Source organism: Miniopterus natalensis, chromosome 15 (genome assembly GCF_054644295.1).
Source record: "Miniopterus natalensis isolate mMinNat1 chromosome 15, mMinNat1.hap1, whole genome shotgun sequence".
Lineage (NCBI taxonomy): Eukaryota > Metazoa > Chordata > Mammalia > Chiroptera > Miniopteridae > Miniopterus > Miniopterus natalensis.
This window is the reverse complement of record NC_142095.1, coordinates 47,739,911-47,884,089: the sequence shown is the minus strand read 5'-3', so window position 1 is coordinate 47,884,089 and position 144,179 is coordinate 47,739,911. Positions and strand designations below refer to the sequence as shown.

At 43.1% G+C, this 144,179-nt stretch overlaps 1 protein-coding gene and 2 pseudogenes across 1 annotated transcript; 1 reads left to right on the top strand and 2 right to left on the bottom strand.

Moving 5' to 3' along the window:
• Positions 1-5,093: 5,093 nt before the first annotated feature.
• LOC107530426 (U1 small nuclear ribonucleoprotein C pseudogene) lies at positions 5,094-5,560 on the top strand (annotated as a pseudogene).
• An 8,324-nt stretch (positions 5,561-13,884) lies between these two features.
• On the bottom strand, positions 13,885-22,832 carry KBTBD8 (kelch repeat and BTB domain containing 8). The gene is made up of 3 exons (XM_016204204.2): positions 22,593-22,832; positions 17,849-18,963; positions 13,885-14,978 (listed from the first exon to the last, which is right to left on the bottom strand). Exons 1-3 carry the CDS (start codon positions 22,739-22,741, stop codon positions 14,515-14,517), a joined length of 1,728 nt encoding a protein of 575 aa, XP_016059690.1. The 5' UTR covers positions 22,742-22,832; the 3' UTR covers positions 13,885-14,514.
• A 28,883-nt stretch (positions 22,833-51,715) lies between these two features.
• Positions 51,716-135,918, bottom strand: LOC107530422 (ubiquitin-conjugating enzyme E2 C pseudogene; annotated as a pseudogene).
• Positions 135,919-144,179: the final 8,261 nt, after the last annotated feature.

Sequence of the window (144,179 nt, the reverse complement as noted above, 5' to 3'; positions counted from 1 at the left end):
CCCACTCACACCCACTCACACCTTGGACCTGCGCCTTACCTCGCAGCAGTCTGATGATCCCTGGCCCTGGCCCTCTGCTGGAACTGCCACATCTCTCCCGTCCTCGCACTGCCAGGTCAGGAGCCCCTTGGCCGCCTGCGCCTCACTGCTCTCTCTAGGGCTCATCTGAAATTCTCTCCTGTTTCACGGCTCCCTTCTTCCCCGACAACTTCTCAGTTGCCTTTCCCCTGCCCTGCAACTGGGTTTCTCAGATTCTGTTCTTAGCTACTTTTTCTTCTCATTTACAGTATATGTTTGAGCTCCCGTATCCATTCAATCAAACTCAGCCAAGACTCCCACGTTCCACTGCTGACTTTGACTGAGGGCTGCCAGGGAGCACCCGTGGGCTTCCTGCCACCCGAGCTGCTCGCCGGCTCCAGGGAGACGCTCCGTGCTGTGCGGGTTCCTCCTGTGACCTTTCAAACGTGGCTGTGGCCTGATTCACGGCCAGGTCTCAGGCATCCCAACCTGAGGGCTGGAATGAGGTGCTTTGAACTTATCTCCGTATCCTGAAAGGATCTTTGGAATCGCATGTTTCAAGAACTGAGCTGTGTGACCTAAACTCTGTTAGAGCTTTTTCTCTAAATGAGAAGAGAGGACAAGGTAAACTCTAAGGGCAGACCCTTTTCAGTTCTTAAATACAAGCAAAGAAACTCCCCCCAAAACCCTTATATTTATTTTGCACATAGAGGTTACAAACTTTATATAAAAGGCTTTAAGTACTGTCAGTTTCGTTTCAGTCCTCCAGAAATGCACATGCAGAAAGGAAAGTGAGAACTGTGTGACTGTAACACTGTGACAATTGTTTTCATGGGTGGATTATGAGCACAATCTCATTAATACAAGTTCAAATGCTTACCCTCCACTTCAGCATATAACTCAGGTTAGCTGTTAAGGAACTATTGTTAACTAAGGCTATGTTCCCAGTATATCCAAGACAGCAGTGTAGTTAATTAATGGTAATAACAATAAATACTCATAGAGTGTTCATATGTGCCAGGCATGCGAAAAGAGTTTTTCAAGCTTATTGCATCCTCACAAAAATCTGGTAGATTATATTATTAGCCCTATTTTATATATGAGAAAACTGAAACTCTGAGAGTTTAAGCAATCTGCTTATAGTCATCAAAATCACTATAATTCCTGTTCATAAGACCAATATAAAATACTTAGAAAATGTGTTACATGTTTTCTATTTGTTAATATTAATATCTAGGTTTCTTTCACCAGATTTTACAGTTGTGCACATATTTGTAGAAGAGCAAAGAAAGAAAGTTATCTATCAAATCCCACTTGCTTCTAACAGAACAAACAATAGAAAATATTCTATATATACATGATAAGGATAATTTTAAATGGTTACATCATAATGTTCAATTTGGTTTTCATTATAAGATAAAAATATATCTTGAAATGATGGATTTTAATTAAATTAAATCATATGATTTTAATTTGGTCCTAGAAAGCTGGTTATTAGGTACTTAAAAGTCAATAATCACTGCACTATATGTTAAATAATTCCATGACCACATAAAATTATAAACAAAAGATACCTAAATATGATTAAGGTTTGTACATGTTTACAAAGTGAGATTAACTATTTAACTTATTTTTTATTGTGAAATATATCATACCTATAAAAGAGGAGAAAAAATATTTACTTATGAAGTAAAGAATAACTCATTCACTTAGTACACAAATACATATTAGAAGCTTATTAGAGGGATTTTCAGATTCAGCACTGAAATGTAAAGAGCTCAAAAGTTGTCACTGTAAACCTTGTGTCAACGCAAGAAACATTCAAACCTGTAAAGAATTTTTGTGAGTTTATTTGAGCCAAACTGTCGACAATTTCTGGGAAGCAGAATCTCAACAGGTTGAGATAATGCTGCAGAGGATGGCAGTTTTGCATCTTATTTTATACATTACAATCAAAAGAGAAGGCACAAGTGGGTTACATGAAGTCCATCGGTGTTAGATTAGGGAGGCAGGAGAAAGCAAAGTGGGGAAACCTTTGGGATTGGATAAAAAACAAAATGACAGACACATATTTCTTTTACATAGGTGTGGGTGTGGGATAGTTAACAGTCAACAATGAACTCAATAACAATGCGGGGATTTGTGGTCTCCACAGAGCAGTGCCTGTGCTTTGAGGGGTCCAGAGAAAAGAAATTACTTTGACATTCCAAAGGTACATTATCTTAGATACAGAAAGACAGTAGGCAGGCTTAATTAAGGTAAAAACTGACCTTTGTCAGGGAAGATTTCTAGCCTAGAACATGACTACCCACCATAAACTGCTTTTAGTTAAAAAGTTTTAATTTCAGGCCGTCCTTTGTGGTTATTTTAGGGCTCTGAGTTTGCAAGGTCTCCACACAGACCATCTCTGAGCTTGTCGGGTTAGCATGTGGCCCCTTTTTGCCCACACTTGCAGCAAGAAAAAGCTGCTAGACTGAGAATCAGTGACTTGTCTTGTACCCATCAGAGAAATTAGGTTGCCAGACAGTTACCCTGAAATCTGGAGTATCAGTGAGTCCAGGCACTTCCAGTAAAAAAATCTGTTGACTTGGACCATGTTAGACAGACGTGAGCAGAGAGAGCAAAGACGATGGGCCAGGTATAGAAACTCACCAGGGCAGAAAGCCCCAGATGCCTAGCAAGGGGCAAAACTGGGAAAACAAGAACCTTGTCCCCAGGGTAACCTGTCCTCCCCCAGCATATCGCTGGCCATGGGGTTCAGATGCCCTGAGCGTTTCCTCCCTAAAGAGAACCCCTAGGCCTCAGTTGTATTTCAGCTCCAGGCCCAGAAAAGCAGCAAAACCAGACAAGGGATGCAGTGGCTGCCGCAGAGCAGCTACAGTGACTGATGACCCTGTGCCCTGGCACCGACCAACCAGTGGGGGCCACGGCCCTGAAAGAGGGCACCTGGAGAGCTGATGATATTCTATTGAGGCCCTGCCCTGAGACCTCCCCTAAGACTCCCACCTGCAAGAGAGAGAGAAATACCCTCAGGACAAAGAACTGAGTGCACGCTCCTCACCAGGGGAGCAGACCAGTGCCATCCCCATCCCCCTTCTTCCCTCCAAGGGGACCCCAGAGACTCTCAACCAGGGGGGCCAAAGCTGCCCAGCCAGGCTCTCCTGTTGCCTCTTCTGTGACCTTCCTTGCCTCATTGTCCTAAGTATATTTTTGCTGCCATCATGAACCCAATACCCTTTGACTCAGTGCTGTGTAGCCCTTCCCTCTGGATATCCTCCGCCCCCTTTCCTTAAATAAATGCAATTTTTCTTTATCCACTGTCTGAGATGGCTATTTAGCCTGCTCACGCACCACTGATGTTAACCTTTCAGACCAGAAGTCTCAAGAGCCATAAATTGGTAAGGACACTTAAATAGTAATTTTGATGAATTTCTGAAGGCTGAGTTTGGACAAGCATAAGAGAACTCCTGGGAACTACAGTCTTAGAGGAATCACTATGTTTGTGTGGACTTTACCTACAGCAACCCTACTAGATTCTCATAGAGAAGATCTGAGTGTGCCTCTGTCAGGAGGGGAGGGGTAATCCTTGTGAAATATACCCAGAGCCTTTTGAATACAAAGATCTACTGTCCCGGGGAAAATACTATGAATGAAGCTGATAAATGACTAGAGGAAGAGCTAGCCTTCCTGTCTCACCTAAGAGGAAAAAGAAAAAATACAGTCAATAGGGGTCAAGTCTCAAGGAAATGAATTAGGAATGCTGCAGCAGAGAAGGGAAGATGGGACAAGGGAAAAGAAAAAGCTATGTCACTTGAGCTGTGTCTGTGACAGTCACAGTCCCTGACACAGGCCCATCGAAACACTGAGACTTAATCAAAACACTTGACAGTGCTCTCCCCCACCCATACCATACTGAAACTGGACACAATGGATCCGGGCTGCCTGTCAGAGATCTTGGAATCGTCTGAGTGGGAATTAAAATAATTCTGATTAACATGTAAGGGCTCTAATGGAGAGGGCAGACAAACGCAAGAACAGATGGGTAATTAAGAAGAGAGAAAGAAACTCTAAGAAAGAATCAAAAGAAAATACTAGAAGTCAAAAACACAGTAAAATAAGTGAAAAATGTCTTGGATGGACTCATCAGTAGACGGACATGCCTGAGGAAAGAATCCATGAATTTTAATATATGTCAGTAGAAATTTTGAAAACTGACATGAAAAGAGAAAAAATAATGAAAACAATGCAACAAAATATCCAAGAACTGTGGAAAATTATAAAAGGTTTAACATATGTAGAAAGAAGAGAAAGAAGCAGAATAAATATTTGAAGTAATAATGACTGAGAATTTTTCAAAATTAATGACAGACACAAAACTGCAGACCTAGGAAGCTTGGAGAACACCAAGCAGTATAAATAACAAAAAACTTTACATAGGCATATCATATTCAAACTGAAGAAAGCCAAAGAGAAATAAAATTTTGAAAGAAGTTAGTTGAAAAATATGCCTTATTTACAGAGGAGCAAGAATAAGAATTACATCATACTTCTCTTTGGAAGCTATACAAACAACAAGAGAGTGGAATAAAATATTTAAAAGGTTGAAACAAAAGCCCCACCAACCTAGAATTCCAGATGTAGTAAAATTATCCTTAAAAATGAAGGAGAAATAAGGACTTTCTCAGACAGACAAAATCCAAAGGAATTCATCACCTGCAGACCTGCCCTGTAAGCAATGTTAAAAGAAGTTCTTCAGGTACTGACAAGATGATATGGGTCAGAAACTTAGAGCTACATAAAGAAGTAAACGGTGTCAGAGAAGGAACAGATGAAGGTAAAAGGAAATATTTTATTTTTTTATATTAATCTAAAGGAATGACTGTTTAAAGTAAAAATAGTAAAAATATATTGAGTGGTTATAGCATAAGGATAAGTGAAATGAGTAACAACGTCACAAGGGATGAAAAGGAAGAATTGAGAAGTCTCTTATAAGATACCTGCACTACACGTGAAGCAGCACAGTGTTGTTTAAAGGTGAACTTAGTTTTAAAAATGCATATTGCAGGCAGAACAACATGCCCAAGTTTTATTGTGACTACTGCAATACATACCTCACTCATGACTCCCCATCTGTGAGAAAGACATGCTGCAGTGCTAGCAAACACAAAGAGAATGCAAAAGACTGCTATCCGAAATGGATGGAAGAGCAGGTTCAGAGCCTGATTCACAAAACAACTGTAGCATTTCAGCAAGGAAAGATACCTCCTACTCCATTCTCTGCTCTTCCTCCTGCAGGGGCAATGATCCCACCTCCCTCCAGTCTTCTGGGTCCCCTTAAACCTGGAATGATGCCAGCACTCCATATGGGGGCCCCTCTCATGATGCCAATGATGGGTCTTCCTCCTCCTGGGATGATGCCAGTGGGACCTGTTCCGGAATGATGTCGCACATGCCAATTATGCCTGGATCCCCAATGATGATACCTCCCACCTATCCCATGATGGTGCCCACTCAGCCAGGAATGGCTTGACCAGACAGATAAGGAGAGAGAGGAGCCTCTTTCTATCACTCTTATATTACTTATTCTACTTCACCAGGAGATCATGATGCTGTGACTTTGAGTGTTTTCTAACAGCATGACAAGGAAGACTCCCTCTCTTTTCCTATCAAACAGAGAATAATTTTGGAGGGGGCTAGGAGGCCCAAAAAGAGCAATTTTCATTTGTATTGTGAAATGTGAAAATAAAATTGACAACTCTTTTAGTTTAAAACAAATGTATAGTGTAAATCTAGGGCAACAACTAGAAGAAAATTTTAAGATGTGTAATTAATGAGCTAAGAAAGAAAATAGAATCATATAAAATGCTCAATAAAAATCAGAAAAAACAAATAGACAGTAAAACAGAGGGAAAAAAGATACAAAGCATAAGACAAGTAGAAAACAGTAATAAATACACTAGATATCAATCCAACTATACAATAATCACACTAAACACAAATGGTCTAAATATACAGATTAAAAGAGATTTTACAGTAGACATAAAAACAAGTACAAAGTATAAATTGTCTCTAAGACTACTTTAAATATAAAGATTCAGATAGTTAAATAAAAGAGGGGGATGGAGAGAGTTACATCAAGTTAGCATTATTTAAAGAAAACTGGAGTAGCTATATTAATTTCAGACATGAAGACTTCAAAACAAGGAAAATTATCAGGAATAAAGAGGGGCGTTACATAATTACGAAAGGGTCAATTCTCCATGAAGATATGATAAAAATATTTTGCACTTAAAAAAGTGAAAGTACAACATATAACAATTTGTGAGATGTTATAAAAGCAGTGATAAGAGGGAAATTTATAGCACTAAACACATAAGTGAGAAAAAGAAGAAAAATCTAAAATCAGTAACCTAAGTTTCCACCTTAAGTAATTAAAGAAAGAAGAGTATTTAAAGCTTAAAGCAAACAGAAAAAAACAATAATAAAACTAAGAGCAGAAATCAATAAAATTGAAAACACAAAACAATAGAGAAGACTCATTAAACCTAGAACCTGGTTCTTTGAAAAGACCAATAAAATTGATAAGCTTCTAGCTGAGTTAACCGAGAAAACAGGAGAGAAGCCATAAATTACCAACATCAGAAATGAATGAGAAATAATAACTACTTATTTGATGTATGTTAGAAGAATTATAAAGGAATACTACAAACAACTCCATGCCCACAAATTTGAGAATGCAGATGAAATGAACCAACGTCTTCAAAGACACAAACAAAAGTCACTCACAGAGAAATATATAACCTGACTAACCCAATATCTATTAAAGTAATTGAATTAGTAATAAATAACATTCCAAAAATAAAGCATCAGGTCCACATGGTTTTACCTATAAATGCTATCCTACATTTAAGGTAGAAGTTCTGCCAATTTTCCACTATCCCTTCCAGGAAATAGAATCAGAGGAAAATTTTATAAAGTTTATTTTTTAATCTTTGCCCAAGGATTGTTTTTATTGATAATTTTTAAAGAGAAGGAGAGAGAGAGACATCGAGGTGAGAGGAACATTGATTGGTTGCCCACCTTACACACCTGACTAGGGATTGAACCTGCAATCTAGGTATGTGCTCTGACTGGGAATCAAACCCCAACCTTTTGGCATATGGGGTGACGCTCCAACCAACCGAGCCACCCAGCTGGGAAAATTTTTTTATGAAACCAACATTACCCTAATACGAAACCCAGATAAAGACATTGCAAGAAAACGATTGATCAATATTTCTTATTAGCATGGATATAAAAATCCTCAACAAAATATTAGCAAATCAAATCCAACAATATATACAAAGAATTATACACGATGACCAAGTGTGTTTTATTCTAGTTATGTAAGGCTGGCTCAATATTTGAAAATTAATCAATGTAATCACCATATCACAGGCTAAAGAAGAAAAATGGTATCATCATATAAATTATTTTAAATGTATGAAAAAAAACTCACTAAAGTTGGGGGAGGGGGAGGTGCTCATCTGGATAACTTTGGAAATGAGTGGAACCTGTAAAAGTAAAAGCAAAGAACTCTACCTAGTACTGTATTCTCATTGATAAAGTTGTTTTTCACTGGAATATGGGTTAACAATTCTGACACCACTATGTGTGTACGAGAAGTGAGCAATTAAGTAAATGGACCATGGAGCGTGGCAGTTAGGTTTCTGGAGTGGGAGGTTACAAGTGAGCAAGGAGAGGAGGCCAGAATATTACATGCAGCAGTGGATTAGAGTAGGAAAAATCAATATGAACTGAAGTTCAGCCACATATTGACATAGTTACATGTAGAAATTTTTTGGATATGTGTATGTAAAGAAGTTAGAGGACACACACAGACCTCCTTATTCAATCAGCTGAGCGTGCCTAGAAACAGCGGCAACCAGCAGCGAGCACATCTATTGCCCAGCTCTCCGATGAGAACCAGAGATCCTCAGCGAAATGGCTGATCTCTGGACTGGGGAAGGAAATATACAGCGTGCGGCAAAAGTAGATTTACACTTGTTCGTATGAGAAATAATACAATTAATAAATAATAATACAAGAATAAACTCTATGTTTCACGAACTCACAACCAGGAACCTACTTATGCCCTGCTGTGGACAAGTTGGGCCTGGAGCATCTTGTAGGGCCAGAAAATAGGTGTGGCTGAAAAGAAAGTAAAAACACTGCCATTGGTGGGACATGTCAAAGGGGCACAGGAGCCAATTAAAACAGCTCCCAGCGGGCAAAGCTGAGACAATCTGAGCTACAAGATAAAGTATTAGGAGAGGTGGATTGTAACTACACACACACGGGGTGCCCTAAAACATGTACACACACTGTAACAGCTCAGTTTTGAAAATGAAATGTGTTCACTGCCTTTATAATTATTCAAAAGCATGTGTATACATTTTTTGGGACACCTTATATATTATATGTGTGTATAAATATAGGTGTATATATATATATATATAAATAACCCAAAGTATAAATGAGTCTACACTGATATAAATACATGATTTGTATAAATAAAATTAGAGCAGAGACAAATCTTTGCAGTCAAATCCCCAAAATACTTTCTTAATAAAGTATAGAATTTAGTTAATAATAATAAATCAGTATTGGCTCATTAATATGCTAACAGGGGAGACTGGGTGGGCATATATGGAAACTCTCTGAACTATCTTTGCAACTCTTGTATAAATTAAAACTGTTTTGAAATAAAAAGTCAATTTTAAAAAAGTATTCTATGCTAGGCACCTTTTCAGGTAACGGGGACACATTGGATAGCAAAGAGACCTGGGCCCTGCCCTTACGGAACTTACTGTTTAGTGGGGAGACAACCAAACACGGTGCAGGGTAAACAGTTTTCGGTGGTGCGATCAGCATGAGAGCGGCAGTGCTTTAGCTGGGACTGTCAGGGGAGATTTTTTTGAGGCCTGACAGATGAGAATCAAATGGTCACACAAAGAACAGAGGTGAAGGGAAGACGTTTCCAGGTACAGGAAACAGCATGAGCAAAGCCCGTAACATAGGAGCCCCGAGCGCGGGTGGCATCCACAGCGTGGGTTCACTGGACAAAGGCGTGATTGATGGCCCAGGTGGGATGAAGCAGGATGAGGAGGGGTTTCATCACATTACTGAGAATCAAACACAATTTAGAACTTATGGATTGTTTATTCCTGGAACTTTCCATTTAATATGTTCGGACCACAGTTGAGTGTGGGTAACTGAAGCGGCAGAGGGCAAAACTACAAGTACGGGGGCTGCTATAGAGGGAGGTAGTGGCCATGGCGAGCAGTGGGCAGATACTAGAGCTTTTGGGGGTGATGGAAATGGAGAATTCAAGAACGTTAAGCTTGAGATGTACCTGCCAACCAAACAAGAGTTGGACATGAGTCTGGAGCCGGTAATGGAGGTGTGGTTTGAAGACACAAATGTGGAAGTTGGAATTACGCAAAGGACATTTAATGCCATGGGAATGGGTGAGGTCCGAAGAGAAGACAGATACGAAGAGCGAAGAGAAGCAGAGCCCGGGCAGGAAGGAGCCGGTAAAGGAGGGTAAGAAGGAGAGGACAGCAAAAGGGCAGCTTCATTCAGAACGCGGGGGTCCAGGAGCCCGGCACGGGCTTCAGGAAGGAGAGGTGGTCAGCTGTGCCAGACGCTTCTGTGAAGTAACATGAGAACGGAAAAATGAAGAGTGAATTCACAGCGTAAATGCAGTTGGAGACCTTGATAAAAGCAGGTTTGCTTGTGAGAACGTACGGACCAGCGTGTCTAGCCGCCTACACACCTAGGCCATGTGGCTGGTCGGTTGCGCCTGGGCTACAAGCCCGTGCAGCAGGTAACTGTACACAACACCAGGTTCACCAAGCACGAGAGAAAATACTGCCATCCAGAGACAAGGCGAGCGCCGATGCATGAGGCTGCTGCTGGTGTAAGGGCACGCTGCTCCACAGCGCACATTTTTAAGTAAGAGAGTACCTTCTAAAATAACAATAAAAGTCTAGGACAGCAAATTCATCAGCCAGTAACAGAATATTGTACCATTACCAAGTATTACGTACTGTGCATTAGTGTCTGTGCTATACTTTTATGTGCCTGGCGTCACAGGCCTACACCAGCATCACCACAAGCAGCTGAGAAACGTGCTGGGCTGTGATGCTCCAACGGCTGCGTCACCAGTGGACAGGGGTTTTTTAGCTCCGTTACAACGGTATGGGGATGCCGCTGTATAAGCAGTCCGTCGCTGACTGAAACATCATGATGTAATGCGTGGCTAGCCTAAATTAGTATTTCTCAAGCCTTTTCTTCTTGTTTCTCTTCAACTTATTTCAGGGACAGAACTCGTAACAGTGGTATATGACCACGATGGTGGGGTGCAAGTGGTCGACAAAGAGAAAGTACTTTCCTGTGTCATTTATTCCATCATTGAGAATCAATCATAGCCATAAACTATAGTAGATATTTTAAATAATAGTGTAGGGGGAAAGGTGGGACTCAAAAAAGGCAATCGTTAAACCCAAGATACAGAGCATCTACCTTTTCTATCAGTTTTGTTTGGAACTAGGGTAGCATGCAGGAAGCAGGTGAAGGTGAAAGTGGAAATCTTGGTTCTTATCCCAGGCGAGCCCCCTTTGGCGATTCACTTGGTCTTCGTGTTTCCTGATAAAATAGAGATGACATTACCAATCCTACCAGTTTTCAGGTTGCCCTAAGACTTAAGTGAAAATTCATTTTGTGTAAACATGTACTGCCTGCCTAGTATGTCCTAGGCATTGGTCTGAGGTGCAACAATGAATAAAACAAGTTCCTGGCCTTTGTGGGGCTTACATCTCAATGGGAGAAGGTGTGCGGAAAATAAAGCAATAAAACACAGGCGGCATGGGCAGGGGCTGAGTCTGGAGAAAGGTGTTTATTTTACATAAGGTGGTCAATGGAGCCTCCCTGGAATATCAATGGAGACTTGAATAAAGTAAATGAGTTGCCAGGCTCTGATGTTGGAAAGGCTTGGCATGCTTGAGGAACAGCAGTGTTGCTGGAATAGACGAGCTGGCGGAATGGCAATGAAGTCCAGGAGGTGGGGTTGGAGGTGTAGATCATGTAAGAAAGGAGTCTGGCTCTCACACAAAGGCAGGTGGGAAGCCACTGGAGGGGTCTGAGCAGAAGAGGAACATAACCCGATTTAGGTTTCAACAGGAACACTGGATACTGTGTGGAGAACAGAATAGATTACTAGGGGTCAAAGGTGATAAAAGGGAGACCAGGCAAAATATTCAGGCAGACAAGGTAGGCTAGTTTAGACTATGGTAGTAGTGGTGCAAGTGGTAACTGGTAAGAATCTGGATGTATTTTGAAAGAAGAGGCAACAGGATTTTCTGATGGATTAGATGTGAAATGTGAGAGAGAGGAGTGGAATAATGAGTTTAGGCCAGAACAAATGGAACAAAGGTGTTACCAATACAAGTGAGCTTGCTTTAGAATTTAAAGAGCATTATATAAGGTGATATTAACTAGTTTATTTTGTACCAGAGGCCAAATATTTGATAGAATAAATCTCATTCTAATTCACCATGACATAAGGTATTTTATGATTTTCAACAAATATTCATTCTGCAAATTCACTAGTCAAAGGTCAGTTCACAACAATGGAAGTTTTCAATCAGAAAAAGGTTTTATTATAAGAAACAATGCCATGATGTAAAAATGCAAAAAACTGTGCAATTACAGCAAAATGTTTAAAAATATCTACACATTTGCCCCCAAAGGACTACAGTACTTACTACATACCTGAGCACTGAACATTGAATGACACTTAAACTGCTTCACAGAGGGAATCTGATTCCTTGGGGATCACTCCCACTTTTCTCATGCACCAATGAGATGAGCTTGATGCTTATGCATCGACTTTGCAGGATAACAGAAAATAAAAATGGAAACTAAAGAATAAAATTAAAACTCTCCTATAATATAGTTACACCAAGTCCAGTTTTCAATGTCTAAAAAATATATAGGAAAGTGCTACATACATTCTTCAAATGCAAAAACAAAGTTAAAGTGGGACGGGCATATTTTAGACCTTCAATTCCGCAGTCCCATTGTGCCTTTTACTTATATTCTCAACATACTATGCAAATGTACTTTAACTATCTAAACATATATCCACACATATTACTCATCTTAGTTTTCTAGGGCTTCTCAAATCATTTAAAAAGTGGCAAAGTATCCCAGCTATATAATTTAAACAAATAGTTCTTCATACAAAATTCAATACATATTCTACTCCGATAGCAAATTCTAACCCTTGGCTTTGAAACACTATACATACTTAGATCATACCCTCAATATAAACTGTTATAGTGAAAGGATCAACTGTGGTGCAGATCAACAGAAAAAAATCTACTGTGGAAGCACAGCATGCTGTACTCCTATAGGCCATACGACACATGTAATTACTAACTCAATGTCCTATGTCATGTTTTCAAGTAACACATTTTTCCTAAATAAATACAGAAGATTGTCAAAAAGCATCGGAAAATCTTAGATATTCAACAAAGCTTTCAAAAATAAATTACATGAACATCGCTTGCAAAAGTTAGTTATTTTTGTTTTTTCCTTCCCTCTGCAACACTTTAAAGATGCTTCAAAAAACTCACAGAAATAGCCCCCAAACTGCATGAAGATGAAGAGAAGGAAAAACTGGGGAGAAGAAAAGGTTACTGGTTGACAAAGTTTATAAAGAGATTATAGACACTCTTTCAAGGCATGTAAGAAAAAACCCACATATGTAGCTTCACAGACTAGATTTAAAATGTTAATTCTATAAATCCCGTCTCCTTTGAAGTCTTCTTCAGAAAACGTCCTACCACAGAGGTCGGAGACAAGCAGTTTGGAAAGTTTCTGAAGGACGAGGTATGTGATGCAGAGGCAATGTTTTAAATTTGTTTCACAGTATCACATCACAATCTGTATGAGTTTCTAATACAAACCATGCCAGTTTGTTTTAAGAAATTCAAAATGTTCTAGTTGAGGACAGACTCTGGACTATACTTGTACCCTTTATTGATTATTCTAGGCATAGTAAAAATAAGTTACTGATCCAAACATCTACCAAAGGTATTACGAATGAGTTGGTTTGTCCTTTATGTGAATATTCCTAACTGACTGTTAAAAACTTATCAGTTAAATATGAAACATGACTTAGTACCTATAATGCTATGGTTCTAGTCACTCGTTCTTTTCCTTCTCAGTCACCTTCAGCTAGAACAAGGTTTTCAATGTAAAAATATTTATCATTGTTAAGTGCAAAAATTAAAAAGAAAATGAGGTTTTAATGGTCACATGTAACTTAAAAGCCATTAAATTCAACCACTGCAGGAGTTCTATGTTTCTGTAAAACAGAATTTTAAAAGTAGGTGTAAAACTTCACATTATGCTCTGTGCAGAACAGAGTAAGTTACCTCTCGTTGTACCGATCGAGACTAGACAAGTAGAGGATGCAAAGGGAGGTGAGATGACAAATGGCCCGTGTCAGTGCAAACCAGGTTTGCTCTTCTCGCTGTCTTAAGACGGAGTCCAGCTGGACCAATAGCCGGCCATATTCTGCTTTCAACCAAGTAGAGAGTCTTGTGAAATCACAAGAGTTTGACAGGTAAAGTACGAGGGCCACAAAACCAACATACCAACTTGAAAGGTAGGCATAGGCTCAGACGATTTAAGTCCATCTACTATATACATGAATTAACTTAGACTAGCACCAGCCACCTGTGAATCTGAGCCCTTCTCAGGATTTTTCAAATGAGATAGTCTTAGCACTTGAAAAAGTTACCAACAGAAAACAGCTACTTTAAAATTTTAGCTTAATTTAAAGTTATATGGGAAATATTAAACAATACGACTGAAAAAAGTTCTTTCTGAGATGATTTGTTTTTCCTTCAATCTATTCTAACAGAACACATTTAAATCTCAGTACACTTGAAAACAGTACATAAGTATATATATATATATATATATTAAGAATAAAAATCTAAGTTAGTGCTTCTCTGTGTTGGAGAGGTCACAGCTAAAGTTCTAGTGATATTGCCTCAGAGTTTTACCCGTATTTAAAATAAAAAGTCACATCAAACTAGTCTGGATGACTTTAACCAATAATACCCTAATTGCTCTTATAAGACTGCATAGTTATTAATTCATCTGCTATGTCAGAGCCTATCACAAAATTCTAGCATGAAAATGATTGTTTTTGTATCAGAAAAAAATGCTGATAATTGCACTTTGTTATCTTTTGCTTACTGAAATGAAAACATCACAAGGATGAAAAGGCATCACTCCCTACATTGTAATCTTTCAGAGCACACACTTCCGTGTACAAACTCTCTCAGCTTTCTTAAATACTGACAGCACTTCTTGTATCATTAAAAGACTAAGTTTCCTGAAGCACTAGATGTCAATGAACTCACTAAGGCCTGCTACTCAAAGTACTTTCTGAAGACACTGAGGATAGAGTTTAGCAACAACACATTCAAAGTGCCGGCCAAGGTCCCAGAGCCGATCTGGGGTCTCATACACTTTCATCCATTGGTCAGTGATGTCATCATACTGGTAAAGGGAATTTTTTCTGCTGGTTCTGAAGACATGTTCTTCAACGGTCACTTGAGTAGCTCGAACAAATAAATGGAGTTTATTCTGGAAAAGTATCAGTTTAAGGTATGGATTGATGGACTCATCACATGGAAAATCCTTCTTACGAGTCCATTTATTTAGCTCAATGTCATAGGCTTCTACAGTAAACATGCGTTGATGATTTCCACAGGTTCCAGCTATGTAGTAGATAGAGTCTTTGTATACAGCTGCTAAGCCCTGGATTCTAGGCACAGTCATAGGGGTTAAAAAACCCCAGTAGTCTTTTTGAGGCTCATAGAAGAGGAAAAATTCTCCTAAAAAAAAAAGGAAAAACAAGAATATGTACATTTATATGTCTCTTTTTGGTTGTATGTTGAAGACCAAAGAACATAACTTTTCAAATATTTCACTTTCTACAATATTGCTTTTATAATCTCCAGAGATACAGTAATTATAAAATAGCTTAAAACTTCTTTGTTCCATGGCACAATATAACCCATAATATTATATAGTCAACCTGAATTGGGGGTGTTTGTAATGAGAGGTGAGGAGTTACTTTGGCTTGATGGCAGAATAAGAGTCATGACCTTGGGTCAGCCCTGGCTGGGTAGCTCAGTTGGCTAGAGCGTCGTCCATCCCCATATACCAAGGTTGTGGGTTCAGTCTCAGGTCAGGGCACATACAAGCAGCAGCCAATGAATGCATAAATGAGTGGAACAACAAATCGATGTTTCTCTCTCTCTCCCTTCCTCTATCTAAAATCAATAAATAAAAATTTAAAAAGAAAAAAAAATGACCTTGGTTCCATTTATTGTATCCAATTGTGTATTTCAGAAAATTTATTTTAAGCCGGCTCTACAAAAGCATTATTTACTAATGGTTAGCAAGTGAGGTCAAAGTGTGTTTATGGCTTCATCATGAATAAGCCACTATAAATTTATGTGCTCATTATTTAATTAGAAGATAGTACATGGAATTGTTCAGATTTGTGTCAATGGTGCACTTATGTGTTTATTTTAGTGTTGCCGTAACGAAAAGACAAATATTCAAAGGGTGAAAACATATTTCTCTTTAATATAAAACACACACAGTTTATGAAGTTGACTTTGAGTTGGTTTCAATTCTTTTTTAACAATAAAAGGGTGTGTTGAGTCAGACTGCTAATATAAAAATGTCTAAAAGAATTAAATTAGTGAAGACTTTCAAGAGTTTGGCTAATTATAACATTTTTATAAAATCCTTGATATAAAAATCTGAACCCTTTATGAACAGAATAAATGATACACAGAGAGTATACCATAAGCTTCTGACTACTCATGTCAAGTTTATTTATATAAAGAGGCTTTGTTTAGATTAGAAATACCTAAATATCTCCTTCTAAACTGAGCTTCTCCTTGAAAACTGTTTTGAACTAGGCTTACTCTTAACTACAAAATTAACCGCCTACTTAACAGTGACGTTGTAATTTCAATTTTTCTTAAAACAGCTTGTTAAACTCCCAGTTTTCGCTTGCGCATCACCTGCCCTTAAATGATGAACTTGTAACAGGATTCTTAGTGAATAGAGAAATTAAAACTTTCTAACGTGTACTAACTCTCTACAAATTTCTTATGGAAAGGAAAGATGATATATAATAGAAAGTTGATTTTTAACATCTAAAATCCACTTTAATAAATTAAAAGCAATGATGGGTCATCAAGAAAACCCTCAGAGCCTCAGATTCCCCTTATATAAAATACAACCTTGGATTAAACAATGTTCATTCCAGCCCTGAAGTTCTATTAATTCAATGCTACTTTGCTTTAGTATTTATATTAATACACAGCCTCTACCTTCCAACTGAGTGTCTTACAATTAACTCTATTTCTATCAACTAACTGGTTAGCTAGTAAGACCAAAATATATGTAGAGAGCTTCCTCATACTGGATGCTACAACCTACCCAACCATACTCTATGGATTATACGTCCATTCTTATATTCCAATTTTCAGCAAGACCAACAAACAAACCTAAATCATGCCTGTGTTTCTATTCAACTACAATAAGGCACCAGAAGTACTACTCCTTCTGGAAAATTAACTTTTACTGAACTTTAATACATGGGTTCAAGCTCTGCTGAGAAATTTTAAGTCAAATAAAGGGCTACAGCCAAGAGCATAATTTAGAGAGAACAACAGAACAAGAACTAAGAACTCATGTGCGTTGTGTAGCTACACAGACGTTGTCCTTTTTCCTGTTTCATTAAAGTCGGAAGTGAGGAAAACATTTCTACATAAGCAACTAAGAAACACAGAAGAGAAATAAGGGTGGTGGTATTATCAGTGGTATTATCAACATTGCATTCAACATTCAACCACCCATGATGTATGAAACCAAACTCAAGAAAAACAGTAGTTATCTCAAATCAGAACCTTGGGACAAAGGTCTTTTTTATTCTCACCCAGTCACTTTTTCTGCTTCTACTGTATCATTTAAAATCTTTTCAAAAGCTAAGTACATTGAATATTCCCTCTCATTTATAATGTAAGAAAAAGGTGACATCTCAAAGTTTTCCAGTGGGAAAAACCCTGAAAACAATGTATTAGGGAAGGTAACATAACTGCACTGAAATTAAAATCAGAGGGCTATAATTTCAAAATCTTTGTAATTAATTTTTGTAACCTTTGCAATCATAAAGCTTATCCAAAATCCTTGGGTAACTGATTAGTATAACTTTAGTTAATGCTTTGTTTTTCTCTTTGAAACTAATCCTTAAGTTCCATAAGAAAAGTAGCTGCTACATCATCTCTTGATTATTTATTACTGAAGAGCAAAATAAGGTCATGTATCAACCTTGCTTTCTTGTTTAAAGTCTTAAAAACAGCTCTGAAATAGTTCTCCAAAAATACTAAACTATTACTTACTAAAGAATGCTTTCAAAAATACTTATTCCACATGATGTCAAAACACAATAAGAACATAAAAAATTTACAGGATTATTTTAGTAACTTAAAAATATCTGCCTTGTTTTATTTAAAAGTTTATTTTCTTTATAGGGCCTTTAAAGAGCACACTGTTCCACTAAAGTCCATGATAATAAACCCAGAGGTCTTCTTCTTTTAACAGGAAGAAACACCTGTCTTAGCATAAGTGAAACACAATCTGACCTCTACCCTTGCATGAACTAAATCCCTTAGGCACCTACCCTGTAAGACATAGATCTTCTCCTTGTACTCCACAGCATTGTGGAACTCCATGGCCACAGGCATTGCACAAACAGTCGTCCAGCAATTTTCTCTGCTGTCATAGCACTCCACAGACTTTAGCGAGTTTCTCCCGTCACCTTCGTAAACACGCCCTCCGATGGCGTACATCTTACCACAGCAGTACACCAGCCGGCAGCCTATTCTGGCCCGAAGCAAGGACGGTTTGGGTAGCCACCTGTTGGTGGAATGGTCGTACATCCAGAAATCATTTTCTGCCTTATGGTCGATGGACACCTCACTGCTGCTTGGCCTGTATCCTCCTGCGATGTAAATGTCGTTATCTGGTGAGATAAGAATCCCAACTTCTCTTAGATCATTTGGTGGTTTGCACAATTTAAATACTCTTCCTGTGACTATATCTAGACAAGGCACTGTTTGCTTCTTTCCTGAGTGTTTGTGGGCAGCATCAAAACATATGATCATTTCAGATGCAGTCATTCCAAGTCTCTGTGTACAGCCATTAGTGTTGGATGGTCCCTTCTCTACATAGCTTTTGGCTATAGCCTGTGCAAACTGAGGTGGAATTTTCTCTATAAAGGTATCTTCCATCAGAGGAAAACGTATGCATTTGGCAAAAATTTCTGGAAGGTGCACTTCTCTTTCATTCTGTTCATGTTCAAACCACCTTACAATGCTTTCATAAACATGCTCTTCTCGGTCTACGTTTAAATCATCACTGTCTAGTATACTTATCAGCTGATCTTTTGTCAACTGGAGAAACTCTTGTTCTTTGGTGACACACAGAAACTTTTTACGAATGTATTCTTTTGATCGATCTCGGAGTTCCTGATGACCATAATGATCAGCAAAGATGAAGACCCCAATAGAATTTTGTGGGTCCAAATGACTGATCATATACTTAGCACACTGGTCTTGGATGGAAGGAATCTGGAAGATGCTAGCTGCGGTAAACAAAGCTTGAACATTGGCCTCTGTCAGAACAACTCTGGAGGTGTAGGCATACTTCAACACTAAGTCCATCGATTCAGCTTCAACACCTACTATTCGAACTTCTTTTTGAGAACTTTCTGTAAGGCCACTAGTGAACATGGACCTATGAAAGAAAGAGTACTTAATATTATATGCGTGCTATAAATAAAAGTTATGTTGGCAAATATTTAGAAGTATAAATTTACCACAAAGATAACCTTTGAAACTGAAAAATATTTCCTAATGTGTTTCCTGATACTCTGAATGGGGATAGGATTTAGTCTGACTAATCTCAAAAACCTCATCAGGACGAGTCCACTTTGTGCCAACTCTGAGACAAGGTATTCCAGGACACCTGATTTTCACTGGAGCCCCCATCCAGGTTTCTGGTCAATTTGCCTTAGGGACTTAAGATCTTAAATCACCAGGCCAGTCAGAAAGTTTAAGAATACCTAGAGGTGTTAATGTGATGCATTAGCATATAGAGACTGTCTAATAAAACTTTTCAAATCCCAGTGGAAATTTACAAGGCAACTTGTGCCCAAAATATATCTTTAAAATTTTCATCTTGGAAAACCAAAACATTCTTCATAAGTTCTTATTCTCTACCTATTTCTATTTAAAACTATCTCGTGAGTGCTTCCTTAACAATTATAAGGAACATAAAGAACATCACTTATCCTTGGACATTTTGAAAACCTTTACTCAAAAAAATATATTTAATATTCTCCAAGTTACCATATTTTACCTATTCATATCTGTGTATAAATAAAGATTACAGTAGGCTGATAATAATGTCTACTTCTAATGAAAATTTAGGAATTAACTGATTCTTAGAGGTAATGGTTTTTAAATCCCAAACTTTCACATTTGAAACCAAGTTTTTTGTTTGTTTGTTTGTTTGTTTTTAAATATCTGTGCACTTATGGGCCTTTCTTGGACAATACATTAAATAGCCAAAGCCTGGCTCTTAAGTATTAGTTATTTACAAACACTATTTGTATTTCTTTCCCTCATTTAAGGTTTCTTTCAAGGCTGTTCTTAAAATTAAAATATAAAAACTAAATCAAAAGCTCTTTTAAAAGCCTTTCCAGAAAGGGACTGCTTGCTCTAGAATACTTACTAGATGTCTCTTGAAGAAAGTGACCTAACACTGATGATAAAGTTAACTAGACAGACCCAGACACCTCCCATTTTATTTTTAAGTGTGATGCTACAAAAAATATCCTTAAATAGGGAGATTTCAATCACTTTTGAGTCTCCATTAAATTAATTTAAAAATTAAATCTTCTCAAAATACTGGAGGTATACAGGTATCACAAAGACCCAGCTTGATACCTGGGTTAACCATCTTTGAGTCCTATTTTTACTTCTACAATGTAAATTCTAAGTCTAATATTACACAGGCTTTTTCTGATGACTGTAAACTAGATATTCCAATGTATGAGCTGGTTTTCAATTCAGGCGCTGAAAAACTCAGCGATACAGTTACCAATTAAAAAGAAAAATAAAGCCCTTCATTAGTCATAGATTAGCTCCCAACAGAGAACACTGCCACATGTCCCTTTATCATGGGAACTACCACTCACCTGAATAGGCTGGTCTCACACACAGGAACAGTATGACACCTGATGAGCTCTCGGTTCTGATAGGTTCCTTATGTAAACTCTATATAAAGTCGGAGCACTTCATCACACAAAACCCTGAGCAGTAAAATGTTTGTAATAATACAATTTTTAATTCTGAGAAGTCACTGGGGCATGAAACAGCTATGCCAGATTCCAAGCTATTCTAATTCTTCCGCCAGTGATGCAAGACTCAGAAACGATTAAGTATGACTTTCTAGATTTCACACAAGCAACAGCACCGTGCCAAGAAACTTCTGTACAAACATGACAAGCAAGAGACAAAAATCCAATCCTTACACTTTCTAGACAAATATCTTCATTTGAATTCAGATATCTAATTTCTTGGAAATTAAGAAAATCTGTTATAGCATACTTCTTTCAAAGTGGCTTGTTTAGGTCTTCAAAATGAATTTTAATTAAGTATGACACTTAATGATATAAGACAGTGTAACATTTCAGTAAGACACAGACATTTTCACTTTGAAATTCAGTGTTTTGGGGTTTTTAAACTCTTCAAACCTTATATAATAAACACGTCTGCAAGGTGACTTTAAAAGAGAACCAACACTCCTGTTCCTTAAAGGTCATATAGTGACTAAGAAGCCTGGCTCTGGAATCAAACCCAACCTCTGCCACTTATTAGTCAGATGATTTAGACAGGCCACTTGATCTCCACCCCCCACCCCCACACCTCAGTTTTATCACATGTAGAATGTGAATGACAACTGCTCAGAGACAGAATTTTAAAAATTATATAAAGCAATATATACAAAGTAAGCTTAGCCCAGAGCTTGATAAGCATTTAATTATGACATATATCTAAATATTTTTTAATGCATAAATAACCTAAACATATCAAATGGATAGTCTGGGTAAGTAAATCTCACCAGCAGTTTCCATAACCAGGCCAAACTTCCTATTTTTTGTGTACTACATGGGTTTCTTATTTTTCCTTTCCAGCTCACTGCCTCATGACGGTTAACACTTAATAGTCGAATGACCTATTCTAGCAAGTCTAACTGGTTGCATCACAAGCATCAGGCTGAAGTGACTACATTTAACTCAGTGTTTTGATAAATAGGAACCAGAAACTACTGTGTGGAACACTACACTGCTATATATGCCCTATAAAGGTAAGCACCTTCAAGAGGAAGCAGCACACTCAGAGTGTGGTCGAGAAAATTATTTCCTGTTCATTCGTGCACCATTACTGGACACTGAAAAGCTTTAAAAAAATGAGCACCTGAAACAAAAGGAGAACTTAAACTCAAGCCAGAAGCTGCCTTTATTACTGGTCCTTTCTTAAGGGTATGTCTTAGAGTATGAAATTATTTTTTAGACTCCAGTTTTAAAATTTAACTTTTCAAAGTTTTATACAAAACGTAGCTTAAAAAATGCTTCTGCAAATCTTGGAAATAATCACTAAGGTACACAGAAAACTGTATTTCACTTATTTTTATTTCACTGCTTTTATCCCCAAGGCATTAAAACAATCTATTAACAGTAATTTGTTTTCAAAAGAACAGTCTATTATGTTTTAAACTCTAAAAGCGTTACACGCACTAAAGAAATACGCATCATGGGTCAATTTTTGGAGCCAATTCTAGACCGGCACCGGCCAACAACATTTTCAGTGATGGAAATGCTCTGTACCTGGGCTGTGCAATGCGGCAGCCACTACCTACATGTGGCTCCTGAGCACTTTGAATGTGGTTAGTGTGCCTGAGGAACTGAATTTTTTATTTTGTTTAATTTTAAATAAAGTTTCGATGCCACGTGTGGCTAATGGCTGCCATATTGGGCAGCACAATTCTAGATTTCCCGAACATTTGCCTGAAACAAACACAAACATAAAAACACACACACACACACAACCACCTGATTCTAGAAGAACCCAACAAGTCAAAAACAAGGAAAAAACAAGGAAAAAAATAATTATACATATATGTGTATATATATACATATATGTATGTATATACGTACATATATATGTGTGTGTATATGTATATATATGGGGCCTGTGATCTGTTTTCATTTCGTCGCAGCAGGTGAGTGCGTGCAGAACCGGCCGGGGCCGGGGAGGGAGGTGGCGCGGTTCCGACAGAGGGCTCTGCCGTCGTCATACCTGAAGTAGGGGCTGATGGCAGCAAGAACGTTTCTATGACAGGAAAATGATTTCCCGTGGTCCACTTCCACTACAATGTCTGTCAACTGTCCTTCATCGAACATTGTCCTGAGCTGCTTAAGGACACTGCAAGCATGAAAGGGGTCCATGGCACCGCTGGCTGTGTCTGGAGACGCAATCCCATTCGGTGTTGGGGAAGGCTTATTTAAATCTAGGAGAAAAATCGTACAACCACAAGAAGTTCGGCCGGTCGCGGCGCCGCGGGCCGGCTGGCTTGCTCGTTCTGTTTGTTTCTGTTCGCCCGGGTCGCTTTTCCCGCAGGAAGGCGCACGTACGCACCTGTGCCCCGCCGAGCGGGCCGCGGGCAGGGTCGGGGCGAGCGCGGCGCCGGTCCCCGCGCCAGCCTGCTCCTCGGAGCCCGGCGAGCCCGCAGCCCGCGCCCGCGCTCGCGGACGGTCCGCGCGGACGCAACGGGCGCGGAGTCCGCGGCGGCTCCGCCGGCAGCCCGAGCGTCCCGGCCGAGCGCCAGGGCGAGCGGCTCGCGGGGGACGCGCGAGGGATGGCGGCCGCCAGGACCGCTCCAACAGCCTCCCGAAAGGTCGGGACGGCGGCGGGTCCCCGGCCTCCCCATCCCGGTCCGGCCGCGCCGCCCACCGCCCTCCACGCCGTCCAGCCGCCCTCCCCTCATCCCTCTCCACCTCTCCATCTTTCTCCCCGGCCCCTCATCGCCACCTCCAGAGCTCGCAGCCTGGCCCGGCCCCGGCCCGCCTCCCCCGCAACACGCCTCCCTCGCCACGATACGACCCACCTGCCGACGCGGCCATTTCTCCACGGGGCCCCGGCTCCAGCTATTTAAAGAGGAAATGTCATTTCGCTTCTCCCTCTCCCGGGTTCCGGCTCTTCTAAGCTGCCCCTAGCCAATGGGGTGGCCTGTGCGTGCGGCTCCGCCCCTAGCCTCCGGACTCCCGGCGCTGATTGGTCAGGACCTGCGCGAGGCGCCTCGGGAGATGTAGTTCCGTTGGCCCCGCTCCCGCGTGGTCCGGGTCGCGTGGAAGCCAAAGCCGGGGGTTCCCATTGGCTGGTTCGGGCGGAGGAGGCGAGCCCGAGGCCGCCGGCGCGCGTCCTTGGGGCGCGCGGAGCCGGCCCGGGAGGTGGTCTTCCAGCGGGGGAGCTGTCATCCCGGGGGCACGGCCGGGACAGCTCCTGCAGGGCACCTTTCCCGGTGTAGGCCTCTCTCAGGTCCCCGGCTCTTTTTTTTTTTTTTTTTTTAAACCTCGTTCTTCATTCCCCACACCTCCTGCGCATGACTGGCTTCCGGTACGAACGCAGGCTGCGAAACCAGAGAAAACTGGGAATGGACGGAGTGCTGGGGTCGGAGGATGCGAAGGAAATCTGACGCGTCACCTGAAGGAAGGCCCCAGGGGCCCAGCAGCCACCGCCAACGAGCCACCTGCGAGCCCGCTGCGGGCGCGCCGCCCGGCGCAGAGGAGGGGTCGGGGCGCCGCTGCCCGCGCCCGGCGCCCGCCCGGGACGCTCGGGGCACCCGCTCCGCGGAGCAGCGCGTGTGCGGGGGGGGGGGGGGGGGGAGTAAGGTCCTGGATAGCCTGGGGGGGTAAGGTCCTGGATAGCCTGGTCAGGGGGTGGGGGTGGGGGTGGGTAAGGTCCTGGATAGCCTGGGCTGGGGGGGGTAAGGTCCTGGATAGCCTGGGGGGGGGGGTAAGGTCCTGGATAGCCTGGATTGGGGGGGGTAAGGTCCTGGATAGCCTGGGGGGGTAAGGTCCTGGATAGCCTGGATTGGGGGGGGTAAGGTCCTGGATAGCCTGGGCGGGGGGTGGGTAAGGTCCTGGATAGCCTGGGGGGGGGTAAGGTCCTGGATAGCCTGGATTGGGGGGGGTAAGGTCCTGGATAGCCTGGGCGGGGGGGGGTAAGGCCCTGGATAGCCTGGGCTGGGGGGAGGTAAGGTCCTGGATAGCCTGGGCGGGGGGGGGGGGGGGGGGGGGTAAGGCCCTGGATAGCCTGGGCTGGGGGGAGGTAAGGTCCTGGATAGCCTGGGCGGGGGGGGGGGGGTAAGGTCCTGGATAGCCTGGGCGGGGGGGGGGGGTAAGGTCCTGGATAGCCTGGGCGGGGGCGGGGGGGGTAAGCCCTGGATAACTGGGGTTTCCCTTGAAGGAGTGTGGGCCGGGGCCTGGCGCCCCACCGGGACGGGCGCTGCGAAGTTCCCGCGCCCTCGGCTCCTTCACCTGCGGCTGTGACGGGCAGCCCCTGGTCTCGCTGCCTCGCAGGGTGCAGGCCTTTTCAAAGAAAGCATCAGTTTTACTGCTGGCACGTTTTGGTGTGCTCGTCTCATGTTTCTAGTATCCAGAAGGGTGACCGGCACATCATAGATACATAATATTTTAAAAGTAAGTGTCAGGCACAAATGCTCGGACGTCGGAAATGCTGTTTCTAGCCCTTCGAAATGTAAGGAAGTATCATCAGTGAACTGGGAAGAAATTTCCAGCAGAGGTATAGTTAGTCCATGCGCCTAGTTATTCTAACAGAAAAGATTAAACAGTTGAACTTCTTGATGACGCATCTTGGAATTTAAGTTGTCGTGAAGAAAGAGAGAAAATGATGAAAAACAATCCAGTTCTGTCCCTTAGATCTGCTAAAAAACGTAGAGCTATATTTAGAAAAATCTAATTCCATGTGAGTTCACAAGAATCGTGTTTCCTCAGGGGAGATGCGTGGCTGTGATGCGCACCTGTAAACTCCTGCTAATGAATACCCTGTCTGCACAGCCCTGCGTGGGTGACACCCATAAACGGATTTAACTTTTGTTCCTTTTATATGAGTTGCTTTCTAACTAATAGAAATAGTGGGGGTTTCACTCACAATATTGATGGTATTAAGAAAAAAATGGCATCAGTCCTTAGGGTTGCCAGACTTACCAAATAAAAATACAGGACATGCAATATTTGGGACATACTTAAAGTAAAATATCACTCGTTATCTGAAATTCAAATTTAATTGGGTGTTCTATATGCTATCTTGCAACCTATTCAAACCTGTGAAAATAGAGGTTTTCTTCTGTGTTTTGTTTTTTGTTGTAGCTGCCTATCTCAGTCTAAGAAACTTGGCCAATTTTCTTTTTAATTCTCCCCTAATTAATAGAGAGTTGGCAATATTATTTAATTAACTAAAAGAAAGTTTTCTGATTCTTTGATCGACAAAAATTTCTGAAGTTGGGTGTGGACAGAATATAAAGAACAAAGACCAATCTGAATGTAAATCGAAAAGAAGTGAAACTGTGTCATTACAAGGTTGCCATTTATATGGCACAGTAACTGACTCCATCCTACTGTCAGGTGGCATTATATAGTAAAGACTTCTTGATCAGAAATGCATTTTTAAAAAACAGACAAAGTAGAAGAGTGCAAAAATTGAGCCAATAGTTTAGTTCCAGGTTAATACTAAATAGCTAAAGGCTACAGCTTTGTTTTCAAATAGATTTAATTTGAAATTTAATAAAAACCTGTCAATCCAGCAACAAAAGTAAACCTGTTTTCTTCTTAAGGTATTAAGTACTAGATTTTCCTCTGAAGTAACTTTCTCATGTATTTACAGTTTAGAGTAAAATTTAGTAAGGATGAAAATTGAGAAAGCAGACCAGAACATTTGAAGGATTATTCTTAGCTCAAATTAGACATTTAGAGCTTCCTTCCTGTAACATTTCTTATCTAGGAACCCGAAGCAGAGGAGATTGCTGTCCTCGTGGTTGTTTAGGAGTAGAAGAGCCTTTACGTTTAAATCGTAGCACAGACGAAGGGTGATGAAAGCAGCGTAATCCTTGGAGGAAAATGCGAAAATTGCACAGTGGCCTTGCTGGGCTATTTTTTCCACTTCCACTTTAAGGGGAATGGCTTTTAGCAATTACCAGCTGCGCCCAGGCTGCTGTCGCTGTTACCACCCCGCACAAGAATGACAGCAACTCCGATGAAGGTGTGGGAGAAAACAGGACATCACCTCTGCAGATTGGTTTCGCCGTCTTCCAGTCTCCCTGCTCAGCACCAGCGTGGGCTGTGAAAGTACTAGCGCTATATACAGTGAAAGCAAAGAGAATACCCGTGACTCTTACCTTTCAGCAAGTGACATCCTTGTATATTTATTTATCTTTCTCAGGCTACAGCTACAACAAAATACGATATTTTTCCTTGCTGAAGACTTTTGTATTGCCTGAATGTATGCCTAAAATGAAGGAAAAAAGTGATTACTTGAATGTAAATTTAATATAACGTCACATACTTAAAAATTTTTCATTTTGCTATCTAGAACCTTGCATATTGCATATGATTTAGTTTCTTTTAAATACAAAAGTATAAATAGATACTAACATCAGGCTCACTGATTGGACATTACTGACCTTTGTTGTATTTTACTTTTTATTCCCTTTGAGGTGATGTAAAGACTCAACGTGGAGATAACTAGAAGATTGCATTTTGTGAATAACTGAATTTGATCATAATGGATATTAAAAATACATTAATTTGTCTTTTAAGTCTTTGAAATTGAGCATACATGTGAAAAAAGAGACTGTAAAACTTGTGGCAGGGATATTCTATTTCTCAAAAATATTTACTACCCCACTCCCACCCTGTATTCTAAGCAGGTACTGTATAAAGCCATATTTTTGATACCAAGAACAATAGGTATAGATGATAGATAAAAATAGAGATAGAGACTGAATGTGTCCCTTCAAAATTCTTGTTGAAGCCTTACCCCATTGTGTTGGTATTAGGAGGTGGGGCCTTAGGGAAGTGACTCGGTTGAGAATGGAGCGAGCCATCATGAATGGAATTAGTGCCCCTATAAAAGAGACTCCGGAGAGCTTCCACCCAGTGAGGACAAGTGAGAGGACAGCCTGTGAACCAGGACGTGGGCCCTCACTGGACACCAAACCTGCCAATGCCTTGAACTCGGACTTCCCAGTCCCAGAAGTGTAAGAAATTTCTGTTGTTTATAAGCCTCCCAGTATATGGTATTCTGCTATAGCAGAAGAGACTTTGCAGATGTGGTTAAATTAGGGATTGTGAGATGGGGAGAGTAGCCTGGATGGTCTAGGTGGACCCAATGCAATCGCAAGGGTCCTCATACAAGGATCAAAAGAGTCAAAGTCAGAAAAGGGAGATGCGATGGTGGAAATGGATGGTGCCAGCACTTCTGTTTTTAGGATTCCTGACGTCCAGGGCTGTAAGATAATTAGTGTTTGAAACAACTAAGCTTGTGGTAACTCATGAATTAATACATAAGTGAGTTTGCAAGCTTTCCAACAGGTGAACTTTTCTCTCCTCTTTCCTCCTTGTGTCTCCACCAAGTGTTTAATATTAATAAAAACTGAGAGAATCTCAAAATATAAAGGAACTCAATTGAGTAATACTTTAAAGGAAAGACTAGTAAACAAAAAATTGCGAGGTAAACCGTGACCCCAAGTCTATCCATTAAACTTGACCAAGTGGGCCATCTTGTGAGGAAAGTGAGTGAGATTCGATATGAGAGGGACCAGCCCAAGGAGGGATGGGTCCTTGGGGCCATCTTTAGAGATCAGCTACTTTACTGGGTTTAAGTCTTAAAGGCAGCACATTAATATGACAGACGTCAAGCCTCGTAATTGTGGCAGAATGCTTTCTGTAGGTCTGGAGTGAAAATTATAGCACTTAGCACTTCAGATGTAGGACACAGATGTCTTACATGGGGCTCTCTTGCATACCTAGCTCAATCCCTAAGAAAGAAATGTAGTCACTGAAACAGAGTACGTTTGGTCAACTCGGTTTATCATAACCCACAGAGAAGTGCCACGTTTTAACTGATTTTTGTATCATTTCACATGTGACTCTCTCCTAACCATTTCTCAACGGCTCTTCGATAGAGAATGTGTAACCCTAACCTGTGTACGTGTGCACAGGGACCTGGTTTTCTGGGGAAACCAGGCTCTGAACTCAGACTACCCCAGTTGAAATTATTGTTGAATCTCTTTCCAGCTGTGACCTAGAGCAAGTGGGTAACTTCTTCATGCTTTTGTTTTGTGGGGGCTAAAAAAAATATTAATACTTTCTTCCAAACTTCTAAGTTCTCCTAGGCTGGGGGAAGAATCAAATTAACAGAGACTGATTTACAGGAGAAAATCAAGTTGAATACTTGAGCATGGGGAATTCACATAGGCAAGAAAATTCCTAAGACAGTGAGGCAACACTGGGTATAAAAGACACTGTTAAACAAAGGAGAAAGGTGGGGCCTGGGCGTTGGATTTCAGAAGGGAGAATGGGCGGTTTCCAGGTAGTGGAGGAAGCGCCAGCACCCAGGGCAGGAAAATCCTTGCGGACAGCTCAGAGGCAGTGGGGCTGGGACACGGGGTAGCTGGCTACCAGGCACCAGCCTGAAACCCACTGTTTACCACACTTAATTCAAATTAGGCAAGTCTACATCCTAAGATCTCTTTCCTGAACCAGGTTTCACTATTTGAATCTTTTGGGCAGGAAGTGGGAGGGTCAAAGACTCCCTCAAAGTCTTGTTTTTTACCAAACAGCTTAAAAATCAATATCCCAAAAAGGCAGCTTTAGGGTGGCAAAACTTTGATCCTTCAGTTTCCTCAACTCTAAAATTGGACTCATAAGAGCATTTATCTCAGATAACTTTTATAGGGCATGAAGGAAATAATTTATGTATTTTTGTGTTAAGTACTTAGTCCAGTGACTGGCACAGAGAACATACTCAGTAAATATCATTAATAGTACTCTGTTATGAAAGTGAAACTCAGTTCAACTTTTCAGATAATTACTATAATTAATATTTTTTTCCATGGCATATTAGCCAATTTACATTAAAGTTAGGCCTGGGCAGAAGCCTGAGGTGTAGCTACCTACCTTGCAGCCCAGTTCCATGGCAGAAGCTCCTCAGGAATCTCTAGCTTTGCCAACCTTAAGAGGAACCCAACCCCCTTCATAGATACCTGATCTGAATGTCTGTGACACTGAAACCAGCATGCATGTGTCATGTAAAAAACCAGCATGTAAAAAATGCTGTGATAACAAAAAAATTCATAATTCCAGTGCTTAAATCACCCAAATTTTCTTTTTACTCATGATATGTCTCACCTGGGCCAGCAGGGGCCTCTGCTCATTGCCATCGCTCAGGAGCCCAGAGGATGGAACTCTCCAGTGTCCTTGGTTACCACATCAGGTGAGCAAGTGTGCGGGAAATCCTGTGCTGGTTCTTAAAGGTTCCACCTGGAGAGACAGGAATGACTTCGATTTGAATCTTATTGGCCAGAAAAAGTCCTGTAGCTGCTCCGAACTGCAAATAGCACGGGGAGTTCAATTCTACTGCTCTCAGGAGGAAGCCAAAAATATTTGGGATTCGGCAAAAGTGACAACCGTGCCACATAAGGACCATGATAGACACTCTTAGTGATGCTGTTGTAATTAAGTAGTTATTAATAATCAGAAAGGAGCTAAGGGAAGGCCAGGCATTATAGGCATGTTCCCTCTGAAACACTGGGGAGGGATCCAACAAAGGGAAGGTAAACACATTTCCGGGAAAGCTGGGGTGACAGAGAAGGTACTTGTGTGTCAGTCACACCTGGAGACAGATGACTGGCCAGAATGGGTGTGGCCACTGCAAGGGCACGAAGATTTGGAATACATAACCCCCCGAGCAAAGGAGCTCGCCCTCTTGTGCGCCTGTGCTTTCAGGGCTCTTGGACTCTTGTTGCTCGGGGCGCGTTCTCTTGGTTCTCTTGCACCAGCCTGCAGGCCCCACGGCCATGTGGACCCCACACACACGCAATGGATTAATGGGCTGTAATTAGCCTGATGCTGAACTGGACCCGGCTCCAACATGGGAAGGAAACTGGACACGGGCTCTGATTTTAGCTCCACTGAAACCCCAGCTACACGTCTTTTATGACTGGACTAAGGGCGATGGGACTTCGGAAACCCAAGGGTGTAATTCCATGGAAATAAAGCTTTCTACTGGTCTCAGGAAGGGGACCTGGCCCGGTAGTGTGTGGGGTTTTGAATTCGTGCAGGAAAAATTTCACAACACAGGTGTGACTATGAGGGAACGTTTATTAAACCTGGGGACGGAGAACAAGAAAGGGCTCAGCATAGAAGTAGCAACGGGAGAGCCTGGCAGGCTGCCCTGGCTCTCCGGGAAGTCAGAGAAAAGGGGGCCTTGGAGACAGGTTCAGGGGGTTAGCCTGGACTGAGCTGCTGCTGCCCATTGCTCCCCTGGTTGCAGGTCTCCCGGGGTCCTGCAGAGTTCAGGAGATGCGGGCCTGTGCAGGAAGAAAAGGGGGAAGGGAATGGCATGGAGGGGGCTGTTCCCCAGAGGGAGAGCACATTCTGGGTCCTTTGTCTTGAGGCTTTTATTTCTTTCTTGCAGGTGGGAATCTTAGGGGAGGTCTCGGGAGGGTTTCAGCAGAATATTCATCAGCTCTCCGGGTGCCCTCTTTCAGCTTTGTGGTCTCTACAACTGATTGGTTGGTGCCAGGGCACAGGGTCATTAGTCATTGCAGCTGGTCCTGGTGCCACCCACCTGGTTTGGCTGCTTTTCTGGGCCTGGAGCTGAAATACAACTGAGCCCTAGATGTTATCTCTAGGGAGGTGACCTTCTGTGTCTGCTGTAAATTCCCCTGCCAGTTTGTTTAGCTATTGGTCTACAGTTTCACTATTCCACTTGTCCTGGCTCAGTGGCCTGTCTCACTACCATCTCTCATGTCCCGCAGGGGCCTCCAAAGATGCTTATTCCAGCAGTACCCCAAGAGCCCCACTTCCACAAGCAACAGGGGAGACGAGGCACGCTCCCCTAAGATAATGTTAGTGATGCAGGAATAAACAAAGACTATACCTTCTCTTAGTGACCTGGATGTTAAGAAGGCAATTGGTGGCATATACTTACAGGACTTTAAAACAAACCAGCACTTGCTAAGATCAGCTTACCCCAATCGCATAGAAAAAAATAAACCAAGGCATCTATTGCAGGGCTTTTTCACCAGGGTGATTTTTGTCTCCCAGGGGACATTTGGGAATGTCTAGAGATATTTTTGGTTGTCACATTTTAGACTGTGGGTGTTGCTACTGGCACCTAAGAGACAGAGGCCAGGATGCTGCAAAAATATTCTACAAGTCATAGGCCAGCTCCCCACAAAAACAGAATTATCTAACTCCAAATAGTGATAGTACTGAGGTTGAGAAGCTCTGCTGTACTGTAATTTTTACACTTTTCTGACACACATACTCCTAAATCCACTGACGTGAAAATTATACCTTTGAAATGTCTGCAGTTGAGACTATATGTACAACGCTCATGACAGAAAGCCCAGGTGTGCTCCACCACCACGCATGCTGTGCTCAGGTGGGTACACGGTACTTTCACGCAGAAGTGCAGATCTGCTACATCCACTTTGAGAGCCACATGAGAGAGTTGACTGTATTTTCAAAAAGACTTTGAAATTCAAATTTAAAACATTGCTCTTCAAAATAGTGCCACAAATCTATCTGCCAACTTAAGCAAGGTTAAGTGACACCGTTGTAATTAAACCTAGTTATTAATAACAAGAAAGGAACAAAGGGAGGCCCAAATATCATAGGCATGTCATTTGGGCAGCCTTGCCAGGAAGCTGCAGCTTAACACTCCCCGGGAAACCACCAGCCTATTCCGCCAGAATCGCTGGGGGAAGGGTCTGGGCAGGGGGAGAAGAGACTGATGCCCAGTAGAGTCTGGGTGAACTAAGGAAGGTACCTGTCTGCCAGTCACACCTGGGAACAGGTCATTGGCCAGAGTAGGTGTGGCCACTGCGAGGGGGAAATTTGAGGTATATAATCTTCTAAACAAAGGAGCTGGCTCCCTGGCACTCTTGCCCTTACGCACTCCTGGTCTCTCAGGGGCTCTCATGCTCCTGCTCTCCTGCATTTTCCCACAGGGCCCACGGCCATGCGGACGCCATACAATGGACTAATGGGCTGCAACCAGCCTGATGCTGTACCTGACGCCACTCCACCATGGAAAGGAAACTTTGGGCACTGGCTTTGCTTCCAGCTCTGCTGAATCCCCAGCTGCATATCTTCCAGGACTGGATTAAGGGAAATGAGACTTTGGAAACTGAGGGATGTAATCCCATAAAAATAAAGCTTCCTACCATATTTCCTTCTCCTGTGGGGGCCTGCAGAAATGCTAATTCCAGTGACACCCCCAAAACCCCACTCCCACTAGCAACAGAGGAAGACCAACCACACTTTTATCTGATAGCATAAGTACCAAGAAAAGAAACTGTGGTGTGACATAGGTGCTGACCACGAACGAGCTTTATGTGGGTGCTCTTGTGAGACCTGGGCGGCAGCACCTTTCTCTAAGAACAGTCTTCGGGAATAGGAGCAGCGGGGAAACGAACGATCGACAGTAAGTGACCCAGGAAAACGAGTGTGGTTAGGCTCAGTGATGCTAAGTGAGTCTGTGAGAAGAGCTTTGTCAAACCCCAATGAGTGCAGAGGCAAGAACGACACGTGGAAGCAACTGTTTATACCTAAAGGTTGGGAGCTAAAGTAAGTCACAGTGGGGAAATGTTGACCTTCAGAATCAACTTGTGAGCGACTGGGTTGAAAGTGAGTTACCAGGTGGCAGGTTTTGTTTCCTGGCGTGAGCCTCAGACCTGAGCCTTGCAGAATGACTGGCTGCAGAAGGGGACGTGCGACACCTGGCAGGGGATGTCTGTGGGCTGCTGACCTGTGAAGCAGCAGGCAACCCCGGCCCGCAGCCTGTGAACCCTGCCGGCTGCGGGAGCCAGGAGCCAGGAGCCAGCACGGTGGTCCCCAGGCAGGCGCCCCGGCTGGGGGCTCAGGCAGCTGGAGGGAGCCTCGCGTGCTTGGATGTGGGGAACGGGTGCGCAGCTGGGGGCTCCGGGGGAGCCTGCAGGGCAGATACACCCCAACACTCCCGTGGCTACTCAGGTGCGGGGGTAAAAAGGGAACCCTGTCCTCCAATCTCGTTCTCCCAGGCTGGGGGAAATCAAATGACAGAGCCTGATTTACAGGGAAAATGAACGTTTTAACACATGTTCAGTTACAGGAGAAAATCCAAGTTTCTCCTGGACGTGAAAATTCCGAGGACGGTGAGGCATCGTCGGGTATAGAAGACAGTTTTGGACAAAGGAGAAAAGAGGGGACCGGGGCCTGAGATCTCCGATGTGAGGACAGGCGGTTTGCAGGCAGTTAAGGAAGAACCGCCCATGGCAGGAGGTCCCTCTGGACAGCTCAGGGCAGTGGGACAGGGGCTTCGGGCTAACAGGCCCCGGGAAGCCCTCCGTTACCACGCTTAATTTAATGAGGCTGAGGCTGCACCCTAACCTCTTCCTCAAGCAGGTTTCCTTGTCTGAACCTCTTGGGCAAGAAAGGGGTGAGGGTCAAAGTTTCTTTCTGAGTCTTGTTTCTTAATATACAGCTTAAAATCAATATCCCAAAAAGCAGCTTTGGGGTGGCAAAAATCTTGTTCCCTTCACAGGCTACAAAGGAGTTTGCCTAAATCCAAGTTGGAATTCTTTTATTTACTGGGCTCCTGCAGTCACAGGCCAAATTTAATTGCTATGCAAATTACTCACCGAAACAAAAATAAATCGGCCCCTTTCACACTGGCTCTTGGTGAATTCCAGCCCTTTTTCCTAACATCCCTGGGCACTGTTTATTAAGTAGATCCCCTTGTTCTAAGAGGATCCAAGCTCAAGTCTTTAGGAGAGAAGGGTCATGGTTCCCGAAACATATTTTCAAATGGTTTGGCACCGATAATAAGTGTAAAAGTATATACAAAAAAATAAAATAAAAATAAAATAAAATAAAATAAAATAAAATAAAATAAAATAAAATAAAATAAAATAAAATAAAATAAAATAAAAAATGAAAGTATCTACACGCACAGAAATAAAGCAGAAATGGCAAGATGTTACCCTTTTGATAATTTGAGGTGAAGTTTACAGGAATTCATTGTACTACCCCTGCAGGTTTAAACTTTTTCAAATAAAAAAGTAAAAACAAACAAACAGCCCTGACCTATGAGGAGACAGGAATGAGGAAGTGCTACCATCCAAGCTTGAAATCTTGAAATGACATGGCGACAAAAATTGCTTTAGGTTTCCCCTTAAAAAGAAACGTGGCAGAAGTAAAAGAGGGGATGTGTAGATGTGAGGGAACACATATGTAAGTCTTTGTTAGCTGAGGCTGACGATGCTTCTCTCCCAGAGCGATTTTTCAACATCCTGGCGGATGATTCTAGATTGAACCACACAGTGTCCACTGGTTTCTCTCCTTCCCAGAAGGGGCATGTTCAGGGTGGTGAAAATAAAGGTTTGCTCTTTCGTGATGACTTAGTCTCAGTTGACTTTGATTCATCAACACTGGGTTCTAAGCTGCTGGGCTAACTAGCCACAGATTGTACTGCGGGAAAAAGTGCTTATGAGACCTAACACCTTGTAGTGGACTGTACCTTGCAGACCTCCTTGTTGATTGATGCTATGGGTTGAATTAGGTCCCCTCAAAATTCTATATGTTAACACTCTACCTCCAAGGTGATGATTCTGGGAGATGGAGCCTTTGGGAGGTAATTAGGCTTAGATGAGGTGATGAGGGTGGGGCCCGCATGGTGAGATTGGTGCCCTTATAGGAAGAGACACCAGAGAGGTAGCTCTCCTTTTCTGCCATCTGAGGACATGGTGAGAAAGCAAATACATTTAAAATAATATATAAGTGACCACATAAAGTTATAATTATTCAAAATGTAACATGTTGTTAATGTGAAATAATGTTCTACAGATTTCAATAATAAAAGAAAGTTAAAACTATCATATTAACTGGGGGAGTGTGGACTTGCATAAAATATTACACATGTGTACGTCTGTATGTAAATTTGTACAAAAAGGTGAAAACAGTTTTATCTTTTAAATCTTTTAACATATTACTTCCAAGACTGGTTATAAGTAAAATTACCATATAAAATTGTTCGTGTTCTCATTTCTCTATCAATGTGGAATTAATTATATAATTAAGAGTGACCTCAGAACTATGAGGAATGATTTAAAAAGGCATCTGACATGTCTTATAAATAAAAGGAAGTTTCACAGAGATATGAAAGAAAAAAGTAACTTGAAAATGAAACAAAGTCAGAATGAGACATAGTTTCTGATCCCCAAATAAGCATTTAAACCCTATTTTAAGAGTGAGGGGCAGGGGGGTAGAAGCTAGTGATAATAGGAAGCCTTAGTTTTGAGTCTATCTTTACAAATAGGTACATGAAATACATTAATACATTAACAATGTAAAATACATTCTTAAATACATTAAGAATGGCCATTCCTTTTACTAACACAGACAAAAGGAACATGATCATTCTGTGCGTTAGTACCGATCTTACGTTCAATGAATTAAAAGCAGTTAGAGAAATGTAGTCTCTGCCTAAGAGAACGCATGCTCTAAGGATTCAGGCGAGATGATGAATATTAGAAAATTAGCTGGTATGATGACTTAGTTAGGAGATAAATACCCTGTGTCTTGAATTTAGATCTTTTATTGTATCTTGGTTTTCTTCCTTGCTTGTTGTCATTGTTTACATTTTCATCAATGGACAGAAGGCAATTCTAACATCCTCAACTTTCTTTCTCATAAGGAGAGACGAATGCTCAGTCTAGCTGAGACCCCCACTAGCTGCCCAACCCAAACCTTCACTGAGTATTGACCTGCAACTAGACTGAGACGCCCACTAGTCAAACCCTACAGTGTAAACGTTGCCAGGGACAGGCTTGGTCCTTTAGGCCCATCTGTAAGTTTCAGAATCCTAACCCAGCTTCCTTGTCTTCATTTATCAGAGGCCTTCTGTATTTCTAGACCTTCTCTTAATAAAAACAGTGAACACATACCAGACATTTGCTATGTGCCAGGGACTTTGCAAAGTACTTTACATACGTGATTTTTAATCTTCATCAAAGTGCTACAAGATAGGCAGCATTAAATAGATGTCAGTGATTAAGAATTAGCCAAAGGTGACATAATAGGGAGTGTACACAGTAAGGTAACAATGTATATAAATTTAAAATTATGTCACTTAAAAATACAAACTTCCACTATAGGTAGCACCTCTGAAAACACATGTGACAGTGGGTGCACCATCACTCGCTGGAAGGAAATGGGCCCACAGACCTCAGGCCAGTGTGTCTCTGGAGATGCCTCAGCTGAAGGGAGCCACCCTTCCCTCCTGGGACTGGTAAAACAGCTGGGAAAACCCCGCCCGTGCTTCAGTAGTTTCAGTACAGGTTAGCTTTTAGTAATGTGATTAAAAACAGATGACATCATCATCAAGCCTTAGTGATGGGGACACTGAAAATGAGAAGGACTTGAACACAAGACTGGAGAAGGAGAAGAGGCTGGGGGAAAGCCCAGGAGCGAGGAGGAAGGGCTGTGTGCAGGAACCAGAGAGGGGCTCGGTGTGACCTCATCAAATGCCACAGTGTGTAGTGTAGTGGCACAGATTGACCGCCAGTCCTGGTTTGCCTGGGACTGAGGGCTCTCCAGGGAAGCAGGACGTTCACTGATAAAACTGGCTAAGTTTTGGGAAAACCGTTTGTCTTCTGTACACTAGGAAGCTGGTTGTCTTTTGCAAGGCTTATTCTTTATGTAGTATTAAAGGTTAGTCCTCTCCGGGGGTTTTTCACCTTTTTAAAAAATCGACTTACAAGTCCAGGAAGCACAGAGGATCCCAAACAAGAGGAGCCCAAAGAGGCCCACAGCAAGACATATCATCATTAAAATGCCAAAGGTTAAAAACAAAGAGAGAATCTTAAAAGCAGCAAGAGACATGCAGTTAGTTACCTACAAGGGAGCCCCTATAAGACTGTCAGCTGATTTCTCAACAGAAACCTTGCAGGCCAGAAGGGAGTGGCAAGAAATATTCAAAATGATGAAAAACATGGAACTACAACCAAGATTGCTCTACCCAGCAAAGCTATCATTTAGAATTGAAGGTCAGATAAAGAGCTTCACAGATAAGAAAAAGCTAAAGGAGTTTATCACCACCAGACCAGCACTACAGGAAAAGTTGGAGGGTCTTCTTTAAGAAGAAGCTAATGAACAAAAGAATCTGATGAACTAAATAGATCCAGAGACACTGACGCATGCAACAGACGATCATATTTCAGAGGGAAGAGGGAAGGGGGGTGGAGGGTGGGAAGAGATTAACCAAAGAAGTTATATGCATATATGCATAACCCATGGACACAGTCAATAATGGGGTGAAGGCCTGGGGAGGGGGTGGGAGAGAAGTGGAGGGGGTCAATTGGGGGGGGAATGGGACACCTGTAATACTCTCAACAATAAAGATAAATTAAAATAAAATAACAAAGTCAAGGTCTTGTGCTTTTGGAAAATGAGTTTGATACTCCAGTGAATCAAGGAATGAAACTAAACTGAGGTGGATTTCAGATATATTTGTATAAATATGAGCTCCTTGGAATCAATTTCGATTTCAGAGTCAGCCCTTTGACAACACAATGCAGGCTCTTCAGAAGAATCTCACCTGTGGTCCCTGTCATCTGGCTTCTTGGAAGAATCTCACCTGTGTTCTCTGTCATCTGGCTGCTCAGAAATTGGTCCTTTTATACCATAAGCATTATGTTGGACAAAAAGGAAGTGGGAAAGCTCCAGGGCCATTTTAGCCTTCAGTCTTAGATACCAGTGTTCAGTGAACATTTTGAGGAAAAGATGATGCTCTGTCCTTCATTGAGGGACATACGGAGAATATAGCCATTGTCCCTTTTACAGATACAGAGAAGCCCCTAACTTCTCATTTTCATCGCACTGGAGTCTCCTCTAGCTTCTGAGTATTGTACGTGTCATTCAGGTCTTTGCAGGTGTGTTTCTTTGCCTGCTGAGCTTTGCAGAGGAAAGGGCTTACCTCTGTGTAATTACTGCAATGATTACTGTTGTATATTTATATTTATTAAGGAAGCGTGCCTAAAAAATTACAAATGGGCTGGAATCTAAACAGCAAAAGCACTGCTTAAATCCCCATCTTTTAAATCTCTCTTTTAAGTCACTTTAAATTGGTATGCCTCACTTACTATTATAATTAACTGTTTTATGCACAAGCTTATATTTATAGTGGCTTTACAAAGTTTTCTTATAAGTTCTAACTCATTTTTCTATGTTGACTCTAAACTCCTTGAGAAATGGGGGTCCCTTTTTTGATTACCCCACGTGGCACAGTGGATCTGGCCTGGGCACCTCTGGCTGGTGGAAACAGAAAACTCTAATAGGCCATGGGTCTTCTAAATGTTAACAATGTCACTTCTTACAAATGGCAAACTTTTTATTGAGAAACTTTGTTGAAACAGATGATTATCTGTAGTTTGGTGAGGGGGAAGAAAAGTTTCCCAAATTATTCAAGTCTGATGTTGAAGAAAATTTTAAAATCACATGCAAATATATCCAGAAAAGTTAACCTGAAAATGATAGCTTTACAGAGTCTAAAAGGGCCAACAGCATTTGCAGCTTCAAGAATTCAGGCAGAACTAGGCCGGGTGTGGCTCAGCGGTTGAGCATCGACCTAGGATCCAGGAGATTGAGGTTCGATTCCCGGTCAGGGCACATGCCCGGGTTGCGGGCTCAATACCCAGCAGGAAGCGTGCAGGAGGCGGCTGATCAATGACGACTCTCTCATCATTGATGTTTCTGTCTTTCTCTCTCTCTTCCTCTCCCTTCCTCTCTCTGAAATCAATAAAAATATATTAAAAAAAAAAAATTCAGGCAGGTTTTGCCAGTTACTACATAAGTGACCAGAGCCACTCAAACTTCCATGCTGGGAATCTCATCGTATAATTTCTCTTTCTGTAGATATATTATTTTATATTATCTGCATAGTATGTTTATAAAAGCATTGACTTTTAACTTCCAAGTACATTAAAGGAATTAAATTTTTTTACAAAACCATTTGTATTAAACGCCCAAAAATATGAACTTATTTAGGATTTTTTTCTTGGTTTTCACATAGAATGTTCACCTGTTGCTTATGGGGTTATAGTGCATCAACTCAATTCAGTGTGGCCCTGAAGAAACAGTCCCAAAATAAATAATGACGATGATAACGAGGGGCTCACTGAATGTGTGCCGCTCTGCCACAGTGCCTGTGTGCATTGTCTTACCTACTTCGCACTCAGTCCCTGAGTTGGCACTGAGGTTCTCTACTCGGCAGGTGCAAACTGAGTCTCCTTTGATGTAGGTACTGCAGGTGGTCAGGAAGCTCCTACATGACAGAGATGCATTGAGACTCAGGACTTTCTGGAGTCCTCCTTCCTTTGATTGCCTTTTGCACCTTATGGTTAGTAACCCACTTACCTAGAGCAGGTGACAATGAAAGTGGTCACTGATTGGGTCCTTAACTACTTATTTTTTTCTGTTTTTATAATTTCATAAAGATATGGAGTTCTATTCTTTACTTGAAAGAATTAAGATGTGGCAACATTGGCTCTGTTTCCTCAGGCAACAGTCCATTGCCTGGGTTAGCCAGGGCTACGAGCTCCAGTTCACTGGGGTCCTCACTGCCTCTAGTCCCTCACATGACCTCCTAGGTCCCTGATGTCATTTGCTTTGTGACACCTGCTTTATTCTAAGGCCTGCAGAAAAGCTAGTTAACTGAGCAGCAAATATTTATGCATTAACAGTTTCTAATGTGTTAAAATTTGATATATAACACAGTTGTTCAATTTAAAATAATTTTTAAACATTGTTAAAAAGATATGAGAAATTTTAAAAAGTGTTTGTGGGATGCCAGAAGCACACGTGTGAGCCCTAAAACTTGGATTCAAAACTACTTTGAGATAATAGTGAAATTCTCTCCCCACTTTAATTAAAGCAGACATTTTGAAGTGTTTATATTCAATACACAAAAGAAGTAGATACGCACAAGACTGCACATACACATTTGCCCTCCCATGCATGTGTGTGCACACACACGCACGCACATATATACACACACACGCACCACACTCTTAGAGCCACCCACATATCTGGACCACAGACGGGGCTCCAGCCCTGACTCTGATACTGACTTGAATTAAGACCTTAATCCTGAGTTTTCTCATCACCATAAAAGGGAATTGGTCTGAGTTATCTCTTAAAGTTCCCTTCCTATAACAGGGTGCTCTTTTCCTGAAGTTATGACATCTGTTTTCTTTTTTTATATCTCAAGAAGAAAACGCAGAGGATTCTTTTCCTCACTGGAAATTTCTATTATGAGCAAAATGCTAAGCTTTCTTCCAGGGAAGGTCATCTCAAAATGAACTGTAATAAAGTTGAATATTCATGTTATTGGTGGGGTGCCCTCTGTGTCCCCACCTGTTACTGGTGGAAGCGGAGTTCCTGTTACTGGTGGAAGCGGAAGCCACAGGGAAAAGAATTTCCTGAGGCCCCCATGGAAGAATGAGTGATACTTATTTGTGTGGAATTAAACCCCTGGTTTCCAAGGTCCCATTTCCCTCCGCCGGCCATGGAAGAAGTCCAAGCTTTCTTCAGCAGGGCTAAGATCAAGGCCACTGCCGAAGCCTCTGCTCCATATTAAAGCACAGTCCAGTCCAGCATCTGGCCAGGTTAGCCTGTGTTCCCAGCTGCAGTCCATTGTGTGTGGGGTCCGCGTGGCCACGGGCCTGTGGCTGCTAAGTTCACATGGCGGGCTAGCGCACGGGCCAGTGTGGGTCACAGAGCAAGTGGGAAACAGGGGTGCATGAGTGAGCAAGCGAGAGAGAGCTCCTCTGTGTTCGGATTTTAACTTTCCAAGGCTTCCCGCGTTTGCCGTGGCTCTACCCCCTAGCCAACCATCATTTTCCATCTTTTTCCCAGACGAGCCCCTTCTCTATGTCACCCCAACTTCACTGTGCATGCACCCATCCCCCCTTTGTGTTCCCTGAGTGATTGGCAGGGAGTGGGCCAGTGGTTCCCTGGGGAGGGTGAAGTTGCAGCTCCCTGGTGAAGCTGCCCAATGACCGTGCTTATGCCTGGCCTCCCTTTGCTCTCTTCCTGTTATTAATATTTGCTAACTAGTTATGACGACAATGCTCAGTTAAGTTTACAGGTGTAGGAAAGCATTGTCGGTGCCTGAAAAGAGGTCAGGATGAGTATGGTTGTCATTCTTTATAATGTAACCTGCAAGATTGCCTTCTGCTTAATGTCTTAAAGATACAGTTAAAGAAAACCCTGGAGAATATTTAATATACATGAACACTTCTAATAAAGATTAATATTTTATTTTGCTCAACAACCCTGTAAACAAACAAAAATTGTTATTGTTATAAAGTATTAATAATTGCCTCAAATGCATTAAATGCATTGTCTTTGTCCAAATTTATATTGATTGCATAGCCTAAATAATTCTAATTCCATAAACTTGGTTTGCTTATACCTAAGAGGAAATAGTGCAGAGTGTATGTACTTCATTCTTTGCTTTCTGTGAGCTTTGTTGTGTTGAATATAAAACCTAGTTTTCCCTAAGGCAGCGAAAATTTAATTCTTTTTTTAAGAGTTTTCAATTGTCAGGAAATTGAATGGCACTGAGACTAGACAAGGTGCTTGATAACAAAGTTCAATATACACTTATTCTCAATATAGATAGCTTTTTCATTAACTAAGAAAATTATTTTAACTTTTGAAGTGACTTTTTTAATTAAATAACTTCTCAACTTTAATAGAGGAAAAGGTTTTTCACTGTCAAATTTTTGTTACTTAGTATTATGTGGACAGAAAATTAGGGGGAAGGGATGCAAGTAAGGGAGGAACAGGGGATGACTTGAATATCTGTTAATTGCCGGGCCTTCCCCAGGCACTAGCCCGGTTCATCCTTAGAAGAATTCTCCATGGTGGGTCACAGTCCCTGTTTTGCTGAAAATAAGGAAGTAAATGTGCTAACAAGCTTACTGCTAGGCAGGATCTTATTTCAGGTTTGCCTGGTTCCAAATCCTGAGAGGTTTCTCTTTCACCATCCTGCAGGGGAGAAATGGATCTTTGTGCAAATACCCTTTCCCATCTGCCTGCCTCATCAGCCTGTAAGCTCCAGGGGAGCAGAGATGGAGCCTGTCTCGCCCACAGCTCTGTCCTCTGTCCTTAGCACGCTCCCTGCATCCTCAGCGAATGCTCAAGAAATAGGAATTGAATGAAAAACCAGTGAAACAATGAACTAGAAACATAAATAAGCAAACATTTCACTTCTTTTTCAAACCACATATTTTTAGGCTACTAATCTTTACTAAAGAGGATGGCGGTAGAAGTTTGGTGTTAAGCTCAAGACGGATTTTAGTGAATATACTGGGGGGAATGCGTGATTAGCATTTAAAATAATTATCTTACTTTTAGGTCCTGGATTTTAAAGCAGGAATAGGGAAGTGTGTTACAACATCCTTATTAAAAAGGTTTACAAACAAGACCTGTTCAACGCAGTCTACCCTGACCTGACTGGGTCTCATCAAGTAGTTTGCAACAGAATGTTTTCCCCAAATGGAGCACTAATTACCTGGTGACGGTTTTGTTGGTGTTGCCCCTGGAACCAAGCTGTCTTGTTTTGTTCTAGTGAACAAAATCAGTAACTGGAGTCACTCGCCACCCTGAATGCACTTGTTTTATAATCGTGGCACACATTCAGAGCCCTGGAGTCGGAGGCTGGGTTCCACAGACAAAGGTTCTTCAGCTCTCTTTGGATAAAACACTTTCACATCGAGCACACTCGCTTTATGGTAATTAGCTCAGGGCCTCAGCTTCGAGGTAAAAATATGCGTTTGTACTTGGTTACTTTTAAGAAGATTCTTGAAATCAACCGAATACATATATGCAAGGTTAAAATAATTGTCCTGGATTCTCTTACTCTTTAATTAAGTGAAAAATAACTTTACAAATTATCACCTTCATGTTCTTTCCTAAGCAGATCTTGTTTTGGGGGCAGCAGCACTCCTGTTTTCTAACTGCCAGGCTGCTGTTCACAAACCTCCGATACTGACAATTCTGCTTGGAGGGTTGTTGGTTTTTATTTCATACTTAATGCAATCAGTGGGAAGACGGTGTATGGAACTTTGAATAGTATATCTTTGTAATAATGACTACTTTAGTGGTTTGATTTGGCATTAGCTTCTCAGTGCTGCAGTTTTTCATTCAATATTCACAGAGAAAGCAGAGGGACATTTCTTTATACTGCGGCTCATGTTGGGTTCAGGGGCAAGTGAATTTTACTCTACCCCTCAGAAAGAAATCATTTTATTCCACACTTCTCAAGTGATATTTTACTAATACTACGTACTTTGAGTTTCTAATACACAGTTGTTAATATATTTTATTTCCTTTTTTCTTTTAATTTTAGATTAGAACACTGAAAATAACAATTTTGACTCTAATTGTTATTTTCTGCTAATTCTTATTCATCTCAATCATCATAAAAATAATATATAATCACTATAATCCAATTTTTAAAATTCTTAGAGTTTTAGTGTCTTAGAGAAGTCAGCTCTGATCTTAAATAATTAATCAATCCTTCTTTTAGTCTTTTGTTTTCACAAATCTCTTCTCTTTGTTTTATCATATCTTATCTTTTTCCTTATGTGAAAAAAAAATTCTCTCTTTTGCTAGGCTTTCTTACCTTAATTCAGGAATTCTATATTCTGGGTCAATTTTGGGAAATAGAGTTTATATCTCAAAACCATATAGCATGATGTACTTTTTGTCACTATTTTTAATACTATTTTCATTAAATGTTATTTTCACCGACATTTTAATAAATCTTTTATTCCCAGTGTCATGTACATATGGCCCATCCCTTTACTTAGCATGATTATGTAGTGCATGGCTGGAAAATTTCCTACCGGGCAAACATGTTTTCTCCATTCCATTCCTTCTTTCCTCATCAAATATGGATGGAGCATCTTATACTCACCAGGCCCCGGGCAAGAGCTGAGGACAGAAAATGACTATTACACATTCAGTGCTGATTCGCCCAAAGCCCCTGCAATGAGAAATTACAGACCGACGCAAATGCAGGTAACAAGGGTGCCGTGCGATGAAACTGCGGCAGGGAGGCGCTGAACGTCCGTGGGGCCCGAGGGAGAGGGGGACCTGCCCTGCCTGCGGTGGCCACGGAAGGATCCAGGGAGATGGGACCCAGGCTTGGCTCTAAGGAAGCAGAGGTTCTACCAGGCGGAGAAGCGGGGAAAGAACATTCGGGTCAGAGAGCTTCGGCGGGGTGGCTCTGAACCTTGGCGGTCACAGCGTGTCAGAAAGCCTGGGCCCCACTCAGCACTGCGCCACCACTTGCCGGCTCTCAAGCTGAGACGGTGGAGGGGTAATGCTGGACTTCACTTGACTAAAAGAGCTTCAGCTTGGAGGCCTGACTCCTTGCTTTCAATAAAATTTCGTAGTTGAAATTCACCTAACCACATCCTTGAAGGAAAGAATGCATAAAGATGACATCTTTCTTACCATCATGTTCTGCAAATAGCTGTTTTGTCTATTAAATGGTAACTAGATTATTTCACAAGCATTATTTTACAGACCCACTGACCATGACGACATCTTATGATCACTCTGGGATCAACCACCGCCGATGACAGTGATGGGACAACTGACCTCACCCTGGTTCCCAAGGCCCCAGCCCACAAGAGGCCCTCTCTAGTCCATCCACAGGAACCCCTCGCGGAGCACAACCTTCCTTTCCTGGTGCACTCCCTGCGCGCAAGCTCTTTCCAGGACACTATCTGCTTGATTTTGTGCTGATTCAATGCTCATTTCTATGGCTCAAGAACCTGGCATTCAAGGCTCGGTAAGAAAACCTTGGGTGAACCACTAATGCCCCTGAACCTCCACCTCCTTGCCCATCGTGTGCATTCAATGAGATACATACCAAACTCAGGGCACAGTGAGTAACACATTAAGACGCTCATCATGTTTAGCTTCTTCTGTTACTCGGGCATTCAGGGATGGTCAGCAGCTTGGTAAAGTTGAAATATAGAGTTGTTGGTGAGGAAGGACCAAAGGTAAGGCAAGAAGGAGAGGCTGGAGGCAGGGGGTAAGCAACCTTTTCTTTCAAACTTCTGTTTTAAAGTCAATGTGAGTTAATGTAGTAGGGGAAGAGTGATATGATCAGACCCGCTGTTAGAATTAGATCTTGGGGCTCCCTGGAAGATGGTCTGAGAGAAAATACTGGATGTTCTGTCCACCCATCTGGAATCCACTGAGAATCCATTTTGGTTGCCTAGGCCAGCGATGGCGAGAAATGGATTCCAGCTGCTGGGAACAGGAGGATGGCTGCCCTGCCTGCGTGCGGTGGTCGCCTGAGGCACGGTCCATCCCAGGAGGTGCAGGACTTGGGTGGAGAAGCCCTCGGGAAGGAACCACTGCCTTAGTATTGCCCAGGGACAGAAATTCAAGGTTTGCCCCTTTCTCCTGGACCTTGCAAGCCCAGGGTAACTCTAAAGAGCTTCTCCTAACCTTGGCAAGTAAAGCTAGAGCCAGATGTCATTTTAAGAATTTTTTAAAAGGTGGCTTTCTGTTTCTTCACTCTAAGTAACATGATATGATGCACATGTTCTAACAGGTTGAAAGAAAAAAAACCACAAAACCTATTTCACCCAGTTGCTTCCTCTACTCTTACCTATCACTGCCTGTCCCTTTACAGCCACACTGCCTAGAAGGACATTCCACATTCACATTCTGGATCAGCACGGGTCCCAGCAGGAGACAGGTGGCACACTGGGAATTGGGGTAACTCGAGGAGTGTTTAATAAAGGAACTATTTATAAATGTGTGGGCAGGATGGAAGGAAACCACAAGGAACAGTGCAGCCCCCCCCCCCCCGAGGCTGTTACCACCCTAAGAAACATCAAAAACTTGAGTTGGTATATTTTAGAGTTGTAAAAAAATGTACTTAAAAATTCCTGCAGGTTACTATTTCTATGATACGAGACATGAAGCTTCAACTTCTGATGTGTATTAAAAACGTTTTAAAAATAGATGTATTTCCTTTTTCATAAGTTAGGTTGGGGACCATGGTAATTTAGTTCAATTTATTAACTAATTGTTTTGCTGTGATGGGAGTTTTCCCTGTGAGGATATGCCCTGTGCTTTATCCCTATGTTATTTTCTTTCTCAGTTTTTAGCTGAAAGGAACACATAATGAATAACGATTTAGGCTAAGGGTTAATTAATGCAATTAACTGGAACTGCTCAGTTTGAGATGTGAGACGGTCTAGAGGGAAATAACCTGACACGCGGGTGAAATGTTTCAGGGAGAGGAGGAGAAGCCGTCTACCTTTCGCTTCTCGTTGGGCATTTCTAAGTTTCTAATTCCAGATCCTGTCTAGGAACTGGACGTATCTCAGAAGCCCCCAGGTCCCTTTGTGTCTCCCGCACCCCGGAGGACTTTTCTCTCAGTCCTTACGAGGCAATTTGCCCCTTTGAACCACTGGTGCCTCTTTTGTTTTGTTTCATTTTTTACCCCCTCCCTGGATGGCTCACCTGTAAGGCCCTGGCTTCGGTTGTGTCTCTACCGATCTTTCCCTTTCCTACTGATCTGGCCTTTCATTACGTGTGACGTGTTTGGGGACAATGGTGATAACTACGTGCTGCAAACAGCCACTGATTTAGCCCGGGAGGTGAAGGGAGCAGGTGCAAGAAGCTGAAGTTGATTTCGGCTCCAGGGTCCCCGGTGATGAGCACCAGCAGGCGGGGAACGCAGAGGGCTCCGGCTCTAGACTGGGGCACCGTGCCCTCCCGAGCGCAGCGCGCATTTGCTCCTGGGTGCAGCGTGGGGACCCCCGGGTGCCAGCGCTGGCTTTGTCAATGCATTGCTTTGACCTTTCGCCTGGAGCCCCCTTCCTCTGTTATAAAGGGAGATGCATGCAGAATCTGGTGTTTGGACAAAATGATCTTTTATGCCCTTTTCGAGATCAGAAAGTGAATTCACAGGATAGCACACAATACCTTTTAAGTAGCCTGAATTTCATGTTCCTGTTTATTTAAGCTACTTTATTTTAAGACTAAATAAGCTTTTAAAAGTTGAAAATGTAAATAGACACATACCCAAAGATATTTCCACATGGATGTACAGCGCAGCAGTGCTTATGGGAAGCAAGCGTGGAAACAGCAGGATGTGTGTGCATCCATAGGAGACTGGTGTTCACTCATAATTCAAACATGCTTAATGTTATGCAAGCATTAAAATAAGTGTGCTGTGCAGCCATAGAAATATCTCCAAGATCTATGTAATGAGAGGAGAAAAGAGTGGTAGACCAGTTAATACAGTATAATCCCCCTTTGTGCTTTCGTAGGTCTGTGTGTGCACAAGTGGAACCAGGGGTGGGGTGGGGACACTGAGGTCCTTGGAGCTGCCCAAATTTTCACTAGATGCGAATATTACTTTGTTGTTTGCAAGTGTGTAACAAAGACTTCTTTGCTAGTGTCTTGATTACAAAGGAAATTTTAATTTAAAAACTTTTTAAAGAATCTAGTAGCTCTAACTTTTCCCTTTCTTTCCATTTTCTTCCCTCCCCTGACGGTCCAGGCTGCAGGCAGGTGGGTCAGGCACAGCAAGGCGGGCCTCGCACAGGGAAGACCAGCAAGGTGAAGAGGCCGCCAGGTGGGTGTGGGCGGCAGGGGCAGTCAGAGCCCGGCAGGGTGAAGGTGGCATCCACGGATTTGGAAGGCCTGGCACAGGGTGTGAAGCCCAAGTGCGGTGAGGAGGGATTCTTGCCAAGGGTCAGCCTGTTGTCAGAGCCCATGCAGAAGAAGATATGGGTCCCATGGGAATGGGGTGGCTTCTTAACGTGGGGTGAGGAAGGTGTTTGCACACAGGGTGATCTGGCATGGGGTGTCAGAGCCCATGCTGGGTGAGGACATGATGTTGGCGGGGTGGCAATGAAATTAGTTACGCAGAGGGGCATGGACCAAATGAGTATTATGGAAGCCTGGTTTCTCACACCCTAAAAAGGAAAATTCAGATATAGAAATGGAGACGACTAGAATGAATCCTGTGATATTGGAGTAAAAGTCAATGTATGGATATGAATTTGTAGATTTCAACATGTAGATACATATAAAATCCATACATAGAGAAATATCATCTATACAGGTAGATGTAAATATACACATACATATAGATGGATGTAAATATACGTATCTATGTATACACACTTACATTGGTACACATGTGAATTTATGTGTGTGTTTACCTGTTCGTGTTCCCTGGCTCTGTCCACTGAGAAGTCTGGCAAGTAGCAACACCCCAGTAGCACTGAGCACAGCTAGCGCCTGAACCTTGGCATCTTTATACTATTCCCCACTCAGATGAACCAGGGCTTCCTACAGGATTGGCTGGTTCTGGGGCTGGGGCAGGCAAAGTAAAAAGTGAGCCTGGAACATCTTGTGCTGAAACAAGGGAGTGCTCAAAGAGTAATGGGGCGTGTGGTCTGAAGGGGCTCTGAGGGCCAAATCTGGGATAAAGTGACCACCAAAATAAATAAGGACAGTGACAGATTATAACCCATTGCATAAAACAGGAAACCCGATATCATACTGACATAAATAAGTGAATGAATTGAAAGTTTGATGAAGAATTAGATATTTAATGGGTTCAAAGTACCTCCTCCAAATAGTTACAAATTACAAAGAAAAAAAGAGCAACTTTACAGTGGAGAAATCTGGCAGAGGCTACCGTATCCACATGATGAAGGTCAACATCATCAGTAATGAGATGAAGTCATGTGACTTCTGATGGGTGCAGTGAAAACAGTACAACATCCCAGATCCTGCTGAAGACTCATAACTCGAATCTAATCATGAGGAAACGTCAGACAAACACAAACCAAGGGAGAGCCAACAAAATAGCTGCTGTAATCTTTAAAAGTGTCAAAGTCAAGAAAGGTTTTTAAAGTGCAGGGGAACTGTTTCAGACTGAGAGAAACTAAAGAGACATATGACTAGATATAACATTCCATTCTTTTTTTAAAAAAAACATATCTTTATTGATTTCAGAGAGAGGAAAGGAGGGGGAGAGAGAGAGAAACATCAATGACGAGAGAGTCATTGATCGAGCCTGCAACCCGGGCATGTGCCCTGACCGGGGATCGAAGCCTGATCTCCTGGATCCTAGGTCGAGGCTCAACGGCTGAGCCACACCCGGCCGGGAAAGTTTCGTTCTTAACTGGGTTGTTTTGCAATAATGGTCATTACTGGGGTAGCTGGAGGAACTTGAACAGGGTGTGAGGATTAGAGGGTAGTAATACGACTATATTAATGTCCCAGTTTTTTGTGTGTATTATAATTATATAGGAGCATGTCCTTGTGTCTGGGAAGTACACTCTGAGGCCATGGGGCCAGTGATTTATTCTCAAGTGGCTCAAGAGAAAAAAGTTCCTTCTATGGTACTTGCAACTCTTGAAAGTTTGGATTCGTTTTAAAATAAAACTTAAAAATAAAAATGGCCCTAGCCTGTTTGGCTCAGTGGTTAGATTGTGGGCCTGCGGACTGAGGGGTTCTGGGTTCAATTCCAGCCAAGGGCACTATCTGCGTTGTAGGCTCCATCCCCAGCCCCGGTCAGGGCGCATGCGGGAGGCAGCCCATGGATGTGTCTCTCTCACGTGGATTCCTCTCTCTTACATGGATTCCTCTCTCTCACGTGGATTTCTCCCTCTCATGTGGATTTCTCCCTCTCACGTGGATTCCTCTCTCACGTGGATTCCTCCCTCTCACGTGGATTCCTCCCTCTCACGTGGATTCCTCTCTCACGTGGATTCTCTCTCACGTGGATTCTCTCTCACGTGGATTCCTCTCTCACGTGGATTCCTCTCTCTCACGTGGAATTCTCTCACGTGGATTTCTCTCTCACATGGATTTCTCTCTCTCACATGGATTCCTCTCTCTCACGCGGAATTCTCTCTCTCACGTGGATTTCTCTCACTCCCTCCCTTCCACTCTCTGAAAAGCAGTGGGAAAAATGTCCTCAGTGAGGATTTAAAAAAAGAAATATAATGTGTAATACTGGACCAAAATGTACTCCTTAGACAAATACTGCATACTATCACTTATATGTGTATTAAAAAGCCCATATAATAGAAATACTAACATGGTGGTTACAAGAGGTTGGAGCTGAGAAATGAGATGTTGGTCAAAAGGTACAAACTTCCAGTTAAAAGACGAGTGAATTTTAGTTAATGATACTGTAGGATATACTTGAAAATTGCTAAGATAGTAGATCTTAAATGCTCTCACCATGAAAAAGAAATGTAGCTGAGCGCAGCGACGCAGGGGTTGGCTGTGCTGCGGCGGGTCCTTCTGCAGCCGGGGTCCAGGCGCCCAGGGCCCTCACCTCGCGCTGCCGCGTCCCCACCATGTCCCAATAAAGCCGCAAAAATATATGCTTATTTTTGTAAGCTTTGGAATTACTCATTAAATTGGACTTTATGTAAATCTTTATAAGTAAAAACATAGACCAAAAAGAAATGTTTCCGTTAACGGTCTTTTGTTATTTTAATTATCGTAATGATTGAAGCCTGGAGAAATAAATGCTAAATTTCGATTTCGCACACAAAAATTGCCACAGACCGCTATTCGGTATTAAAACAAGACTGTAATATGCTCAACTCGATGGGGAAAACGCCCTTGAGAAGCGGGGCGCCTTTGCGCAGAGCGCTGCGCGCTTGGGGACCGATTGGCGCGCGGCTGGAGGCGTCGGGAGCGCGTCCGCCTGCAGGCGCGAGGCTGCGCGGCCCGATTGCGCCCCGGCCCGCCCGCCCCGTCTCTCCCCGCCCCTGCCTGCCCGCCCCGTCTCTCCCCGCCCCTGCCTGCCCGCCCCGTCTCTCCCCGCCCCGGCCCGCCCGCCCGGCTCCGTCCCGCACGCGCCCGCCCGGCTCCGTCTCTCCCCGCCCGCGCCCGAGCCCGCGCCCCCACCCCCGCCCCACCCTCTCTGGCTCCGTCCCGCCCGCCCCATCTCTCCCTGCCGCTGCCCGCCCGCTCTGGCTCCGTCCCGCCCGCGTCCGCTTCGTCTCTCCCCGCCCCCGCCCGCGCCCGCCCGGCTCCATCGCTCCGCGCCTCCGCCTAAAGCTCCCTGCCCCGCGCCCTCCCCGCCCAGACCGAGGACGGCGGAGACGAGCGGTGGCCGTCGTTCCTGCGGCGCCTGAGCGCTGCGGATGCGGCCCTCGTGTTGAATTTCACTACAGTGCTGAACAGCCTGAGAATAAAGTGAGCGGTGCCGTCCTGAATCCGTGCCGTCTTGGCGACAGTGCAGGCTAGAGGTGCGCTCGGTTGGAGAGCCGCGCGGACAGAAGCGCCCCCGTGGCCGGGCCGAGCAGAGAGGGCAGGGCCCTTCTGGGCGAGCGAGCGGTCCCCGCAGCCCAGGGAAGCAGGCGCCGCGCTCACCCGCTGCTCCCGCCACCAGCCGCCAGTTGCGCTTCGCTGCACCTTCCCTGCGGCAGATTTAGGTGTCACTGAAGGCAGGGTGTGCAGAGCTCTCTTTGTAGAACCATGAGCTGATTACTTATAATTAGCAAATCACTTGCAAAATGGTCTCTCTAGCTAGGAACTTCACATGTATGTGAATGAAATTGAGAAGTAAAATCAGAAGACATAAAATTAACCACTATATCGATTTCACTTAAGTCTGAAAATCTTACTGGATAGCACTTAAATTTTTGCACTATAGAAATTAGTTTAGGTCCTAACTCAAAATGTTTTCTGCAGTAAGGGAGCGTGGTAACTTAGCTCCACTCAGATCCGCGTGGAGTGGAGCTCACCTGTGTCCGCATTATAGCTGTCACCAGAGGGTCCGCGCCCTGACGGGGGCCAGGCCAGGGTGGCACCCGGGATGGTCCTGGTTTCAGCCCCAGGTCAGTGCGGAGCCTGGATCCGCAGGGCGGCTTGTGCTCATTAAAATTATCTGCAGCATCAGTGAGGAGGGGGCGGCTCGTTTTAAAATAAAACACACAGAAGAATGCAAATCAGAGGAGAATATGGTGCTTGAAGTTTTAAATATACATTTCATACTTTTGTTTAAGGGAAGCGGAATTTTACTTCAAGAGTGTGTATCTGCGTGTGTTCATTTGCATGTAGAATTAGAGACTGGCTTCATGCATACATATCCATCTAAAGGATGCGTGGAATCATCTCATAGTCCCCATTTTTAAAAATGTTTTTTAACAGCTTAACACCCACCCAAGTAGATTTTTAGAAACTTACACAATGACTTTAGTTCCTGTTTTAGACATTTTCACACATATATCACCACACATTTCCATGCCCTTAACATTTTATTTTTTTAAATATTTTTATTAACTTTATTAATCTTAGCTTCTGCTAGAGGGAAAGGAGATATGACGATGCAGGAATGTCCCTTTTTTGTGTGGCAAGCTTTAAAAAAGATTATTTCCTGTCAGCAGTTGGAACCGGAGATCCTGGCAAGTATACCTCTGCAGGCTCTCCCCCTGCGGCATGGATTGAGTCTGTTTCTATGTAAATATAATCAGCGTTTGATGGTGGTGAGGAAACCTCCTAGATGAAATAATTTCTGGCCCGGCCAGGCGTCGCTCAGCTGTTCAGCATCGACCTAGGATCCAAGAGATCGGGGTTCCGATGGGCACATGCCCAGGTTGCGGGCTCTATCCCTTAGCTGGGGGCGTGCAGGAGGCAGCCGATCAGTCACTGTCTCATCATTGATGTTTCTCTCTCTCTCCCCCTGCTTTCCTCTCTCTGAAATCAATAAAGATAGGTTTAAAAAAAAAAGAAAGAAATGATTTCTGTGGTTCCTTCATTCACATACGTTATGAAACCATTACCACATGCACTGACACTGCACATTTGCAAATAGCTCAGGCTCAGGCCTTCTAAAGATGGTCCTGAGCCCAAGACACTCAGGACACTGCGTTTTGATGCACATGTATGTGTCCATTTAACATTCCATGGTTAGTTATTGAGTATCTTCTGTGTTCCAAACATTGCTCTAGGCATATATGCGCCACCCCAGCACGGGTCTAGGAAGACAAGGTCCCCTGATCCCATAGAAAATCTACCCTAATGGGGAAAGAAAGATGGCCATAAAAACCAGGCTATTTTCTATAGTGACAGAAGAAAGGAAGGCATAGGGCTTCTTTTGCTGGGAGATCAGAGAAGGTCTTTCTGACATCTACTGAAACCTAGTTGATCTGAAGGTGAGAAGGTGAGAGAGAGAGATCTAAGAGCTGGTGCAGGTCCAGAGGAGGGAATGAGCCTGAATGTTCAGGGTATATGAGGACAAGGGGGGCTGGGGCAGAGGGGGCTAGGAGAGGTGACAACAGAGTGGTAGGCAGGGGCATGACCCGTAATGCCATTGCATAGGGTTAATAGGGATGTCAGGTTTAGCAAATTAAAATATAGGAAACTAAATTAAACTTGAATTTCAAATAAGCAATGAAAAAAGTTTTAGTATAGGTATGTCCCATGCAATATTTGGCATTTTGTATTTTGTCTGGCAGCCCTATCCTATAGTCCACACCAGAACACTTCTCTTGTTGACAGATAATGCAGGACAGCAGGTAAAAACCGGGTCTGACTCAGGAGAACCAGGGTGTGTGGTCATTGTATTTATGAGTCTGGATGCCACCAACACTGAAACAATTACTTAGAATTCCCCATTCTGTTAGATTATTTTAGTGTGGCACCTCTAAGGCAGCTTCCTGGATTGACCTGGAACTGTCCCTGAATTTCGGGATAACTGACCTAAGAGATCAGAAATGGGTGAACTTTTCATTGGGCACGGCAGCTCGAGACTGGCAGTGGCCTCCTGGTGGGCTGTGCTGAGAAGGATTCTGAGCTGTGTCTGAGCTCCGGTGCAAGAATGCTTGGTTCCTGCACAACGGTTCCTGTGGTGTAGAGGAGGCCACTGTGACTTGCCTTCACATATTTGCCCTCTGTGACTTCCACTTTAATCTTCCTACCTTCCAAGTAGAAATGATTCTTTCTTGCTAAGCTTTATGTGACATATTAATTTAGCATCTTTGCTCCTATGTCTTTGACAGAGTGCACATTAATTTGCCTACTGTACCTGTAAAACACAAAACTTAATATGATTTTAAGGGCAAGTAATAGATTGCTTTGTTTCTTAGGTCTTTCAAATCTTTCCTTCTCTTGCAACACGACAAATCCTAGAGACACTAACAGGGACCCCAAGAATCTCATCACGATGGCCGAGTAAGGGTCTTGCCCGCTGTGAGACAGTGTGATGAAAGAAAGTGAAGCCAATTTCAAACAAACAAAATTATTAAATTTATGGCCCAGGCCTCTTAGCCTCCCCATGCTGACATTTATTATCTGTAGAATCACAGCAAGCTGCAATACCAAAGCAGCTGATTGGACTTACCCAGTAAATAACATTTGATGAAAAGGAAATTAAGTGGTAAACAGACCCCTCAGAAATTAGAAATAGCCTCCTAGGCTTCAACCTTGTCATCAGTAGGGCGGCGCTGAATAGCACAGTAGGCCTAAGACTCACAGCGACCGCCTTCCAAAGCCCCCAGTGTGGAATCAAACAGTGGAACTGTCCAGTTTGGGGGCCTGTTCAAAGGGGAGTCATAGTGAGCTGTGATTAAGGAAGAAAAAAAGAAAAAGCTTATCTTCACACTTAACAGAAAGGCTTAGAAGAGCCGTTACAAACGACTCTCATTATCCAGGCCAGGGGCATTGTGACCTGCCTTTCATCCTCGTAAGGCTCAAGTGTCTGATCTCAAACCCAGCGCAAATAAACCGGTTTCTATCAGTTGAGCCACGTTTGGTGAGGAGAAAAGATGGGCCCGTCTTCCTCAGTGCCCTGGCTTTGTTTTCTGTAGCAATCGGTAGTGAACTTTGAGCACCAAGCATTTTTGTTATTGTGTTAGGATAAAAGAGAGGTCTCACGAAACAGACTTTTGTTAGGGTGAATAAATTCTTCTGGAAATGTCACCCCCAAATCATTTCTACATACAGCCTTGGGTTCCCACAAGCAACAAAACAGTAAGATTGCACCTCTGCCCCTTCGGGTGCACAATAGGAAGGTAGAAAATATTGTCATCAGGTCTGGATAATACAATTTTTTCAATAGAGCAAATACCAGGTAACAGCCATCCAAGAAGACGTCCCCAACTCTCCCTCAGTTACCCCTCCTTTAAGTTCTCACAACGCTTTGTACCTCCTTCTACTTACTGTTCGTGAGAGATATTGCGCAGTAAACAGCATGACAACCCCGCCTCCAGCTGGGCAAGTCACTATCTTCTCTGAATCTTAGGTTTTTTTCTGTATAAAGGCTTTATGTGAGGGTCCGTGGTTTAAGGGCAGTTGCTCAATAAACAACAGTATTTTACTATGAGTTAGACTAAGAGGTCTCGGCCAGAGGTCCTGACTGAGTGTACATCCGGCTCAGGATACCTCCAGCTGCGTCACAGGCACAGAGGTGACAGCTTTGGATGACTGCTCTGTGTGGCTCAGGTGTCATTCCACGTAGCTAGTTGTTCTGCTCAGCTCAGGGTGCTTCCATGTAACTTTAGGCATTTTTCTCTTAAAGTTCTCTTTTCAACTTACTTTAGAGCTTCTTTCCAACCATTCTGATGCCGCCAAGTAGCTTCTTGAGTCTTCACTCCTTTATATCCATTGCGTCTGATACACTGCAGGGCAACAGCTGGCCGGCCAAGCGAGAGGGAGGCGTGAGGCCAGCGAGGCGCGGGATGGTGGCAGGAGAAGCCTAAAAGCCTAAGACGTCCCAGCACTAAATGGAAGTTATTTTTGTAGCAGTTTACTGTTTGAGCTCATTGCACCTTTACACACGTATAACTCACTTGTTTATCCATTTATCAAACATTTTCTGAATTTCAGTGTGCCGGGTAGCATGCTGGGGATGCAGAGAAGAACCAGAGAGAAAGAGGGAGGGATGAGTGGATAGATTACCCAAGGACGTAACGTTTCCCAGGGGAGGTAAAGCAGGGGATACGATGGAATAGATTATAAATTCAAATGCCGTTCCTACTAGGAAACCTTTACTGGGTTCTCAGCAAAGTGGGAGCCTGTCTCTGGGTTTAAGGAGCAGTCAGGAGGCCAGTATGGCCAGAAATGAGTGAAGGTGGAGGGGTGGGCTAGGGGGCGAGCAGACCAGCAGGAGACGAAGGCAGTAACTCGGAGGGGAGATGTCGGTGGCTTGGACTAAGGTGGAAACAGTGGAAAGAGCAGGAAAAGGATCATTTTCAAAATAGAGCTAACAGGGTTTGTTGATGGATTAGGTGAAAGAATATGCGCAAAAGGAAGGAGTCAAGTATGACTCCAACACAGTGGAGCTCAAACAGGGGTTATTTTGACCTGCAAAGGATGCATGTCAGTGTCTAGAGACAGATTTGATTGTCACAATTGGTTGGGGGAATGATTGCTACTGGCATTTAGTGAGTAGAGACCAGAGATACTGCTAAAGACTACAAGGCACAGCACAGCCCCACAAGAAAGAATGATCTGGTCCAAGATGTCAAGGTTGAGAAATCCTGCTGAAGTGTTTGGCCTAACTAATTAGGATAAACAACCAAGAAACCCAGACTAAGGTGATAAATTTGAGGTCAGGCTCAAAACTGGGAAACAAAAGAGAGCAATCATAATACCAGCTAACTTTTGTTAGCATGCGCACTACCTGGGGACTGTGAGTGGCACCCTGGGTGATCCCATCTAAATTTCTCCTAGTTGTCACAACAGTCCTCTGAGGGCTGTGTTGATATCCTCCATCTATAGATGGGAACATAGGCATTCTGACCGCTTGTAGAACTCAGAAGACTTATATTGAACCAAGATCTGTTGGACTCTCAAGCTCAGCGCCTTAACAGTGTGCCACACAGGCTTCCCAAGTTCACTGTGCTTCCAAGTAAAGCCAAACAGCAGAGGCAGAGCTAGCAAAAGATATACATATTGTATACATACATACACACATATTGTGCATACACGCACATTTACATATTGTAAAATATATTTTCAAAGCATGAGTGTAGCAACATGGAAAAACAATCTGCACTAAATTGCCACAACCAAGATGCCAGATGACACGGTTAGCTACCTAGAGCACTAAGAATGGTGAGAGGTTCCTTCCATCAGAAATCTGGCACCTCGCATCTGGCTTTCCTACTTCCAGAGCTAGTGGTGGAGAGATTTCAGACCTCCTCTCTGTATCTGTATTTTTCTGGCCTCTCAGTTACCTCCTAAATCGCCAAAGCCCATAGCCACCTGGGTAATTTTTAGATTTGCAAGATAAGTGACTAAGACCAAACGAAAGTCGATTTTGCAGGAGCTCGGACGGCCAGTGCGTGCGTGGATGTTGCGGTTCATTGACTTTGGGGTGGGGGTTGGGAATGGGTGAGGCATGGGAGGCAGCCAGGCCAGACAACCATGCCTAATGCGGGACCCGCCTGCAGGCTGCAAGACAAAGGCGGAGGGACCCTTCCACAGGCAGTGACAAAGAAGGCGGCGCCTGTCCTTCTAAATTTCCACTCCTTCCCAGGACAGTGTTTAGAAAGCAGTGAAAGGGAGTGGCCGGCGCGAAAGGCACTTTGCACCCTCCTTTTCTGCAGCTGCACCATCTGTTTTCAGAGTGACTGTTAATTATTTCACTCTAGTTTTGCCTTTCTATACATATTCTGAATTATAGGGAATATTTAGCACACAGGACAGATGTTTAGACTGTGAGTGACATTCTTCGGATCGTCCTAGAGGTTTGCTTTTTGCTCTGCCCTGCCCCAGTACCTGGCATGTAGAAGACATTGAATAAATAGGGCACTACAATCAATAAGCCCGCCTTTAAATGCTCTGTCACTGAAGGATCAGCTCAAGTCTCCCCTCTGCCATAGCGCCTTTGAGGACCTCTCCCTCCAGACAGGTCTGTGCTGATCATTCACTCAAAAACATTTATATTGAGCATAAGTATGTGCCTGTTACTGTTCCAGGAGCTAAGGACAGACAGTGACAAACACACACCCTGCCCTCCCAGAGCTGAGGTTCAACGCCTGCCACCAGCACTTGTGAAATATGCCCCAAAACACTGGTTACATTTTTCTGTGTATCATTTGTCTCTGCACATAATTGTAAGTTTTCTGAAAGAAGATTGTAAATTTATGTATATTGCCCTGTGCTTTGACTACTATATCTTTAGGGCAGTAGACACTCCTTAAATGTTTGCTTCAGAATTCAGGATCAGAACACTCTCAAATCTTGTCTGTAATGTGCCCCCAGGGAATCATTGTTGGTGGTGCCCAGTCTGAATGGGTGATGGTTTTCACCAGAGTCAGCAGTTTAAAGCACCCACAGAGGGCAGGTGCAGGAAAGAAACAGCATCTTCTTCAGCTTTTGCAAACACCATGCCTGGAGCGGAAAAATTACATGGGGAGACCGGTATCACTAGTTGATGGAGGAGCTAAGTCTGTGCGTTTCATGTGTGTTCTCACGTCTTGGAGCCTCTATAAGCTGCCCTGTATCTGAGGAGTGCAGGCCCAGCACGTCTGCTGTGACGCTACTCAGGGCGAATGAGGTGCTAACTGCACGGCGAGGGCACAGGGAGCTGGGATCCCACCGCAGACACACGGGCCTCTGGCAGAGCGGAGGGGTGCTTACGTGGTGGCTTGGGCAGCTCCTTGCATGGAGAACAGTTGATCTAAGAGCTTCTGTTTTAAAGAACAGAAAACCATCTGGAAAACCCAATCTCAGTTGGATGTCGTTGGCATATATCCATGAGATGTCAGTTGGGAGAGGGTTCGGAGGGGGAGCCACCGCTTCCACCCCACATGAATTCCCCATCCTCTAGCTGATGCTTTAGACGGGGCATTTTTCACCCCAATTAAGCAAAGCCTAAAGCTGCAACTCTGAAAGTCATACATTCATTACAAGAGAAAAAGAATTCATTACTGAAATCTTTTCAGGCTTCATTTGAACCTAAGACCAGACCATCCTAGATAAATCCATGCTTTGCGATCTAGTCCTATTTGTATAAAGGAAAAAATTACTCAAACAAATGACAAATGCATCTCTTGCATCAGAGTTTTCTGATCTTTAGTTATCTGTTACATATTTTCTGCCCAAAATACAATAAATCTGTATCAAATGGTGGAAATTGTAAGGTTATCTTTTTAGTCCTAAATAGCGTATTTAATGCAGTTTTGGCACATGGGACATATACAATTTTCCTTTTTTTAGTACTCTATCCAGTTTTGCTTCAAATATTACCAATGACTAACATTTCACTTCATCTGACTTATAAGGACATATTTAAATTTAATTTAGCTCCAAAATTTTTGTCGCTTGCTGGCCCTGTGTTAGGTGCTGTGAAGGAACTCCAAAATAATAAGATGTCTTCTGGGAGAACTCATATACTGACTTCATAAAACTGGAATCCCAAAGAGCCATAAAAACTAAATTATTGGGACTTCATTATAAAGAAAATCGCGCTCGAAACTGATCTGAAGTTACAGCGCCCACTCTGTGTGAGTGTCGATATGCTGGTTGATTTCCAGGTCGAGCTGCTTTGAGGGGGTAGTTCTGCGAGATTATTTTCAGAAGTTGTCTCCTCCTTGTTCCTGTTCCTGAACCGGTTTGCCCGTATTTTGGTTCTCGCACCTACCACACTGTGCTGTGATTATTGGTTAAGCAAATGTGTTAAGTTCTTTGTTCCGTGTTCCTGACCTTTCTGAACTCCGCCAGGCCTGAGGCAGCCTTTCTCCTTTGGCTCCGTTTGCGGCCACAGCTGCGACAGAGCGGGGCCACTGCGTTTTCACTGGGTACCTGCTTCAGTGTCCTGGGTTCACATCAATAGGGTTCACACCGCAATTCGGTTCTTCTCGCCCCCTGGGCGGATTCAGAATGCACAGATTTTTTTCTCACTGCTAAACCCTGGATTAGGTTTTTGAACAAGAGCTGGTTGGTTTATGTGTGTTGCATAGAATTATTATAAGTGAAAATAGAGTTTTTCCCTGACAGGATCTTCACCGACTGAACAGGATGCTTATCTCACAACAACTTTGTTTGCCTTGCAGCCTTCTCCTCTCAGCAGCTCATATGTGTAATAACTGAAACCTGTTTTCAGCCTCCTTCATATGGCTTCCCTGCCTTAGGGAGCGCTTTTAGGTTCAGAGGCTCCGACGGTACACACTCCCAGCGGGGGGAAGCTCTTTAACCCTCTCTCCATCTAAAAGTCATCAGCACTACCTATTGCCATCTCTTGAGAATCCAGTTTCCTAAAGTTGTGTTCCTGAGACTGAGTGATTTTCAAAACTTAGAGCTCAAAGTTAAGTCTCAAGTTCAAACAAAGCCCAGACAATCCAGGCTGAGACTGATTGGTGTGGCCATAAACAGCGACAGAGTCTCCCAGTGGCCATCGGCGTAGTGACTATGATTACGGCTTAGCAAAGCCAAGGCTCTCTCCTCCTGCCCTAAGCCGTTTTTTCTCAACAGTTTTTAGAGAATGTAACATTCATAACAAAAGCAACCAGAACATGAAAACAGATACCCATGTAAGTACTAGGTGTCAAAACAGTGGGGCTCGATTTGAGAATAGATTCAGTTATGAGTCAAAATTCTGTTACTGAGATACACAAACTAGCATGTAGGGGGGATCCAAAGGAGTACAGCCAGTGGAGGAAGCTCCTGTCACATCTCGCTGATGACTTTCACGACCAACGTGCCAAGGTCAACTGACATTTTCTAAGCTAATATTTGTCCATGAAATACAGAGATGAAGAAATAATTGTGATTTTTTTTTTTTTTGCTAAATATAATGAAAGTTAAAAAGTAAAGATAAAAAGAAATTAAGCAGGCAAAACACAGGTAAGCTGCTGGTTTACTGATGTTTCTAGCTAAGAATTAACTCTAAAATTACTACTGACCAAGACACTTTGTAATTCTTTACTGGCACCTTCAGCATCTATTGGGTTTTAAAAATACTTTTTGGGAAGTTGGATCTTTCTTCTTATATTCTCAGGAAGCATATCAGCCCAACAGACTAGCAGGGCTGAAAAATCTGCAAGCATGGTGTCTGCCCCACTCCCAGAGGGTTATTCATCACTTGTCCAACATATTTGCTTTGTATTCAAACTTTTCAATGTTGTTTTGTTGTTGTTGTGTGTTTTTTTAAAATATGTCTTTATTGATTTCAGAGAGAGGAAAGGAAGAGAGAGAGACAGAAACATCAATGATGAGAGAGTCATTGATCGGCTGCAGCCCGCAACCCGGGCATGTGCCCTGACCGGGAATCGAACCCGATCGCCTGGATCCCAGGTCGACGCTCAACCGCTGAGCCACGCCCGGCCGGGCAACACTTTTCAATGTTTAATGATAATGGTTAGTGAAGACACATTTCTCAGTCATGTGGAAAGTCAGAGTTAAATCGTCTGCTCTTCAGAATGGTCCTGACGGGTAAACACGGGAATGACGTGCCACGAGAAGCCAGTTTTCATTCTTGAAGGACAGTCCAGGATGAGATACAGACCAAATAAGTCTGAGTCCACCAATCAGCTTAGTCTAGCTCCACAACCCTTTAGCCAACGCTTTAACTATAAATAAAATGGAAAGGAGGAAATAAAAAGCCAGATAAAATAAATGTTTAATAAGAAGGTCGGGGAAGAGAAAAAGAAATAATAATGACTACAGTGTTTTTCAGACAAGGTTGTTATAATACTCTAACTTCTGGGTATGCAAATTCCATCCCCTCAGAAGTTTGCACCATCTATATAATTAGAGATGGAGGAAGGTGCTGCAGCCAGTCATCCTCCACTTGACGGGACTCATTAGCAATTTCTCCCTGAAATTTCTTTAACTGTGCACAGCCCGAAATCTCAGTTGGTCTTTGCTCAAAATGCCCCCTGGAAAGGACTCTGCTGCCCTCTACTGTCACTTACAGCAAAGGACGCAGATGGAGAGGAGACTTCAGCACCTGAGATGGGAGAGGACGGGAGCCCCAGCGCGGGGCAGGAACAGTGGACATACCTTCTGCGGGAAAAGACCTTGTGATGACACTTACGCTACAAGCTGACCCTTCATCCTAACAAAGACGGGGCACAAATGTGGAGGGAGCTCAGGCGGGTTTGAAATGTCAAGGCTGAGAGATGAAACGGTCCAACTAGGGGGGCAAACTTTCTTTTAAAAATTGGGCATTACCCAAAAAGTTGGTTACAAAATACACAATAACCCCCTTCACTCAGCAATCCATTTATTTCACTTTAATATAAACAGAGCAATGACCGAGGAGCCAATACCAGTTGAGCTGTTATAAAGGAGAGTAAAGCAGGGCCCAGGCATGCAGAGCGATGGTGATGCTGTCCCCGGGGAGTGGCTAGGTAATGCAAGAGGTCCTGAATGACAGGAAAAAGTAACCGGTGGGAAATGAGGGGAAGAGCGTTCCAGACTGAGGAGACGGAAACTGCAAAGGCCCTGTGGTAGGGACATTTGGGGGTGTTTAGGAGGAACAGGGCTGAGAGTTGAAGTACCTGACTGGGGAAAAGAATGAGAGTCTGGAAAGGTGCCAGAGATCAGAGATTCTAGGGACACATAACATGAGCCATGTCTGCAATTTTAACTTTTTTTGGAGCCACATTTTTTTAAAATGAAAAAGAAATAGGTGAAAATCATTGTAACAACACATTTTATTTAACCCCGTGTGTCTAAACTAATATCATTTGAACATGTAGTCAATATAAGAAATACTCAGGAGATATTTTTTCCTGTACTGAATCTCCCAAATTCCAGGTGTATCTTACACCTACTTGAACTGGCCACACATCAAGTGCTCAATAGTCAAACTAAGCTACAAATGATAGCTGTGGCTACACTAAAATTTTTTGGGCTCTAGATGTAGTTGAACGTATGAATTCTTTTTGAATTTAAGTTAATTTTCTTACACACAGTTAGGAAGTAACTTACTGGAGATCACGAAATGATTTCAATAGAACTCAGTGACGAATAGCTGAGCAGAAGGCCTCATGGCTCAGAGGGACTCAAGCTGACCTGATCAGCAGGCTGGTCTCACTCACTCCTCCACCCGCTGTGGCCTGGCACCCAGCTCCTGCAGAACTTGCTCTAAAGCCATTCTCACAACTGACCTCTCAGGTGACAATGCCAGTCACCTCGCAGAGGTAAAGTGAAACTGCTAAGCTGGGCCGGTTGAGTTATTATGTAAACTGGGATCCATTCTGCGGGTTCTGGAAGAATAAGAACAAATACAGTGACGTAACGTAGTGAGCACTTTCGATGTCCGGAAAGCAGTTTGGTGCTTCTATGCCTTCTCACTGAATACTAAGAACAAACCCATGAAGCAGGCTTGCTTTCATCACTATCACTCCCATCCAGTAGGGGAGAAACAGATTCCAAGTGGTTAACTTACCTGAAAGCACCCAGCTAGTGCGTACTGGGCCAGGGCTTAAATTCGGGTCTGTCTTCCCAGATGCTTCGCATCTGCCCTGCGTGCTTGACCCTGCCCTAACCCTGTCCCCTAACCTTGCCCTAACCCTGCCCTAACCCTGCCCCTAACCCTGTCCCAACCCTGCCCCGACCCTGTCCCGACCCTGCCCCGACCCTGCCCTGACCCTGCCCCGACCCTGCCCTGACCCTGCCCTAACCCTGCCCTAACCCTGCCCTGACCCTGCCCTGACCCTGCCCTAACCCTGCCCCGACCCTGCCCTAACCCTGCCCTCCGCACTGAGCTACAGATTCCCTTTCATTGGTTCAAAAAGCAGGAGTTGAAAGGATCCCATTATGCAGCATCGAAAAGTCTAAGTGAGGGGCTGCTGAGAGGTCAGAGGTCAAGGGAAGCGGCTGGGGACCGCGAGGAGCTCTGCACCTGGTTGTGGTGACTGCACAGGCCCGTGAGTACGCTAAGAGCCGCGCAGCGCTGCCCTTCGGATGGGCGGGTGGTGGGGCGTGAATTACCCTCCATGAGGCCGGACGGGGAGAGCCCAGCAGAGGCCTGCGCTCACCTGCCTGGCAGCAGACACGCCCGGGGGCGGTGGGTGACCCGGCTGTTGGTTATCAGATCCACGGCCAGCAACTGCTCAGGAAGTGGCGCCTGCTCTCGCTGGCACGCCCCTGTGGGGTGCGGGATCTGGGTCCCTGTCAGGTCACTGCTGATGGGGCCCAGCGTCCCTGCGACCTAACAGCTAGGAAGCCTGCCTGCAGCTCCGGGCGCGGCCCGTCTCCGTCCCTCTCAAAGAAAAGGGAAGGAAGGAAGCCAGCCCCTGAGAGAAAGCCCCCCGTCATCTGCCTGCCCGCCCTCCAGGGCACCGGCCTCACTCAGGGGCCACGTCCAGTCGGCTCAGCGCTTCTGATGACCACTCTGCCTCCCACGCGGGCTCACTGTCCTAATCCCACCCCAAAAGGGGAAGGAGAGGTGGTTCGGCCTCACCAGGGGCGCTGCAACCCCTCCCGGGGGTGTTGCCCACCGTGGAGCCACACGGCGGGGGGCACGGCTTCTAGCTTTGAGAAATCGGGACTCAAAATCAAAAGGAGCCTTCATTCCCCAAGGGAGGGGCCCCAAGCGAAAGAAAGGCCACCAACTGGCCCGATTACTTCCGTATCTTGAATAATTTCTCCCCAAATGTGGCAGCAGAGGCGAGGTCCCCGCTCTCCGTCTGCGCCCTTATTGACTAGTGACTGCTCAGGGGGGCCTCCCGTCCCAACCGCTCGTCCCCAGAGCTCCCTTCTCACCCTCCCCGCGAGCGCTGATGCCCAGGGCAGCGCAGAGGGGCTGGTGTCCGTCCTGCTCCGAAGGGCTCCTCAGCCTCCGCACATCCCCAGCTCCGGTGACATCCTAAAGAGAAACCCTGTCATTGCAGGAAAGAGTGCCTTGTAAATCTACATGATGAAGGCCAGAGAAAGGCACAAACGGAGGACTGGGGGAGAGAAAGCTGGCTGCTTTGGGGGAAAGGGAGTGGGGTGAGGGCACGCAGGGTGAGGGAGGGCAGATGGGAAAGGAAGGGGGCCCGTAGGACTGCAGACGCCCCTCCTCCCATATTCCTGAGCTTTGAAAGGTACAAGGAAGGGGTTCGAGCTCTCAGCCGTTCTTTGGGTTTTGAGTCTGCTGTGCCCTTGCCTGACACACTGCCCAGAGTCTGACCCCGGGGGTCAAAGTTTCTCCCTGGATGTACCACCCAGCGGGCTCCTCAGCTCTGTTTAAAGAGCCATTGGTGGTACCTTTAGACAGGAGGCAGAGGGTTTTAGAACCTGGGAACCAGGTGTAAGGACACCCACTTTACCTAAAGAGAAGCAGACCTTCTCACTGGTGCACAGGAGCTGGTTTTCTGAACCAGTAAGATTGCACAGGACGAGTAACAGCTCGCTGTATAAAGTGCTAACTAAACCGATGAACTTTTGGGATGGGGTACGTAGAGGAAAGTATTTTGTTGGAGGAGTTTCAGATTCCTCATCACATAGGAATTGTACAAGTCCTTTGGCTCCATTTTCTACTAGAAAATGGATGAGAAGAGCTTTTTACTTGGGGAGAGGGAAGGTCTGAGGACAAATCCTTGACCCACTTCTTGGCCATGACTCTGGGCGGGGCAGGTAACCTCTCCAATCTTCCATGTTTTTTTAATGGATAAAGAAGAAAAATATTTCACTGGTCTTTCCCAAATCTTTCCTAAATTTAATTTATTTATTATATGTAGCTGCTATGTGTAAATATATTTATTAATGTAAAAGGGAAAGGAAGAAATCGTAGCATCTACAGGGTGCTGCTGAGTAAGGAGCTTTAATTAGCCTCATTTTATAGACGAGCAGGTTGGCTCTCGGAAAACTCACTAAATTACTAAGTTAAGCAGCGTCAAACGCTTGAGAAGTGGTGAGACTAGGGTTCAAACGCAGTCTGTCAGCTTCTAAAGGCTCTTTCTTCCAGCATAACTGTCCCTTTCAATAAAAGTGAAGTATTCTACATGGTACAGTGTTATTTAGATGACCAAATTTTCATTTTCATTTCAATTTTATCTTTGTCTGGCTGAAGTTTTATGTTGTAGTCGGGAGTGTTTCTTTCAACATAATTGTTAAGTGTTGCTCTTGCAATATGATTTTGCTCTTGCAATATGATTTTCAATAGTGATGTTTTTGAAACACTCTCACTGAGTGTTTCAAGGCTCTACACCATTTACAACTCGCTGAGAGTCCTCATAAAAATTCAAGTGGAACTTTGCCAATCTTGCAGCATCTCATAGTTAACCTTCCCTTCAATAGCTGGAAGTACAATAAATGAATGAGTATCTTTGTTTAGCCTCAACTTGGGTTTGCAGTGTGAGGCAGCTGACTGCAGAATAACAGCATATTCATGGAAAGTAATTAAGATTCCCTTTGTTCCTCTCCTCTTATTCTTCTAAGCAAGAAAGACAGAAGTATTTGGAGAGAAAAAAAGATCTTTATTTGGCCGTGGGTGACAACTTTCCTTCTTCAGGCATATCTGTACACACATTCCGTTTACAGCAAATGGCACCAGATGTTAGACCTCGGTCCTTGAGTTAGGCTGAGAAAAGAATTCAGAGCCAAGGAACTCAAGTACAAGCAAAAGTTATTTAGAAAGTCACAGGGTAGAAGTGAGCTGTGGGAGAAGTGAGCCCACTGGGCTGCGTGGGTCCAGGAAACAAGTTACAGAGGCAAAAGAGGGCCCTTGGAGCTTAGGAGAAAGACAGGCAAAGGAAACCTGCCTGGGAGAAGGGAGGAGGAAAGGAGCCCTGGGGAAAGAAGGGAGGGGAAAGGTATGGGCGAGCTCTAAGGAGGGAGTGAGCTTCACTGGGTCCTTCATCTTAAGGGGTTTTATCTGTTTCCAAAAGCAGGGATTTTAGGGGAGGTCTCAGAGGAGGACCTCAATAGAATATTCATCAGCTTCCCAGGTTTATTTTTTCAGGGTCATGGTCTCCATTGATTGGTCTGAGCTAGGGTAGGGGGTGATTAGTCATTGCAGCTGGTCTGACATCAGCCATGGTGTCTATTCATCTGGTTTCTCTGCTGTCTCTGGGCCTGGAGCCGAAACACAACTGAGGCCTGGATGTTGTCTGTAGTTTGATGGAAACTCTGTCTCTGTGGTCAACAGACCTTCGGCTTTGTTCCTAAGATTATTTGATGTGGGCCAGAAGCTCATTGTTCTGAAGGCTTAACGCTTAAGGGAGTGGTATGGAAGGGCTTGTATGTGAGTTGCGTGAGGCTATTCTCCAGCCCTCTGTTCCTCCTCTCAGGAGGGCTAAACCACACAACTAGAGACATGCCAGGGGAGGAAAGGTCACCCTGGGGGTGAGGTTCCACACTACAATACTTGTGTTCCCAGTTTTGCCCCTTACTAGGCACCAGGGCTTTCTGCCCTGGAGACCTTCTGCACCTGGCGCATCGATCCTGCTCTGTTCCTGTCGAACTGCCTACTCTATCAGCTCTACAAGTTAGGTTTGACTCAAAACTGCCGATAAAAAAAAATTGATGATGATCCTATCAGTTGCTGGGTATTATCTACCAGCAACTCAAGCTCAATGAACAAGCTAAGTGCAGTTTCTGTCCACAGCTAACTTAAGTATCCCATTAAAAAGTGAAAACATATTCAAATTAAAACACCCACCAGATTTAAAAGATGAAGGAGGGGGATGGGAAAACTTTAGAGAGGAGCGGGAAGAAATGCATCAGTAATTTCTCTGTCAGGTAACATTTTCTCAAACTGTCCTGAAAGCCAAAGATGGACCCGAAATTTCCTTACTAACCGGGAATACGAAGGAGGGCTGACCTTTGATCTATGTCCATTTGTAACTTTGACAAGGAAATTTGCATGAAAAAGAAAATATGCTGGACACACCACAGGAAAAGTGAAGTTCCAGCCACGTAAAGGAACCAGAGGTCAAACCTCTTGAGCAGCCTTGTCAGGTGAAAGCTGGCTTCCTTCCGCAGCGCACCTGGCAAGGCCTTCACACTGCAGAGGATTTTTAAGGACAAACCAAGTGTTTTTTGCTCTGTGCTTCAACACGTAGTACTTTCCTTCTTTTCAGGCCTGAGTTTGGGCTAACTATTTTTTATCTTACACATACTAGGGACTGGGGTGGAGAAAAGCAAAAATGGTAACATAAACATTATCAGCCATTCCTTTGCCTTCAGTAGTTATCCTACTGTAGAATTAGTTACAAACCTATCCAACTGTTTAGTTTCCCCTTTATCAGAAGATCAGTAGCTGTCTTTTAAGAGTTAACTAAAAAAAACATCTGTATTATACAATAATCCAAGTGAACATGAGTATTTATATGTAAAGTCATTGTGGTACAGAAATCTGACTGTGTTTCTTACCGTTCAGAGAATGAGTCTGATAGTTGGTAATAACCCTATTTGTGAAGACACCCTTCCCACCAGCGCAGCTGCAGTCCTAACTCGCAGGCGTGACAATGACTCCCCGCAGTTCTCCCCGACTTCTCACCCGCCCGTTCTTGCTTTCAAAGGATGCTGTGTTTCGAGCACAGAATAGGCACCTACTCAGTATCTGTGGAATGAGAGAATATTCCACACAGTATTAGTAGTTATTTGGAAAAGGTAAACAAAGAAGAGTAATCTGCTTTTAGTTTGGGGAGGCAGCATAGGATATGGTCAAGCGCTTGAGCTGTTGAGTCTCACATGTTGGTGCATTATCCCAGGTAACCCTTACCAACTTGGTCACCTGTGCTTAGCTAATAAACCTCTCTAAACTTCCGTTTCTTTCTCTTTAAAATAGAGATAATGGCCTCTACCACATAAGATCATGTATATGAAGAGTTAGGATGTAGGAAATATTCAGTAAGTGGCAGCGCCATCGCTTTTCAGTTTTATAAATGATCCCACATGAGTTTTCCACAAAACTCCCATCCTTAGCTCCACCATCTTCTGGGTCATGCCTGTAAGTATGTGCATTTGTTTGTACTCATCCGAGCCACGTGAGGACAGTCTTCTTTCAGGTGTCATCATTCCTGGTGTGTACACAGCACTAACCTTAGCTGAGATAAACGGTGTGCCTGATAAGGCAAGTTTATATCTTATGAGGTGACTTCTCCCTGTGAAGACACTGATCCTGGTGTCAGTTGTCCATGAGAGGGGGCTTGAGTGGGTTATCTTTAAGTCAATACCATCTTTTCTAAAAATCAAGAGCAAAAATAAGTATCTAGCTCCCGAGTATTGGTTTGCTCCTACTATAAACTTTGCTACGCAAAACCCTTTTCCTTTTTTTAATATTCTCTCCACAAGACAGACATCTTAAAAGAATCTTTCAGTATGTGATAACTGTTTTCTTCAAATAGCCTTAGGCTTCCCCCTGTCTTCTCTGTGTCTACTTAATCTAAGAAGTCAAGAAAGAAGCAGGCAGGGAAACGGAATCTGAAATTAGAGTTAGGCTTGCAGCTCTGCATTCATGAAATATTTATTTCATCACTTATCCTAGGAAGCTTGTTGGCCTCGTGTTTTGAAAGTCAGCAATCCATAATTTAAGAGTCCAGATGAGCTGATCTTACAAAGACCAACATCTGGCACTGAGGAATAGGGAAGATGCTTGACAGTGCTTCCTTGATTTTAACCAAGAGAGTGAAAAACCTTGACACCCAGTCTGCTTCCAACAATCCTGACCTTCTATTGATGATCTTATATTACACATTGAACACTTTGAAAAACAAGACCTCCTATAATTTTCATAAAGATTCTTAAAATCACTGTTCCATTGAAAAACATTTAAAGGGCCAGAAGTGACCACACCTGACACAGGTTGCTCATTAAGGCCTCCCCGAAAATTCCTAGAAACATCCATTTCTGCAATGACTAATTATTCTGAACTCAGGCATTGAATATTATTTGCCAGAAAATAAATCCAGATCAATTATTTTAAATAAAGCATAAATGCATCAACGTCTTTTAGTGTGAAAGAAATAGGAGGAAAGCAATCAATACGTTTGACCTGACCTGTCTACCACAAGTTTTCTGAAAAACAGCTATGTTGAGATATAATTCACATGCCAAAAAATTCACCCTTTTAAAGTGTACAATTTAGTGGTTTCTTAAGAATGTTTACAGGGTTGTGCAACTATCAGCACTATTCAATTTCAGAACATTCTCAGCACCTAAAAAAGACATTGTTTTCAAGGTTGTTTTGACTATTCTGGATCTATTGTATTTTTATATGAATTTTAGGATCATCATTTTCCATTTCTATAAAAGTAGCAGCTGAGATTTTAATAGGGCATAGATTGAGTTTGTAGATCAATTTGGAGAGTATTGCCATCTTAACAATATTAAATCTTCCAATCCATGAATGTGGGATGTCTTTCCATTTATTTAGGCCTTCTTAAGTTTCTTTGGAAAATGTTTCATAGTTTTTAGTGATATGTTTTATATATCTTTTGTTACACTTATTCCTAAGTATTTTATTATTTTGATACTATTATAAATATAATTGTTTTATTTTTATTTTAGACTCATTCATTACAAGTGTATAGAAATACAATTGATTTTTCAATTGATCTTGTATCCCGCACCCTTTTTGAACTTACTTATTAGATCTGATATTTTTAGTGTGTTTCTTGGATTTTCTGTATACAGGATCATGTGATCTACAAATTGAGATGCTTTTACATTTCCCTTTCTAATCTGAAGGGTGTGGTTTTTTTTCTTGCCTAATTTCCCCGACTAAACCCCCAGTATGATGCTGAATAAAGGCGTCAAGAGGACATCTTCCTCTTATTCCTTAGCTTAGGAAAGAAGCATTCTGCCCTTTACCGTTTAGCAGGATGTCAGCTGTGAGTTTTTTATAGATACCATTTTCAGGCTGGAAAAATTCCCATCTATCTCTAGTTTGTTGAATGTTTTATCTAAAAGAATGTTGGATTTTTAGCAAATGCTTTTCCTAGATTTCTTGAGATGATCATGTGGTTTTTGTTAGTTATTTTATTAACATAGCACGTTACACTGTTTTTCAATGTAAATCTTCCCTCCCTGGGGGATAAACCAGATTTGCAAAGTTATGTCAGACTTTGTATGATAATTTATATCTTACTGGATTGGGGTTGCTAGTATTTTGTTGAGGGGTTTTGCATTTATAAGTCATAAGGGATTTTGATCTATAGTTTTCTTGTCATGTCTGGTTTTGGTATCAGGGCAATATTGGCCACACAGAATGAGTTGGGAAGTACTTTCTTCTCTTCTAGTTTTTGAAACAAGTTTGTGAAGTCTTAGTAATAATTCTTCCTTAACTATTTGGTAGGTTTCATCTCTGAAGCCATCTGAGCTTGGCTTATCTTATGGAACTTTTTGATTATTAATTCATTCTCTTTACTTGTTATATATCTATTGGTTTCTATTTATTGGTTCTGTTTCAGTAGTTTGTGTCTTCCTAGGAATTTTCCTATTGTATCTAAATTATCTAATTTGTTGCCGTATAATTACTCTCAGTATTCCTTTATGATCCCTATTATATCTCTAACAGTGGTCAGGATGTACCTCTTTTATTTCTGATGTAGTATTTTGAGTTTTCTTTCTTTTTTTTGATCAGCTGATGTAAGGTCTTGTCATTTGCTGTCTTTTCAAAGGGTCAACTTTTGGTTTTATTAACTTTATTCTTTTTCTACTTCATAAATTTCCACTATAATCTTTATTAATTTACTTCTCTCTGTTTGGGTTGAGGTTTTCCCTTAGTTTCTTTAAAGATGCAAGGTTAGATTATTATTTTGAGACTTTTTCTTCCTGTCTAATGAAGGCATTTGCAGCTATAAATTTCCTTCTAAGCACTCCTTTAGCTGACCTCACAAACTTTAATTTGTTAAAATTAAATGTTTAAGTGTTGTGTTTTCATTTTTATTCTTCTCAAATCATTTTCCTTTTTAAAATTATTTATTTATTTATTATTTATTTATTTATTTATTTTTTATTTTTAATTCTCACTTGAGGACATGCTTGTTATTGATTTAGAGAGAAAGGAATGGAGAAAGGAAGAAAGAGAAACATCCATGTGAGATCGATTGGTTGCCTCCTGTATGTGCCCTGACTGGGGTTGAAATCTGCAACCTGGTTATGTGCTCTGACCAGGAATTGAGCCCAAAACCTTTGGTGCACAAGATGACACTCCAACCAACTGAGCCACCCAGCCAAAATTCTTGTTTATTGATTGATATTAGAGCAGGGGAGGGAGAGAAAGACAGAGAGAGAGAAACACATCAATTTGTTGTTCCACTTATTTATGCATTCATTGGTTGATTCTTATATGTGCCCAGGCTGAGGATTGAACCTGCAACTTTGGCATATCTGGATGATGCTCTAACTGAGCTACCTGGCCAGGGCTCAAAGTATTTTCTAATTCCCTTTGATTTCCTCTTTGACCCATTGGCCATTTAAGAGTTTGTTATTAATTTCCACATATTCATGAATTCCCAGAATGTCCTTCTGTTATTGATTTCTAATTTCATTGCATTGTAGCTAGAGGACATAGTTTTAATTATTTAATTACTTATTAAGGTTTGTTTTATGGCCTAACATGGTGATTTCTAGAAAATGTTTCCCATGTGTTTCAGAAGAGTCTTATGTTCTACTGCTCTTGGGTGAAGTATTCTGTGGGTGTCTACTAGTTCTGCTTTGCTTTATAATGCCGTTCAAGTCTTCCTTCGTTTTGTCTGTTTTCTGCCTAGTTGTTATATTTATTATTGAAAGTGAAGTACTGAGTCTTCAGTTATTATTGTGGAATTATTACTCCCTTAGTTTTGTCAGTTTTTGCTTCATGTATTTTGAAGTTTTATAGTTAGATGCATATGTTTATAATTGTTAGAGATTCCTGATGGATTGATCATTTTACTATTATAAAATGTCCTACTTTGTCTCAGTAACATTTTTTTGTCATAAAGTATTTTTTTTATATATTAACAATTGGCATTTTGTATACTATAGCCCCAACAGTACTTTTTTGGTTATTATTGGGTTGGCATAGCTTTTTCCATTCTATTGCTTTCAATCTATTCAAATATTTGAATCTAAAGTGTGTTTCCTGTGGATAGCATATGACTGGATCATAGGGGGGTTTTTTAATCTATATTTTCAATCTCTGCCCTTTGATTAGAATAATTAATCCATTTATATTTAATATAATTCCTGATATGAAGGAATTTATATTTGCCATTTTGCTATTTACTCTCCACTTGTCTTATATCCTTTTATACTCCACTGTTCTTCCATTACTGACTTATTTTGTATTGAATAGATATTTTCTAGTATACCATTTTAATTCTATTTTTGTTTCTTTTATTATATCTTTTAGTTATTTTCATAGTAGTTGTTCAGTTTAAATAAATATGAGCCCTGGAAGTTGGGGTTCCCAGGGAGCTGCTTAACAGATCAAACGTGGAAAATTCTCTAGGATTAAGGCTTTTGTGGAGCTCTAAGCCATTTTATCTCCTTCAGTAACTGCTAGGCTACTGATTTTCATAGCTACCCTAGTTGTAAGGATGTTGGTTTTCAAGGTTACCCTGGAACTGGGGTGAGGAAGTTGGGATTAGGACAAGATAAAATGCCACAAAGCTTACTGTTCTTAATGAGCACCCACCATTCTTTCTGCATAACACTCCTTGGTTGTTGAAAGCCTTTGGTTAATTTTCACAGTTCTTAAGAAGTTAATTTTGACAATTTGTGCTGGTGTTCTCATCAATTTTATGGATGAGTAGATTTTCAGAGGCCCTTACTCTCTTTCATTCTGGAAGATCTTCATACACATTATTTTTGTTTTGTTTGTTTTGGCTTTCATTTTTTAAATTAAGTTTATTGGGGTGACACTGGTTAATAGAATCATATAGTTTTCAGGTTAATAAGATCATATAGTTAACGTGGGTTCCTATGTTACAAAAAGATCTGTATATTGCACTGTGTGCCTACCTCCCAAAGTCAAATCATCTTCTTCCATCACCATATATTAGGCCCTCTTCACTTCCTCCACCCCCACCCCCTTCCCTCTGGCAACCACTTTATGTCCACGAGTTTCAGTTTTATATCGCACATATGAGTGAAATCATACAGTTCTTAGCTTTTTCTGCCTGATTTATTTCACTTAGCATAATATTCTCAAGGTCCATCCATGTTGTCACAAATGGCAGTATTTCATCTTTTCTGATGGCTGAGTAGTATCGAATTGTGTACATGTACCAAATCTTTATCCAGTGCTTTATTGAAGGACATCTTGATCATCTCCATGTCTTGGCCACTGTGAATAATACACAATGAACATAAGGGTGCATATATCTTTGCTAATACATATTTTCCAGTTTTTCAGGTATATACCCAGGAGAGAGATTGCTGGATCATATGGTAACTCTATTCTTAATTTTTTGAGGAATCGCCAGACTGTTTTCTATAGTGACCATATCAATCTACATTCCCACCAGCAGTGAATGAGGGTTTTCTTTTTTCCACAACCTCTCCTATACTTGTTGTTACTTGTCTTGTTGATAATAACCATTCTAATAGGTGTGAGGTGATATATCGTTGTAGTTTTGATTTTCATTTATTTCCCTAATTGCTAGTGAGGTTGAACATCTTTTCATATATCTGTTGGCTGTTGTATGTCTTCTTGGGAGAGGTGTCTGTTCAGGTCCTCTGCCCATTTTTTAACTGGGTGGTTTGTTTGGTGTTGAGTTTTATGAGTTCTTTACATATTTTGGATATTAAACCTTTGCAAATAACATCTCTTATTTAGTTGGCTGCCTCTTTGTTTGGTTGTCAGTTTCTTTTGCTGTGCAGAAGCTTTTTAGTTTGCTATAGTCCCATTCATTTATTTTTGCCTTTACTTCCCTTGCCTATGGAGTCAAGTTCATAAAATGTTCTCTACAGCCAAGGTCCATAAGTTTAGTACCTATTTTTTCTTCTATGTAATTTATTGTTTCAGGTCTCACATTTAGGTCTTTGATCCATTTTGAGTTAATTTTTGTACATGGGGACAAACTGTAATGCAGTTTCATTCTTTTGCATGTGGTTTTCAAATTTTCCCAGCACCGTTTTGTGAAAAGGCTTTCTTTACTCCATGGTATGTTTCTGGTTCCTTTGTCAAAAATTATCTGCTCCTATACATGTGTTTGTTTGTTTTCTGGGCTCTCAGTTATGTTCCATTTTCCTGTGTGTCTGTTTTTTTGCCAGTACCTCACTGTTCTGATTATCGTAGCTCTGTAGTATAATTTTGAAGTCAGGTAGTCATACAGATTATTTTTAAATGGAAAATTGAAGCAAATCCATTTTATTTTAGTACAGTTATGCAGGTGCCCCTATTATATAGTCTCAATCCCAACGAAGGAAGTAATTCACGAAGACCCAGGCTCTTGTTAGACAGAATAGGACCACTTCTTGTTGTATTAAAAAAGGACTTAGTTGTGAGTAGAAAGATTAGTGGCATTTAATGATTTACAGGAGGGGAAGTTGCTAAATGCTTCCCTGACCTGCCTGCCCCCAAGTGAACCTGTTATTCAGCAAATCTAACTCCAGATGGAAAGATTTCAACACCCAAATGTTCAGTTATTGACACTTGATTACTTTCTGTGCCTGGGTTTCTAATAAGAAAATCATCAAGAACCTAGGGGAAAAGGTATATGTTGTAACTCTTAGGGAATTTGGCATCCTTTGAAGAAAAATTATATATTTTGCTCTCATGTAAAACATAAAGAAAGTGACTCTGAGACACTATTAATTTGAATTCTTATAGAGATATTTCTAAAGAAAATAAAGTGAAAATGTGAATACTGAGACCCTATTTATGGATTAGCTTTAAAGTTAGTCTACTATTTAACATTTGGGAGATTTAGGTTTTCTCTAAGGGAAAAATACATTTTATGCATTCTTAAACTACCACAAGTTTCTTAAAGAAGAGTCAGCATTTTTTTCTTTTTTAAGTGGGACAGAAAGTAAATGACCTGAATGACTTTGAAGGGAAAGGGGGAGTAAGAAACAAAGTAGTAGCATTCACAGCACAAGAAAAGCAAAATAGATCTATTGAATTGTGTGACAAATAGTTGAACAGTCAAAAAAGGTTATAAATCACTGTAGACAGATCACTGTCACTGAAGAATTCCATTGATTGTAGAAATATGAATATATCTGAAATAACAAACTAAATATGTTTCCAAATTGGGAGACTTTGTACCAGCCTCTAAAAGAGGAAAGCATTAAAAAAACAGAGCACCATCTACGCCTAATTTATTTTTTGAAATAGAAAGTAGCAAGGAAGGAATAGATTTGATTCAGCCAGTGGTGTCCGGCACTGGAGTAAAGGGACATTAGGGAAAGAGGAGGCGCCATCAGTGGTATGGAATGCCCAAAGCTTGAGGAGCCAAGTGGCTGCGACACCTGACTATACTTTTCTACTTCTGTTTGTGGATCTATTATGATGCTCTAATTAAAGACTCATTGCTAATGGTTAAAGAAATATAGCTGTTGGAGTTATTTGGAATAAGAGTGTTAGTATTTAAGTACAATGCCATTTACCAAAAGGTGTACTGTGTTTCCTAACACACAGAAACTGAAACAGAACTTCTGGGAAAGAGGGATACATTTTTTAAAGCCCAGATGGCTTTTCCCTTCCCTTTACCCACAAATCTCTTCTGATTGCTTGGAACTTGCTCTCTTATCTTTAACTGAGTTACTTTACAAGTATTCTTACTGTTTATTTGTGCATTTCCCTTTTATTTCTACTTGTTTTATCACTTCACTCATTTCAGATAGATTTGAAGTCTTTATGATGCTAATTCTTCCTTTTTTTCTGTTGTTCTTGTTTGCTGAGTTTTGCTCATGGAGAAATAAGAAACATTTATTTCTCCCTTCCTCCCTTTAAAAAAAAAAATGATTTTATTGATTTTAGAGAGAGAGGAAGGGAGAGGAAGAGAGAGAGAGAGAGAAACATTGATTGGCTGCCTCCCATTCAGGGATCAAACCCACAACCTGGGTATGTGCCCTGACCAGGAATCAAACAGGCAACGTTTCGGTGGACAGGATGACACTCAACCAACTAAGCCAACTAAGCCACACTGACCAGGGCTGTCCTAGGTTTTGTTACGGATGGTTGTGTGTTAGTTTTCAATAGGGCTTGTTTTGTGGATGTGTATATAAATCCCATGTGGCCTGGGCAACTGAGGTGCCCTTTCAGAGTGGGATTTATGGTTCCTTGTCAGGCAATCTAGAGGTACCACTGGGCCATACACGTTTCTACCACTTTCTCAGCGGGAGTGGTACCTATTGCACTTGAGTAGCAAACAGTTTCACTCTAAATCCACAAGGGGTGGAAACTCAGAGTTAGGTTTTCTCTAGCTTTATTGAGATATAATTGACATAAAACACTGTGTAAGTTTGACATGTGTATATATTTGCAAAATGTTTACTGCAATAGATGTTAACATTTCCTTCACCTCACATCATTACTCTATTGTCATTGTTGCATGAAAGCTCTATTCTCATACTTCTACTCTCAGAGCAACTTTCAAGTATCCAGTACAGTATTGAAAACCAGAATGGCCATGCTGTACAATAGAGCCCTGGGCGAGCTCAGAGTTTTGATTTTCCCAGGAAAGTTAACTTTTTTCCACTCAAAGCCAGGACACAGAAATAACCCCCCGATCCCTTCTCACTGGAGCCTTACTCTTTCAGGGCCCAGCTTCATGCAGCGATTTGGTTCTCCTCCCAGTATATCAGGCCCTGGGGCTTTCTGTCCTTATGGCATAAAGAGCCAAACTGAGAGCTGCTGCCAGCTGAGAGGCCTCTCAGTGTTAGTGCAGGGCCAGCTCGCCTGCCTGGTGCTTTGATGCCCCCAAATCTGCATTGTTGTTTGTCTGTACTCAGGGATTTGCTTTCCTTCTCACAGTCTCAGCCACACGCAAACAAATACTCATAGTCAGTTGGGGATGCGATAACGGAATATAACAGGCTGAACGGCTTAAGTGACAAACACTATTTCTCATAGTTCTAGAGGCTAGCAAGTCGAAGGCCAAGGCGCTGCCAGATCTGGTGTCTCTAAGTGCCCTCTCCCTGGTTTGCAGACAGCCAGTTTCTCACTCTGTCCTCACACGGTGGAGAGAAAGGAATTTGGTCTCTTCTTATAAGCACATCAACTCCATCACAGGAGCTCTACCTTCATGGCCTCACCTAAACCTAATGACCTGGTCATTAGGCCCACGTGCGGATGCTGCCACATTTGGGATCAGGGTGTCAGCATACAGATGGGGGGGGGGCGACACAAACAAAGCACAAAATTATACCACGTTTTATCCACTCTCTCTAGACACACCAGCTGCGGGCACCGTTTTGCCAGAACCTTCAGCTTCCTGGGTTCCAGCATTTTTCCTCTCATGCTAAGTGAGCAGCATATTTGTAGATGAATGTCTTTAGGCCTGACTGGAGATTCCCAGAGTATTCGCATCCTCTGTACAAAATTGAGGGGGGCTCTAATCTTTCCCCTCTTTAGATGGTTCATCCTTATTGTACAATCACAGTCAAGAAAGTTAGTAAGATTATAGAGTACAAGGTCAAATTAATCGTATTTCTATCTGCTACGAATGAGCAATCCAAAAATGAAATTAAGAAAACAGTTCCATTTACAATACCATCAAACAGAATAAAATGCCTAGGAATGTATTTACCAAAAAGAGTACAAAACTTACACTGAAAGGTATGTATTCGAGGAAATTAAGAAAGATCTAAAGAAATTCCAGGTTTACAGATCAAAAAAACTTAATATTGTTAAGATGGTAATACTTCCCCAAACTGTCTCCTGACTCAATGGAACTTCTATCAAAATATAGCTGCCATTTCTGCAAAGCCTCATTCTAAAATTTATCTAAAATGCAAGAACCCAGAGTAGCCAAAACTATCTTTAAAAAGATCAAAGATAGAGAATTTACATTTCCCAATTTCAGAGCTTACTATAAAGCTACAATGTTCAAGACAGTACATATGCTATTTCATAAGGATTGAAATAGGGATCAATAAAATAGAATCAAAAGTCCAAAAATAAACTCTTTCATTTATGGTCAACTGATTTTTGACAAGGGTGCTAAGAAAATTCAATGGGCAAAGGCTAATCTTTAAAAACAAACAAACACTGTCCTGTGAAAAATCCACTTACAAAAGAATGAAGTTGAACCCCTTCTTCACACCATACACAAAATTAAATAAAAATGTACGATATACCTAAATTTAAGAGTTCAAATTATAAAAGTTTAGAAAAAACATAGAAGAAAATCTTCATGGTCTTGGATCAGGCAATGGTTTCTTATTTATGACATCAAAAACACAAGTAATAAAAGAAAAAATAAATTGAACTTCATCATTAAAAATATTTGGGCTTCAAAAGACACCATTTATATAACGTATCAAATGGAAAAATATTTGCAAATCGTATATCTGATAAGAAACTTGTAACAAGAATAAATGAAGATCTCTTACAACTTAATAATAAAACTATAAATAACCCAATGGGTAAAGGATTTGAATAAACGTTTCTCCAAAGAAGACATACAAATGAACAATAAGAACATGAAAAAATGCTCAACATTATTAATCATTAGGGGAATGCAAACTAAAACCACAATGAGATACCACTTCACACACAGACAAATGCCTAGAAAACACAAACAACAAGTGTTGATAAGAATGTGGAGAAATTGGAATATCTCACGCACTGTTGGCAGGATTGTAAAATGTTGCCACCACTTTGGAGAAGAGTTTGGCAGATCATCAAAAGTTAAGCATAGGAAGGTTTGGTTAAGATGGTGGAGTAGGTAAACACTGTGCTCGCCTCTTCCATCTTAATTATAACCAAATTATAGAATAATCAACCCGGAGAACCATCTGAAGACTAGCTGAACAGAAGTCCTATAACTAAGTGTATAAAGAAGAAACCAGGTCAAGACTGGTAGGAGACGTGGAGACACAAAACGGGTTGGCCCCAAACCCATGTGTGACAATTGAGAAGTGGGAGGGATATCCTGGCTGCATAGGTCCCCCAGAGGAGTGGGGGGTCCCATCCACACGCTGAGCTCCCCAGCCCAGAACACCCTTGCAGGGAAGAGGAATCCCCACAGCAGCTGACTATGAAAATCAGCAGGGATTCCACTCTGGCTGGTGTGGCTAATGGGTTGGGCATCATCGCATGCACCAGAAACTCGCCGGTTCAATTCCCAGTCAGGGCACATGCCTGGGGTGCTGGCTCGATCCCCAGTAGAGGGCATGTAGGAGGCAGCCGATCAATGTTATGTTTTTCCCTCTCCCTCTTCCTTCCCCTCTCCCTCTGAAGTCAATAAAGACATATTTTTTTAAAAAGAAAGAAAAAGAAAGTCAACAGGATTCTGTCCATCTAGGTGAGACAGAAGGCTGCTGGAAACCCAGGACTCCTCCTAAGGGCCCGTGCACAGAACCACCTGCTCACAGGCACTCACCCTGGGCCGTGGCAGAGGGACAGCTCAGGGGTGGGGTGAGGCGCCAGAGACATACAGTTGGAAACTGAGTCATATGGCTTCAGGGTGAGGGCTGGAAGGACAGCTGCCATTGCCCCTATGTTTGGTCCTCACTCCACGTGACCAGGTCGGAATCTGCATTAACCTGATGAGCACCACTCGCCCCTGGTGATTCCTTGGGACCCCACCTCAACCAACTCACATATTACCCAACGCTCTTCAGGCTGAGCCTTGCAGGCAGCTGGTGCCCTTTTGCTGGGTGGTCCCAGGCTTGGTACTGGTGGCAACCAGCCTTGGTTTGCAGTGTGGCCTCTCCCACATGCTTCCAGGCCCAGCACAGCTAGCTGCCAACCACGGGTCACTTTGTAGCATTCCTACCAGGTAGGATTTCCATATATAAGATTTCACTTATATGTGGAACCTAAAGACATATAAACAAACAAATCAAAAACAGACTCAGATACAGAGAACAGACTGAGAGTTGTCAGGGGGGAGGGACTGGGGGCTGGGTGAGAAAGGTGAAGGGATTAAGAAGTACAAATTGGTAGCTGCAAAATAGTCATAGAAATGGGAAGTTCAGCATAGAGAATACAGTCAATTATATTGTAATAACTATGTATGGTGCCAGGTGGGTACTAGACTTATGGGGGGGATCACTTTGTAAATTATATAAATGTCTAAACACTATGCTATATATCTGAAACGAATATAAAATATAGTTGAATTGAACTGTAGTTGAAAATTTTTTAACTATTAAAAGTTAATAATAGTTTCCATATGACCCATATAGATATATATCACACTATACGTGAAAACTATCACCTGTAGTTGAATGTTCGTAGCAGCATTATTAATAACAGCCAAAAAGCAAAGGCCACCCAAATGTTCACCACGTAATAAATGAATAAGTACAATATGGAATAGTCATAGAGTGAAATATTATAGGACCATGAAAGGAATTAAATATTGATATGTGCTCTCACACGGATGCTCCTTGGAAGCATTAGGCTAAATGAAAGAAGCCAGACGCCAAAGGCTGCATAGTGTGAGTCCACTTACACGGAACCTCTGGAATAGGCGGATCCACCCAGACCGAAGGTAGCTGGGCTGGGGGAGGGCGAGGTGGGGAGCGGCTGCTGAGCTGCCAGATCTCCTCAGGGCTGATCAGAAAGTCCTGGGCGATCAGTGCAGGACTCTGTGAGCTATGCTAAACATCGCTGAACTGTACAGTTTTAAAGATGAAGTTTATGGTGTGTGAGTTATATTTCCACAAAGCTCTCTTTTAAAACTCCCACTCACAAGACTGTGCATTTAGAAAACAAAGATGAAGATGAAAAAACAGCCTCTCAACTACCTCACAATTTAAAAACGCTCCTAGGAACAATTTAGTATGTTCCTGCTTGCATTGTATTATGTGTATTTATTATTATTTATAATTCGCATGGGCATTAACCTTTTATTCTGACTTTTTTCACTTTACATTAGTCCTAAGTGACATGTTCATTTTTCTTCCGGGTCTTGGTAACTACCATCGACGGAAACCACTTCATTCCCACGAATGGCTACGCCGCCTTTTACTTAACAGTTCCTCTATTAGCGATTTGATTTGTTTCTGTTTCTTTGCTATTATAAAAATGCAGCAATAAATATCTTCATGTGCATAGTTTTCCTCAGGATAATGATTACTTCCTTAGAGTCGTTTTTTAAAAGCAAAGTGTTAATGCTGTGTCAAAGGCTGGGAGCCTTGCCTGCTGCTGGGAGGAAATTGCCATTTCCTTCCAAAAGAGCTCTTCCATCATTCCACTAAGCACCGTGTAGCTGAGTAACTGTTTGTTACCACTAATATTACACCCAGAGGCCTTTCTGCAGCCCCGCAGGTGCAAGCTCACCCCAGGCCTTCAGGAAATTGGCCCTGCGCTGCTGAGAGGGGCGAGCGGCCTGGGGTCGGTTACGAGCAGGTGCGCTGGGCAGTGGATGGCCCAGCCTCGCTCTCTAATGAGTCCCAGGCTCTTTCCAAGAGTCATGTTGCAGAAAGCCCACCACTCGCAGGACCAGGACGGCGCAGCCTGTCAGGATTTGGGGAAGGATGGAGGTGAAGGGTGAGCAGAGGTGGAAAAAACAGGTCAGAGTGTCGTTTCAGAGCAAGTCTGCTCCTGGGCACCTGGGGACATCACATCACAGCCATCCCCTGAACCGCTTCCTGTCTCAGCCTTTAAATCACCCGAGTGCAAGCCTGTTCTTTTAGGGGCTCTGTAATCACTGAGAGAACCAGGCTTCTCTGTGCCTGTGGTCCCTGTGGACTTTGGAAGTCACCTTTGGAAAACACCCCTGTCACCCTTAACCAAGAGTTTTCTACAAGCTCCTTTCATCCAGGAGAGTTTGGTTATTGACCTAAGTTTTCCTAGCCATGCATATCATCTGGTGGCCCAAGGGCTTCTTCAAGGCTAATAAATAAGCCATTTTCTTACTTCTTTCAATGTAGAACTGAGACCCAGTTCTAGGTGGTCCACCAAAAACAAATGGTGGTGTCAGATTGAACAACTGACATCTTTTGAAACATGAGCTTTCAGGGGGGGAAGCTTAAGGCAAATCAGCACCTGGCACAGCATTCTAATTTCTGACAGATGCGTTAATCACAGGTTTTCATTTCCGAATACCCACACCCTTGCTTGCATAATTTATGCGCTTAGTTCATAGTTCACATTGGTTAAATCTCCAGGGTGGGTTGAGTAAGAATTTCGATGGACCAATGTCCAAAGTACTTACGTTCTTAGGCAGTTTTAAGACTCAGTCTAGGAGAAGTCCACATGCCTACCACAAAGGAGATGTTTTACCTGTTCCTGCTTCCTTGGACAGCCTTTGGGGAAGGTCTTGTACTCCATCCATTAAGTCCCTTCATTTATAATGCACTTGTCAGGCATTCTTCCTGTTTTTAGAATCCACATCTCATTCACTTCAAACGTCAACAAAAAGTCCTTTTCAAACTCTAACATAATAGTAATAACTATAGTAATATTATTTTTCATGGCACTATTTTTCATTCTTTTATTCAACAGGTTTTTTTGGCTGCCTACTGTGTTCCCTGCACTTTGCCGGGCACCGGGGAGCGAGCGGTGAACAAAAACAAATCGTATCACCACTTTCGCGGACCTTAGAGCACAGTGGGGGTGCCAGGGAAGTAAATAAGGGTACGAGTTCTAAAAATCGGGGCTGCCGTCAGTACCACGAAGAGGAGGTGGCTGGTGCCGGGAGGGTGCGCGGGAAGAGGGCCTGCCCTGAGCAGGCGTCAGGAAAGTGACATTTTCTGAGGACAGACAGGGGTTATTCGTGTGAGTGGGGAAGAGGGTCAGAATGCCCCAGGCAGAGGGAACAGTATGACTATTTGCCTTCCTCCCAGGAGCACTTACATTAATTTTAATTACCACTGTCTTAGAGTGGCAAATATTGGTAAGACATAACCATTAGAATCATTACCCCAGCCATTGACTTTGCAATATCCAACAGGAAGTATGAATTTAAAAACTCATGGCTTAAAGTAGTTACCAGTATTCTTCTTTGTTTTTTATCCCCACCTGAGGGCACTTTTTCCATTGCTTTTCTGAGAAAGTAGAAGGGACTGAGAGAGAGAAAGAGAGAGAGAGAGAGAGGAACATCGATGTGAGAGAGAAAGAGAGAGAGAGAAGCATCGATGTGAGAGAGACACATGGGTTGGTTGCCTCCCGCTCGAACCCCCAAGGGGCTGGGGAAGGAGCCTGCAACCAGGTCCGTGTCCTTGGTGGGAACTGAACCCAGGACCTTCGGTCCTCAGGCCGACGCTCTGACCGCTGAGCCAAACCGGCCAGAGCGCAGCGTTGTTCTTGCTGTTTGCACATGATGTTTCTTGCATTTGATACTGAAAATATCATTTTGGAATATGCCGGGATGTTTTGTGACTCTGTTCTCCCTCCCTACCCCCTGCCCCTCTGGCGCCCCCCACTGGCGTTTGCAGAGGGGGCCGGGCAGGAGCGCGGGGGGGGGGGCGCCGGGGCCGCACCCACGTTCACCCGCGGGTGCGTTTCTGAGACAAGAGGAGAGCGGGGAGCCAGGGCGCGGTCCAAGCGGAAGCGTCCCCCCCTCTGACTGAGCGCCCGCAGCTGGCTGCTGCCCACCCTGAGCATCCTTCCCGCCTGGGCTGAGAGTGAGCCTCGGAGCCTGGACGGCCCTCCACCCGGGAGATCGCTTTCCCCAGAGCGGGGGCTTGACCACAACTGGGCTAAAGCCTGGGAGGGCAGTTAAGCTCATGACGGTCTGCAGGCTTTACAGGGTGGTTTCTATGTTCCCGATGCTGTCCTGTGAGAGCTGAGAGGTGCAAAGGTGGACGAATATGCCACAGCTCCAGCCCTGTTGGGAACTAACAGTTCCATGCACAATCTAATTCCCAGCAGATGTGACACTGACTGTAGATGTCAGGCACGCGGAGAGCTTTGGGAACGAATGACAGAATTCTGGTTGTAGGGAAGGTTAGCAGTCCGGTGTCTTAGCCTCAAACCACTTCCATGTTGACCAAATGTATTTGCTCAGCAGCATCTGTTGAGTGCGAAGTCCTGTGCTACGTGCTGGACCCAGGAAGATGACACATTTCCTTGAGGTGCACACAGCGCAGTGATGAAAACATAAATAGATTGTTAGCATAAATGTGGTGACTCCAACGTCAGAGGTATGTGTATAATGTTAATGAAGCACAGAGGAAGAAGTCTCAGGCCCAGGGTAGACCTGAGGTCATTTCCTAATAGAGTTTGTAGGAACTGGATGTGAAGGATGAGTTGGCAGGGACAGGCTGACAAGGACATTGAGGGCAGTGGGAACAGAGTGCAAAGACACAAAGCGGTGGAGCGTATCTTGGAAGCGCAATGAAGAGTCATTCTGGATTCCAGAAGTAAGAGGAGATGCTAGACAAGTCGCTTATAGGAAGATTGTGAGCTGACTTAAGGAACTTGGACCTTGTCTTATTGGGAAACTATGAGTTATTGAAAGCTTCAGCCGGTGACATGATCAGCCCATATTTTAGAGGAAGATAGAAGAGAGGGGTCTGGAGGCAGGAGACCAAGGTGCGGGCAAATGCACCAACCGAGCAAGAAGAGGCGAGGGCAGGGCTAGGTTTGCAATATCAACGTTGTTGCCCATCTGTTTTTACTGCCCGGGACAAGCCAAAGAGAAAGGTTTTGTTGTTTTACCTTTTCTAAATTGACTGTCATAATATACACAAATAAAATGTAGCCCGTGTTAGATCCCTCAGAGATTTGGTCAGTTAAATTGGAGAGAGTCAATTCTCTAAGGAACCCATCTGCAAAATGGGGGTAATGACAGTGTCTTCCTCATGGGGCTCGTCCGGCGGTTAAATGTCATGATGTCCGCAGAGCATTCGACACTGCTGGCCCCTAGCAGACAGGCGCTGTGTAGGTCTCTTTATTGGTTCAATGGGTAGTTAATAAGCATCTAGTCTGAGACATCAACCACTAAGCCAGGCGATAAAGTCACAAAGAGAACAGAGGCCCTGTTCTCCGCAGTCTCATGGTCCTTTGGGAGAAAGCAGTGTAGGAAAGGTGATACGAGAATGGGACACGGGAAAGTATGCTGGAGGTTTTGGACAAGGGCAAGAATTTTCAGGGAAAGGCCCATTTGCACCTAATCACAAAGAGTAAGTAGAAAGAGCATTCCAAGCAGTGCACAGAGCCTCCCTGCTCAAAGTGCCCCCTGAACCAGCAGGGAACACGCTCAACATGCAGAACCTTGGGGCGCACACCAGACCTACAGAACCTGTGTGTCAGCAAAGTCCCCAGGTGACTTGTACTCATGGGAAAGCTTGAGGACCAGTATGAAGATGTAGTAGTGAAAATTTACATGGTAATTACAGAATGTGTTTATTTGCTGAATCCAAATGATGAATTTCTAAAAATAAAAATATAACAGGTGAGAAATTGTTATTTTTCCTTCCGTAATTAACCAATGAACTAAATTATACTTTAAAATGAACCTATATGGGTAACTAACCAATAAGTTAAAGAAGGAGTTGCAAATGGCATTAAAAAATACTTTGAGATGAATAAAAATGAAACTTATATATCAAACTTGTAAGGTGTAACTAAAGGAGTTCTCAGAGGAAATTTTATAGCTGTAAATGCCTATATTAAAAGAGAAGAAAGGTCTCAAGTCAATCACCTAACTTTACATAATAAGACGCTGGGAAAAGAAGCGCTAACTAAATCTAAATCTAAAGCAAACAAACAAACAAAAAGATTAGAGCAGAAATTAATAAAATAAAAAATATAAAACAATGCCAAAAATTAATAAAACTAGAAATTGTTTCTTTGAAAAGATCAGCAAAATTGACAAGTCTTTAGCTAAAATGATGAGGGGGAAAAGAGAAGGCAAATTACTAAAATGAGAAGGCTCAGAAAAGTGTGGTGAACACAGTAAGCACACAAAAGTTGAGTAGATGAATAAAAACTAATTTGAGCCGTCATAAAAATATTATTCTAATGATTACCATTATATTAATTTGAAAATGATTCTATGTCAGCAGATGATTATGAAAAGTTTGAAGTAAATAGAAGAAAAGTGTTGTGGAACAGGATGGTTGGAGGAGAATTTCAAATCAGTATTTTCAGGAATACAGATCCTCATTCATGGGCCGAAGACTCAATATTGCTCAGATGGCAGTACTCCCCAAATCGATCTTCAGATTCAACAGAATTTCTATCAAAATCCTCACTGGAGTTTTTTAATTTTTATTTTTTTTACAGAAACTGGCAGACTCATTCTAAAATTCCTATGGAAATGAAAGGGACTCCAGATACTGAAAACAATCTTGAAAAAGAACGAAGCTGTAGAAGTCACACTTTCCAATTTCAAAGCTCACTACAAGGCCATAGTAGGGTGATATTGGCTGGAGGATAGGCATATATTAATAGAATAGAATTGAGAGTTTAGAAAGAAACCCTTATGTATACGGGCAATTGATTTTTGCCAAGGGTGCCAAGATAATTCAACAGGAAAAATGCTGTCTTTTCAAGAAAGTATTCTGAGACTATTGGGTATGCACATCAAAAGAACGAGGTTGGATCCCTTCCTTACACCACACATAAAAATAAACTCAGAGTGGATGCTGGACAAAATATAAGAGCAATATCTATAAAACTGATGTAAGAAAACATCAGAGTAAATCTTCATAACCTTTGGCTCAGACAATAATTTCTTTGATATGACATCAAAATCACAATTAACAAAATATGCTTCAAAGGGCACCGTAAAAAGTAGACAGGCAATCCAGAGAATGAGAGAATATATTTACAAATAACGTATGTATATGATCAGGGACTTGTCCAGAATATATAAAGAACTATTTCAACTCAACAATAAAAAGACAGCCCAAATGAAAAATAAACAAAGAATCCAAACAGATATTTTTCCAAAGAAAATATACAGATGGCCAATGAGCACATGAAAAGATAGTCAACATCATTAGCTGCTGGGGACATACAAACCAAAACTACAATAAGTACTATTTTACCCCCACCAGGATGGCTAAAATTAAAAAGGTAGATAATAACAAGTGTTGGTAAGGATGTGGAGAAATTGGAGCCCTCATGCTTTGCTCTGGGGAAAATAAAATGGTATAGCCACTTAGAAAAACAGTTTAGCAGTTTCTCAAAATGTTATAGATGGAGTTACCATGCAACCCAGCAATTCCACTCTTAGGTACATGCCCAAGAAAATGAAAATATGCATGAACACAAATACTTGCACATGAATGTGCATTGCAGCATTACTTTTAATAGCCAAGAAGTGCAAACAATTCAAATGTTGATCAATCGATAAATGGATAAACAAAAATGTAGTCTATCCATACAATGGAAAATCGTTCAACAATAAGAAGGAATCAAGTACTGATACGTCATAATCACTAATACAGCTTGATCAGCATCAATGATGCTGCATCCTGGATGAACCTTAAAAACATTATAAAGAAACTTTTAGAGAATGATATAAAGAAACCAGTCACAAAAGACCACATAGTGTATGATTCAATGTCCAGAACAGACAAATCTGAGGAGGAAAAAAGTAAATTAAAGCTTATCTAGAGCTAGGGGAGATTGCGACGGGGGCAATGAGGAATGGCTGCTATTGAGTTCTGGGTTTCTTGAAGGGTGGCAAAAATGTTCTAAGATTAGCTGTGGTGATGGTTACATAACTGTGAAAATGCTAAATACCATTGAATCATATACTTTACACGAACAAAGTATATTATATATAAGTTATATCTCCATAAAGCTGTTTTTTAAGAACAAATCTATATGAAATGGGTTCTTAAATTGATGTCTGTGAACCTCTAGTCTAGAGCTAATTATCCTGTAAAGCAGCCACGAGCCACATGTGACTCTTAAATTTAAATGAATTAAATTTAAAGTTCAGCTCCTCATTGCACCTGTCGTATTGCAGCTGCTGGACAGCCATGTGTGGCTCGTGGCTGCCACATTGGGCAGATACAGAACATGCCCATCCAGGGCGTACACGGGAAAGCCTCCACCGGAGCCCTGAAAGCCTGGGAGGTGTACAGACCTTGGCGCATATGTGCACCTTGTCATGCGTGGCTTCCGTAAGATTCTCAGAGAGGGGACGCGCCTGTGTGAACACAGCATTTCCTACAACCACAAAGCTGAAGTATTAAATATCAGAGTAATGTTCTACGAGTCCTTAACTGAACTGAACTGAATTTTCCTTTTATTTGAAGGCTTGATTTTACTACCTATCAAAAAATACACAGCACTGAGCTTTGTTGGCTCCGCACTGCTTTCACCTGAGAACCAAGATTCCATAAAAATCTCTTTAAATTAGTATTTCTCTCTTCATTGAATCAGAACATACAAATGATCATGACCCAAAGCTGTAATAATTACGCCACAGCCAGCGCTTGGGAAGCTCAGGAGGACATTGACCCCCGAAGGAAAGTGAAAGCTAACGTCGCATTGAATTTGAGTTGACAGGAAGGTGGGCCAGCTGCTGACCGAGAAGCTGAGGATGGGCACAGAGGCCACAGGGAAAGCTGGGGTCTCTGACAGCACTCAGGGGGCGCTGCCACTTTTTGAAGCAAACTGCTCGGAATGAAGGTAAATTCCATGGAATCCCTCAGAGAAGGGCCATCCCACATGGTGGAGAGGCAAAGACTTCGTGTGTGAAACTTTGATTTCATCTGGAGCACTGTGCTGTTACCAGCCTGGCTGAAAAAACTGAAACCTGCTACCACAGCTGTCCCTACTGCTGTGTGTTTCTAGAATATCAACACCTGGCACCCCGCAGTTGCTCCCCCCCAATGAGGAATTAGTGCTTTGACTAAAGGGGTAAAGTGTGGCAACAGCAAGCACGTGTGGCCAAGGCTGACAAATGGCTGTCGAATTCTCCGGAGATAAACACGTGGCCCCCCCTGAGGCGAGTGCACAGGGGGATCCCCTTACAAATGCCATCTCGAGTCAACGCCAACAGTGCTTGCTGTCCAGAAAGATCTCTGCCTAGGTCACAACCAACGCCTCTAACTTTCACCTCTTGTCACAAGGAGCCAACATTATGGATGCGATCTCCCCTCCCCGCTAAACCGGGAAGACTCCAGGCTATTGGGTCAAATGCAAAAGCAGGAGCAATGCTGGTGGCCCTTGGACAAGACATCAGGGTCACACATACACAGTCGCATCCGTAATTGCTAACAATGCCATTTAAAAGGGGAAATGCTTTCTTTCCCTCTTGTTATAATATTCAGTTAATTTCCCACGAATCCAAAGTCTGCTTCCTTTTTCCTTCAGATTCTCCTTGAATTTGTTAACATGGCAGAGTAACTGCAATAATGAACTTTAATAGGCTTGGACGTGAGCCTAGTCGGCCACGCCCTCACGTTGACCTCGGGTGTGTTCTCCACTGCTCTGAGCTCACTTCCCTTAGGCAAATAGGATAGCATCTGATTTAAAGGGCGGTGAGATCAAGTGATGGGATTTAAGTACCATTCATGACAGCGCCTGGTTCAATGTAAGAGCTCAAGATTTGGCAGCTATTGGAAAGCCCCCAAATTGTGCTAATGGATTCACACATATCTTATTTAATCTTAATCTTGATGCCAATGCATGAAATCAGAAAAAAAATAACTATTAGGGAAAGTACGTCTTCTGAACTTATTTTTGAAAGAAAAACTACATTGGTATAAGAATATATGTCAGTAAATTTTATGTTTTAAGTTTGTGTTTGTAAATTTTCATACTTTGGAAGAAGTAAACTTTCCCATCAGTTAGGTCCTCTCATCCTGTCTGGTGTGTTTAGGTCTAGATGGAATTGATATCTGAAACCTTTGATATTTAACCTTTCACCGTATGAACTGACCATTTTGCTCAGCTCAAAGCCACTGACCACAGGGCTGGGAAATGATGTCATGAAATTGCACAAGGAGCGAACTCTAACACAAACAGAAATAGGTCAGGATTAGCTTTGGGAAACATGTGGTTTGGGTGGCTTTTAGAGGTCAGAGGAGTATAAGAGAAGGAAATATGATGAAAAGATAAATATACTTCAGGATTCAAACTGCTTATTTTAAATGAGAGATGTAATTTTTTTGTTCCTCTGTAGTGATATGCTTGAACCTGTAAAATAGGAATAGTTGCCTACAAAATAATACAATAAACTTTATGATCAATTTTGCTTCAGCAAAGTTCCTTTGAAGATTTAAATTAATCTAAAACTCATTTATTAATAGCTAAGAATTAAATTACATTTGTTGCTGACCTCCTTGGAGTTGGTCTGTAACTAGGTTTCAGTTAAATAACAGAAGAGCAATTTAATAATCCTGACCCTCGGAGCTCTTCTATTGAATGGTGAGATCGTTACAGGCACAAGAAAGATACTGGACCCTCTATAACACACATACCACGAATTTCTACTTCAAGGAGTCAAGTTGGAACTCAACTCCATCTTATAGATTCATATGGAAAAATGTCTGTTTTCAGAAAAAAAGAGGTCTTAAGATGCATCTTCTCAATTCCTCAGTAATTTCTGAATTATACCCTTTTTCATTTAGAGCCTTGGAAACTCTGACATGAATAAAATACTCAAGGACTCTCCCTGCCTTAATTTTATAGATATGAAATAAGGTCAGAAACAGGGAGCAATTTGCCCAACGACACATGGTCTTTCTGTGGTTGAGCTGGATCTAACTGTAAGGGCTTTTGATTATTGATTCAGTGCTCGGTTCAGTTAACAAAATGACTAAGTAGAGAGTTTGGGGGACATATCTAATAGGCCATCGATGTTTCTTTCAAAACTATGGCCATAATGACTGTCATCAGCAAGTTTATTTGAATCCTACCAGATCACTCCCCTTTGTGGCCAACAAAGTGACTTGAGATATGCATAGTTCAACATTGACTTGTCTATAGAATAGCTGCATACGTGATTTTGGTGTACCAGTTAGGGTTATATGGCTACAAGCAGAAGAAACTGAGCCACTCAGGCCCGAAGTGAGTTTGCTGAGGCAAACAGGAGCTCACACAGAATCCACGCAAAGAGCGAGACCCAGAGGGGACACGCCGGGTTAGCTCTAGGATCTGGAGACCCAGGTAACAATCAAATCAACACCTTCTCCAAGTGATGTATAGTTTGTGTTGATGTTAATTTTGGGGGTTCTTTTTTTTTCTGGTCCTTGTATTGCTCTGCTCAGATTTGAATTCCTAAGAGGATCACTCCAAGTGGCGTAGTTCCAGCCACTTGTCTGCCCCATGGCATCAAAACAAAAAGGTGCATCTTGGGAGAATAGGAGACTAGAGACTTCGAAAGAAGTTCGGGGTGCTGTTAGCAACAGAAGGGCTAAAGGGTGCTGGGCCACAGAAATCACCCCCCCCTCAGCTTTCCTTCCTGGTGATCATACACCTTCCTGGTGAGGCTCTCAAGATTCAAGGAACCTTAATTCAAACATCTCTTTTAGAAGAGATGGCATGAGGACCGAAGGTATGGCATGTGTGTCTTTTATGTCCTTTCCCATCGCCCTCTGTCCTCTCCGGTGCCACAACAAGGACTTACTAGGCACTCATTTGATTGACTTGGACTGAACCACTTCAACGAATCCACCCGTCTTTGAAGCAGTGGTTAGCTCACTCTCTTATGGAATAGGAGAGCTGAGAGAACTACAGCATAGGTGGTGGAAGTAAATACTGTAGGCTCTGCAATGCCGTGTAAGCAGAGCACTTAGTGTGCTGGCATCGTCGTTATCAACGCCAGGAGGAATTAAAGGCACGTGTTCATTGAAGCATTAGTCATAACAGCCAAGAGAGGGAAGCGACACAAGTGTCAGCCAATGGAAGAGGGCATAAAGAAGACGTGATATATGTACTTACACATACACCAATGGAATATTACGCAGCCATGAGAAAAAATCCTGCCATTTGCAATTTCATGGGTGGACTTAGAGGGTATTATGCCATACAAATACTGTATGACCTCACTTATTTGTGGAATCTAAAAAAGCCAAACTGGTATAAACAGAGAGTAGAATGGCAGTTTCCAGGAGCTTATGGGTGGGGGAAATTGGGAAATGTTGGTTAAAAAGAACAAACTCCCACTTAGAAGATGAATAAGTGCTAGAGATCCTATGCACAGCGTGGTGATTATAGTTGACACTGTATTCTATGCTTAGTAGACTTTAATGTTTTCACCACAAAAAAAGACATGTCATTATGTGATGTGATGGAGGCATTAGCTAATGCCATGGCGGTAATCGGATTGCAACATATACATGTATGAAATCAATACATTTTACACCTTAGATGGACACAATGTTAGATGTAAATTATACCTCAATAAAGCTGGTGGTGGAAGCAGATGCCTTCGAGCAGTTTCCTCAAGTTGAGTAAATTTCTTCACTCACCAGCTGTGTAACTTTAGACAAGTTATTCCAGCGCAGGTTCCTCATCTGTAAAAATGAAGGTTAAGTAATCATCAACTTTATCTTGTCATGAGGAGTAAACAATTTAGTACACGATGAATACTTAGCGTGCCCAGTTGATGGCAACTTTGTTATCACCATTGTCATCACAGAAATGTTCAGACAGCCCGGACCTGTTGGTGAAGACGGGTCACTTTTTCCGGCTATTGTGGCCCTTGTCAGGATGGTGGCAAAAGACGGACGGTAACAGTCAAGACCATGTTCGGTAAACTAACTTCATTCAGGACTTGTGCTGAAGGCTTGCGTTTCCCCTTGTGTCTCTTAAGCACTTTTTCAAGTATTGCCTTTGCAAGTTTTACTTCCTTTAAAAATATGAAACTTACAGGCAGATCAGCCAAACTCAAGAAAGGTCTGCATTTCTCTCTTTCTGAGGGTTTGAATCTGCGTATACGACGGCTACACACTTAATCCGGGAATTGTCCTGTGATTTATTCACTGCCCATTCATCAGTTTGCCCCCTTAAAGAGTGACAAATGGTGGTTTCTTTTAAGTTGCAAAGAGGCCAGCTTCATCGGGGCCTTCTGCTGCTGTGCGAGGGAAAGCGGACGCCGGGAATTGTCCTCCAGCCGCCCCTTGTCGCTCCAAGGTCGTGGGAGAGTAGATGTGAGGGCTCCAGGGTGATTCATCACTGCCCGGCGGGGTGGTGTGACATCCAGGCACCGCAGCCACTGATGGCCCTCGAGTCCTCTGTTTGTGTCCTTCCGGCGCCCGGGCCTGCGGCAGGTGCTGCGTGATGGAGGCCGTCGCACAGTAAACGTCCGGATTCTCTCAGAATCGGTCAGGCGAAGTTAAGTGTCTTTATTAGTGGTCAGCATGGTGACTCCTAGTTCCTCCCCTTTTCTGGCTCAGGAGAGGCAGCCTTCCTGGAGCCCCAGAGAGGAAGGGAACTTTCATCTTTCGAGGCAGAAAAGTACCTGGACAGTATCTGAGAACGTTCCCTGGAAAAGCTACCTGGAAAAACACCTCCCTGCCTTCAGAGAAGAGGCTCCTGCTCTTCTGGCCTGTGTCTCCCTTCCCTTCCCTTCTTCCCTCCTTCCTGCCTTCCTTCCATTCACTTAATAAACCTTTACTTCCAACTTCTATGTGTCTTCTCTGTCCTAAGGCCTGGGAAATAGAATCAAATACTGTCCTGTCCCTGCCTTCAGCTTGCCCAAAGACAAGGAATTAAACTGATAATTACGACATGAAGAGATTAAAGCCTTGATATTCCAAGTGTGGTCCCCCTGGGACTTGTTATAAATACAGAATCTCAGTCCCACCAGGACCTGCTGAGTGAAAGTCAACATTTTTACAACATCCCCGAGTAATTTGCAAGCACATTAAAATGCTGTTTGAGGCACATGCGATGGACCACATAAAGCTCCAGTAGGGAGAGGCATGTGGGGCAGCGGGAGGCCTAGCCCCTGACTCTGAGCCCCTTCCCTCGATTTTCTCACTCCCCCAGCAACCCTGCTGGCCCCTGGGACGCTCAGTTTGCAGGTACAGTTGTGCCAAGAGCACCGGACAAAGCAGGTACAATTGTGCAGGCTGCAGGTCACAACTGCAGGGAGTGTGAAGTGTGCCCCATTGGGTTCAGCACCGTGGCCCTGAGACCAATAAACCAGCATTTTGCTCTTCTACAGAGGGAAGGGGAAACTGAGGCCAGTGACCAAAGGCCTCTGAGTAGCAGATGAAGCAAGACTGAGCCAACAGTGTTTCTCTGATTAGTTTTCTGGTTAGCCCTGCACTTCTGAGAACTGGATGAAAGCTCTGTACCGGGTTCCCAAACACTCACATGGGAAGACACGTGGACCTGCACAAAATTTAGAAGCTCTCAGATCTCCTCAAGCCCATTTCATGACCCCCTCAGGTTTACATTGCCCTGATTAAGAATCTCTGACTCACAGAAATGCTAGATAAAATTATAACCATGTTTCTACACATAGTGAAAGGTTTTATTACATGGCAGAAATTATACTGAGCCATTTACATACATCATATGGCTTACTCTCTGCAGCAGTGCTGCCTGGTAGGTCTTCAGTATCACCGTTTCACAGGTGAGGAAACTGAAATACAGAGAGGTTATTAAACTGTCCAAGGTCGCACTATAGTAGCAGAAACCAAATGCCAACCTGTCTGACTCCAGCACCCATGCCTGAACCACAATGAACACTGTCTCAGAATGAAATGCTAACCGTACCAATAAGGCAGCGGAGCCCTGGCTGGTGGGGCTTGGTTGGCTGGGCATCGTCCTGTGCCCTGAGAGGTGCCAGTTTGATTCCGGTCAGGGCACATGCCCGGGGTCTCTCTCTCCCTCTCCCTTTCTTTCTAAAAATATTTTTAAAATTAAGGCAACAGATGTATTTAATGCCACTATGTATATTTCACCACAGTAAAAATAAAACGGAAACAACCAAGATGCATACCTCACACAGAACAAGATATTTGGAAATGTTCAGTGTTTCCAAGTCCCTGTAGACACTTGGGTTCATCATTCTTTTTTCTAAAAAAATAATAAAATCACCAACCAACACGTGGGCAGTCCTGCCCCTTGTTCGCCACACTAGGCACCCTAACTGCACGCTGCGCAAACCTCAGACCCCCCGGGGCCCCGAGAACTGCTGTCCAGACGGACCCTCGGCGGTGGCTACCCTCTCACACGGCAGACTTGGCCTATTGACGCAGACGCTGCAAGGTGTAGAAGGTTTTAAGAAATATCACTGTTCCTTATTCTGTCCTCAAGCACCAACTGAAAAATCCCAGTGAACAGCGACCTTTAAGTCTCCCGTTCCTGGTGCTAACCTCGAGGAGCGGTTTCAGGGCACAGCTTCTGGCTGGGTCAAGCCCTGCATGTGCCTCTTGCTAGCTCTGGAATCCAGGGCAAGTTTTAGCTGTGTCGTGGCTTCGTTTCCCACGTCTGTAAAATGGGAAGAGTAGTAAGGTGAGCCTTCCATGGTGAGAGAATTAAACAAGATAACACAAGGAAGCTATTTTGTAGCGTGCCTGCTCTACGCAGGGTGAACACTTAGTAAGCGCTGATGTTGGTGATGAAGGTCACGAAGATGCTCAGGTGACGTTCAGAGTCTGAAGATTCCCCTGAATGGCTTGGTGTGGCATCTTGGGCCACTCGGCCTTTGATGACCCACCCCTGTTCGTGACCTCTGCAGTGTCTTTATTATTAACAGAAGGAGCCCCTTAAAAGTCCACTGAAATGTACATATTTAACGGGAATAATTTGATGAGTTTTGAAATATGTATATACCCATGAAACTATTACTGCAATCAAGATAATAAACATATTGGCCACCCCTTAAAGTTCCCTCGTGCCTTTGGTCATCCCGCCTGCCCTCTCCCCACCAGTGATTGTCACTGACCTGTTTCTGCAAAGGGGAATCTTAAGGCATAAGGAAGCATACTGGGCTCTCTCCTGCATTTTCTACTTGACTGAGGGAATCATTTTGCTCTCCTCTTAAATTTAATTACATATTTAGCTTCTCTGGAAAGCGGGAGAGGTTTCTGATGGGTAGGTGTTCTGCATAAGGACCATTCAAGGTCAATGAATCGAACGTGCCAGCCACGCCTCTTTCAACTCCACTGAGTTGTCCTGTAAAATCTGGCGGATTCTACTGCCTTTATTTGTGTCACTTACTATGCTGACAACAGTCCTTCACTTACCCAATAAATTTTTGTCTCAGTATCGCAGCACAGTATTATCATTTTAGAAGACAGTTAGGCAACTATTAGGTGTCCAACTTTGGGTAAGAGTCAAATGATCCCCCTAACTGAGGTGTACCTTCTAGAAAGGGTTCACTTAATACACATGGGAGGAAAATTACGTCGCAATTTATTCTTCTTCCTCAAAGGTTTCTTTTAACATCAGCTGTAATATACACCTCAATTTCTAAAACATTAAATGTGCAAGGAAAGGTTTGCACCTGAGAAGGCATGAAATGTGGTCATCGTAAGTTCTCGTTTCATATTGTTACTTATCTTTTGTGTTGTTTAAATTATTTTCTTCCTGTTTGAGAAGGACTATAAGTTATATTTCTTTGAACTCCATGGAAATGGAGTTCACCCTTGATCTTTCCAATTTCAAAAATTCTAAAGATTGCAGCAGACATATGAATATAATTGCTTACAATTTTGCTGAGCCACTTAGTGGAATTATACTATCGGCCACAAAACCAGTATTTGGAAGGAGTGACGGAGGCCTACTGATCACTCTACATCCACATTTAGATCTGCTTCCTTCACTCACCCGTTCAGTCATTTATTTAAGCTCCTCTATCCAGGCACGTTCTGAGGCTTAGATACTGTTAGGAGGATTCTGCACTGGAGAAGATTGGCAAGTTTCCCGGTTCCTGCTGCAGAGGAGACAATGACCCAGAAAACAGAATTAATAAGACAGGCAAACAACACTACAGTTGCAAACTTTAATAAAGATTATGAAGGGAAATAGTGAAAGTTGCATTTATCCTGAAACTTGAAGGATGAGTAGAAATCCTAGGTGAGGAATAACTTCTGTATGATGATTTTTCTCAATGTTTAATTTGGACACAAACCCAATCTAATAGCAATATTTAGTATTGACTCATACCACGTGCTTCTGAAAAAAATTCATCTAACTTTTCATTCCAGATGTCACGTTCTGGATGCATGAGACTCAGAATAAACATTTCACAGGTGCTGGGGAGCAGTGGAACACCTGCGACAGGGAATGACAGGGAATTGATTGTTCACGCTCTAGAGCCCCGAGGTCTCTGTGTCGCCGGCCCTGCCCAGCCCGGGCCCGGGTGCCAGAAGCCTGGGAGCTCTGCTCAGCGTCTGAAGGAGCCCCAGCCACTCACCCTGATGCTGGCCAGCCGGGTGGCACTCGGGGCGGAGCTGTGTGGGACACTTCGGCCCCCACTCCTGGTGAAAGCCGAGGTCGCTGCAACCGGCCCGCGCCTCGCGTGGCGCTGCCTTGAGTTTCCTCCCCAGGAAACGGACCCTTCATTTCTGCCTCCCCCCTGTACTTCCCCTAAGTTACTATTCTTTTAACTGCTCCCTTTGAAGAAAGTGTTCGTTTCCTTCTCAAGTAAGTATTTGGGTGGATGAATTTAAATTACACACTTGTTTTCTAGGTGGTTTGACTTATAAAATAATGCACTTTAGTCATTACAATTTGAGGTACAAAGACATAGAATATCAGAGGTAGAGTTTTTCAGAGTCACTTCTAACCATTTGGTTTTGCTGTCACCGCAGGTTCTGGAGCCAGTTTCCTGGATTCAAATCTTGCCTCTGACATTGTATCTGCTGTGTGACCTTGACCAAGTCACTAAACTTCTCTATGCTTCACCTTTTTTATCTGTCCAATGGGCATAATAGCATTAGGGTTGTGAGAGTAAAGCAGAGTGAAATGAGACTGTGCATGTAAAGTGCTTCTATTAGCTCCTGGTAAAGAGCGAGTCCTCAATAAGTTAGTGACAGTCATTTTTTCTGGTCTATTTACTAATAGTTGGTACATGATAAGACAGGATGAAATCCTCTGAGAAATGAATCACATTTGCTCATATATACCAATGAAATGCTGCAGTCTTTCTCTATATCAACATTAGCCCTTACATTTCAGAAACTTGGATTCTTCTTTGTGAATGTCAATGAAAATGAATTTTAAAATATTATTTTGAAAGGCTAAATTTTTACCTTGCCATACAGACAATGATTCGTGTGCAAATCATTTCAGAGTCTTTAGAAATTATTGTTTTCAGATTTGCCAAAAAAACACCTGGACTTTGAACAAAAGGCAGCTCCTCCATGTACATATTAATTAAAACTTAACAACAGCTGTGATAATAGCCTTTATTCTGTACACATTTTACTTTATTAGGTACATCTTTCACTAACAATATATGACAAACATCTCTTTGGGACAATGTAGAGAGATCAAATGCAATACATTTTTAAAATTTATTTCTTGATTTTAGAGGGGGAAAAGGGGAGAGGGAGAGAGAGAGAGAAACATCTATTTGCTGTTCCACTTATTTATGCATTCATTGGGTGATTCCTGTATGTGCCCTGACCAGGGACTGAGCCTGCAACCTTGGCGCATGGGAAGGACAACTAACCAAATGAGCTACCAGCCAGAGCTCAGAGCAATCTTTTTAATGCCTATGTAACGTTTTGTTATATAGATAAGCTATCTCACCTAACTCTGAATTACAATGTTGATTTTTTTAACGTTACACCAACCTTGCCTGTGACAAACCCCCTAGGTCATGACATAGCACTCATTTTACATGTTGCTGGATTCAGTTTGCTAGGGTTCTGTTAGAGATTTTAAATCTATGTCCATAAGGTATATTTCTCTGTAATTTTTTCTTTGTGACGTCTTTGTCAGGTTTCAATAACACGGTTATGCTTTCCTTATAATATGAGTTGGGAAGTATTCTCTCTACTCCATTTTCTAAAATAATTTGTATAGGGTGGTATCGTAAGAGGCCACTTAACTCTGAGTTAGGCCCAGATGCTCGTGGAATATGCGTTGCGTGGTAGAGGGTATGGCTCCTCCGGCCTGCCTGTGTCAGGCCCGCGCACCCACAGGATGACACGGAAACCCGGCGCCCCATGAGCCAGACCCCAGCAGCAGCTCAGGGAGCCACACTGTCCTCTGCTGTGTGCTCCTCCATGCATCACGCTTTCCTGTCCACATGTGCAGGGTTGTTTCAGGGATTACAACATACATCCTTAACTTCTACAGCCTACTTGGAGTTAACATTGCATCATTCCACATAAAATGCAAGGTAAGAACAATGCAGTATTTATCCCCTACCTTCGTCATCTATGCTATAATTGTTATATGCATTACATATACACACATTCTAACCCCCATTTTAAGTTTCAATTTTTAAAAAATATACGTCTTTATTGATTTCAGAGAGAGGAAGGGAGAGGAGAGATAGAAACATCAATGACGAGAAAGTCATTGATTGGCAGTCTCCTGCATGCCCCCCACTGGGGATCAAGTCTGAAACCCTGGCATGTGCCCTGACTGGGAATCGAACTGCGATCTCCTGGATCCTAGGTCAATGCTCAACCGCTGAGCCACGTCGGCCAGGCCTAAGTTTTAATTTTTTATTTAAACAACTATATGTACTTTGAAGAAAGTATAAAGGAAAAAATAGTATTTTACAGAAATTAATAGTAAAAATAGATCATCTCCAGTACTCTTCATTCCTTCTTGAAGAGCTAAGATACTGTCTAATAGCATTTCTTTCAGTCTGAAGAACTTCCTTTGGTATTTCTTGTAGTGTAGGTCTGATGACATCAAATTCTCTTTCTTTTATTTGAAGTGTCATTACTTTGCCATCAGTTTTGAAGAATATTTTGGCTAAATCTAGAATTCTGGATATTTTTAAACCTTTTAGCATTTTAAAGATGCTTCCTATGGCCTCCATGTTTCTGATGAGAGTCAGCAACAAGCTAAATTATTCCCCTGCAAGTGATGCATTGTCTTTCTCTAGCTGCTTTTGAGATTTTCTCCTCATTTTTAGTTTTTGGAAGTTTGACTGTGATGTGCCCAGGTGTGCTTTTCTTTGTATTTATACTGCTTTTGGGTTGCTGACATTCTTGCATCTGTAAACTTGTCTTGTACCAAATTTGGAAAAATGTCAATAATTATTTCTGTAAAATGTTTGCCCTATTCTTTCTCCTCCTTCAGGGACTCAAATTACATATATGTTAAATAATTTTATGTTGTCTCACATATCCCTGAAGCTTTGTTTTTACATTTTTTCCAGTTATTTTTTTTCTCTCTCTCCTTTAGCTTGAATTTCTATAGATCAATTTCAAGGTCACTTACTTTTCATTCTGTCATCTCCAGTATGCTATTAAGCCCTAACAGTGAATTTTTATTTTAAATATTACATTCATCAGTAATAGAATTTATATTTCATTCCTTTCAGCTTACTTGAGGTATAATTGACAAAATTGTAATATACTTAAAATGTGCAAGACGATGATTTGACATATGTATACAGTGCGAAAGAAATCTCCCCACAGATTTTATCAACGCATCTATCATCTCACATACTTACCTTTTTTTTTTTTTTTTTTTTTTGGTGAGAACATTTAATTTCTATTCTCTTAGCTAATTTCAATTACACAATACAGTGTTATCAACTATAGTCACCATGTTGTACATTCGATCCTCAGACCTATTTATCTTCCAACTGAAAGCTTGTGGCCTTTTAGCTATCTCTCCCTAAGTGTCCTCAGCACCTGTCAACCACTTTTCTACTCTTCATTTCTATGTATTTGACTTTTTTTTTTTTTTAAGATTTCACATATAAGAGGTACCATGCAGTATTTGTCTTTGTCTGGCTTATTTCACTTAGCACAATACCCTCTAGGTTTATCTGTATTGTCACAAATGGCAGGATTTTTTTTCCTAAAAGTGAATGATATTCTATTATCTATTATATATATAATGTTATATATAATAGATAATGGATAACATATAACATACATATCTCACATTTGTTTGATCCATTAATGAGTTGACTGACACTTAGGTTGTTTCCCTATCTTGGCTATTGTAGATATGGTTGCAAAGAACATGGGAATACAGATATGTCTTCAAGATAATGGTTTTGTTTCCTTTGGATGTATACCTAAAAGTGGGAGTGCTGGATTATATGGTAGCTCTATTTTTATTTTCTTGAGGAAACTGCAGACTTTTCCATAGTGGCTGTATTCTCCACATCCTTGTCAGCATTTGGTGTATCTTGTTTTCTTGATGATAGCTAACCTAACATGTGTGAGGTGATGTCTCACTTTTAATTTGCATTTTCCTGGTGATTAGTGATGTTGAACATCTTTTTATGTTCCTGTTGGCCATCTGTATGTTTTCTTTGTGAAAACATCCATTTAGGTCCTTTGCCCATTTTTAAGTTGTTTATTTGGTGTGTGTGTTTTTCCTGTGGAGTTCTATGGATTCCTTGTATATTTTGGATACTGACCCTTCATCAGATATGTGGTTCAGAAATATTGTCTCCCATTCCATAAGCTGCCTTTTCATTTTGTTTAATGGTTTCCTTTGCGGAGCAGAAGCTTTTTAGTTTGATGTAGTCCTACTTGTTTATTTTTGTCTTTGTTGCCTTTGCTTTTGGTATCAAATCCAAGAAAAAAATCATCGCAGAGGCCAGTTTTGAGGAGTTTATCCCTTACAGTTTTTTTTATAGGAATTTTAGTTTCAGGTCTTATATTCACGTCTCTAATCCATTTTGAATTGAATTTTGTGTATGGTGTAAGATAGTGGCCTAGTTTTATTCTTTTGAATATTCCAATCCAGTTTTCCTAACATCATTTATTGAAAAGACAATTCTTTCCCCATTGTATATTCTTGGCTCCTTTGTTGTACATTAATTGACCATACATGCATGGACTTATTTCTAGGCTCTCTATAGATTATTATTTCTCTTGAGTGGATTATGTTTTTCCACTCTTTCAAATTGGAAGGAATTTTAAACAGCACTGTAAACATTGTGAATTATTTTCAGAGAGACTGTGCTTTCTGTTATGTTCCTCTGAAGAGTATTGAAAAATTTCCCTAAAGTAGTGTTTAACTTGACTGAATTCTACCTGTACTGTGGGTTGCAGCTGAAATCCTACTGAACTCTTCTGCAGCCTCACTTGGGCTTCTTGGAGTCTGCCCCATATATGCAGAGTTTAAGGATCAGTCAGAGATTTGGGCAGAATTTATACACAGAAATTGGCAGTGCCTGAACTCAGACTATCACATAATTCTGAATCTCTTCTTTCAAAATTTCCTTTATCATTTTCCATTGCTCTGAACTTTGTCCTCTGGTTCTTCAAGCCAATAGGACTACAGATTTTCTATCTGAATTTTAACCACCCAGAAAAGCACAGACTAAAGCTTGCCATCAAGCTGAAAGATATAAAAGATCAGGAAATTCACCCAGGACCATTCCATTCTTCCAAGTGGTGATTTTCTGCCAATATATGCCAGCTTTTTGTCACTCTCCAGTGCCTTCAGATTCTTGTTTTTTTTATGTTTATATTTATGCCTGAGGGTCGTTGTGTTAGGATCTACTTGGTCATTAATAGAATTAGAATTTGTGTATTTACTATTGATACCTTCTAAAGTTTATCTTCTCTTATGTATTCACTTATCACTGTGTTGAGAATCTATAAATAATATGCTCACTTTTCCCTCATTGTAACACATCCTTCAACTTTATTTCTCTAACCAAAACAACATCCCATGGAACAACTGCCAAATTCCCAACAGCCCAATAAAATGTCAATATTCTTACCAACTAACATTTAGAAGTGGCTATTCAGGTTGTTTTTTGGTTCAGATAATGTATTGGGTATGTGTGATCGTACTCTGTTGGCCAGCTGGAGGGTATAATCACCTCATCTACTTCTTATAGAAATAAACGTCTTTCCTTATCAGGCAGTCAGGTTCCCAGACATTGTAATACACATGAAGAGAATGTTAATCTTTATTTCGGTCCTGTCTCTACAATCAGTAAGTTGTATGACCTTGACCAAGTGGTCTTCAGTTTCCTCATCTGCAAAAGGAAAAACACTTTATGGTTTTTAGCACTTAGTATACTATTATTAAATGTTATCTGTGTGTGTGTGTGTGTGTGTGTGTGTGTGTGTGTACATAGTTCCCCCAAATGTATACGCACATTGACAGCTTTATTTCAGTTTTGAAAAGAAAATGTGTTTTAGTAAAGACTGCCTTTATAATTATTCAAAATGTGTGTGCACATTTTTAGGGACACCTTATATATATATAGTATTTATGTAGCTTGATTACACTGATGAATTTGGCATAGTGAGGATAACTGAATTATGTGATGATCTGAATTCAGACACTGGACTCTTGACTGCTGGTTCACTGGAAGAGATTTGATGTTTTATCATGGGGTGGTATATGATGTGATATGATGATATATTATTACAAAAAGAATAAATTGTTTCCTCCCTTTGGAAATGATTTAATTCAATCTGTCATTGGGGACCAAAAGAAAGGGGTTGGTGGCTCTCTCCTCTGTCATTGGTGCTGGGCCAAAGCAGTAGATGAAGAAGTCCCGTGTGTTGGTTTGGGTTGTGGGCATCTGGAGAAGACCCTGGCCTTCGAAGCTGAAGTGACCAGTGGCCTTTCTAGAAGCTGGAGACTCTGCTGGCCTTGTTACAGAACACAGCATACCCACAGTTACCCTGTGTGTTTTCTCACATCATGGTTAATATTTTCATAAAATATTTAAGTACTAAATTAAATAACTAATTTCTGGCAGTATATAGTATTAATTTGTATACATTTCACATTGTCTCTTAAAAGGAAACAAAAGGAACAAAGGAAGACCAAGGTCTCTCAGTTCTTGTAACCTTAAAAACTTGGGCAAATAGAGATCATTCTGCCAAAACACCCAAAGAAAGATCTAACTTAGATTATAAAATAATTTCTGATATTAACTTATGCAGTTATAATAGGCTGCATGTCTACTAAACAATAATACTACATTTTTATTACAACCTTTTATTTCATAAATGACCATTAATAATCATGTCTTACACTTTTATTATACTTTTCAAAGTAGCTTCTTAAGTTAGCTCCCCCTTACAATCTTAGACAGGACAGGTATTATTAGGATGGAAACTGGCAAAGGAGACAGGTTTTCCCCCCTCTAATACATGGAGAGGACTCAGTAGCTGAGCCAGATCTAGGACACTGTCTCCTTCAATTCAGGCAGAATTAAGCACAGTGTTTTGTCTCCTGAAGAGATCCTTGTCATCTACATTATTTGTTACTCTTTATAAATTTTATGGGCTAGCATTCACTTTTTCTTATGGGAATGTTAATAAATGTTATGTAGAAAATACAAACAAACACAAGAATAAAATAACCTTCCTATTATCCAAGATATTTTGTTAGTTTTCTATGTTTTTCTTCTGTGCATAAATAGAGACACATATAAAATTTATTTTAGCAAATTGGAATATTATGTAATACTACCTGTTTCCACTTACTATATTGAGAAAACTTTTCCATGTCACTAAAAGTTCAAAAACATGACTCTTACTGGCTCCTTAATGTTCCATCATGTGAATAGACTAAAATTAATGTATTTAATCTATATTGTTCTCTCATTCACTATATTTTATGCTGTTATTGGTAATGCAGTATTGAACACCCTCAATGCCCATCTCTGAGAATTTTCCTTAGAATTATTTTATCAAAGTCAAGAGTTGTCTATACAATTTAAAACACTATCTTATAAAGCTTTCTTAACAGACGAAGCTTTGAAGAGTTGACTAGCTACAAGGTCTGGGCCTTTCTGAGCTTTTATAGAACACACTGACTAGAATGCTGTCTTCCGGTTCTGTGATTCACATGGCAGGGTAGAGACTTACATGACATAACCCCACAGTATCATCTATACCCTACAAATGTACATTAAAATGATTACATTGAACCTAAATGTGTTTTGAAATTTTTATAATATCATTTGAGATGATTGGTGACAAACACGTGTCAAAACCAAGTCCGAGAATTATTGGCCTAGGGCCCAAATATCACCAGAGGATTTAAGCTTATGACTTTGCTGAACGATTCCTAAAATGGCTTCACTTTATATTGCTAATTTCCAACAGCTCTCACATTGTGGTCAACTATCTGTCCAGTAGAGGTGAGCACCGAACCCTCTGCTCAGTTATATAAATCTAGTGCCAGTTCCATAGCTCAGGCACTTCCGTTGTGATTTGGGTAGTTTAACAAGATAAGAGTGCCAACAGCTTAATGTGCCTGGGTAATTTCACAGGATAGATGACGACCATTAAAACATTATGTTGTTTATTTCACTGGAGATAAAAATGAGTGATCACTGAGGGCTGAGAGATAGAGATGACATTGAAATGACCTGCTTCTTCCCTAACCACAAGAGCAGGTCTGTTTTCTGCATGCTAATAGTGTATTATTTAGGACTTTTAGTTGAGTATAGCAGAAATTCACTGGAGGTAGTTTAAGCAAGAGCAAAGAATTGTCATGAAGGATAGAGCTGCAGCTGGCCGAAAACTTGACCTAAAGTGAGAGCCTCTGACAAGGGAAGAAATCCTGGGAGTCTTCTCCAGCCCTCATTTCTGTGTCTGTTTTGTGTTTTATGATTATGTTGTAGCTTTTTGTATTTCTGCCACAAAGCAAAAAATGGCCACTAACCTTAGCTAGATTTACATGTCTGCAATTCAAGATGCTCGATAAACTGAGGCTGAGATTGCTTAACCCTTATTTTAAGTTTCCAAGGTGCAATTTACAATAGCATCAACAAAAATAAAATACTTAGAGATAAATTTAACAAAATATGTACAAATATTTCCTCTGAAAGCTATCGAACATTGTGAAAGTAATTGTAAAAGATCAAAATAAATGGGAAAACATTTCATCTTTCTCTAGTTCTTCACAAATCTGAGGCAATATTTGTCAAGATGGTGGTCCCCAACTGGACCTACAGACGCATCACAATCCCTGTCAAATCCTAGGTGCTACCTTTGCAGAAATTGACAAGCTCATCCTAAAACTCATAAGGAAATACAATTATCTTACTACAAAGTTACGGTAATCAATACGGTGTGGTACTGGCAAAGGCAGCCACGTAGATCAATGGAATAGAATTGAGAATTCAGCAGTAAACCCTTATGTTTATAGTTAGTTGGCTTTCTACAAAAGTGCCAAACTAATTTTATGAGGAAAGAATAGTTTTTTCAACAAACGGCACTGGGATTCCCACATACAAAGGAATGATGTTAGACCCCTACATCACACAAACATAAAAATTAACTCAAAGTGAATCAAAGACCTAAATGTAAGAGCTAAAACTATGAAACTGTTAGAAGCAAATACGAGTATATCTTTGTGACACTGAGTTAGGCAGTGGTTTCTTTATGAGACACAAAAAGCACAAGTGATAAAAGAAAAACAATAGATAAATTGGACTAAATCGAAACAAGCTTTTATGCTGAAAGAAAGTGAAAAGACAACCTAATGAATGAGAGAAAATATCTGCACATCATATACCTGATAAGAGACTCGTACCAAGAATACATAAGTGACTCTGACAATTCATTAATAAAAAGAACCAATCAAAAAATGGGAAAATAATTTATTTTATTTTTTGATTTTTTAAAATATATCTTTATTGATTTTAGAGAGGGAAAGAGAGAGATAGAAACATCAATGATGAGAGAGTCATTGATCGGCTGCCTCCTGCATGCTCCCTGCTGGGGATCGAGCCCGTAACTGGGGCATGTGCCCTGACCGGGAATCCAACCTCAGTCTCCTGGATCCTAGGTTGGTGCTCAACTGCTGAGCCACAGCGGCCAGGCTGGGCAAATAATTTAAATAAACATTTACCCAAAGAAGATATACAAGTGGCCAATAAACACATAAAAAGGTGATCAGGCCCAGCTGGCGTAACTCAGCGGCTGAGCATCAACCTAGGATCCAGGAGATCTCAGTTCGATTCCCAGTCAGGGCACAGGCCCGGGTTGCCCGCTCGATTCCCAGTCGGGGGCGTGCAGGAGGCAGCCGATCAATGACTCTCTCATCATTGATATTTCTGTCTCTCTCTCTCCCTTCCTCTTTCTGAAATTAATAAAGACATATTTAAAAAAATAAAAAGTGATCAACCTCATTGATTGTTAGGGCAATGCAAATTAATACCACAATAAGGAGCCACTTCACATCCACTGGGATGGTTAAAACAGAAATGATGGACAATAACAAATGATGGTGAGGAACCTTCATTCATTGCTGATGGGAACGTACAATGGTGCTGCCCCACTGGAAAATAGTTTGGCAGTTCCTCAAAACATATGACCCACCAATTCTACTCCTTAGGTATGAAACCAGACAAATAAAAATACGCATTCACACAAAAACATATACATGAATGTTCATAGCAAGTAGCATTACTCACAAGAGTTCAAAACTGGAAACAACCCAAATGTCCATAAACAAGATATGGTATATCCATATAGTGGAATATTATTCGGCCATGAAAGGAAATAAAATACTGATATATGCTGCATCGTGGATGAACCTCAAAAACATTATGATAAATGAAAGAAAGCAGTCACAGAAGACCACAGACAGTATCATTACATTTTAATGAAATGTACAGAATAGGCAAATCTGTAGAAACAGAAGGTAGCAAAGCAATTGCCTAGGCCTGGGGGTGGGGCAGGAGGAGAAAGGGGAGGCACTGCTAGTGGTTAAGGGATTATTTGAGTGAGAAAAATGTTCTAAAATTGATTATGGTGATGGTTGTAAACTCTGTGAATATACTAGAAAACAATGAAGGGAAAAAATTCCCCAGGGAAGAATCCTGAATGCCTTAGTTTAGGCTACGTGTCTACCCCTAAGCCCATTAGCCATGGCCAGAGGAGAGAAGTGATTTTTTGTGAATATGTTTGTTGCCATAAGTATGTGGATGGAAGGATGGGGAAGGGGAAGGGGCAGTTTTCTAAAACAGCTGCCTGTCTGGATGCAGAAAACAACAAATAACCATAACCAAACATTCCCTCAAACATAGCACACTAACAAATTAGTATGATGGATATGAATACTTTTACTTTTAAATTTTTAATTACAGTTTACATTTAGTATTATTCTGTATTAGTTTCAGATGTAGTGGTTAGACCATAGTGGTTAGACCATCACGTACTTTACAGAGTGATCTCCCTAATATTTCCAGTACCTGCCTGGCACCTTACATAGTTATTAATATTATTGACTGCATTTCCTATGCTGTATTTTACATCACTGTGACTATTCCAGACCTACCAATCTGTATTTCTTAATCCCTTCACCTTTTTTTAACCAGCCCCAGAACCCCCCTCACCTCTGATGTGAATTCCTTTTATTATTTATTTATTTATTTATTTTGATCCTGACCCAAAGATATGTTTTTATTGACTTTTTAGAGAGAGAGTAAGGAGGAGAGAAAGAGAGAGAGAAACATCGATGCAAGAAGCATTGATCAGTTGCCTCCTGTATGCACCTGGACCAGGGCTAGAACCCACAACTCAGACATGTGCCCTGACTGGGAATTGCACCCTCAACCTTTTCATGCATGGGCCACGCTCCAACTAACCGAGCCCCCAGCCAGGGCTGAATTCCTTTTACTCAACTCTCTTTGATTTGGCCCATTCGGAAGGTCATTAGAACTTGATTCTTGAAAACACTATCCGATATAATAAACAATACCTTGACTTATGGACAAGTTTGACTCAATATTTTTTTCCTTTTGTCTCTGAAGAGACATTTTAACCAAAAGTTGTCAGTAAAGAGTCAACTGACGTTTGCGTTATTTGCCTCCCTCTCAAACGCAAATGTTTCCATGTGAAATGCCACCTGGAGACAGTGGCCATGGCCCATAAATTTAATTACTAACCTTTAGTTCACAGCTGGCGAAATCAGTTCTTGAAGCACCTGAGCTAACCGGGCTTCTCTGACAATGCTAATCAATTGTTCAGCAGCCTGTCTTTGCCTTAATTACTCTTGCACTACATTACATTTTCCAAATGTCAAGAATCCTCTTCTGGAAAAAAAATAAATCACTCCTACATGGTGTTAGTGGAGAGCCTGCCATGCTCTCACGGCTGACCTTGGCCACCATCAAATTGAAATTTATCATTTACTGCAGCGGTTCGACATTAGGAAGAAAGATTCAACAACAATCAGAGCACACAAAAAATAGGGAGGCTCTTCCGCACATTTTTTCTGCACCTGAAATGGACTGGGTGCTGTCACATACTGTCTTTAAGGGCTTGCTTGTCCAAGATAGCATTCCCTGGAACAGATGAGCTCTGAGGTGTCTAACCTTCTGAATTTCTGTGATCCAAGCAACATAAAACTGCCATCTCATCGGAAATCCAATTAATCTTTTGCTGTAGATTCAAATCCCCCAAATGACTCTTTCCCTGACATTTTTCTCCAAGTTGAAAAAAAAAAAATCATCCACAAATACTTCTGAGGAAATCAGGAGAAGTAAAACGAAAGAAGAAAGCACAATGCTGAGGTTCAGTATCAGGCTTAGAGTTGGACCTGAGTTCAAAAGCTGACTGTACCACGCACTGTCTGCCTGAGGCTAGGTGAGACATTTAAACTCTGTAAGCCTCGATTTCCTTATCTGTGCTCTGGACACAATAATGGGTTAATGCCACTAGAGCAGTGGTTCTCAACTAGGGGCAGTTTGCCCCCAGAGGGATAGTCTGCAATCATTGGAGACAGTTTTGATTGTCACAACTGGGGGAGGTGTACATCAAATGGTAGAAGCCAGGGATGGTCCTAAACATCTCACACTGCACAGGACAACCCTCATTACAAGGAATTACCCAGCCCAAAGTGTAACTATAGGGGCGGAGAAACTATGTTCCAGAGCAGTGAGCACAGCTCTTACACAGGAAATACTCACTGGTCATTACTATTATCATTTTGGTTTGTTTGATTTAATTAAAGTCTCTCTTATTACAAATACAAATACCAATACAAATTTCCTCTTCTTTTTCCTTGGCAAGTTGCTACACAGTCATTAAATCCAATAAATATTCTACCTGTAACTAATAATGGAATTATTTTCTTAATAAATATAATGGATTTTTCCCTTCTACTTCTATTCAGTTTCTTTGAAGGATCTCTTCTCAATTACTGGTTGTTTCTCAGTTGTAAAATTGTCCACCATGGACAAACATATGAATCAGCTTTTAAAATCTCATTTAGTCTTTCAAGGATAAAGTTTTCTTCAATACATAGAATCTCGAAGGTAAATTGCAGGATGATAAAAATCTTTAATGTCACTGGTCTAATCTGACACATGAAACAGAAGTTTATTGGCTTTAAAACAATTATCCTATTATAACAAATCAGCAGCTGCATTGGTTGACTCTTAACTTAGTCGGTCTCACACTTGGGTTGGAAACGAGAGAAGCCAGAGTGTCCCTGGGTTCCCCTGTTCAATGGGCTTTCCCTTGTCACTGTTTAGCTGGTATACCCGTGAAGGTTCGCGTTCACCGTGCCTGCTCGGTGTGTTGTGTTGCAGGGGCTCACTTCTGCACACTGCATCCTCCTGCACAGTGCAACCTCCTGCACACTGCATCCTCCTGCACACTGCATCCTCCTTCTGCACACTGCATCCTCCTGCACACTGCATCTTCCTTCTGCACACTGCATCCTCCTTCTGCACACTGCATCCTTCTGCACACAGCATCCTCCTGCACACTGCATCCTCCTGCACACAGCATCCTCCTTCTGCACACTGCATCCTCCTCCTGCACACTGCATCCTCCTGCACACTGCATCCTCCTGCACACTGCATCCTCCTGCACACTGCATCCTCCTTCTGCACACTGCATCCTCCTGCACACTGCATCCTCCTTCTGCACACTGCATCCTCCTTCTGCACACTGCATCCTTCTGCACACAGCATCCTCCTGCACACTGCATCCTCCTTCTGCACACTGCATCCTCCTGCACACAGCATCCTCCTTCTGCACACTGCATCCTCCTGCACACTGCATCCTCCTTCTGCACACTGCATCCTCCTGCACACTGCATCCTCCTGCACACTGCATCCTCCTGCACACAGCATCCTCCTGCACACTGCATCCTCCTTCTGCACACTGCATCCTCCTTCTGCACACTGCATCCTCCTGCACACAGCATCCTCCTTCTGCACACTGCATCCTCCTTCTGCACACTGCATCCTCCTGCACACTGCATCCTCCTGCACACAGCATCCTCCTGCACACAGCATCCTCCTGCACACTGCATCCTCCTTCTGCACACAGCATCCTCCTGCACACAGCATCCTCCTTCTGCACACTGCATCCTCCTGCACACTGCATCCTCCTTCTGCACACTGCATCCTCCTGCACACTGCATCCTCCTGCACACTGCATCCTCCTTCTGCACACTGCATCCTTCTGCACGCTGATCCCCCTGCACACTGCATCTTCCTGCACACTGCATTCTCCTGCATGCTGCATCCTCCTGCACACTGCATCCTCCTGCACTCTGCATTCTCCTCCTGCATGCTGCATCCTCCAGGCTCACTTCCAACTGGCCTCTGGCTGCATTAGCCTGTGACTGGTACTGACAAGGGAGAAAACAAGAGAAAGGGAGACACCAGGGTCCCCCCACCCTCTCTCTCCTCCATGGCCCCGCCTCCAGCTAGGTTGTTTCCTGGATTCTGGTGACAAGCACCTCCTCACCTTGTCCTTTGGCCCTAGGGATGGTACATGCTTCCACTTTTAATCCCTGGGTTGTTGTCTTGCCATCCTATTTTCAGGTCTTGCAACGTCTTTTTTTCCCCAACATCTTTTTTATAAACTAATGTTTTTCCATGTTAGCTGTCCTTCATCGTGCTTATATTAGTCCAGCCTAGTACCAAAAATATTACTTTAACAAAGTCAAGAACACATCTAAAATGTGCCCAGCTCTGCAGCTCTGTACAGGGCTCTTTGTATAAATACCTTTTTAAATCCTTAAATAATCCCTTGGGTAGAAATCACAATCTCTGTCTTACAGATAAGTCACAGGAGGTCCTAAAATGTACAGGCCTCAGTCACAGAAGAGGGAAGTGGCATTAGCTGTTGGCAGCACAGAAGGTGGAACTCTATGTCTGGGTTCAAGTCCCAGCTCTGCCACTTTCAGGTGGGTGACCTTGGCTGCTTCACTTGATCTCTTTGTTTCTTTATCTACAAAATGGGACTAATTACAGTTTCTGCTTCAGAGAGTTGTCATGAAGATTCAGTGAGTTAATCTTACTGAAGAACATGTAACAGTTCCTAACGTAGAATAATAGCCAAAAGTGTTAGTTAAAGTTTAAAAACCCAATCTGCTTGATCACAAGTCCACCACAGCTGCTCCGGCTACTCTAAAGCACTCCAGACCTGCTACTCAAAGTGTTGCCTACAGATGTCTTAGGTAGGTTTCCTGGAAGCAGAGCTGCAGGTAAGTTTATATAAAGTGCAAGGCAGTGTTCTCCGAAGAAACACTTAAGAAAGAGAAACAAGCAAGTGTGGTCCACATCCTAAACCTGACAAGCTCAGAGGAGGCCCGTGTGGCGAGATTGAATGTAACCACATAGGATGGTCTGCACATAAAACTTCCTAACTAAAAGTGAGTCGTGGCACGTAGTCACGTCCTAGGCTTGTAGTTTCCTGAACAAAGGTCAATTTTTACCATAAGTGAGCCTTTTTATTGCCATTTTGCATCTAACGTAACACACCTTTGGAATGTTAGAGTGATCTCCTTTTCCAGGCCCCTCAGGGCACACCTGTGTATGAGAATGAAACCAGACAACATTGGGTCCAGGCTGCCTGTCATCATTGAGTCACTTAAGCAGAGACTGGGTTGAATCGTATATGAGCGTTTATTCCAATATTGCCTGCAACATGGGAGAGCAGGGGTCATCCATGAAAATCTGCTCTACTACCCTCCCCCCCATAAGCCAGTTGCTTATATTGGGTAGAAGGACAAAGATTACATGGGGAAGTGGCCAAAGAAATAAGAATGGGTATAATGGTTTACAGGTCACAGGAAATGCAGGCTGGAGTTTGCACAAGGGTGAGGTGTCTCCAAGACCACTTTGTTTTGGGAGCAAGGTTATCTTTCTCTGATAAAAGAAGAATGGACTGAACCCCAACGTCAATTCCCATGTCCCGGGGTGTACAACTCCCAGCCAGGTTAGAAAGTGCTTTTTCTAATTGGAACAAAACAATCACAGTTAACGGAACATGATCAATACTTCTTATAACTATGCTAAACTCATGGTTAACAGAGCGTGATTAATATTTCTGTCCCTAACAAGAGCACAGAACCATTCACTGTTACCTTCCCCAAACACCATCTCTGTGTGCTGTAAATGTTAAGTATTAACTATCCTATACCCACCAATGTAAAAGAGTATGTGTCTGATTATTTTACTTTTTATCCGATCCCAGAGATTTCCTCTCTCTGCTTTCTCCCACCCCCTTAATCTACCACCAGTATGTTTCACGTAACCCTCCTTATACCTCCTCCTTTGGTTCTAATGTGTCAAATAAACTGCAAAACTGCCATTCTCTGGAGCACTATCTCAATCCATTGAGATTTTGCTTCCTGGCAGTTGTCATCATTTGGCTCAGATACACTCATAAAAATTCTCTACAAGTTTGGACGTTTCTTATGCACACACAGGATAAGGTCAGGATGTGATTTCAGACAAAGTCTCGCTTCAACCTGATCCCCTTCTGCTGAGGGGCTTTGAAGAAGAAATTGCACCCAGAGTGTGTGGCACCTTCTGGCCAGGGAGTTAGGCTTTGTTCCTCCATATCTGTGAGTCACTGGAATCCAACTGCAGAGAGTGGGGGTAGGCAGACCTAAGCAGCACCACAGGGGCGATCCTTCAGAGACTTTAACACCAAAACAGGGGACAGATGCACTGAAAAGAAACGCACAAGGCATGTGTGAGACACCTCCAGCCAGATGACCACTGGAAAGGTCAGCAGCATTGGCATCTTCTGCAAGTTGTTGCAAAGATGCTGCAGGACATATCTCAGACCTTCAGAATCAGAATCTGCAATCAACTATGACCCTGAGTGTTTGCACATTCAAGATTGAGAAGCTCTATTTTAAAGAAGTTGAGTGTGTGTATGAATGAAGGTCTTCAATATCACCAACTCATAGAACATTTCTATCAGAGAGTTGAAATTCCTATTGTTCTACTGTTATAGTATTTGGTAAATCACAACTGCAGTGTTCCTTTTAACAGAATAGGTGAGGAGGCAACAAGTATTGTGTCTTAAAAACTACAAAAAGGAATACAAGATGACTAGCTGTAATAGCTCATGGCTAACTGCAGAGTTTTCTAGAATGTCTCCAGGGAATCTCTGGATCATGTGGCTAGGACATGTCAGGTGTCAGCAAAGCACATACTTCCCAGGGCCTGACTCTAGCTTAGCTTTGGAGGAGCTGCCCATGAGCTTCACAAATATTTGTATCCATTTTATTGGAGACACAACTCCCCCTGACATGGGGCCAACTAAAAGCTATAAAATGCCCTGGAAAGAAAGATCCAATTTAGAGTGGTGATCTGTAGAATTTTACAGACAAAGCTGGTGGCCAATATTTTGGATCATAAGTTTGTGAGGATTTAGAGTGACTGGACTAAGAAAGATGAATTTGTAAGCCATCAGTATTTCTTGCAGGGCCTTTATACTTCAATAACAATTTAGTGGAAAGAGTGTAGGTCTCATTCCTACCTTCTAATCACCCAGAATGCCTCCATACTTTTTATAGTAATATTTTTCTACTGTGTGCTTTTTGAAAACCGGGTATGCATGTGCGGAAGAAGTTGGAAGTGCTCATCCATGTCCATTTCTCATATCCTTCCTGGGTACATGGTTTAGATGGGACCATATGACTAATTCTAGCCAATGAAATGTGAGTGGAAGTAATGCATAAAACTTCCAGGCAGAAGTATTTAAGAATCAGTGTGATAATTCACATTTGTCGCTGATGTGGTGACTTAAAGCCACCTGTTGACATGGTAGTGGTTCAAGTTGAAGACAGTCTGCTTCTCTGGTTCACTGGACAGGTACCAACTCACCTGTACTTGACTTCACATGAATTTTGTTTGCTGAACCACTGAGTTTTTGGAGTTGGTCTTTTGTAGAATCTTATAGTTACTTGCTGTGATTAATACAACATAAGCAATCAATATCATAGAAATTTGGGAGCTAAAATATTAAGATAGTCTAAGATCAGTTAATTTGGAGTCAGAAGATACAGATTCAAGTCTTGGCTCCAACACTTACTAGATGTAGGACACTAGGAAAATCATGAACTATCTGTAGTCTTACGTAAAGTTAGGTTGAGCTACATAATCTCTGCGATCCTTTTTTGCAATGCCAGAATTCCATAGTTCTCTGAAACCCATCATATGTTTCCTCTTGTTAATGTAAAGCTCCTTCCCTCCCCATACCCCACTTAATTACTGTAAATGATAAACTCATGTAAGTCCAAGTACACACATACACTACGCAAGTCCTACAAGGACCTTTATCAAGAGTCGTGGAATCAGTTCATGTAGATCCAAACACAGTATTTTGTATGGAGAAGGTTCTGTCCATACATAAGCTATTACTTACAGGGCCATGCCTGATTTAGTTATCTGCCTGATTCACACTCAGTTTTTCAAAGAAGCCATCGTTGTCACCTCAAGGGGTCTGCCCCAAAAAATCAGTCCTATGATACAGAACTGTTTTTGCTACCACTAAATAGATAAGTTTCCACATGGGTTTGACCTCAGTCTAATATCCATCTGCAATACTGGAGACCAAGGTAGACTGCAGCTGAGACATTTTCTCTCTCTGGGATTCAGGAGTTATTTTGACCCTTTGGGGCTTCAGACTGCCACTTAGTAAGTTACTTATGTGTAGATTTATTTGGAGGCCATCAAGTTTCTCCAGATCCTCGTTTCTTGCTGTTGCTGTGACATTCAGCCTCCTCTCTCCACATACACACTCACTGCCTTTTCTTTCTTGCCTTGCCTTTGACATGTCATATTTTAAGCTACAAAGCTTGGGCTGCAGCAGATAGTAGTTTCCACCCTCCTTTGAAAAAGAAGGTACGAACTCTCGACATTTGAAGTGAAACCCAGGTTATTACAGGTTTTTTAAACACTGAGCTCTGCATATTGATCTGAGGGAAAATATCGGGGGACTGGAGTAGGGCAAGGGAGGAAATTGGGGTGAGAAAGGGCACAAGAGGAAGAAGTACACTGATTATTTCAGATGTGCGTTGCTGTTTGGGAAACAAATATATGCTCCCAGCTTGGGCATCTTTTCAGAGTTCTTCTGAAGACAGGGTGCATTTTCTTTCTGACTGCCTGTCGGCTTACGCTCTAGCTCCCTGGGGCTGTTCCAGCCACTGCCCCTCCACCCTGCTGCTCCGAGATTAATTGTGCTGGGCCTGCTGCTTCTGTCAGGCACCTTTTCCTAGGAAAAGTCCTTTTGTCACAGCCTTCTTGGGGCTTCACAGTTCACAAGCATATTCAGTAGCACCAGAGAACAAACAACTTCCACCTGCCAGGAAATGTGGCGGCAACTGCAGGGCAGACGGAAAATAGATTTTTCTCATTTTTTTCACAGTGGGTGAAAGTCTGTGAGGCAAGTAAGTGGGAGCATAAAATACTGGTGGAAAATAGAAACAGGCTGATGGGAACCAGAGGGGAGGGAGGTTGGGGACTCGGTGGAAAATGTGAAGGGACTGAGAAGTACAGATTGGTAGCTACAGAAGTCACGGGGATGTGAAGCACAGCACAGGGAATAGTCAGTAATATTGGGATAACTGCGCATGGGCTGGGTGGGTACTGGAAATATCAGGAGGACCACTTTGTAAAGTATGGTATGTGGTTGTCTAACCACTATGCTCTACGCCTGAAACTAATACAGAATAGCATTGAATGTAAACTGTAATTAAAAATTTAAAAAAATACTGGTGGAATGCTTGGGGGTGCTGCTGGCATCTGGTCCTTTTACTTTTGTATTTCAAAACTGTATTGGATACCTAGGTGCTTCGGTGCTGATCTTTCTCAGGTGTAGAAATTTAATAATAATTACTAATGTAAAACTGAGCATTTTTCCTACTAAGTCATGCTGAAGGGAACATTCCCCAACTTATAGTTGAATTTTTTTGCAGTAACTTACTCTCCTATACTCTCTGAGCTCCTTAGAATTCTAACATCTACTGAAATCCTTAGAACTAAAGCTTAATCTCATTTCCCATCTTTGGTGTCACGCACACATTTCTCCTGATTTCTTCTTTTCCCACATTCAACTGACCTTGAAATTACTTTTCTATCTCTACTGCTTCCTATCACTATCTGTCTCTTACTCCTGAGTTTGCTGCCTTCCTGCTCTTTCTAGGGACATCTCAGTTTCTCTCGTCTTTGAAATAAATTGTTTCATTCTGCTTTCCTTTTCTTTATAACCCTATTTCCCAAGTCTTTATTTTTCTTTATCTTTTTATTCCCAGTTTCTATCAGAATCCAAATCAATTCTACTTGCTTTTACCTCACTGGCAGTTGTCAAGAACTACAATAGAGAACAAAATATTTGGTTTGTTTACTAAGTAAAATATATAGTTCTTGTGAGGGTGACATTTTCTCTGTGTCTTCAGGATGATAAATGTCATTCCAAGGAACTACCCTCCACGATCTTATTCTTGGTAAATACTGCAAATTTCACTTGATGAGAGACCGAAGACAGCCAAACTCGTTTGAAAATTCTCCCATCTAGAGAGTGGGAGGAAGCTCCTCTTTCTTGAACCCGGAGGGTTCTATGACTGCTTTGACCAACAGACTTTGGTGAAAGGTTGGCTGTGCCAGGCTGAGGGCTCAGGCTGGGTAGACTGGCAGCTGTCAGGCTCTCTCTTGGAACACTCGCTTCTGGAGCTCTAAGTCACCATGAGCAAGTCTCACTACCCTTGACCATGCTGGAGAAGCCATGTGCAGCTGTTGCTTGCAATAGTCCCATCCAAGCTCAGCCTTCCAGCCAAGTCCCAGGCGCACAAAGTGAAGCCAGCATGGTCCTTGGGACCAGCCTGTGTCAGCCAACACCATGAGTGACCTCAGTCAAGGCCACGAAGAGCAGAAGAACCATCCTTCCAAACCATGTTATTCCTGACCCAGAACATTCTAGAATATAGTAGAATGGCCGTTGTTTTGAGACTCTCTGTTTGGAGTGATTTGTCACACAGCAATTAGTAACTGAAATGCTTTTAATTCTTCCAGACTTTACCAGGGGTTAGTGGGCCTAGAGGGACCAACAGACAAAACACAATTCCTCCCTTGGGCCAAGTTGGAGCCAGAGGAGCATCTGACCGTATTGCCTCCGGGTCACTTGCACCAAAGGATAATGTCCTGTTAGCTTGAAGCTCCTCCATGTAATTTGAACCTCAATCCATAAATTCAATGTGTAAAAAAATGTAAATTTCCTTATTTTTCCCAAGCAACTTCTGCTTTAAGGTTTAGTCCAAGGCATGTGCCGTCAGACCCCTTCTTTTTCCAGGATCAGTGGACTATGGCCTGTGGGCTGCCTGTTTCTCTATGTCCTGCAAGCTTAGAAGGTTTTTTACATCTTTAAAGGGCTGCTTAAAAAAGCAACAAAGAAGACTATGCAACAAAGACTAAATGTGGTCTACAAAGCCTAAACTATTTGGTATCTGAACCTTTCCAGAAAAGTGTGCCAAGCTTTGGTAAAAGCAAGGGTTGGGTAAGAAGTTCCCTTGGGGTTGCGGTTCTCCCTGCGGTTGCCGCCACGAGTGCCATCGTCTAGTTCCTCCTGCTCCTCTATGGGGAGCTCCGGATAAAGCCTCTGCCGCCTGTCCCTCTCAGTCCCTCTCAGTCCTTCTCAGTCCCTCTCAGTCCCTCTCAGTCCCTCTCAGTCCCTCTCAGTCCCTCTCAGTCCTTCTCAGTCCCTCTCAGTCCCTCTCAGTCCTTCTCAGTCCTTCTCAGTCCCTCTCAGTCCCTCTCAGTCCTTCTCAGTCCCTCTCAGTCCCTCTCAGTCCTTCTCAGTCCCTCTCAGTCCCTCTCAGTCCCTCTCAGTCCTTCTCAGTCCCTCTCAGTCCCTCTCAGTCCCTCTCAGTCCCTCTCAGTCCCTCTCAGTCCTTCTCAGTCCCTCTCAGTCCCTCTCAGTCCTTCTCAGTCCCTCTCAGTCCCTCTCAGTCCCTCTCAGTCCCTCTCAGTCCTTCTCAGTCCCTCTCAGCCCCTCTCAGTCCCTCTCAGTCCTTCTCAGTCCTTCTCAGTCCCTCTCAGTCCCTCTCAGTCCTTCTCAGTCCCTCTCAGTCCCTCTCAGTCCCTCTCAGTCCTTCTCAGTCCCTCTCAGTCCCTCTCAGTCCCTCTCAGTCCCTCTCAGTCCCTCTCAGTCCTTCTCAGACCCACAGATACTATTCCCTGAAACTCCGTGTATCTACATCACACACTCCCCACCTAGACGCTGCCTTTTTTCCCTAGAGTGTGCGGCCAATGCCATGTCCTAGCTGGGAAGGGGGGTGTGGGTCCCCTCCACTCAAACATTCCCGATCCTGTCTGCCAGCCCTGTGTTCTGCCTGGACTCAGCCCTGGACAAGAAAGGGAAGGGGACCCGAATGCACCCATCATTTATTGAGAGCCTATCAAACGGCAGGCAGGCGCAGTGCTAGGCACTTCAAATGCACCAGTGACTAAAACAAAGGTCCCTTCCAGGTAATAAACAGCAGGAAATAATGAATAATTAAAGTAGCTGTGTATGAAAGGCACATAATAAGAGGATAACGAAAAGTGCAGGAGGAAGGGAACATATGAAAAGAGTGAGAGCCAGAGGTTGGGGGTAGAGGGTCTGGGGTCAGGCCTTACCGAGGACGTGATTTTGAGTAAACGCCTGAAGGAGGAGAGTGAAGAGCCATGGAGGTATCCAGGAGGAGAGCGCGCAGTGGAGACAGCCGTGTGTCACACGGTCAGCAAGAGGGAGCCCAGTAGAAATGGAGGGGAGTGTGATCAGAAAGAGAGAGGTGTGTCATGTCTCGTAGCCGTTGCTAAGGACTTCTTGGCTTCGTAGGGAACCATGCGGAACCTTGGCGGGGTTTTGGGCAGAGGGGTTGGCCTGACCTGGGATAGGTTACAACAGGTGTCACTTTGCTCTGCTGGAGGCAGACTGGGGCACAGGGCTGGAGCAGAAACAGGGACACCTGTTGGGAAGCAATCACAATGCTCTAAGCAGGCTATTCGGACTCGAGGTGATAGCAGTGGGGATGGTAAGAAGTGCTAAGTCTCACCATTTCCAAGACTCCGTTATTTCCCCTCCAAAGTTTCTCTCTTCCCAGCTCAAAAATTATTTTGTAGATTGAAAGTTTAAAACTCTTGCTCTTAAATGGTCATTAGTCTCCCAAATCCCAGGCCCTGAATTGTTGTCCTTCCCCTCAAGACCAGGCTTTTACATCTCAAAACCAGAAAAGAATCACCTTTTTCTCTGCCTTCCGGGGAACACATCCTTTCCCTGCAGCAATGAGCCCAGACAGCCTCACTCCAACTGGATCCATACAAGGAGGCAAGACAAACGCAAAGCAGGAGGACTAGGGTGGCCGTCACTATTTCAGAAATATTGTCACCCCACCTTTTTTGTTACATTACAAATAAACACAATTGTCTCAAGTTGTGCTTGCTGTGAGGAGACATACATTATGAAATAATCTCATGTTGATGGAACTCCTTGTCTTTGGTGACCTGCAGCTGGCCTAAGGAGACCACAGGATAACTTACGCCCATTTAGACGGGAGAGAACCCGCCAGTATTGGTGCGTAAGGGTATGGTGATCAGCCTTTGGATCCAGAGTTAGCAGTAAGTATAGGTTAACGAAGCTCTGAGTTCTACCATTTTTTGTCCCAAATTTCCATTCTCTCTTCACCATCCTTCTAATGGTTGATCCTTAACTTCTTAAGTACTCTATGAGCCCCAAATCTGCTAAGTACTTGAAGTCATCTGCCCAAGGTCACATGGACATTAGAACAACAGAGGCAAGCTGCAGAGCACGCCTCTCTGACTCAGAGTCTGTACTATCAGGCATTAAGAATACCTCCCATTATAATTAGTCATTTGACTATAATGTGCCTAAGCTGTCTTGTATTTATCTTTCTTGAAACTCACTGACTTCATGAATCTGTATCGTATGTCTTTCACCAAATTTAGAAAATGTTGGGCCATTATTTCTTCAGGTGATTTTCCTGTTTCATTCTTTCACTTCTCTCCTCTGGGACTTTAATTATACAAATCAAATGCTACCTCTTTGGCTATTGACCCACAGAACCCTGAGAAACTACTAATTTTTTTAATCCTCAGGTTGAATACTTTCTATTGATCTATCTTCACATTGGCTGACTTTTCTGTCATCTCCAATCTGCTGTTAAGATCACCCAATGAATTTTCTACTTTAGATACTATATTTTCCAGTTCTAGAATTTCTGTTGAGTTTTTTGCATAGTTTTATTTTGCTGCTGATATTTCCTATCTTTTTTATTATGAAGAGGATATTTTCCTTTGTGTCCTTGAATATAGTTATAAGAGATGCTTTAAAACCCTTGCCTGCTATTTCCAGTACCTGGTTCATCTCAAGTTTGGCCTTAGTTGATATTCTTTTCTCTCCCTTTTAAAAAAAATGTTTTTATTGACTTCAGAGAGAGGAGAGAGTGAGAAAGATACAAACATCAATGATGAGAGAGAATCATTGATCAGCTGCCTCTTGCATGCCCCCTACTGGGGATCGAGCCTGAAACCCAGGCATGTACCCTAACTGGGAATTGAACTGTGACCTCCAGGTTCAGGGGTCGATGCTCAACCACTGAGCCATACTGGCCTGGCAATACTCTTTTCTCTTGAATGTGGGTCTCACTTTCCTGTTTCTTATTCTTATAGGGAAATTTGGATGTATAGAGAAAAGGAGGTTCTACAGAAAGTAACTTCATAGGGCTATCTAATAATAAATTCCTAACTGGGCAGGTCATGGTGGAGAGTCACACCCCAGGCATATAACTTCTTTAGTAAAAGGCTTATCTTTGCCTCAAGCAAGCCCTGTCCATTGTTTTTGCGCATCTAGGTTAACACACCTTTGAAATAAGCATAACTGTTACAGGATAGTGAGAAGCTAGAAAAATGCCAAGGCAGGAGGAAAGGCCAACTGAGACAAGAAAATTCAACAAGGCCAAAGAGTTTGGCAGCCTACAGCCAGCTTGTAAATAGTGAGCCCTTATCTCCCCAACCAAGGACGCTTGAGAGCAAACAGTTAATGTCTCTCCAAAAACAGCAGAGAGGGGGGAGGAAGGGGAAAGAAGAACACAGTTTTATCTCATCCCAGTCTCTAAGCAAAAAAGCCAGCTGTCTCAGGGCTTGGCAAGAAAAAATTGCCAGGTGCTTCTCACAATTTCTGGGAAAGCCACAACAAAGTAAAAGGGGGACCTTGAAAATTAATCTGTACCAAGATATTCAGCAGAGGAATTTTTAAATCTATACCCAGCAAAGTATATAAGGCAGAAACTCCCTGCCCACTCTCTCCTCAGATTAGCAGAGAGAACCCACTCACTCTTTATGCCCGATGATAGATTTGCTTGCCTTGCTTCTTTAATAAATTTGCAGGTTTTACTTTCTTAATAAGTTACTTTCTTAATAAATTTGCTTCAACACAACACAATTATCTGGAGTCACTCGTTTAAATTCATTCATATGAGAAGACAAGAATCGAGGTGCCAGCACTCTCCTCCTGACTCGGGGGGCTGTCCTATAACACCTCTCTAGTGTCTGTGAGAGGTGCCTGTAACAATACCACCCTCAAGAGAGCACATAATTTTGTTAACTTTCCTGTAAACTAATCCCTACATTGCTTCCTTCCACCTTCATGTAATCTTAAATTCCCTCTTTAATTTCAAATGCATAAAATAAACCCCAAACTGTTCTTCTCTGGAGCATTTGAGACCTTGCTTCCTAGCAATTGTCATCAGTTTGGCTCAAATAAACTCTTACAAAGATTTTCTATAGGTTTGGATGTTTCTTATGTTGACAGGTTGTATCCTGGATTTTGAGAATGATACGCTAAAGAGGCTTGGGATTCTGTTACATTCCTTTGAAAACTATTGATTATTTCTGCAAGCAGAAAGTTAACTTTGCAGAGCTCAAGCTGCAAATTTTTTCTTCCCTGCATGAGCAACAGCTGAAACCTTTTCAGTTCTTTTAGCCTTAGCAGGACTGCTTGGAATCTTCCCCCTTAAGTGACGTGGGATCAGCCGCAAATTGTGAAAGTATTTATACTCAGAATTTGGGACTCCCTCTCTGTATCTATCTCCTTTCTGTGATACCTCCAGCTGTTTTACTTATCCTGAACTCTGGCATCTAATTATTAAACCCGCACACTCAGGGCTTTCTCTCTGAGTTTGACTCACATAGCAGACTAGGGACTGCTCTCAGGCTAAAAGCCATCAAAAGTGGGAAACTCACCGAGTCCCACTCCCTTTTTTATCCCCTAAAATATCTGCTTTCCTCTTGTTATCCATGCCTTTAGAAGTTTAAATAGCAGCTTTCTTTGGTTTGATCAGAGTTTATAGCTACTTCCAGGAATGTTTGTCAAATAAAAATTACTCAAACATTACCAAAAGTGGAACCTTACTACTCTTTTTATAAATCCTCTCTCTTCCATTTGTTCAAGAGCCCATTACAGGGCTCTATTTCTGATGCCAAAAGCTTTGCTACTCAGTGTGTGATTCCTGGACCAGCAACATTGGCCTCACCTGAGTTAGAAATGCAAATTCTCAGGCTCCATCCATAATCTACTGAACTAGAACCTGTACTGTAACAGTGCCCTAGGTGATTCGTATGCACATTAAATCTGATAAGCACTGGCATAGGGCATACTGAGGGCCGCATTATGGGCCCTTGGCAAGTGCTAACTGAAAGAGTAAATAAATAAATGGTTCAGCTCAATATTTACTACTAAGCAAGGATATGTGCATTGAGAAATCCTTTTCTTCTCTGATTTTAATATCAAAATCTGAATTTTGTATATTTTCCTCTTAAGAAAACTCTTCCTAAACTGGTGAGAGATGGTTGGCAAGTATGCATCTGCACAGTAGTGCAGAGATATTTTAAAGCTCCATCGAAAAATGGAAAATATGATCAATGTCAGTCAGTGCATTTATAGAACTAGCATCATGTGTGGTGTAATTGAAATGAGAAATTTTGTGAATCAAATTTTGTCTTTTTAAATTTCCCCCAGCCTCCAGGCAGATGAAAATCTCCCTCAAAATGTACCACCCCGATCCATGCATAAATTCCTCCAGATAAAAGCATTCCTCTTCGTTGGCAAGCAAAGGTGATGATAATTATGAGCCCCGGCAAAGCAGATCCTGTCACAAAACTATTTTTGATAAATGTTTATAATTTAGAAAGCTACAAAATAATTTTCAAGTATAGAACATAAAAAAGCTTGACACAAACCAAATAAAGGTATTCCCTTTACATTTAAAAATAATTCTACGAGATTAATTTTTTTCACTCTTTGTCAGCTAATGCTAACTCTTGATGTAATTTTACATATGGCATTCTTTAAAGAAAATCATAATTTTGAAACATGCAAATAAAAAAATGCTAGCAAACAAAAGTACTATCAAATAGTGAAACGTTGCAAGTAAAGCAGGAAAAAAATCATCAAGAATAATTTGAAACATACACAGAAAAGCAACAGGAACATGATTGTGCATCTAAACTATAATAATTATTTTGTCCATAAGCATGCAAATGTATCAAAATTCTTACCTACAATGAAACTAATTAGTCTTACATTTCCCTTCTTTCCAAGTGAACAGCAATTCCTGTTACCACATAGTAGGCAAAAGCTAAAATGTTATTTTTTCACCTATTGTGGGCACAATGTTATTAAGTGCTGATTTTGTGAAAATGACACTTCTAAATAAGAATGAAACAACACACTTAATAATAAACCTTTTTTAAAAAGAAAAATGTCATTTTTATTTGAATATCAAAATAAATTCCCTGTTTCATAAATAGATGGAATAACTATCAATATTTAAAATCAGCTAATCACTGGAAGCTATGAATTCTCAAATCAAGGGGGTAAAGCAGGAATGGAATTTCTACAGAAATGGAGAAATACATATCAACATTAACAGGCTATTTCCTAGTTTTTAATTGAAGTGGGCCTCAGGATTGGTCAAGAATGTAAGTTATCTAATTGCCGTAATTTGACGCAAGCTTCAGCCAGATTCCAGAGGGCCGAGTGCTGCTGGTGGGAATCGTGTTCTTCCATGGAGTTGGGAGAAAAGCATTTCGGGAGACTCATGCGTGGGGCGATGAGGTTTAGTGGTAAGATTCACGGGCTGGGAATGTCTCATCTCCATCTATCCTGTGTGGAACAAGCCCAGTCTTGTCTTCATCAAGCCCAAAACAAAGGCCAGCGTCCAAAGATCCTCTGCCGTTGGTCCAGCATCAGCAGTCTCAGTGGGGTCCAGGCCGCTTAAGGCTGTTCCCCCTGAGGCCTGATGTTGTGCTGCTGTTCCCGGACTCCCGCTTGGAGCCTGCGTTTGGAGTCCCTGGAGCTGCCAGCTGCTGGGGAGAGAGAATGTGGAGGGACGGGCCAGCGCTCGTTACCGGAGAGAGAGCTCCTTGGTTAAACTGGGATTATATCATCTCAGGCTTGGGAACCACCAGGCCCTCTTTTCAGACTAACCAACCAATTTCCCAGGCTTTCATGGGCTTCTGATGGGTCTACCCTCTCACCAGTCTATTTCCTACATGTTCTAGGTTGTGCCTCTTACCCAACCAGATCTTTTTCCCAGGCTGGACTGACAGGCCCTATGAGCCATCCTGGCTCCGACTGTGCATGTACTTACCTCCCCCCATAGTCTGGGCGAGCGAAGGGGAAGTTAAAAGCTGGTCCTTCCTCCCTCTATGGGGGATGGAGGGGTGTTAGCCTCCTCGGCGGGACAAGGCTGCGATCCCCTGGAAGGTGTGAAGCCGCAGCTTCCTGGCTGAGCAGGCTTATGCTCCCTAGCTGATTATACTTAATAATGTCTGGGTCCCTTTGCTGCCTTCCTTTATTAGCATTTAGCGACCTATGCCAACACAGGGTACCGCGTCCCTTCCCCCAGCTTTTCAGTGGGGTCACTGCTAACAGCGATATGGGTCCATTTCTATGGACTCTGCGTTGAATAATCATTAAAAGAATGAGTTCTAGGCCAAACTCACCTTGGTCTAAATCCTGCCTCTACTATATATTAATGATGTGAACTTTGGCAGTTTAATTAACTCTTAAGCCTCTGATTCTTCACCTTTAGAACCAGAAGAAGTTATAATCTCCCTTATATCCTAGGGCTGTTGGAAGAATTAAATGAGACAATTCATGGAATGTCCCCATCATAGAGCTTGGCGGAGAAAAATGCTCTGCCAGTGGTTCCCGCTCCTCCCCTCCCCCTGTGGCTCCCCCTCCTGCTCTTCCCATAACAGGATTTTCAGGGTGTAAAACCTGCTGGGTATAAATTCCGTCGGGTAAGCGGTGCCAGCCGCGGCTCTGAAATAGTTGGTGCGTGGAGCAGCCCTGTCCCGCAGACTGCATGTAGCAGTGGGAATGTCCTAACCTGGGCCGCCCTACACGGGAACCACCATCCACATGAGGGGCACTTGAAGCGTAGCTAGTGTAGCCGAGGAGCTAAAGTTTAAATCTTGTTTAGATTTAAGCAATTCAAATACAAATTTAACTAGTCACGCGTGGTTAGTGGCTACTGCACTGAACCGTGCAAATCAAGAGCAAGGGTTGTAAGCTCGAGCGCAGAGAGGCGCCGAGAATGAGTGGAGGGGGAGTCAGTGGGCAGGCACCTGAGACCCGGGAACCACGGCCGCGCCTTGTCCACGGCGTTGGCCAGCGGCAGCCTCGGCCGGTGCTGCGGGAGGCGCACGCCCAGCACTCCTGCTGTTGCAGAAGAGGCGGACACGCAAGTTTCCGCGCGGGCTCCCTATTCTTTAAAGTATCAGTTAATTCTAAAAATGTTGGGGCCCTTCGGGCCGAACACGTGTGTACTAACTGGATGAAGGATACAGAATATCAGCACGCACTCTCGAGTGGAGAGCCCACCCCTAAAATCGCGGAGAAGTCCCCATTAGACTGTCTGAAGGAAGAGCAGGGCCATCAACCTTGTCGCATGCCGGGTCAGGTCGGCAGCAATTGTGACCTCGCGAGAGCCCCACTCCTGACGGCCTCCGCGCCTCCCTCCAGGGGGTCTGCAGAAGCCGTGTCAGTTTGGGGGCCTCCATCCCACACGTGTAAAAGCTAAAACAGGCTAGTCTCAGGAGAGCCGCACAAAGACACTCATGTTTCCTGGGTCAGCTCTTCCCCAACACTGGCTGTCCATTGGCGCAAGCATCTCCCTAGAGAGGACAATGACAGGGACAGGAACCAGGTCATTCACACGGTCTAAGTCCTTAGCGCAGCGGCAAAACCAACGGATGGGAAAACGAAGATGATTCTGTCCTGCTTGAGCACAAAGCTTTCCAGAAGCCGGTGATTCTGTGAAGCCACCCGAGTTTTCGTCACCAGTGTGTCCCTTCAGTCACTCACTTGTTACACAAAGACTCTTAGGCAGCTCTTAGGTCTGAGCCCCAGCGCCACCTCCCTGCTCACCGCGTGGCGTGGAATGGAGGGTCAGCCTCCGGCCTGGCCTTTGTGCCGAGCCAGGTGCAAAGGAAACAGCGGGGTTAAGAGCGTCACCTCTCCGGGCCTGGCAGTCCGACTGCCCACGTCCTACAGCGCAGCCCCGTGGGCGTCTGCCCGGCCAGGCACTTCGCCTTGACTTTGTTGAGAATTGCGGGCGCAGGCTGGTCATTAGAAGCTTGCTGGCTTTTAGCCAGTCGCATTATTGTCTTACAATTCTCTGCAGGCAGGCCCTCTGCCATGAAGCCTGCTCCCGGCCCCGAGCCGCCACCTGCTCCGGAATGACCCCCGGAGGCCTGCTTTCTGAGTAGCCGTGATACTGACTTCAGTCCTTCTGGGGACCACAGGTCAGTCGTGCACATACCGGTGAGTTGAAAGTAGACTCCGTACAAGTATTGACTTCTCTGTACTAGTTTGCCCAGGACATTTCCCATGAAAGTCCTCTGTCCCCTCAGTCCTGTGTAACGGGGACAGCTGGTTACCCTGGACACGCCAGGCATTAAGTAAAGGTGGTGAGGAAGGTAAGCCAGGGTTCTAATACCAGGCGCCTACGTAACTTGGTATAACATCAGAGGAGAAAAAACTGCTCACTGAATGCACACACGCATGCACAGCCACACACTGCCACGCACACACGCACGCACACACACTTACTTCAGAGGGCGGCTGTCATAGGCCTTGCCCAGAGCCCCTGCCTTTAGCGTCACACAAATACCTCCTCCACCCACTGATCACCTCCGTATGCCCAGGCTCGCTGAACTGAACCTGGAAGTACAGGGCCAACAGCCATCCTCATGCCCTTTCTTGTCTCCTGCGCTTTGATGTGTCTGCTAAGGGAATGTTCAACATGCTCTCAAGGAGGCCCAAGCCAAACTGATCACTGCATAATTGATAATAGGCCTTTGTTTTCACATTCTATTTAGATTACTGTATGAAGCAGGTGACAGGTGCTCAGAGAACATTACCCAGGCTGCCTGTTGCCGAGAACATCCTGAGACCAGCTGGGGCGAGGAGCCCAGAGGAAATCCCCATAGTAATTTAATAGTTCACAGGGCTTTGGGCCTGTGAGGTTTACAATGAAGAATTAAAGCGACAGTGACCACCCACTTAAGAAGAGCCCTGTGCTTTCCCTTGATATTTCTGTATGTATGATTTCGTTCCCAAGGAAATTGCTACAGGGTGACCAAGATAAAAACTTCTTTTGCAAAGGATATCTGTCGCCACTTAGCAGGAGAAACAGAAAGCATCTAGTGAGGGAGATGCCTGCTTTGGCACAACCAGTGCAGGCCGGGCTGTTTAGGGTGGATCTATAGAGAGTCAGATGTTTAAGGGAAATCTTGGAATGCAGCTTTCAGCATTAGAAGTGGACACTGGGGCAGAAAGAGGCAAAACACATTGCTGATTTCTCAGGATTTATACTGTACGTGCACAAATCAATCTTGCAGAGTTGATAGAGCTTCTACCTTGCTCTAGATTCTGAAGTTTACTTTCAATTGGCCTCATTTTTGAGTATTTCTCCCACTTTCTCAGGCAGTTTGGTTATTCAGAACCAGTTTGGGTCAGAATTTATTCATTGGCTCACTCAACAAACATTTGTTGTGTGGCTACTATACATAGCACTCTGAGTGAGACACTATCCATTCAATATTTGTCCCCCGGAGGCTTCTGGAGTGTCTACTACATGCAAGCTCAAAGCAAGGCAGCGAGGACCTGTTCTGTTCAGGAATCAGGGGTTCTTAGGGGGCAACAAGGCCCGTCGGGTGACACTAGCTGTGGAGAAAAGTACAGTAGATACAGGAAGAGTGAGAAGTCCTGGATTAGGAGAGCGAAAGAAAATATTTGAGCAAAAACTTAAAAACTGTGAGTGAATTGAGCAGGTGGGAATTTGGGGAAGAATGTTCCTGGCAGGAAGACAGGCTCTGTAAAGGCACCACGGCAGAGGGAAATGGGAAGCTTTACAGGTTTGAATAAAGGAGTGATGTAGCCCATGTTGGGTTTTCACAGGATCCCTCTGTCTGCAGTCTGAAAAATAGTAAGGGTCAACAGTGACACAGGGAGACTTCTCCGAAGGCAGATTGGCAGAATCGTGACAATGGCTGGAGCTGGGCGGTGGGCCACTCTCTCCCTTCCGTGAGTGCTTGAATGCTCCCTAATGAAAGGTTTAAAAACCCACTAGGCCATCCTCATGAAAAACTGCCATCCCGGATGCTAAGTGTTTGGTATCTTTTAGCAATTATATGTTTGAAACTCTTTTTGTTGGGAACTGATCTCTGAATAGAATGGTTTGTAAGAGAGAACATTAAGGAAATAACTATTTTAGACACATGAACAGGCTGGCGCAGACTTTCCTCTACTTCTTGGTTTGACCCCGTGTCATATCAGCTCTTGCTTTGCGGTCTTAGTTCCATAAAGCTGTCTTTCCGTTTGACAATGCGCAGCTCACAGAGGTCATTGGAAATAACTGGCGCTGTCTGAGGCAGTTCTAGAATCAGGCCGACCACCGTTGGGGTCAGCACCTGGTAAGTGTGCGACGATGTTTGTGGAATTGATCTCTGGAGCAGCTTGTATCCAGAGATCTACTCACAGGCAGGCTTAGCCTGCTAGTTCTTAGAAGAGCAGAACACTAGAGGTCAGTGTGCACACTGAGCAAGGGTGGAGAGGCGCCGCGGGTGACTGCAAGGCGGACCCACGCTCTGAAACTGCCTTTTAAAGAGTGCAGAAGCCATATTAGAATACCCTTCACATCTCTTCTCTAATTCCTATTATTAATTCAGCCCAGAAGCATTAAAATCATCTAGATATACAGTATATAAGTACATGTGTTTACATTTCCATACAGCGTATGGTAAGGACTATATCACTAATTTGACTTTATTTTTAGTTAAAGAAGATAAGCTATCCTAGATTAAGAGATAGGAAATTAAAATCCAAGCCTGAATAGGTTAATTAAACTCTGCAAACACCCCCCAGATCCAGAGCAGTGTAGATGCTCCAGCAGGGACTGGCTCCCCGACCTCCTGCTGCACTGGAACCAGGTTTCCTCTCCGCAGTGGCTGTGATGGACTGAGGTCCTGGGCTCCGTGGTTTCCAGGTGACCAGCTCTTCACTAGTTGTCTGCCGCCTGCCAGACTTGTCTCTCCCTGAACACTCTCTTTGGACCTGCATTATTTGGAACTGTGTTCTGCTTATACAGACATCTCCCAGCATCCCAAAACCTCAGACACCAGCATGCTTTCTCTGCCGAAATCATGTCCATTTCCGTTTTCTGCATTACAGGAATTTTTACGGTTAGTTCTGCTGAAGCTGAGACAGCATGCTAAATCCACCAAAGAAATTCCATATTCTCTTCTAAAACTATTTCCTTAATAATCTCCCTTGAAGAAAAAAAAAAACAACCCTCTCTATTTTATAGGTACAGATCAGAAAGAGAAACAAAGAATACTGTAAACAGCAGTGTTAATTAGGACAAGAAAAAATAGCATAATAGTTACTTTAATTCCTCAGAAAGATGCCTTAAAATATAAGACAAACTGCTCTGCCCAAGTCCTGTGAAGCAGGAAAAAGACAAGCTGCAGACTGGAGATAGCTGAGGACGACGGATATCCAGGATATATAACGACCTCTTAAAACTCAATGGTCAAAAATATAAACAATTCAATGACAAAATGGGTCAAGTATGAACGAACATTTCACCAAAGAGGATCTTTTGATAACGTACGAAAATGTTCTACATCAGCAGCCATTAAAGAAATGCATTAAAATCACAATTAGCGATCACTACGTACCTGTCAGAATGGCTAGAAAAATATATAGTGACAACACCAAATGCTGGCCAGTGTGAGAAGAACTCGGGTCACTCTCCCTTTGCTCGTGGAACGTGCCCCTGCCCCGGAAACAGCGCGGAGTGTCTGGTGGGAAGGACCCGCAGCTCCCAGGTGGCCTAGGCATCGAATTCTTAGCCCTTCACCCCAGAGAAACGAAAACTGATTATTATGGACTACATGTCCATGGCCCCCAGATTCACACGCTGAAGCCCTGCTGCACAATGGCGTGAGGAGGTGGGGCCCCTGGAAGGTAACCGGGATCAGGTTTAGGTAGCGCTTGTCCCTCTGCGCTGACACGTGAAAGCACAGTGAGAAAGTGGCGTCCTCACCCGACCACGCCGACACCCTGATCTGTGACTGACGGGCTCCAAAACTGTGAGAAATAAGTATTTGCCGTTTATAAACCGCCCAGTCTATAGCACTTGGTTACGGCAGCCCGGACGGACTAAGACACTTACCGTCACACGGAAGCCTGCGCACGTGTGTTCGTGGCAATCTTTCCCCGCTGTCCTGCCTCCAGGTTGCCAGGCTGCCTGGAGACACAGAGCGGAGTCCCTGCTCCCTCCAATACACGGGGCAGCACCGCCATTAATTTTTTTATCTTTTCTGTACTAAGCTTTTCTGTGTGCCTGCTACCACTTTTCTTCTCACATTCCTATCATTTCTACCAGCTGGGTAGAAAGAAGCTGCTTCTATGTGTAAAGGAGCCTGGGATGCACCCTGGGTGGTGGATAATCTCGGAGTTCACATACGTATCTTCTCTTGGGTGATGGAGTGATGTCTTTGTACAAGGCAGCAGTCACCATCCTATTCTGGGAAGAGAGGGACCGCTTCTTCATTGTCATCGAGCGCGAGAGTCACCACACTGAGAGCGGGGACTCCCCCGGCAGCTCGCTCACTTTCTTGTGACTGCAGCAGTTAGGGGCTAATCCCAGAACCTTCTTCTATTAGGGAGACATTTAAAAAGCTTCATCCCATGTGCTCTTGCTGCATTTCATCAAAGGCTAAGAGCAAAACCTATCTAATCTGTCAGGAGGGCCAATCTAATCTGCCCTATTAGCTGTGTTTATGGAGGAAAATGTTTTGCAACATTAGATACCATAAAACTCAACACATGAAGCAGATGTAAAATGTTCCTAAAATTGCAAATATTGACCAATCTCTTTTCCTTCCCAAGCAGATAAACTTGGGACACAAGCAACACAGCAGCTGTCATCGGGGAAGAATAGCAGAGGATCACAAGGTCCGACTATTTCCCACACTCCCGCTTACCCTGTAATGCCCATTGCAAAAGCAAAGCTGCCTGGGAACATCTTATAATAAAGCATACATGTTTTTAATGTGTTTTCAAAATTAATTGGCCACTTGAAATTCACATGTAGTTGAGTTTCATAGCTAAAGCCTCGACCAGGCACTTCCCACACCCCATACTGTTTTTTAACCTACAACCTAATTTCCCTCAAAGTAGCGCCCTTGAACCTGAAGGACCTGGGAGCTTGTTAAAGATGCAGGTTCCCAGGCCTCACCCCAGACCCACTGAACCAGAATCTCTAGGGCACAGGAAATGACATCATTAACCAGCTCTCCAAGTGGCTTTTGAATTGCTGCAGCCCTACCAAGTCTTTAATAATGTGTTAATAATTATGCTTTAAATACCATAAAGCCATATTTATATTTTTAGTTGACCAATTTGTACTGTATATTTCCTCCTTTCTAAAGTTTTTAAAACTATTTTAAATCTTTACATGTCCCCACCAAGATTATATTTTACTTATATTTATAATTCTTTTTTTAAAACCCAAAATGTATTTATTTACTATATTCACTACAGGGGCTCAATCAGAGACTTAAAGAACAGAAACAAAACAAATATGACACCGCAGCAGAAGATAGAGACCGATACAGAAATCAAGACAGGGATAGTGGTTCGGTGGTTGAGCATCAACCTAGGATCCAGGAGATGGTGGTTGGATTCCCAGTCAGGGCACATGCCAAGGTTGCAGGTTGTGGGTTGCAGGTTGTGGGTTGCAGGCTCGACCCCTAGTAGGGGGTGTGCAGGAGGCAGCTGATCAACGACCCTCTCATCATTGATGTTTCTGTCTTTCTCTCTCTCTCTTCCTTCCTCTCCCTGAAACCAATAAAGACATATTTTTAAAAAAGACAAGGACAGAACATCGAAGGAAAAAATTTAAAAAGCACAGGGAAAGGGGCTGGACGGCCCAGCCAAGGCTCTGGGCTGGAGACCTGCTTTGCGTAGGTTTCTTGTAGGTACTTCTTGAAGGTCGTCGGGTTTTCCCAGAGCTCCCGAGCTTGTGTGTTCAATGGGCTATCGATGTTGGGCTCTCCTAGCAGACTCTGGATGGAGATCAGGACAGTCCTGAAGTCATATAGGGCAGGCCACTTGTCCTCTAGGGTGTCCAGGCAGGTGTCGCCCTGGATGTCCACCCCGGTGCTAGCAGGGCCTGAGGAACTTCACCATGGGCACATTACACAGGTAGCCACTGGGGATCTGCAGGGAGAGCTTAACCTCAGGTCTCCGTGTACTGTGCCAGCTGCTCCATGGATGGTCCTCACCCGCTGGCAAAGGTTGTCTGATTCGGGGAAGGCAGAAATTCCTTTATTGCCAGACATCATGAGGACCATCAGCTCCTGCTGTAACCTCTTGCCCACCGGGCCCCAGGCGGCGCCCCCACTGGGTTCGGCTCCTTTACGAGCAGCGGCGACGCTGGTGGCACCTGGGTCGTGGTTCTGGGAGGCCATCCAGGCAGGAACAGGGGAACTCAGAGAACACGACTGTAACTGCCTTATCGTTTATTCTTTTTTAGCATCACATACACTACCGATGAACTATACGAATATGATTGACTGATGGATACACAGAGATAGATGAGAGATAAATAGCTATAAATACAGACGGATAGAGACAGAGATCTTTATGTCTAGCTTACTTAAAAAAAAGTCCTCACAATGCAAGTAATAAACATTTTTACAAAGAAAAACAACTACATTATCAAAAATTAAGATTCTTTGTGACCCTTAGTAAGCCTAATAAGAACATGAATTTTTGAAATGCAAAGGACAAATGGGGTTGTTATTGTTAATTTTACCTGTGTGGGGTTTTTTTTTTTCCATTTCTGTTTTACTTTACTTAAGATATTTCCTCTAATGGGCAGCTTGGCAGTTTCAACATGTTAAAGTACTAAAGAAAAGAAGTTTCTTCAAATCAAAATGCAAGTCTCAATAAATGGAGAAAATGGCAAACATCACCATTAATTTTGCTCTAAACAATAGCTCAATCCTGATGACCGTGTAGGTCTGAGCCCGTGTTTTCCAAAACATTTTCCAAGAACATCGGCCACTGGGGATGCGCCTCCAGGGAAAGGTCCCATTTTTCCAAATATGTTTGCAAATTGCTCCCGGCTCTCTCTCCCACCCCCACCCAGTGCTTCAGAAAGTACCTGCTCACACTGGAGACTCTGAGGTGTCCCGGGGAAAGAAACTGGGTTGACTGATCAGCAAAGCATTTTTCAGGCCTACTTGTCCCCAGGCCTTCCCTAGCCTTTGCTTTAAATCACTCCTGCCTCTTTCGGAGCAGCCTCAGAGCAGGCAGACTCTGAGTTTGCAATAAGCAATCCTAAATGCTCTGGAGTTGAGTTTAATTTCTGTACCTGTCTGTTAGATATGTTTACCCTTCACCCTCACCTTTTAAAGTCAGGCCCTCCATCAGAGGCAAGAACCTAAGAGCACCCCACTCCTGCCGTCAGAAAGCAAGCTCAGAGCCCATGCCTGCTGGCCAACAGCACAGCCTGGCATCGGTGGAACGAGGCATCAGTGTGGTGTCTCCAGACTGGTATCTGTTCTCTCTTGAAGGATCCCCATCAAAGGAGATTTCCCCGTCTCCTTTCCCCGAAGATGTTATCTCATCTCCCTCAGGAAGCAGAGATTTCTGTCCAGTGTGCTCCTGTTACAAGTGGTAGCCAGGGCGATGCTTTCCAAGGTCCCATGTTTGCAGCTCTCGAACGGCTGAGTTGTGAAATACTGCACATTGGGAGTCTTCCAACATTTCAGTGTAAAATAATATTCCTTCTTAAAGGATTAAGCTGCTCTGAGGTCCAAGAGCAAAACTTTCCCCACTCACAGCCCACTGGGGCTCCACTTTTTGTCGACACATCTCATTTGCCACGGTCCTGGGGCCTGGAAGTGTGGTGCAGCCCACAAAGGCCCAGAGTGGGCACCTGTTAGACTGATGTTGGAAGAGTGGAGAAGGCAGAAAGCTAGGCAATGACCACACTTACAGGCTCCTTAACACAGAGCATCTCTGTGGATGACCCATCGAAACCACGCCTCTTCCTCTCCTTGCCCTTTCATTGTAGGACCTTCAAGCCTCCCAAAACTTGTGGCCTCATTCCAAACACCCTGTTGCTCTAGGGAACCAGCAATGGCAACATCTTCTCCAAGGACACAGAAAACTGTGTGTGGGCTCCCAACTGACGCTTGTGGCCAAATAAAACTGGTTCTTGGTCCATCCATCAATAAAGAAAAATCACGATGCAGAATAAGGGATTTATGAGAAGAACAGACAAAGAAGAAGGCAGAGCAGAGGAATGAGCACAGAGCTGCCAAGGTGTCCAAAGTCCACACAGCCAGGCTCCCTTCCGTGCCTGGACCACGCTCGAGTCCACGGCTGGGATCCCAACATGGTGGGGCCTGTCTGGCAAACTCAGGAAGGAGTCCCACATTTTCTTTGAATCTGGGCTTTTTGGCTACAGCCAAGGGGATTCATGTCAGAGTAAGAAAGAAGGTGGCATAACAAACTGAATAAGCCACCAGCAGGACAAAAAGATTCAGGTAGGGCTTGCTGACCATCGCTCCAGTGGCCTTTCTGGAGGAGCCTTCGGAGGGCACGTCCAGGTCTTAGAGACGGGCTGTGACTAAATACCGAATGCAGGATTCCACTGCATTTGGGGTCAAATGAGTAGTTGAGGATCCCTGCTTGGGGCCTCCCTGATACTATTAGAACATTGTGAATGAGAAAAGGCCTTCTGTTCGTTCCACAGGCTCTTGCACAGCTTTTGTGAGCGGAGGGCTCCATGCTGTTCTTGGCAGGGAAAACTGTTTGTGGCAGAACAGGGTGAGAGCCTGGGTCCCTGAAGAGCAGGCCAGGCTCTTCACAGGGCCTGGAGGTAAGGCAGCCACCGCCTCCCAAGAGCTCCCTGCTCAGGAGGGAAAAAACTGGTGCTTAAAGTTACTCATATTCTGTGGAGGCGAAAGTATCCCCTCAGACATTCGTGGGGAGGACTTTGGGGAGCTGGAGGTTCTGTGCATATAAAGGTGAGGCCCAGAAGTTGAGTTGTTTGTGTTGCAAAAGAGGACTTAACGAGCCCCATGGCCAGCAAGTCTGGGCTTCCAGGGCCTGCTCCTCTGGAGCATCTGGGTATGTCCACACAGGTTGGGGAAATAGCACTTTAGAGAAAATATTCTGAGAGGGGAGATAGGGACTCTGAATATAAAAATCAAAGAAATTTAGAAGTAAGATGGAATCATGGTGACTATTTAAATCTGCCCCTTTACAGGTAAGGAAGCTCATGCTAAAAATGAAGTGTGGCAAGCCACTTAGGGGATGAACAAACAATAGCTCTAAGTAACGGTCCTGTATCAGTGAATCCCACCTTAGCCCTAGAGTCTCAAGCTGGGCTCCGGGTTTTGAGGAGACCATTGTGGAGTGTGGCGTAGCCAATGCTGAGAAGTCCACCACAAGGGCAGGAGCCTGTTACTCTGGAAAAGCCAAAGCCCAGAGTCACTGACTCCAGAGCAAGGTACCTGCTCCAGACACAGCAGGAAAACTCTTCCAACCCCAAGGCCAGGGTTCTGCCAGAAGACCACTTGGACTGCAAGGCTGGCCAGCTGGGTCCATGAGGCAGCCTGAAGTCCATGCCTCTGCTGAGACTCTAAGCTGCTCACTCTTGGGAGCTCATGGGCACCTGGGTTATGTCAGCACAAGAACATCATTCTCTTTCCCGTGTGAGCTGCACCATGGTGGTCAGGTGGAACAAGAACCACCTTCAGTAGCCATCAGCAGGGATTAGAAAGATGCTGGCCCAAAGGCCCTTCACGGACTCATGCTGGAAGGGGAAGGGCAGTCACCTTGGTCTCAGTCTTTGGAGCTTCTCCAAGCTCCTGCAGTCACGTGGGAAGAGGGCAGAGGGAGGCTGTGGAAACTTCCCCGGGACTTGGAGCCACTGAAGTCGCCACTGAGTCTTGTTATCAGAGGGAGACGTTTATATAGGCCATATTCTTTGATAGTCTGCGTCTGAAACATTTTGTTAAACCTGGAGGAGGGCAAACACTTAGGTGTGATTGTATGGCGCCCTGAAAGAGCTTCCAGTGTTTGATGAATGGAGTACAAACATTGATTGGAACTTGTTAAAGTCGTGGTGTGTAGAATAAGCAACGGTTGCCAAGGTTCTTAGGTTTATTCTGCTCAGGTTAGGTGCTTAGCAGTGATTTTGGCTTGATGTAAATATATATTAGCCTTGTTATTACATGTTTGTAATATGGGACTTGCTACTATTTGAATTCCAAAAACCTAGTCATAGTCCAGGTTCCCAATGTGTTGACTTAAATTCATGGGATGTGTTCCCCATGTTAGTGATTTTCCCTGATTTGAAACAGCATCTGTGGCAGTGGTCAAACGAATGTCGGTCAAGGTAAAGCCCTATCATAACATCAAATCACGTTGTAACCAAGGTCATAGACCAAACACATGCTTTATCTTTCATCTACTGAGGTCTTGGTGCTGCTCAGAACAACTGTTATGACTATTGGCAGACACAGCTTAAGGTCAAACAGAAAGAGCACTTGCTTTGTAAATGAGATACTTCATAATTGATTCCATTTTTTAAGAAAGCTGCTTTTGTGGTTAAATAAGCATGAGATAGGTGCCTTTTGCATAGCTATAACCCACAGTCTTTTAAACCGCACACGAGGCCCATTTAAAATACGTGGGTAAGTAAGACTGCATCAAAAGGACAAAGAAGTTAAGTTTGGGGGAGTTGTAGTTTGGTTTTGTGAAAACATTCCAAGCTCTTCAACTGGTATGCCACTTGCTACAGACACCACGTCGTAATCAATCATCCCAAGCAGAGATGTGACCAGTGAAAGATATTTGTGACATGGGAGAATTTCAGGGAAGAATTTCAAAGCAACAGAATTTAAGAGAAGCCAATACAAGAGTTGTCTCAAAAAACTAAAAGTTAGAGAAGGCCATGTGTACTGTTTGGAACAGGCATGTATCTGTGATGTCACCACCCCTTCTTCAGTTTGGAAGGCTCCAATATTCATCTCCCGATCGCATGTTCTCAACCCACCCTGTCCCCTACTTCCTGTGATAGCAGCTCCAGAAACCATCCCAAGGGGAAGCACTGACCTGACGAGTCAAGCCCCAGACATCCGTGTCAGGCGGACCCTAGTCTGGACGTTATGGGCAGATCATAACGCTGGCCATTCACAGCCCAACTGCCACCGTTCACATGCTCAGCCCTTACCCAGGCTGGGAGCTGCCCCCCACACTGGGTCAATGTGGGTGGAAACATCCGCCACCTTTTAAAATCCCAACCCGCCTCTCATCCCGCACGTCACTCCCAGGCGCCTGGAAGCCCCTGAAGCACGGTGTCTCCCCCTGCCCTCCCTGGTCGTTGGATGTGCTGTGTAACCTGGTAAGGAGGCTGCCCCAAAGTGCCTTTGAACCCTAGAGGCAAGTTCCCTTCCGAATGCTGACAGGTGGCCCACAAGGTCCTTTCTCTAGAGCAAGGACACTGGGCATTTTTTTAACCTTTCCTAGGCATCCGCCATAACCCATTCTAGAAATCTTAAATGGAAAACTCATTTTCCCATTTATGGTTCGGCCAAAGGCAGCACATGGCTGCCGGGAGTGTTTAGGGCCCAGTGGGCATTTCCACTTGGTCCTGGAAGACGGCAGGCTGAAGGCGACAGGAAGGCAGGGGCGGATGAAGCACTTAGCTGTCAGGGCCTCCTCCCCGGGGCCGCGCCTCCCCGACAGGCTCGGAGCCGGGCGCTCCTGCAAGGTGCTGGCAGCCGCCCCGATTTCGCCCGCCGCCTGCCTGGGCTGCCGTGCCCTCCGACGCATCCTGGCAGCAGCAGCGCTGCGGCTTCTACGTGCAAACGGGGCCTTCTCCTTCCAGCTTCAGAATCCTGTGCTTTGCGACTGAGGTCCTAGGTCCCTGGTGCTACGGCCAACACGGTTCATTTTTGTGCAGAAAGTTACACGGATCTTGACAATTCACTCTTACTAAGTTGGCCAGACAGGAAGAAGAAAGCAGGCGTGTCAGGGGCCACTGTACTCGCTCTGGAGAATGAGGGTAATTTAGGGTCTGGTTAAAGGTTCCGGATCCCCTCCCCCTGCCCTAAGACTCACTATTATTGATATTATTACAGTTGCTTTGGAGCAGATAATTTAACCAAATGATTAGGAAGCTGAGGAGATTCACTAGCTTGCCAAGGGGATTGAACTCACCTGTTCAACCCTCCTCCCCAAATCTTCTAAGGGAAGAGTTGTCCACATGGAAATGTCGGTGACAGCGATCACTCCTGTTCCTGAGACTCTGAATAAATTACCTTTGAGACACTGCTGTTTGGAGTTTCACGGCAACCCTGAGAAACAGGCCTAGGGACAGTTATGTTTTATAAATGAGGGAAGTTAAGGTGTCAGGTTCAGGATCAGCAGGTGATTGGCAGGATCAGAACCCGGATCCAGGCCTTTCAGTTTGGGATTTCAGTGCCTCTTCATATTCCGGTTACTGTTTTTTAAGAAGCAGGGAATGGGCTCACTAAGTGGCTCGGCCTTCCGAGAGTAACTGCGCGGAGGCAAACAGCGTCTTCCCAGTCAGCCTGCCTGTCGTTGCGGGAGTGCACAAAACAGGCCTGTTCTACTCACTCCATCAGCTGTGAGGCGTAAAGCCGAAAATGTCTTAAGGAGCAAGTTCGACTTTTGATGCTGTGAACCCTGAAGCACCCACGGCCTCCGGAGAGGACAAGCCCGGCTTTGTGCGGCCGGGTGCGCCCCGGCCGGGCCTGCGAGGCCTCCACTCCTCACAGCGGCTGCTGTCTTTTCCCCCCGCAATCAGCGCCACGGATCTCACGCTCAGGACGGCGGCCCACTCAGCCCATTCATGGGCCCTTCTGGATATTAATGTCCGCTCACCACCACCCCCTCAAAAAAAAAAAGCTCTGGCTTTGTCAGAAGAGTGACTGGAAACGGAACTTGTGGAAAACCCTTGCTATGCAATGTGAACCCAGACAATAATGTTTTGTAACAGTTGTGTTTGATGTGCGTTGATGGGAATTAATCATTTTAGTTAACAGAATTGCTCTTTGTTAGGTAAACTTTGTGAAGTTCGCTTCATGTGACCTTTGCAGTGAGAAATCTGCTGTTCAAAACTGTCATCTTTTTGTGGGCATCGGGATTCCTGCGGAAACTTCTGGACCCACATTACCACTTGACCTTAAAGTTCGTACCATCGCTGGGCTGGATGCAAGCCAAGGGAAGATGAAAATACCTTAAAATATGTACACACACCAGTATCATTCCCCAAGAATGGATTACGTGGAATGAGTATTTGTTTTCCCATTTCTCCTTTGCATTTGCTGGCACCTCAGATAGCCAACCCCTATCAGTCACCACAACCCTGAAAATACACCATTTCGAGATTAATACGCTCTATTCACATTACATATCTGGCTCTGGTGTGTGTATAAATTTAGTCCAGTGGTGAAGATAGTTTGGCCTGGGGCTGTGTGCTTTTAGATCGGATACTTGTGACACAAGTAAAGCAGGCTCCCACCAGCATCACCACCTCCCAGAGCCCTGGACACAGGTGCCCTCTGCATATGCTTCCTCAGCATTGTCTTCTTCCTCCACAATCAGTGCGGCATGTCTCACGCTCAGGACGGTGGCCCACTCAGTCTGCATTCACGGATTCCTCTGGAAATTAACGTCCGCTTGAGCTGGCTCTTCCAGTCTTAGCCAATAGATCCATATTCTTTAAAATCACCCCCCACCATCACCACAGAGACCAGCCGACTCAATTTTATTGGAACCCATTTTTCAGTCTCTTTCTGCCCCTGGGAATCTCAAATGACATAACCATCACAAAGACCCTCCAAGACACCTTAGACTAGAGTTAAAAGAGTTTGTCTCCTAATCTGTCAACCTTCTAAAGTTGGTTGTGAAGTAATCGGCTCCTATGTTTCCCGCAAGTGTGTATTTAATAAGCCAATGGTCAGCTCCGATTTGTTTAGCTACAAATCTTCCGAAAGTGACGAGGGCAATCACAGTACGTTAGGTCAAATCCCACCTCTGCTACTTGACGCCACCTGTGTGTCACTGGGCAGGTTATCAAGTGTCTCAGGGCCTCTCTCCTCGCTTGTAGAGCAAGGTGGTGTGCAGTGGGAATGAAGCGCCCTCGCGCTCAGGACAGCAGAACCTCAGCACGTGGCGCTGCAGGTGTCCCGCAAACAGCGGGCGCTAAAATTACAACTGTTATTGTAACTACCGTTCCTCCTTTCCATCACTGATAGAAAGTACATTTTCCAAATAGTTTTCATGTGAAAATTGGGAGATCATGCCAGGAAAAGGGGCATTATTCTTTTTAAGATAAGTAAATCTGCAAGGCCACTTTGGAATGCCCACGGCCATCAATAATGCATGGCAGCATTTAATCAGCTGTTTTTAAAAAGTCATGGATAACGAAGTGGAAAATTACAAAAGCAAAGCACTTAGCACCTGATACTCCTTTCTTTGGGGTGATAGAAAAGGCCCTTACTAGTTCCACACAAACTTTATCTGTCATCTGAGTGCAGCAAGATTAGAGCTCTGACCTGTGCATTCAGCACAGTTGATAACACCGTGAAGGCAAAGGAAAGAATGGGTGGTGGTGCGATGTTTGTCGAGTACACGGCTCCCTGGTAACCCTACCTGGTCTTCAGTGTTCCTCACCTTGTCG

Bases quoted from the DNA above. Each gene is read 5' to 3' on its own strand.
- KBTBD8 (XM_016204204.2), bottom strand. From the start codon at position 22,741: ATGGACCCCTTTCATGCTTGCAGTGTCCTTAAGCAGCTCAGGACAATG. The intron at 18,964-22,592 runs GTATGACGACGG...TTTCTTTCATAG, and splicing joins GCCATCAGCCCCTACTTCAG to GTCCATGTTCACTAGTGGCC. The intron at 14,979-17,848 runs GTAGGTGCCTAA...TTTTTTTTTTAG, and splicing joins GAAGATCTATGTCTTACAGG to GAGAATTTTTCCTCTTCTAT.